Genomic DNA, 138,302 nt, shown 5'->3' with positions numbered 1-138,302 from the left:
AATTAGAAACCCAGTGTACTCTTGATTTAAATGAGACTCAGATTCTCATACTCTTCATTTGAATAAGAAATATAGCTCTATCATGGGTTATTGGGGAATTATTATTTTTCTTTTTTTAATCCACATATCCATGGATTTCATGTTAGTAATGTCCTTCTGGCTTAACAAAGAAAATTCAGGGGCACTCAGGTGGCTCAGTTGGTTGGGTGTCTGACTCTTGATTTCGGCTCAGGTCATGATCCCAGGGTTATGAGATTGAGTCCTACATCAGTCTCCATGCTAAGCATGGAGCCTGCTTAAGATTCTCTCTATCTCTCTCCTTCTGCCCCTCTCCCCTGCTTGTGTGTATGCGCTCTCTCTCTCTCTCTAAAATAAAAAAACCAAAAAAAAAAAAAAACCCAAAAAACAGCAAAGAAAATTCAAAGGTACATGTTTCTTCCAGAAAATAAGGACATCAGTTTAAGTATTATTACAAGGGTGCTACAATAAATGGGTCATCAGAATTGAAGACTGTAAGAGGTTAAGAATCACAAACATAGGACATGGTAATAATGTCACAGTGTGAGTGTCCTAAAGTTTGTTAAGTTTTCAGTGGTCAGAAATAAAATTTGCAAAACTAGTTCTTGGTATACAGCAGAATCTGCTCTCCTGCAGCTGTTTATTCTATGGATACTCTCCCTCTTACCCTGCTCAGGATATCCTTATCCTCCCAGGAGGAAGAAGGGCCTACAGGTTCATGCCAGGTGCTGGAATCCGTGAGCTACCATTGAGAGAGAAAAGGCAGGTCTGAGAACATGGGAATGTACCCTTTGGGCCAGAAGAAGACAGAGGGGAATAATTCAAAAGTGGAATACAGGGCATTGAGTGTTGAAGATCTTCAGTACTAATTGAGTGTTGAAGATCATCAAGACCTAGTGGTAAACAGAAAAACAGTGTAATGGCAATGTGTGTGGACACAAATGCACATGGAAATGCATAGAAAGGTAACTAGAAAGAGTTACAACAAAATATTGACAGCAATTACCTTTGAGAGAGGAAAATGATACCACATCCAGCCATGAAGTGAGCTCTTCCATACTCTTTGTATTACTTGTGGGTGTATTTTTGTGAATGTTGTGTAAATTAAAAAATCCCAAGTAAATAAATGATCCAAGGTTTAATGATCCAAGGGAGAAAGAGAATTGAAAAATTACCTGGCTTACTTGACCATGGGGAAATTCTGTTGAAAGCAGTGATAGAATTCTTCTGGAGAGTTTGGGAATGATTAGTGAAGGGGCACATAGATAACTGAGGAAGTAGAACAAACAAAGTGAAGATGAGGAGGATCAGGAGGAGGAGGGGCAGGAGGGGCAGGATGTGGAAGAGAAGAAGGTGGAGGAAGAGGAGGCAGAAGAAGAAGAAAAGGAAGAAAAATCTGAAGGATTACAGACAGATGGATTGGTTGTCTCCTGAGTTCAAATATGAGTTCAGCAAGAGTACGTAATCACCATAGTAGTCCAGTAATGGATCTACTTATACAGGCATAATGAAATGGAAAGTCTGTAAATTGAGTTAAAAATTGTCATCTCATTCTGTGGGAGATAGTGGAGAGAGAGAAGAGTGAATAAAATTGTTAAATCTGCATGTGTCATTATAGTAATTCAAATGATGATGTTTCAAGATGCAAGACTACAAATTTTGTTTGTTTTATATTTACATGAATGATAAATACCAGATAAATGCCTGAGAGTGGAATACAGGTTAGAGGGAGTCAGAGAGCTGGAATGGAGAAGATTGGCTGGATTTCCAAGTCTTGTAGCACAGTGTGACTTTTTTGAACCTGGCTGTTCATGCCGACATGGGCCATTCTGATTCCACATGGCTTTGCAGCTGAATGTGACAGGACCAGCATTCTGGGCTTCTCTGGGGAGGGACAGGGATGGCTGACCTTCTAGGCCCACTAACATAGCAGACAACCAGGAATAATCCCCTCTCCAGACACACCCTTAACATGGAGCATTGTCCCATAAGCACATGTAATTCACATAGATACCCAGGATCTTGTAGGAAACAGACACAGCATCATGACCATTAAGATTAAGGTTAACTATGGACTAAGACCTTTGTTGTTTCCTTCGTTCATTATTTCCTATAAACTGCCCAACAAAATGGGTCTGTCTGTTGGGCATGAATTTCAAGTAGCAACCCCAGATGTCTGAGAAATGTAACTCTATTTTCCAGCATCTTCACTAGTTAGGGTGGATTGAGTTATGAAATAGATAGACCAGACACGTGATGGCACAATACGTATTTTCTGCTAACCAGGGGGGCAGTTGGGGAAACAGTGACTGTTCCTACAGTGGTTCAGAGACCAAGGCTGATGGGAGTTCTTCCTCTCTATAACTTGTGGCCTTCAAAGCACCATGGATGTCACTTGGCCAGTCAGCTAGGGGAAGAAGAGTATGGAGGAGAGTGCCCATGGGAGATGTTTCAAAGCCAGGCCTGTTTGTGGCACACATGACTTCTGATAGAAGTGATTCCATAGAGCCAAAGAGTCTCATGGTCACACAGGGGAACCTAGGAAATGTGGCTGAGTTGTGCTCCCGGGAGGAAAAGATGAGCCTTGGTAGAGTTAGCAGTCTTTTCCACAGCTACTTAACCTCCTTTCTATTGGTAATCCCCATTCTCCTTCATTGTAGAAATTTAATTCTGCTAAGTCTAGGGTTTCTGGTCTGAATTTGGGGTTGTTCATGAAGTTAGGGTATCAGTGGGAACCCCTCGATGTTTGTCATCCATCGTGTCACCCTAGATCTCTGTTTTCCTTCATTCTAGATGGCTCCTGTGTTATCCCTGGTTCCCCTCTGCTAGTCATTCCCACCCTGGTACTTTGCATTTCTGTAGACCTCCTTCTCACCAAGCTGAGACATGGGCTACCCTACTTGGCTGTCTAAGGTCATTTCTTCCTAGACCTCCCTACCATGCAGCCTATTTTCTTTGCGACCTTGGAGCCTCTATAGGACTTACTTGTGAAGAGGTAATACAAATAGTATCTGGGGTCTTTGACACCTCACCCCTTCCTGAGATGCAACCCTCCTTAGGGTTATACTTGCATGTAATCTCTCTTTCTCTACTTCCTTTATTCCTTTCAGGATTGGGGGAGGGGTGATCTTCATCAGCTCTTGCACCAAATCTATTGTTTATTTCTTGAGGTCTTTCCATTCTTCCCTTAACAATTTCACTTTTGGATCTCAAAAGTTGAAGGAGGGTTCTGTTTGCCTAGAAAAAGCAGGGATATGAAACACGTAGCTCCAGCAAAACACAGACACTGACTCAGAAACAAATAAACACATGCACACACATGAGAAGCTGGAACATTCCCTTCATTTTTTATTGGTTTAAATATTTTTTTTTTCTGAAAGAGCATCCAAGTATCATGGAGCTAAGCACATATAGGGCATGAAAGTGAGGACCCTCAAGGTGGATGAAGATGGCTCCAGCAGCGAAAAGGATGAAGTAGTATGATGTCCCTGGGCTAGTGGGTTGCTTGGATGTTGAGTTCCTTGGCCAATAGGTTTTCTGGCTAGAAGATGTCTTGGCTGTTGGTTTCTTGCATGGTGGCTGATTTGGTTGGTTAGGGCCTTGGTGGGTAAGTCCTATTTGAGGTGGACTCATGGACTACTTGGCCTGGCCTTCACATAAATAGGGTATAGACATAAATGATGCCTAAACCAATGAGTATGGCAAATACATCCAGCCAGCCAGTTCGGCCTGAGTTGAGGTAAGCATCTTCCCATTCGCTGTTCTTGTTGGCCTGCGAAGTCTGTAGGGATGGGAGCTTTAGGTATGGGTTTCTGAGTCTAGCCTTGTGATACCCTTGGGGAAGGGCTGGGGACCAATGGTCACTGAGGGAAAGCCCCTATCCAGGTCCCAGGGCAGAAACAGGTGTAAGGGGCAGGTAGAGGGCAGGATGGGCCATTGCATAGGTGTTGTTTTACCTTGTAACTGAAGAATATAGCTATTAATCCCAGGGGAGGGAACAAAATTACGGCCAGGATGGTCAAACATAAGTAATTCGGGGCATAAAATGCCAGTTCTTCAGGTGTCTGTGTTTCCTCTGGCGGCTTCTCAGGGGCGCCTGCAGCCGGCGGGGCTCCTGCAGCCGGCGGGCCTCCTGCAGCAGGCGGGCCTTTTGCAGCAGCCGCGCCTTTTGAAGCAGGAGGACCTCCTGCAGCAGGTGGGGCGGGTTTTGGGGGCATGATCTTTCCACCCAGACAAAGACAGATCCTGAGTGTCTTGAAAACAGAGAGCCAAGCCCACTATACCTCCCCTAGTTTAAAACCAAGACTCCAGCATCCCAAGACTCCAAACGTTAAAGGCCACTTCTTCACAATGGAGAAACCAGTGCCTCAAGTCCTGATTGGCTGTCTGCATAAGGGGGCGTGGTCCCACAATTCTCTGCTTCTCCTGGACTCGGAGCTTGGAGCTTGGTTCCATCCTCTATCAGGACATTGGCTCCACCCGTCCTGATAGGGATTTGTTGGAAACTGTAAGATGGGATCCTGGCTCCTCCTTGTTGCAGACCCCAGTCTGCTACAGGAGGGCAGTACCAGAGTTGCGTCTCTAGATGGAAGAGAGGAAGTAGACAAGCCCTGTAAGAAAACTAGGAGATTACAAACAGAAGGGAAGGAAAAGGAATAATGTCAATAACAGATTATAAAATATTGAATTAGAAAAGAATTCTTTAGTCTATACTGACTGAAAGAGAAAGAAGGTGAAAACGGGGAAGGTCTTAAAAGTTGAATGTCATTTAATAAGTGTGGATGAAATGATGGAAATGGGAAATCACCATTGTGGTAGGTAGAGTTCTAAGATGGCCCCAAGATTCCTGCTCCCTGGTGTACACACACTTTTTCCCAGTTGTTCATTCAAGTACTAATCTATGTGCTATTGTGGAGGGATTTTGTACCTGTAGTTAAATTCCCCAATCAATTAACTTTAAGAGAGGGAAAATGTCCTCCATGGGACACTAATCCAGTGACTTCTTAAAAGGGACAACATCTTACTGGCAAAAATGATTCAAGGCATGGGATGGAGTGCAGTCAAGGGAGATTCTCCATTGCTAGCTTGAAAGTGGAGGAGACTACATAGCAAGGAATGCAGGCAGCCCCTATCTGAAGTGGCTCCCAACTGATAGCTAGCAAGGAAATGGGACCTCAGTTCTATAATAGTAAGGATCTGAATCCTGTTATGACCATATTTGATTGGGAGATGATCCTAGCTCCAGATGGGAACACAGACTGGTCAACACCTTGATTTTAACCTTGTGAGATCCTGAGCATTCTAGAGAATCTAGCCATTCTGATCTACAGAACTGTGAGTTAGTAACTAAGTTTGTGGTTTGTCAATGACACAGCTGTCTTTAAGCACAGGCAAAGACCTAGAAGCACCAAGAACAGCAGCAACACACACAACCCAGGGGCCAGGAAAGTCTTCATGAAATGTGTTAGGAAAAGCGATCTCATGTACACAGTCTTCCAATGTCCCCTTGCCACATAAGAATGGGTCTTGGGCCTGAAACACTTTCTGACCAAGAGATAAAGAGCCCACACAGTGTATGCAAGGCTTATCACCTTGTGTGGGAATATTTTTCCTTGTTTCAGGCTCATTGTGTATTCCTTTGTTCTGCTTAAGTACCTGTGTTCTCAGGCACAACCCCAGGTTTTAGTATTTCAGACTCCATGAAGGCGGGGATCAGGGTTCTTCCACTGTGGCACAAGAGGAGTTCATAAAGGCTAATTGCACCTGCTGCCCAGACACCCACTATTGGAGCTGATCTTGCTCTTTCTCTTCTTTATGTGAGTAAAAGTGCCCCATCCAGTACTTTACTGTGTTGTATTTTCCTTGGCAACTCTGATACCAAGATGCAGTGGGAAGACGTGTTTGGACTTCTATTTCTGGTGGTTGGCATTGTAATGATCTTTGCTACCCTCTCCTTGTATTGGTAACTAGTCTTCTGCTTGACAGAATGAATTATCTTGGAGCATTTTAAAGGGTAAGGTGGATATTCCAGATAAAAAAAAATGAGGTGAGGGGGGAAAGAATTCAATGTTAGGTGGGATGAATAATGTATATTGGTTTCCAGGAGGTCCCTTGGATGGTGAGAACCTTGGGTTGGTGGTGGGGTTCTCTTGCCTAGTGAATATTTTGTCTGAGGTGGCTTTGGTATGGTAACTTGTCTGGGTTCTGAATTCCTGAGCCCATGTATCCCTTGTCAGGTGAGTCCTTCAACTGCAGTGATCTTTAGCTGGTGGGTCCCTTGGCTGGAGGGTCACCTAACCAACAAGAGACTGAACATAGAAACTGCATTTATGTACATATAATGGCATAAATACTCAAGAAAAGCATTTGACATGAATTTGTCCTTGCTGTGTAACAGTTTACTTCCAAGGTGCTTTCTCAATCTATTGGGGCATGATGGTAGAAGGAATGTGTGGCTTTATAGAATGAATTGAGAGAACTATTGAGGATGTCCATGAAGGTAGCAGAGCCAGGACATCTCCCACCTCCAGTGGTCAGTTCTGGGAAGAAATAGATGCAGGAGTGGAGAGTGAAGAAATAGATGCTCCTGGTATACTCAGGAGGTTAGGTCTTGGGCAGTGGTGACAGTGCCCAGTCTTCATAGTGTAGTCAACAGCTGGGATTCCTAAAGAGAAGGTTATGATGACTAAAGACAGTGGGCAGATTTGATGAGTATCCCTCTTTACTGTGTATCTCTTGTTTCCTGTTGTTTTCTTCTTTCATTCTCTCTCTTTTTTTTTTTTTTGTCCTTCCTCTGCATAGTAGCTTTCTTGGCTTGGGAAGTTGGGTTTCTATTTCCAGAAAGTGAAGGATTTTGTCAGAGTCCTTAGTAGGAAGGGACAACCTACCTCCTTCTGAGTTGTAGTCAGCTACAAGTCTGAAGGTATCACTTGCCTTTCCATGATTGAGATAGTCAAGCTCTAACTCTATCTTTACTTTAAACTCCTGACTGGTTCATCAAACGACATGCTGACTACTCACCTAAGTATGCCTAGAGGACCTGCTTTCTGATTGGTTTCATCTTCAGGGGCAAGTCTGGAAAGGTATTGGTCCCCAGGAAGCCTCCTCCAGTACCCTTGGTGCCAGTTTTCCAGAGTGCCCCATGGCTCTGGGGAGTGCGAGAGGAAGGGAGGCATCTGGGCCAGAATTGGGAAAGGGCCAGGAAAGGTCTCAGAAAGGAGGGCATAGACAAGCATGTCAAGATATGAGGTGTATCCTCTGGATTTAAGGGCAGAGAGGTGTTAATACCTTTGGTGAAGGCAATTTCAGAGGATCAATGGGCGAGAGGGAACAGGTGCCATATTGCAGGGACCCAAATGGTTTACAAGAAGAGGGGAGTATAGGGGAGCCTGGGTGGCTCAGTCAGTTAAGTGTTGGACTTCGGCTCAGGTCATGATCTCATGGTTTGTGAGTTTGAGCCCCATGTCGGGCTCTGTGCTGACAGCTCAGAACCTGGAGCCTGCTTCAGATTCTGTATCTCCCTCTCTTTCCACCCTTCCCCAGCTCTCTCTCTCTCTCTCTCTCAAAAATAAATAAACATTTAAAAAAAGAAGAGGGGAGTGTAGACAGAGTGTAGATATCACTTTCCAAAACTCTGGAGGTGAAGGAAAAAAATCCTGAGAAGAATGTGGGTTCCAGTTTCTGGGGCACCACAGGGCCAATGCCCAGTTTCAGAGAGCCATGGATTGATTGTGAGGTGTGGAAGTGGAAATGATATAGACATTTTCTTTAAGAAGCTTGTTGATGAAGGGCCAAGAAAGTCAGTACTGGGGTAGGAGCAGGGGAGTGAGAGTGATTTTTTTTTTTTTAAGATGGGAGGGACTTGGGAATATTCCATTGGATGGAAATTCTTTTTTTTTTTTTTAATTTTTTTTTCAACGTTTTTTTTAATTTTTATTTATTTTTGGGACAGAGAGAGACAGAGCATGAACGGGGGAGGGGCAGAGAGAGAGGGAGACACAGAATCGGAAACGGGCTCCAGGCTCCGAGCCATCAGCCCAGAGCCTGACGCGGGGCTCGAACTCACGGACACGCGAGATTGTGACCTCGCTGAAGTCGGACGCTTAACCGACTGCGCCACCCAGGCGCCCCTGGATGGAAATTCTGAAAAGACAGTAGCATGGCCCCATGTTCTGCCTCTCCTTTTGTCTCTGTAATTATGAATGAACCAACAATCAAACCCAGATTCATAGTTTAAAGGGGATTCAGCGGTTTAGGGGAGTGGGTTTTGGGGTTTTGTTTGTTTTGGTTTTGGTGGGAAAGATGAGATAGACAATGTACCAGTGAGAGAGGGGATGGAGATGTGGGAGAGATGGTTTAGTAAAGCTGAGGACATTTGTTTGTTCTCCCTATAGCCTTAATATCTAGAACAGGAACTGACATAAAGTAATGCCCAATAAATGTGGACTGAATCAATATGCCTGGGCCTTGGGACCAGGCTACCTAGGCTTGAATTCCTGACATGCCACTAACTTGATGTGTTGCCATGCGCAAGTCACTTAATCTCTTTGTGCATGTTTTCTTACCTTTAAAATAGGGTTAATAATGCAGCACCTGGATGGCTTGGTTGAGACTCTGACTTGATTTTGGCTCAGGTCATGATCCCAGAGTTGTGGGATTGAGCCCTGCATCAGGCTCTGTGCTGGGCATGGAGCCTGCTTAAGATTCTCTCTCTCCTGGGGTGCCCGGGTGGCTCAGTCGGTTAAGCCTCTGACTCTTGACTTTGGCTCAGGTCATGATCTTGTGGTTCATGGGTTCAAGCCCTGCGTCAGGTTCTGCACTGATAGTGCAGAGCCTGCTTTGGATTCTCTCTCTCCCTCTCTCTGCCCCTCCCTGGCTTGTGGGCACATGCGTGCAAGGGCTCTCTCTCTCACAAAAATAAAAAATAAATAAAAATAAAATAAAATAGGGATAATAATGGTTTCTCCCTCATTTAGTTGGATTAATCCTCATTTAGAGGATTAAGTAAGCTAATGTATGTAAAATGCTTAGAACTGTGCCTGGCACATAGTGAGTATTATATAACATGGTGATGATGATGGTGATGATGGTGGTGGTTTTGGTGAAGGAGGAGGAAAAGAGGAAGGAGGAGGCGGAGGAGAATAATGTGATTCAGAGCATATGGGAACCATCCCTCACCCTCTTCACGTTGGGAAGGAGGGATGGAATGTGTCTGGATGCAGGTAAAACATGGACCCTATGCCTTAATCACAGATGGTTTCATTGCAAGGAAAAAACACCCCTCAAAACTAGCTTAAGAAGGGAAGCTTCTTATAGGGCTACAGGGCCCTCTCAGAGCCATCTAAAGAGAGGATATTCAGTATAGCAGGCATATCAATCAGAGTTCAGTCAGAAAAATAGACACCATAGGTATTCCAACAAAGGGGATTTAAAACAGGGATTGGAATCCTGTAAGAGCAAAAGGTAAAGCCTAAGGTAACTCCACTCCTACTTCTAGACCTGGAATACAATAGGGAAGAGGTGGTGTTACAGGACTTAGAGAAGGGGGAGATGCATGACTGATGCTCTGAAGATAAGGTACATCTTAATGAGTAGGTAGGACCACAAGTAGTGGATGCCCTGCAGTTCCTCAGATGTCCAGTGTGTGGCACTGCTGGCAGGTGAGGGCACACAGGGTGCCTGTTACTGACTGGCAGGGGAGCATGACCTAAGGACTGATGATGACTCTCAAACATCAGTTCTCAAATATTTTGGTCTCAGGACCCCTTTCACTCTTAAATTTTTTGAGAATTCACCTGAAGCTTTTGCTTATATGAGTTGTATCTATTGGTATTTTCTGTACTGGGATTAAAACTGAAAAAATTATTAATTTGAAAAATAAAAATAAAAACCCTTTACATGCTGATACAAATAACACTGTTGTCATGAAAATAACTATATTTTTCAAAACATTTGTGAACAGAGTAGCATTGTTTTACATTTTTGCAAATCTCTTTCCTGTCTGGCTGAATAGAAGATACTGGATTCTCATATTCTTCTACATTTAGTCTGTTGCTGTGTATCACACATCATGTAGCTCTTGCAAAACTCTGTATACTCATGAGAAAATGAGAGTGAAAAAAGTAAATTGGCATCTGTATAAGGAAAAACACAGTATTTCCTTCTATTTGTCTCCTTTATTGTTTACAGACCACTGCACTTCTGATATTTCTGGTCACCAAATACGTAGGGATTTTTCCCACAGCAAGAAATTCTGTGGCACCAGCTGCATGTCCTGCAATTTAATTCTCATACTGCATACTCGGACATAGCATCAGATTTCACAGGGTAAGGGCTCAGTCCCTCAAGACTGCTGCTTCTCTTCAGATGCCAACTGCAAGTAGTAGGTACCCAGGTCACCCACAACTTGGCTGCAAATCGGAGGTTCTTATGACGTCCTCCCTCATGGGACCTCTACACATAAAACTATGCAACCTTAGTGAAATGTATTAAAAAGACCTAAATACAAGGAAGGATTAGACCATGTTCATGGATTGGAGACCATATTGTAAAGATATCCACTCTCCCAATTGATCTATGGAACAGTTTTTTTTTTTGTTTTTTTTTTTTGGTGGAGACCGTTAAGCTAATTCTAAAATGTATGTGGAAATCCAAAGGCTTAAGAAGAACCAAGACAATCTTGAGGAAGAAAAACAAAGTTGTCAAACTCACAGTAACAAATGGCCAGTCTTACTAGAATTTTATAATAATTAAGATATTGTGGTGTTGGTGTAAGGCTAGACATCTAGGCTAATACAATACAGTCTAGACAGACCCACATATATGTGGTCAGTTGATTTATGGTAAAAGTGGTACTGGAGTTTAGTAGGTATAGGATGTTATTTTCAATAAATGATGCAGGGTGTATTGCGTAACTATGGGAATAATTTAATCTAGATCCAACTTCACACTATATGCAGAAACAAATTCCAGAATGATCACCGATCTGAATGTGGAATGTAAAATAGTTTACCTTCTAGAAGATAACGTAGAAGACAATTTCAGGGTTCTAGACAAAGCACAGATGTCCTAAATAGGACACAAAATTAAACATGAGGAAAAGATTGATAAATGGACTACACTGAAATGAATAACTTCTATTCTTCCCAAAATGCCATTAAGAGAGTAAAAAAGCAAAGTCACAGCATAGGAAAATATACTTGTGCTATGGATATAATTTGACTTATACCTAGGAAACATGTAGAATTTCTATACCTTAAAAACAAAAAGAAGGGCACCTTGGTGGCTCAGTTGGTTAAACGTCTGACTTTGGCTCAGGTCATGCTCTCACCATTGGTGAGTTTGAGTCCTGCATCGGGTTTGTTGCTGTCAGTGCAGAGCTTGCTTCGGATCCTCTGTCCCCCTCTCTCTCTGCCCTCACTCCACCCACTTGCACTCTATATCTCAAAAATAAATGAACATTCAAAAAAAGACATTTGGGGTGCCTGGCTGGCTCAGTCAGTAGAGCTTGTGACTCTTGATCTCAGGGTCATGAGTTCAAGCCCCACATCGGGTGTAAAGCTTACTTAAAAAAAAAAAGATATTCAACAATTAGACAAATAACCCAATTTTTTAAAGGAGCAAGGGATTTCAACAGACATTTCTCCAAAGAAGATGTAAAAGTGGCCAATAAGCACATGAAAAGATGTTCAGCATCACCAGTCATTGGGGGAAATGCAAATCAGAACCACAGTGATGTATCAGTTGACAGCCACTAGGATGGCTTTAGTAACCCATTTTTTTTCTTTAAAGAAAATAAGCAGCATAGGTAAGGATGTGGAGAAATTAGGACCCTTATTCATTGCTGGTGCGATTGTCAAGTGGTGCAGCTGCTTCTTTTAAAATGTGGACTTTGTCATTATTCAGGTATGGTGGGGCCAACAGATCAGGAGATGACTGCCATTGAAAAGATAGTCTGGTGGGGCGCCTGAGTGGCTCAGTCGGTTGAGTGACTGACTGTTGATTTTGGCTCAGGTCATGATCTCACGGCTATGAGATCAAGCCCCATGTCGGGATCTGCTCTGACAGCATGGAGCCTGCTTGGGATTCTCTCTACTCTCTCTGCCCCTCCCCTGCTCTTTGCATGAGCTCTCTGTCTCTCTCTCTCTCCCTCTCTCAACAAATAAATAAGCATTAAAAAAAAAGATTTTTATTCCTAGTTCCTAAGAGGAGAGGGCACACCATACCATGCAGGACAACACTGGGAAGTGCCAGGGTCATCCAGGAGTCAGAGGAAGTGAGGGGAAAATATGTGCAAGAGATTTTTTTTTCTTTTAGAGAGGAGAGTGCATGAGCAGGGGAGAGAGGGAGAGGAGGAGGAGGAGGAGGGGGAGGAGGAGGAGGAGGAGGAGGAGGAGGAGGAGGAGGAGGAGGAGAGAGAGAGAGAGAGAATCTTAAGCAGGTTCCATGCCCAGTGCGGAGCCCGACACAGGGCTTGAGCCCATGGGATCCCCCTGGGATCATGACCTGAGCTGAAATCAAGAGTCAGACACTCAGCCTACTGAGCCACCATGGCTCCCCAAGGGCCTTTCTTGTGGTTTTGGCAAGAAAGGCATGGCAAAGCATGGCAAGCTGGCTAAAGATTGACTCATTTTAATAATTTCAGTGGGCTCTGAATATAAAGGCTGTTTCTAGTCACCTGGTACATGATGCTGGGATGATGAGGTAGAGGGATAATGGTCTGGCGTGTAAGAGCCCTGTAAGAGCCCACAAAGGAGGTGGTTAGGGGTGGGCTCTGGCTTGGTTGGTTTGCATATCAAAGGCATGGTCCCAGGGGAGTCATTTGCTATCTCCAGGAATTAGCTAGCTCTGGGAGAAGTGTTTCCTGGGTCAGCAAGGCTCCAAGATGTCAAAGCATCAAAATAAAAAGACATGCTTAGTACACTGCTCTACTAAAAACAGTTTGGCAGTTCCTTAAAAAGTTAAGCATATAAGAAAAAAAGTTAAGCATAAAGTTATCGTATGAAACAGCAATTCCAGTCCTAGGTATATACCCAAGAGAAATGAAAACAAACAGTCATATCAGTATTATTCATAATAGCCAAAAAGTAAAAACAACCCAAATATCTATGACCACATTAGAAGATAGACAAAGTGTGGTATTATCATACAATGGAATGTTACTCAGCCATAAAAAGGAATAGAGTACTTCTCTGTGCTATAATATGAATGAACATTGAAAACAGTATACAAAGTGAAAGGAGTCAGACATATAAGGCCACAAATTGCATGATTCCATTGACATGAAATGTCCAGAACAGACGAATCCATAGAGACAGAAAGTAAATTAGTGGTGGCTAGGGGATGGGAGTAGACATGGGAGTGACTAATAGATGTGAGCTTCCTTTTGGGGGTGATGAAAATGTTCTGGAATTAGTGATGATGGTTGTCTAACCTTGTGAATATGCTAGAATCCACTGAATTATCTACTTCAAAATGGTGAAGTCTATGGTATGTGAATTATATCAATACATGCATACATACATAACCCAGAAAGAGACGACATAAATACAAAGTGGACAAAAGGCTAGAACATCTGGCTCAGTCAATAGATAATGCAACTCTTGATCCCAGAGTTGTAAATTTGAGCCCCACATTGGATATGAAGATTACTTAAAAATAAAATCTTTAAAAAAAGAATAAATAGGTTATGATATAGTTATGTAAGGAAATACTGTACAGCAAAGAGGAGGAACAAATTTTTAAAGATATATCCTTTATGATTCCTTTTATATGAAATTCTGAAATAGCCAAATGTATGGTGATATAAATGTAAGTATATTTGTGCAGATAGTGATGGGACAAGAGCAGGACTTTTAAGCTATTGGAAATTTCTATTTCTGTGAGTGGTGGTTTTTTTTTTTTTTAATTTTTTTTTCAACGTTTTTTATTTATTTTTGGGACAGAGAGAGACAGAGCATGAACAGGGGAGAGGCAGAGAGAGAGGGAGACATAGAATCGGAAACAGGCTCCAGGCTCCGAGCCATCAGCCCAGAGCCTGACGCGGGGCTCGAACTCACGGACCGCGAGATCGTGACCTGGCTGAAGTCGGACGCTTAACCGACTGTGCCACCCAGGCGCCCCTGTGAGTGGTGGTTTTAAGAGTGTGTTACTAGTGAAAGTCATACTAGCATAATAATAATAGTAATAGTAGCATAATAGTGAATAGCATAGTAGCATATAGTTGGGATCTGTGTACTTTTTACGTATGTATGTATGTATGTTATACTTCAACAAAATGTACCTAGAAATCAAAAATTGTGAGTAGAGCTAAAGCCATGTTTGGAGTTATACGTATAGCTGTGAATGCATATATTAGAAAAGAAAGCCTGAGGGGCACCTAACTGGCCCAGTCAGAAGAGCATGCAGGTCTTGATCTCGGGGGTTGTGAGTTTGAGCCCACACTGAATGCAGAGATTACTTACATAAACAAACAAACAAACAAACAAACTTTAAAAAAGAAAAGAAAGGCTGAAAACCAAGAAGTAATTTTTGAAACATTCAAAAAGTTTAAAACAAGCTAATTAGCCCAAAAAATGGTAGAGAGGAAAAGTCAAAGAATTGGAAGAAATGAAATAGAAAATACATGTGCAAAGAGAAGGGAAGACAGGGAGGATTTAAAGGAGGATAGAGAATGGGGAACCTGGGTGGCTCAGTTGGTTAAGCGTCTGACTTCTGCTCAGGTCATGATCTCACCGTTTGTGAGTTTAAACTCGGCATCCGTCTCTGTGCTGACAGCTTAGAGCCTGGAGCTTGCTTCTGATTCTGTCTCCCTCTCTCTCTGCCCCTCCCCCACTCACGCTGTATCTCTCTCTCCTTCAAAAATTAATAAACATTAAATTTTTTTTTTTTAAATAAAGGAGGACAGAGAAAATTCACTAGGGACAGAAACAGTATTGGAGAGGACAGGGAGAGGGTCATTGGGTGTCAGGGAGGATTGTGGGGAACAGGAAGGATAAATCAAGAAGGGAGGGAAGTCAGGCAACTTAAATTGCATTCTAGAGGACAGTGAGGAAATGGGGCAGTGGGGTGATGTGGGGGCCAGGCTGTCCCACCTTGGGGTGGTGCCACCTTTCAGAGTTCCTCTGATCTGCAGAGTTGGTTTAGCCTGGTCCCCATTCATTTAGGTCTCTGCTGTCCATTCTTCTGGCCACTGTGATGAGATCCTTTCCCTCACCCTGATCAACCTCAATCTGTTGCCCTCCAAGCCCTGTAGGTCATGCCACAGAACCCTGGTGATGAGATGTCCCTGGATCTCCACTTTGACAACTACTTGATTCTGTTTAGGGTGTCCCTTTTTTTGCTGCCTGCCCTTTAGGATCACAGACAGCATTTTTACCTGCAAAGTGTGGTCCCAATTCCTCCCACCCTTCTTGGTGTCTCCCTTGCCTTCTCTTTTTTTTTTTTTTTTTTTTAAAGTTTATTTATTTTTGAGACAGAGAGAGACAGAGCATGAACGGGGGAGGGTCAGAGAGAGAGGGAGACACAGAATCGGAAGCAGGCTCCAGGCTCTGAGCCATCAGCCCAGAGCCCGACGCAGGGCTCGAACTCACGGACCGCGAGATTGTGACCTGAGCTGAAGTCGGACGCCCAACCGACTGAGCCATCCAGGCGCCCCTCCCTTGCCTTCTCAATGGAGATCAGCACCCCTGCTTACTTCCCCTCTCCCACAGGCAGCCTTAAACCATCTCTTCTCTCCTCCTTTGGAACTTTATCCTTTTCTATCCAACTTCTTTCCACTTCCTCTCTTTCACAGAGGAACCCTACCTTGCCTCTCTCCACATCCTTCCTTCTTTTCTCTTTACAGTGGCCCCCCTCCATCTCCACCTCTCTTCCTGGATTAGCCCCTCTTGCTTCATTCCAGGGACTCTGCCCTGCACTGGTTTCCCTTCTCCCCATCTTCACACTGATTCCTGAGGGCACTCCCACCCATCTTTCTTTACCTCCATAGACCAAGAAAGCATTAGGCATGGAAGGAGCATAAGGTGGAGAAATATTCCAGCTGGCCTTTGCCATGGGCCTCACAGCCATCATCCTAAACCTGTGGCTCTACACTGCAATAATTTCAGTCCATTTAGCTTGATGACAGAAGTACCCACAAACCAGGAAACTCTTCTCAGAACTCCAGAGACTAGAGGTCCCTCTTCATCTCTAAGATCATCTTTGAACTGGGGTGTGCCTCTGACCCAGTTCCCACCTTCAGATTTTTTTATGTCAGTAAATCTTATAGGAAGATCTACCAATTGAAGATGTTTGTGTGAGTTTTTAGCCCTTACTTTATTAATCCAGTCAGCAGACACTGATTGCTGACCATGCCCAGGTATAATAAAAATATTAGTTTCTTTGATGGGAAAGGTTATGGGAGAAGCTGAAGGATCCACCATCAAGAAATATTTTTGTGTAACTTGAGGTGCAAACAGAGTTACTTTCTGTGTGAAACACAGTTAATGAGGGGGGCTATGTCAATTATCTTAGGCTAATTTATGCTCCAAGAACAAATGACTCCTAAGTCTCAATGGCTCAGTCTGTTTTCAGCCAGCTCCAGGTCATCTTCATTACAGGATCCAGACTGAAGAAGAAGATGATATTTTTGATCCTGCAGATCTCAAGGTAGAGAAAAAAGAATAGCTGAATCATACAATGGCTTATGAAATGTCTGCTCAGAAATGGCCCCCATCTGTTCATTGGATTTTAGTACATTCGCAATGTTGTGCAACCATCACCACTGTCCAATTCCCGAAAAATCTCGCCACCCCAAATAGAAACCTGGGGCATTTAAGTAGTCATTCCTCATTCTCCTCTTCCCCCATCCCCTGGAAACCTCTAATCTGATTTCTGTCCATGTGGATTTTTCCTATTATAGACATTTCATATACAGGTACCCCTCACTTTTCAAAAGCTTGTACTACTCCACTTTGCTTTCACGAAAGATCTACATTAGTACCTGTTTTCGCTAGCCATAAGGAATCCTAAGAGGACTTTCACTTTTACAAAAAAAAAAAGGCAAAAAGTGGAAATAGCATTCAGCATCGTTTGGCAGTGAGCCATTAATAGAGGCAGTGGGCACTCCCAGCAGCAAGAGAGGCAACCACCATGCTCCTTCCCTGGGAACTACACTCAGCGTCTTAACATCAAGACTCCAGAGCTTTGAACTATGTCTGTGAGCATCTGTGCTTTTATCTCGACTTATTTTGTGCATCCATTAGCAAGATGCATCCTAAGGTATCAGAAAAGCCTAAGAGAGGTTATTTGTTTGGATATAGGAATGCTCAAAAAGTTTCTCATATAAATTAATGATAATTACTTCTTTGCTTTGTTTGCCATTTCACTTTATGACACTTTTCATGGGAACACTCTGCTTTTTGAGTGACACAGGAAAACTGTAAATGAAATCACACTTTTTTGTTTGGTTTGTCTCACTTAGTATAATATCATCCATGCTGTATCATGAATCAGTACTTTAGTCCCTTTTATGGCTGAATAATATTCCATTGTATGGATATATGCCATTTTTTTATTGATTCATCTATTGATGGACATTAGTACTGTGTCTGCTTTTTGCCTATTATGAAAAGTGCTGCTACCATATATATGTATATATATCAAATATGTATATATGTATGGACATATATAACTTATACAAGTTTTTGTTTGAACACCTGCTTTCAGTTCTCTTGGGTTTTATAGGATTCTAGGAGTAGGATTGGTAGGTCATATGCTAGCTCTATGTTTAGTTTCTTGAGTGGGTCATATGCTAATTATATGTTTAGCTTCTTGAGAAAGTGCCAGGCTTTTTCACAGTAGCTGTATTATTTCAGCAGTGTATAATAGTTCCAGTTTTTCCACATCCTTTACCAACACTTGTTCTCTTCCTTTTTAAGAATTATAGACTTTATTTACACCTGTTAAATATTGTGGCTTGGCTTTGCATTTCCCTAATAGCTAATGAGCATCTTTTCATGTGTTTATTGGCCACTTGTAGATCTTCTTTGAAGAAATGAATGATTTGACTGTCTATTCAAGTACTTTGCCCATATTTTAGCTGGATTTTGTCTTTTTGTTGTTGAGTTGTAAGATCTGTTTACATATTCTGAATACTAGTCCTTTATCAGATATATTATTTGCAAATATTTTTCCCATTCTGGGTGTTATTTTTTCAGTTTCTTGATAGTGTTCTTTGATGCACAGAATTTTTTAATTTTGTTGAAGTCCAATTTATCTATTTTTTCTTTTTCCCCTGTGCTTGTGTCATATCTAAGAACCCATTGCCAAATCTAAAGTCATGAAGGATTTACCTCTGTGCATTCTTCTAAGAGTTTTATAATTTTATCTCTCACACTTGGATTTTTTATCCATGTTAAGTTAACTTTTGTATAGGGTGTGAGGCAAGTGTCTGAATTCATTCCTTTACATGTGGCTATTCAGTTTTCTTAGCACCATTTATTGAAAAGACTCTTCTTTTCTCACTGAATGGACTGGGTATTCCAAAACTGACCATAGATGTATGGGTTTCTTTCTTTTTTTTCTTTAAATTTTTTTAAGGTTTATTTATTTTTGAGAGAGAGAGAGTGCAAGCAGGGAGGGGCAGAGAGAGAAGGAGACACAGAATCCAAAGCAGGTTCCAGGCTCTGAGCTGTCAGCACAGAGCCCAACGTGGGGCTTGAACCCACGAACTGCGAGGTCATGACCTGAGCCGAAATCAGACACTTAACCCACTGAGCCACCCAGGTACACCTGTATGGGTTTATTTCTATCTCAGTTCTCCTGCAGTTATCTGTATGTCAGTGCCATACTCTATCCTTATGCCAATGCTGAACTCTTTGTGATTACTGTAGCTTTAATCAAAGTTTTGAAATCAGGAAATGAGTCCTCCAACTTTGTTGTTCTTTTTCAAGATCGTTTTCTTATTTGTGGTCCCTTGCAGTTCTATGTGATTTTTTAAATCAGTTTGTCCATATCCACAAAGCAGGCCTTTGAAATTTTGATAGAGATTGCATTGAATCTGTAGAACAATTTGGAGAATATTACCATCTGAAAAATATTAAGCCTTTCAACTGATGAACACAAGATGTCTCAATTTATTTAAGTCTTCTTCAATTTCTTTAAGAGATGTTTTATAGTTTTTAGTTTTTAGGTACAAGTCCTGTACCTCCTTTGATTAAATTTATTTCTAAGTGTTCTATTCTTTCTGATGCTTTTGTAAATGGGATTGTTTTCTTAATTTCATTTTCACGTTGTTCATTGATAGCGTAATAAAATACAATTGATATTTATGTGTTGATCTTCGTATCCTGCAACTTTGCTGAAATCATTTATTAGTTATAATAGTTTTTTGTCTGTGGATTCTTGAGAATTTTCTATGCATAGAATCATGTCATCTATGAATAGAGATTGTTTAGATTTCTCCTTCCCAATTTGGATGATTTTTGTTTCTTTTCCTTGTCAAATTGCTCTGGCTAGAATTTTCAGTACAGTGTTAAATAGAAGTGATGGGAGCAGATATCCTTGTCTTATTCCTGATCTTAGGGCGAAGGCATCATATCATTAAGTATGGTGTTAGCTGTGGGGTTTTCCTAGATACCCTTTATCAGGTTGAGCTAGTTTCCTTCTATTTCTAGCATTCTGAGTAGATTTTTTTTTAAATCATGAAGCAGTATTCAATTTTGTCAAATACCTTTTCTATATCAGTTGAGATAATCCTATTTTCTCCCTGTCATTCTATTAATATGGCATATTACATTGATTTAGCTTTATATGTTAAACCGCCTTGCATTCCTGGGATGAATCTCACTTGCTCATGGTGTATAATCCCTTTAACGTGCTGCTGGGTTTAGTTGGCTAGTATTTTGTTGAGGATTTTTGCATTTATGTTCATAAGGGATATTGGTCTTTTTTCTTTTCTTGTGATGTCTTTGTATGGTTTTGATATCAGGGTAACATTGACCTCATACAGTAAGTTAGGAAGGAGTTTCTCCTCTTCTATTTTTTTGGAAGAGTTTGAAAAAGATTCATTTTAATTCTTTAAGCATTTGATAGAATTCACTGGTGAAGCTTTCTGGGCCTGGGATTTTCTCTGTTGGAAGTTTTTGTTGTTGTTTGGTTTGGTTTGGTTTTAAACTGATTTAATCTCTTTACTTGTTACTGGTTAATTCAGAATGTCTGTTTCTTCATGAGCCAGTTTGGGTAGTTTTTGACTTTCTAGGAATTTGTGCATTTCATTTAGGGATTTGTTGGCATATAATTGTTCATAAGTATTTTCTTATAACCCTTTTTAGTTCTGTAAGGTTGGTGGTGAATCCTCACTTTTTTAAAAAGATTTTATTTTTAAGTAATCTCTACACCCAACATGGGGCTCAAACTTACAACCCCAAGATCAAGAGTCACATGCTTCACTTACTGAGCCAGCCAGGTGCCCCAATGTCCTCACTTTTGAAAGTGTTTCTGACTTTAGTAATTTGAGTCTTCTCTCTTTTTTTCTTGGTCTGTCTAGCTAAAGGTTTGCCAATTTTATTGATCTTTTCAAAGAACTAATTTTGGTTTCATTGATTTTCTCTATTATTTATCTATTCTCTATTTCATTTGTCACCACTCCAATTTTTAGTATTTCTTTCCTTCTGCTTGCTTTGGGTTTCATTTTTTTTCATCTTTTTATAGTAACTTAAGACAGAAGGTTAGGTTGTTGATTTGATATCTTTCTTCATTTTTAATGTAGGAATTTAAGCTATAAATTTCTCTGTGAGCACTGCTTTTACCACATGCCCTAAATTTTGGTATGTTGTGTTTTTGTTTTCATTCATCTCAGAGCATTTTCTAATTTCCCTTTGATTTCTTCTTTGACTCATTGGTTGTTTAGGAGTGTGTTAATTTACACATATTTGAATTTTTCAGATTTTCTTCTCTTACTGATTTCTAATTTCATTCCATTTTGTTTGGAGAACATACTTTGTATTATTTCAGTGTTTTATGTATATTTAGACGTGTTTGGGTCTAACATTTGATCTATGCTCGAGAATGTTCCATGTGCACTTGTGAAGACTGTGTATTCTTCTCTTGTTGGGTGGAATGTTCTAAAGATGTCTGTTAGGTCTAGGTAATATAAAATATTATTCAGGTTTTCTGTTTCTGTTATTGAAATTCAGTTGTTAAATTATCCCACCGTTATTATTGGGCTGTCAGTTTTCCTTCACTTCTGTTTTTGCCTCAAAATTTTGAGGCTGTGTGGTTAGATGAATCTATGTTTTTGACTGGTATATCATCTTGATGGATTTTCCCTTTTATCGTTGTAATTATATAATGTTCTCTTTATCTCTTGTACTAATTTTTGTCTTAAGGTCTATTTTTCTGATGTTAGGATAGTGACTCCAGCTCTCTTTTGGTTACTGTTTGCATGGAAATATTTTCCCATCCTTTCACTTTCAACCTGTTTATGTCTTTGGCTCTAAAGTGTAGGCAATATATAGTTGGAGCATGTTCCTGAACCTATTCTGCCAATTATCTTTTAATTGAAGAATTTGATTTATTTACATTTAGTGTAATTGTTGATAATGAAAGACTTTTAACATTTTGCTATTTGATTTTTTTATACATCTTATATAATTTTTGTTCTTCATTTCTTCTCCTACTGTTTTCTTTGTGTTATTTAGATATTTCTAGGGTACCATTTTAATCCCCTTCTTATTTCTCTTACAAAATATAGTTATTTTCTTGGTAGTTTTCCTGGGGATTACAACTAATTTATAACAATATAATTGAATTAATAACAATTTAGTTTCAATATTGTACAAAATCTCTTTGCTTCAATGTAGCTGCATTTCCCTTCACTGATATTGTTATTTTCACAAGTTATATCTTTTACATTTTGTACTCATCATCACAGATTTATAGATTCTTCTGTTTGGTAATTATCTTTACATCATATAGAAAAAGAAGGAGGAACCAGAAATACATTAATGCTGAATTTTATATTTATGTATACAGTTACTTTTACAAGTATTCTTTATTTCTTTCTGTGGATTCAAGTTATTGCCCAGTGTCCTTTCATTTCAGCCTGAAGGACTTCTTTTAGCATTTCTTGTAAGACAGGTTTACTAGCAACCAACCCTCTGTTTTTGTTTATTTAAAAGTGTCTTGGGCACCTGGATGGCTCAGTTGGTTAAGCGTCTGACTCTTGGTTTTGGCTCGAATCATGATCTCATGGTTCATAGGTTTAAGCCCTGCGTTGGGCCAGAGCCAAACAGTGCAGAGTCTGCTTGGGAGTCTCTCTCTCCCTCTCTTCCTCTCTCTCTGACCATCCTCTGCTCTCTCTCTCTCAAAATCAATCAATCAATCAATCAATCAATCAATAAACTAACTTTTTTAAAAAAAGGTGTCTTAATCTCTCCATTTTTGTGGAATATATAGTTTTATATATATTTATGTAAAATATATTTCACCATATAGAGAATTCTTGGTTGATTTTTTTTTCTTTCAGCACTTTGAATATATCATCCAATGTTTCTAAGCATCCATGGTTTCTGATGGGAAATCAGCTGTAATCTTATTGAGGATCCCTTTTACGTGATGAATCACATCTTTTGCTACTTTCGGGATTCTTTGTTTTTTTGATTGTTTGATTATGGTATTTTGTTTTGTTTTAAATGTTTATTTATTTATTTTGAGAGAGACAGTGCACACATGAGTGGGGTAGGGGCAGAGAGAGAATGACCTGAGCCAAAGTCAAGTGTTGGTGGCTTAACCAACTGAACCACCTAGGCCCCCCTATTATGGTTTTTACCAAGGTGGATCTCTCTCTGTTTTTTTAAGTTTTTATTTAAATTCCAGTTAGTTAACATACAGAATAATATTAGTTTCAGGTATACAATATAGTGATTCAACACTTTCATACAACATTTCCATATAACACCATACAACATGAACATTATGTGTTCATCATAACAAGTGCACTCCCCATCACCTATTTAACCCATCCCTCCCCTCCACTCCCCTTGTGATAACCATCAGTTTGTTCTCTATAGTTTAAAGGGTGGATCTCTCTGAGTTTATTCTATGTGAAGTTTATTTAGCTTCTTGGATGTGTAGATTTGCATATTTAATAAATTAGGGAAGTTTTTGGCCATTATTTCTTCAAATATTCTTCACTCACTTTTGGCGAATGCCCTCAACACTCAGGCAGGTAGTTTACAACTCTGCCTTCACTATCACTTACTGCTTGTACAGGCCTAAAGTTCAGCCAGAGGCGAGAGCTGAGGGTCTTCTCAGGTCTTCTCCGAGCATGCACCCACCCCTGGACAAACACATGGACTTCTAGACTCCCAGGAATGTGTGGGAACTTTTCTACACTGTTTCCCAAGCATCTCTTTCCCCAGCTTTTCTTACACAGCTCTTTGGTTTGTCTGTGATTTGTTATCCAACTGTTAACCCTCTCACCTAGGTGGCAACAGCTAATTCACTTGCCTTTGAGACCTCCCCCACCTCTAGTAGCTGCCTCATCCCTGGGTTTGTTCTCAATAAGAGGAAATAAAGGCGAGCCTTTTGAGCTGATCTTTCAGGGGGCCACCAGACAGATCAAAGCAACAACCATGATTCTTTAAGAATTAATTTTGTATCTAGTACCTAAGTATAGGTTCTGAGAACTTGTACTGGGAAGATAAGCTGTTGTCTTCAAGGCTACAACTGGGCTGGGAGTGGGAAATGGTGCCAAGATAAGTTAAAACACCATAAATCTCTCTTATTGACACTGCTGAGTTTTTTCCTTGATTAAGCATTCCCTGGTTGCTGTAAGCCCCTGATTCGGATAAAGCTGATTTTGACAGTTTTTGTTAGTTTAATCACTGCTTTTGTGAAGGGATAGGATTTTGAAGTTCCCTACTCTGTCATTTTCATGGACATCACTCTAAGTAAATAACCTTTTAAGAGTGGCTTATTTCCCTCAGCTTAATGACTTTAAGATTTATCCAAGTTGTTGAATGTATCACTAGTTTGTTCCATTTAATTTCTGAGTAATATTCCAATGTATTGGTCTATGCGATTTGTTCATCCGCACCTTCATTGAGGGACATTTGAACTGTTCCGATTTTTGGAGATTGTGAATAGAGTGTTTGTAATATTCTTATAAAATTTTGTGTGAACGTGTTTTCATTTATCTAGGGTAATTACCCATAAGTAGGGTTGCTGGGTCATAGGATAAATGTGTGTTTAATTTTATAAGAAACTTTCAGTCTGTTTTTACAGAACACTGTATCATTTTTCATTCCCACCAGCAATGAATGAGGGTTCCAGTTCTCCATGTCCATGTTTCATGGGTTTTTTCTACAGCACTCTTTCTTCTTTCCTTCTGAAACTGTGATGACATGGCTTTTTGATATTGTCCTACAGGCCTCTGAGATTCTGTTAATTTTTCTTAATTTTCTTCTCTATTATTTAAATTGGATAATTTCTATTTAACTGCCTTCATGTTTACTGATTCTTTCCTCCGTCATCTCTATGGGCTATTGAGTTCATCTAATGATCTTTAAAAATTTTTTCAGTTCGTTACATTTTTCAGTTCTAAAATTTGTTTATTTTTAATTTTTTTAATGTTTATTTATTTTTGAGAGAGAGAAACAGAGCATGAGTGGGGGAGAGGCAGAGAGAGAGAGGGAGACACAGAATCCGAAGCAGGTTCCAGGCTCTGAGCTGTCATCACAGAGCCTGACGTGGGGCTTGAACTCACGAACTGCGAGATCATGACCTGAGCCAAAGTTGGATGCTTAATCGACTACGCCACCCAGGTGCCCCAAGCAATAAAGTATTTTAAAATTAAGGTTATGTACATCATTTTTTTCAGATACAATGGTATTTCACACTTAATAGACTACAGGATAGTATAAACATAACTTTCATATGCACTGGAAAACCAAAAAATTCATTTGACTTGCTTTATTGTGATATTGACTATTGTTGTGGTCTGGAACCCAACCTGCAATATCTCTGAGGTATGGCTGTAATTTATGAGACTATCTCTTAGTTTACAAACAGAAATTTTTCCAAGTCTCCTTTTTGTTTACTTCTGATTTTTTGGTATTGTTTAAGGAAGTCTACATTTTTTAATTTCTATTTGTAGCCAGGTTCTTGATGAATTTTATGAATATTTCTTTATAAATATTTCTATAACTAAAGAAGGTGCAGTAACTACTTTAGAGTGTAACTTTTTAAAAATTTTTTTTAACATTTTATTTATTTTTGAGACAGTGAGAGACGGAGCATGAACAGGGGAAGGACAGAGAGAGGGAGACACAGAATCCGAAACAGGCTCCAGGCTCTGAGCTGTCAGCACAGAGCCCGATGCGGGGCTCGAACTCACAGACTGCAAGATCATGACCTGAGCTGAAGTCAGCCGCTTAACCGACTGAGCCACCCAGGCGCCCCTAGAGTGTAACTTTCTAAATAACTCTCTAATTGTACTTACTAGTTAAATTATTCAAATCCTATACATATTTGTACATTCTGTTTCTATTTTATTTTCAAATTTTCTAAGAGGTATATTTAAGTCCTTATATTTCTAGTGGCTTTATTAAAATTTCTTCTGTTTGTTGCTTTTGTTCTCACAATGTAGCTGATTTAGAGTTCACTACATAAATATTTGTGACAGACACGTCTTCTTTTGTGCATTGTACATTGAAAACTTTAGTTTTTATCCCGTCCTTCTTTGACACTTTTATCTGCTTTTTGCTTTGATGTGTATATTACTACTTCTGCCCTGTTTGTGTTATGTGCCTGTATTGCTCTTTGTAGCCTCGTCCTCAATCTTCTGTTGTTGGTAATGTTTTCTTTAAGTGGTATACTGCTAAAGGCAACATCTAGCTAAATGTTGGTGTTTTTATTTTGTTAATCTAAAATCTCTAACTTTTAGGGGAATTCAGGAAATTCATATTCCGTATGGTAACTGATTTGCTTACTTTTATTTGTTCCATCATAGTTTATGCATAAAATGTTGCTTTCCTTTTCTACTTATTATTTTCCCTAGCTTGCTCAGCCTATATACATTCCTCTTTCCCCCTCCAAATAATTTTAAATGTCTACTGTTATTAAATTCCCTGTATTTTCTCTTAATTGTCTATAGTTTATTTAATTCCCTCTCCATATAAATAACCTTGTTTGTTCAGTTCGCCAGCTTGTAAAATTCTGTCATGTCTTAGAATTGAGGATTTTGATGACAATATACTAGATTTATGTGTCATGTCGATAAGTGATTCCTAAGTACTTTCAACTTGATTTGAAAACTTAATGTCTTTCTTTGGGCTAGGTGAAACTATTTTATTATGTTTTCCCCACTGTTTATGGATATAAAACCCCATGCAGGACCCAGCTGGGGAGCTTCCATACCTCCAGAACAAAGGAACATCCTAAACACAAAGGCCAGAGGTCTGAGTGAAGCTCCTAGAAGGGCCTGGGCACTTCCACTCTTTCTCATTCATTCTTCTCATCTGGGAGTTCTCAGTCTTTAGTTTGTATAAGAATTACTTGGAGGGCCTATCAAAACACAGATTGCTGGGCACCACCAGGATTTTATACTCTGTAAGTGTGGGAGTGGGCAAGGATTTGCATTTTTAAGAGATTTCTGGGTGATGTTGACACGGCTGGTCAAGGAACCACACTCGGAAAAATCACTATTTCAGGTCTGATTCTTCCCCTAGAGGTCCCATCTCTTAGCTTTCTCTATCAAGGCTGGCCACTCTCTGACCCTTTGCCATCCTCCTGTCCCATGCCTCACCTAAAGTCCCCACCCTCTGCATCTCTTCCATCCTAGGACTTCATGGACTGAACGTAGAAGGTTGTAGCTCTCAGCCATGGCTTTGGTCCCATCCCCAGTGGTCTCCCAGAGCAGACATCATGAAGGCACATCTCCTTTCCATCTCCAAAGACCAGGGGAGCTAAAAAGAACAAATGGGTCACAGATGATAAATTTCAGTATGGGCCACTTGGCTGAATATATGTGGAATAATGAGTGCTTCCTTCATCATCTTACATTTTTACATCTTTTTCTGATGGCCTGGCAAAGCCAAGAAACACCCAGTCAAAGAACTTTCAAGGCAGGGAACTGCCAGCAGAGAGATCCTTCAGCCATTCAGCCTAACTCTTCAAGGGGATGAGCACAAACACCTCACCCACTTGCTCTGGATCCCTTCCAGCACCACACAGGGCTGTTAATAGAAAGGGAATGTTGAAAACATTCAAAATGAAAAAATTCTGAGGAGGGCTTGCTGGCTTGTAGACTGTGTGTGTGTGTGTGTGTGTGTGTGTGTGTGTGTGTGTGTGTGTTGAATCTGTGCAGCTATATATGCTGTTTATGCATCTAGATCCATCACTGAGTCCAGCTACACTGCCCTCTTTAATGCTTCTGTTCTCACCAACATCCTCCCACCCCAGATCCTTTGTGTTTGCTGTTCCCCATGTCTGGAAGTCTTTCTTCTGAATCCTCTGATTATGGCTCCTCTTGTACTTCAGGTCTCGGCTCAGATGTTCCTTCTCAGAGAGGCCTTTCCTGTCCACTCAACCCCACCCCTCAGCCCTGTGTGGCTCTCCAGAGCCCCTCTTCCTCATTTTAGTTATTCCCCAGAGCCCTTGGTTTTCCCTTAAATCATTTTGTTTATTTATTTGGACTTTTCCCCTCCTTCTCCACCATGGGCTGTGGATTCCAGGAGAGCTGTGATCTTGGCTGCATTAGTCACTACATGGTCCTCAGAGCCCAGTGTGGGCCTAGCATACTATAGGCTCCTTGTAGGAATATCAGTAAATGTCCTGTTGCACTTAGATTCAATCTAGAAGTGAGACCCACACCCTTGGTTCTGTTGAACCAATGAAGAATTCAAACTGGGCACAACAACAAAAAGAGCAAGTAACTTAACCCAGTCATTAGGTTCATAGGGTTCATTGGGTTCATTGAATCGATTGAGGGCAGGAAGAAAGGAGAGGGGCTAAGCAATGCCCCTTACACCCTGAGCCAGTCAGAAGCTGGGTCTGAGCACTTGAGACACGCCTATACCAGAGCAACTAATCATAATGAAGTGGTGGCCAACAGAGAAGCCATGCCCCATGATGCAAATTGCCCAGACAGCCTCAGAAACTAAGCCAAGGGAAGTCCCAGGGCCATTAAGTAGGTTTGTGATGGGTTATCGGAAAAGAGTGGAGAGTTGAAATGTATGTGGGTGGAGTGGGGTGAGAGAGTTTAGAAGAGGAAAGTGAAGCAGCTGAAGGGAGAAATGGAGGGAGTAATGGGGGGGGGTACAGAGAGGAATTATGAGAGGATAGAGGAAGATTGAATTGTGTCATAGAACCAGCAAGGGTATTATACAGGAACAAGGAGGTGTAGTGGGTTCTGGCTTGGGACAGTGTCCATTTTCAGTGCTTTTCTAGGTAGAGGGGTTAGTTCAGCTGATCCTCATTTCCTGGGAATTCAGATGTTCCCTATCTGGGACCTATTTCCTGTCTGCAGATTCTGCCCGTTCAGCGTTTCTTCCTCAGGCCAAGGTCCATGGCTACTGTCACTGAGCCCACAAACCTGGAGTTCAAAGTCACTCCAATGCAGCCAGTCATCCTGACATCCTTGAATCCCCCAGAAAAGGATTATTTGTTTCTCCCCATCATTGCCTTCTTCTTCTTCTTCTTCATTCTGTTGGCGATCCCAGGTCTCTTGTTCTCCCTCAAGGTGGGCACCATCTAGCTACCACCAACTCACATTGTTCCCAGATATACCTCCTCTGTCCTTTCCCACACCCCTGTTCCTCCCCAGGGACCTCTTCATGCTCCTCCTGGAGAATTTACTCCCTCCTTCTTCATTATATAGCTGCCCTTACTCCTCCCCAGGACCCCTTCTCTGCTCCTCTTCCTTTTTCCACTGGGGGACTGAACCAGCCCTTACCTCCCTCACACCAGCATTCCTGGACTTACATTCCTCACCTCTCCCCTGGGTTGCCCCTCCCCATCTCACTCCACCCTTGAAACACTCCCACCAGGTTGCCTTCATCCCCACAGACCCGGGAAGCCAACTTTCATGGAAATCAGAGGAAGGCACAGATAAATTCCAGACTGGCCTTGGGCTTCAGCATCTCAAGCATCCTGGTGGGCTCCATTATGATCATTTGCTCCATTGTAGCTGCAGTCTTGAAACAGAAAATATGAGGTCATACTGAAAGCTCACCTCCTTCAAAAAGTCATGAACTGTACCTCCTAGAGCCTTTGAACTTGGACATCAATAACCTATTGTAATGGAGGAAGTCTCCCCTCCATTAGCACTTTTTAACAGCAATAAAGTTTGAGAAGACTTGTGCTTTCTGCTCATATGCACATGTGTTCACATGCTTTTGTGTGTCCGCTTTGCTGAGTACCATAGGGCTTATCCATATATTCAGTGAACATTTATTGGGCAACCACTTTAGTGTGCCAGGCACTGTTTTAGACCTTGGTGATTCAGTGCTGATTCTGATAAATGAGGTATTTGCTTCTATAAAACTTATATTGAGGGGACACAGAAAAGAGTAATATAAAGCAGCAAGGTAGCTGAGGTCAGCACTGTCTAATAGAACTTTCAGCAACGATGGAGCCATTCTATCCAATATGGTATTTACTGGCCAAGCACCTGGAATGTGGCTAGTACAACTGAAGAACTCAATTTTTTATTTAATTATAATGTATTTAGATTAAATTTGCCACATGTGGTTAGTGGCTACTGTCCTGGACAGCACAACTCTAGTTGGTGGTCAACATTATGAAAAAGAAAAAAAAAAAAAAACAGGATAAAATTGGGTGAGCAGGAAGAGGGACTTATGACAGAGTGGCTCAGGAAAGCCTTCACTGGGGACCTAATATTTGAGCTGTGACCTGAAGTGAGAAGAGAGAGCCACAGAAACATCTGGAAGAGAGGGCTAAGCAGAGCAGTTAAGTGCAAAAACTCAGGTAGGAAGGAGCCTGCCTTGTCCCTGGAATAGAAAGATTAGTGGGGCTGGGGTGAGCCATGGGAGTACTATAAAGTGAGGTCAGAGGAGGCCAGGAGGCAAGTCACAGCATCAAGGTCACAGGAAGAAGGCTGGATTTTAAGTGTGAAGTGAAGCCATTAGAGGTATTAAACAGGGAGAACACAGGCTCTGGTTTGTTTTTGTTTTTATTTTTTTTTTGAAGTTTATTTATTTTTGAGAGAGAGACAGAGCATGAGCTGGGGAGGGGCAGAGAGAGAGGCAGACACAGAATCCGAAGCGGGCTCCAGGCTCCGAGCAGTCAACACAGAGCCGGACGTGGGGCTCGAACACACGAGCTGTGAGATCATGACCTGAGCCTAAGTCAGATGCTTAACTGACTGAGCCACCAGGTGCCCTGGCTCTGGTTTGTTTTTAAAAGATTGAGTTCAATGTCTAAATTGAATGCAGGGGCACCTGGGTGACTCAGTGGGTTAAGCAGTTAAGTGTCTGACTCTTGATTTTGGCTCAGGTTCATGATCTCATGGTTTGTGAGATGGAGCCCCCTGTCCGGCTGTGCCCTAAGTGTGGAGCCTGCTTAACATTCTCTCTCTCCCTGTCCCTCTGCCCCTCCCCCACTCGCTCATTTGTGTGTGTGTGTGTGTGTGTGTGTGTGTATGCACGTGCACTTGTATGCACACATACACACTCAAAATAAATAAAATAAACTTTAAAAAAAGAACACAAAAAATCTAAGCATAATATTTAAAAATGTTCATTGGACTTTACAAATTTTAAGACTTCTTCTTATGAAAATGATGTGGTTTGAAGTGGAGCTTGGCAGCCAAAGGCCAAGAAAGAATTCTTGAGAAAATTTCAGTGCAAAAGGGTGTTTTTATTATAGCACAGGGACAGGACGCATGGGCAGAAAGAGCTACACTGTGATTGTGAGAAGTGACTGATTATGTAAGATTTTCTATCCTTTGGAGGGGAGGGTGATGTTAGGGTTCCAGGAAATTGAGTCTATAGGTTTCTGGAGGTCTTGCTATTGATAAGATTTTTTTTTTCTTATAAATCATTAAGGCAGTTGCAAACTGATGGAGACTCAGGTCCTGCATGACTGTGATCTCTATCAGTTAACCACTTGTTTTCCCCTTTCTTTGTTCCTGGAGAGCCAGGAATGGCACACATATCCCACCTGGGGGGAGGGGTGCAGGGTATTAGCTTGTGCTTTGCCCTCAGCCCTCCTTTTGCTCCCTCATCAAAAAGACCACTAAGTGAAAAAGCAAGTCACAAATTGAAATAAAATATTTGCAATAAGACAAAAACAAGCCATCCATTTTTTTAAATGAACGAAGTGAACATGAATTTCAGAAAATATAATTTCCACGTGGCCATAGTATGTGCAAGGTGTTTAACAACCTTAAGTCATTACAGGAGCCCCTGGGCGGCTCAGTTGGTTAAGCATCCGACTCTTGATTTCAGCTCAGGTCATGATCTCGTGGTTTGTGGCATCGAGCTCCATGCATATGTTCCAGGGACATGCACACAGCAATGTTTTCAGCTGTCCTCCTAGTCCTGCCCTTTTATCCAGTTTTGTGGACAAAGCAGACTCCAGGCTGTGTAATCCAAGGGAATTTCAGAAGTTAGATAAGTCCCTGGAGGAAGCCCAATGCAGCACAGAGCTCCTGACACCCCACCAAGCAATGACTTGGGTCTGGGTTGTACATTAAACCCTAAGTGAGAAGGAGTTCTGAGAATGGTAGGTCTTCCTGGGAGGTCATCCACTAGTCAAGAAACACGTGACCACCGGCCATCGGATCCACTGGGCAAGACATATACCAGCCAAGGGACCTTTAGCCAAGGGAGAGGGTTCTCACTCTTAATAGCTTTTTGTTGGTGATTTCTCTGGTACAGGGTGAAGAGAACTGTGTGCAGCATGATTTCTGATGCTACCCCTACACCTTCCAACTTACACACCTCCTGGGACTGAGGGGGTGACTGCCTAAGATGTGAAGGCCATGGCTGAGTCCATCATCTTAGGAGACAGACTCACACATGCACATACAAATACAGGTGTACTCTGATCTCACATGGCTTGTTCCTGACTGATGTTTCCTAGAGACTTCTCTGTGCCAGATGTTCCCCCTTCCATGCCCTGATCCCACCATGGCCAAGGGACCCAGGGGTCCACGCTCTGCCCCATTCTCTCTAAGAATGAAACTGCCAGGCTCTGTCTCTGGGCAAAGCAGAAACCTTCTGCCTTCCACCTTCCATTTGCTCAGGGCATCTGGAGCTGCCTATTCAGATTACATCCTTATCTGGCTTAAACCTTCCATGTTCCCACAGCTCTTGAATCAAACCCAAATCACCTGCCCAGGTGTGCAGACTCTGCCTCATGTGCTCTGGCACCCCTCCCCTCGTCTGCTGCCTCTTCACACCAAAGCCACACTGCTCTTGTTTCTGTTTCCAGAATACATGAATATTTTGACCTCAGGACTTTTGCATTTGTTGGTTCCCCTGCCTGGAACTCTTTCCCCCAAATCTTCTCATGGCTGGCCCGTCATCCAAGGTCTCAGCTTGGATGTCCTCTCTCCAAAGAGGCCCTCCCTAAGCTCCTCATGCCCTGTCTCACCTCATGTCACCCTCCTGGGTAACCTCTCCCTCTATGTCCTAGTTATTCCCCACAGACATTGATCCTCTCTGAAATCATTTGGTTTATTTGTTTGGGTTTTTACTCTCCATTCTCCCCATCTCCCCCATGGACTGCGAACTCCCAGAAAGCCGTGGCATTGTTTCTTGGTCGCTGTTTGTCCCTCAAGAACAGAGCAATGCCTGGCACACTGTAGGCTCCCAATACTTTCACATTACAAAAAATAACATCCTGTGCTCTGCACTTATGGAGAATCAAAGAATCTGTCCAGAATTTATTTGCTTGAGGTCCACCCACTTCATTCATTGAACCAATCAGGAGTTCACACTGGGAACAACAAAAAGTCAAGTAACTGAAATCCTACCTCTTTATTCATTGAATCAATCTAGAGGGCAGGCAGAGAATGGAGGTGGGGTAGTGCCTAAGTAATGCCTCCTTAATACATTGAATCAAGCAGAAGCTGGGTCTAAATGCTTGAGACATCACCCTCCTTGCCTCCTCTACATCAGGACAGCCAATCACAGTGAAGTGGTCACCACAGGCTGTGTTCTCAGGACTCAAATCACCAGGGGTAAGGCAAGTAGACTGCTGGCCTGGTGGCATTAACTGTGTTTGTGGATGATGATCAGGAAAGAGTGGAGAGTGTAAGGGGAGAGGGATGGGGTCAGGAAAGGACAGCCAGGGCTAATACAGGGTAGACAGGGGGCTAACAATGGGTGTCCGGGTGGCCAGGAGGGAACTGTAAGTTCGCAGGAAAGTGGTTTGGGGGAAAGGGAGGGATTTGTGTGAGAAGGAGGCTTGAAGTTAGAGGGGAATCAGCAAAGTTTATGGGAGACGAGTAGAAGGTTATAGGAGCTCAGGAGAGGGTATGTGAACAAGGACGTTCCTGCGGGAAGAAAGGGGGTTGAGAAAGGATAGGAGGTGTTCAGGATGGGCCTTTGGGGGAGACAAGGAAGGATTTATGTGAAGAAATGGAAGGGCTCGTAGGGTCAGGGAGGGGGTATGACAGGATTTATAGTAAGAGGTTATAGGGGACAGAGAGGAGTTATGAGAAGGAAGCATTTATAGAGTGGGGGATTAGAGGGAGAGGAATGGGTTATGGGACGGAAGGGGTTATGGGGAGAGGGAAGAGTTTATAGAGTGGGGTATAGGGACAGGGATGGGTTATAGGACACAGGGAGCTCTGGAGATCAGGGAGAGGATCAGGATCAGGGAGAGGAGTGAAGCAAGAGCAGGATGGAGTTCTAGGATGGGGAATATCGGGTAGAGATGGACGGCTACAGGAGTGACAGAGAGGGTAGGGGTATGGGGGGGTAAGCAGTAAGCTCAAGCAGTGGTTCTCAGAGTGTCGTGGCTCACTCACAGCTGCAGCAGCTTCACCTGGGAAACTGTTAGAAATGCACATTCTTGGGGGCGCCTGGGTGGCTCAGTCGGTTGGGCGGCCGACTTCGGCTCAGGTCATGATCTCGCGGTCCGTGAGTTTGAGCCCCGCGTCGGGCTCTGTGCTGACAGCTCAGAGCCTGGAGCCTGTTTCGGATTCTGTGTCTCCCTCTCTCTGACCCTCCCCCATTCATGCTCTGTCTCTCTCTGTCTCAAAAATAAATAAACGTTAAAAAAAAAAAAAAGAAATGCACATTCTTGGGCCCTGCCCCAGACCTACAGAATCAGAAACTCTGGGGACAGGCCCCAGGGATCTGTTTTTAGTAAGTCCTCCGGGTAGCTCTGATGTATGTATGCTCAAATTTGTGAATCACTGGGCTAAAGTGACCATTTAATAACATCTAAACTGAGCACTGTTTAGACTGGAAGGGGAACTGTCAGTAATATGCTAGTACCTGGCTGATCTGACTGGACAGCACAGGCACAGGGTGTACTGCCATACTGGAGAGCAGGGGTGGGTCTAGGGAGACAGAAGAAGCACACAGCGTTTCTAAGTTACCCAGAGAGTGGTATATAGGGTCAGCAAGGGTATTATATGGGATCAGGGAGTGTCACGGGGTCCAGTTTCCATCAATGGTGGCCGTGGTCACTGTGGGGTGGGTATTTCCAGGGCCCTCCTGCTGATGTGGTCTCTTCTATGGCCCCCCCGTTACTCAGCATCTGCTGACCCTTCTTGGTTTCCCTGCAGACCTCATTATGTCTGCTAGAGTCCAAGCTACTGATGTCTGAGACCCAGAGTTCAAGGTCACTGTGATGCAGCCCATCTACAAGACAGCCTTCAACATCTCTGCAAAGGACTATACACTGCTTTCCCGTTTTTCTGTCTTCTGCTTCTTCCCACTGGGAATACTAGTGTTCTCCTGCTTGGTGGGTGGGGATAAACCATTGTCCCCCCACTCTGGGGAGTACCCCTAACCCCATCCCATCCCCCTTTCCACACCCCGGCACCCACCTTGCCCAGCACCCCACCTGCCAGATACTAGCCCCAGCCATTCAGCACCCCGCCCTCCTTGCTACCCTGGGCCTTGTTCCCACCCCATTCACCACCCTGCTGACTCTGCTTCCTCCTGAAAATCCCCTCCATACCCCATTCCATCTGGTCCTGCCTGGACCCCCTGCCCCACCCTGCTTCATTGCTTCCTCCTCTCCTCCACCTAATCCCTCCACCCCCAATCCCCATTATAGTCTCCAGCTTCTCTCTTGTGGTTCCTTACCCTGTTTCACCCCTTTTTAGGAAAATATCAGCCTGTCTTCACTTCCACAGGCACAGGAAGCAAATAGTTTGGAAGACAAAGTCATAGCAAAGAAAAATGCTTTGCTGGCCTTGTGCTTCAGCATTGTGGCCTTCATTCCAAGTCTGTTAATGTTCCTGTTCATCTTTATGACACCAGACAATAGAAGAACCACGAGCCAGGACACCTCTTTGGCATGCTCTGTGCCCTCACGGTGCCAAGTCCTTCCTGCTCTCCTGGGAACCTTTGGACTCAGGCTTGGACATTAGTGAGCTGCCCTGCCCCCTCCACCAGCACTTCTGAGATCAGTACCTACGATGCCTTCTGCATGATTGTGCATATTTGTGTGTGTAGTTGGGATATGCCCTTCCACAGCCCTGTGTACTAACAGCTCCTGTAAGTATCCTGGGAATTTCATTTATTTGTTCAGCAACCATTATTGCACACTTTCTGTGTGTTAGGTATTGTTCTAGAGCCTAAGAATGCAATGCTGAGCAGGACAGATTAGACCACTACCTCACAAAATACATGTTATCTTGACAGAAGCTAGGACATAAATAAGAAAGTGCAAATCAATGAAATTACTCCAGAGCATCATAAATAATTTAAAGGAAATAAAACAGAGAAGCTGGGGAATGGGAGGTATACATGATAATGTGTTCAGGAAAAGCCTCTCTTAGGAGGTGACGTTTGAGCTGTGGCCTGAAGCATGAGAAGGAGAGGCCTATGAAAGTATCAGGGAGAAGAGAAATCCAAGCAGACAGAATACCAAGTATAACTTCCTGAGATAAGGAAGAATAGGAAAAGGGGAGAAGCCAGCATGCCTGGAGGACAGCCACGGGAGTATGTTAAGTCCATATAGAATGGTCATCAGGGGGCGCCTGGGTGGCGCAGTCGGTTAAGCTTCCGACTTCAGCCAGGTCACGATCTCGTGGTCCGTGAGTTCGAGCCCCGCGTCGGGCTCTGGGCTGATGGCTCAGAGCCTGGAGCCTGTTTCCGATTCTGTGTCTCCCTCTCTCTCTGCCCCTCCCCCGTTCATGCTCTGTCTCTCTCTGTCCCAAAAATAAATAAACGTTGGAAAAAAAAAATTAAAAAAAAAAAAAGAATGGTCATCAGGAACAGACCCCCCAGGGTCATGAGGTCATGGTGCTCATGCCCATGGTAAGGAGTGTGGATATCAAGTGTGAAGAGAAGCCGTTGGAGGTGTAAGCAGGAGAGCCCAAGATGTGACTTCTATCTTAAAATGTCCAAATTCCATACCTGTACGATTTAGGGTCATGGAAGACCATTTTCCTTCCATAACAGTCATGGATAAAGGGATAAACTTAAAAATTCACATTTTAAAGGCATCAACGAGCTATGGAATCTAAAGAGTAAACGCTGAAGAATTTAAAATCCAACGAGGGAACTATCTGTCTTAAGTAAGCAGAAATCAGCAGCTTTTCTTTCTCGGGATTTTTTCCAAATGTCTGTCCAGATGGATTAAGGACCGAGCCTGTGACAGAGAGACTGTTCTGAAGAAAGAGAAAACAGCAAAGTTTTCCAAGGCCAAGTGGGCTGGTGTGACAGATTGAGAGCTGGAGTGCCCCCAAGTTCACAGCTGATAAATACAATATCTGAAGTCCAATTATTTCCCTGGGCTTAGCAACATCCTGGGTGCAGGAGAAAAGATCAGAAAAATCAAAATCAATTTGATAGAACTCATCCAACCTGAAGCACAGAGAGGAAAAGGAAGGGGAAAAAACTGTCATAGCTGCCACTGGAGTCCTTGGGTTAAAAAATTTCAATATTTGAAGAGATAATGGCTGACAAATTTCCCTAAATCATGAGAAACGTGAACCCATAAATTCAAGAAATTCGGAAAAGCCCAGAGAGAAAAATTTAAAGCAGCTGTATCAGTCAGGATTCCCCAGAGAAGTAGAACACAGAGATAGAGATGCAGAAAGAGAGAGAAAAGAGATTTATTTTAAGGAACTGGCTTATGTGGTTGTGGGGACTGGCAAGTTGGAAATTTCTAGCACAGGCTAGTAGACTGGAAATTCAAGTGAAAGGTTGATGTTGCCCTCTTAAGTCCAAAAACCACAGGGCAGCCCAGCAGGCTGCAAATGCAGGCTGGATGTCTGTTTACAGTCTTGAGGTAGAATTTCTAATTTTCCAGGAAACTGCAAGTGTTTGCTCTTGAGGCCTTCAACTGATTGGATGAGGCCCACCCACATTCTGAAGGGTATCTGTTTTACTTAAAGTCAACTGATTGTAAATGTTAATCACATTTACAAAATACCTTTACAGCAACATCAAAACTAGTGTTTTGCCAAACAACTGGGCATCATAGCCTAGACAATTTGATACATAAAACTAACCATCACAGTAGCCACAGAAAAAAAGATACCTGGACTTCAAAGGAACAAAAATAATTAAGACTATATTTTCCCCCAACTTTATTGAGGTTTAATTGACAAAATTGTAAGGTATTTAAAGTGTAAAATGTGATGATTACATATATATGGAAAGAGTTCCCCCCCCATCAAGTTGATTAACACATCGTCACTTGACATTTATTTACCATTTTTGTGTGTAAGAATATTTACATGTACTCTCTTAGCAAATTTCGATTGTACAATATAGTGTTATCAACTGAGGACTATATTCTAATAATAATTAGAGGGGCAACTGGGTGGTTCAGTCAGTTGAGCATCTGACTTTGGCTCAGGTCATGATCTTACAGTTTGTGAGTTTGAGCCCCATGTTGGGCTCACTGCTGTCAGCATAGAGCCCCCTTTTGATCTTCTGTCTTACTCTTTCTCTGCCCCTCCCCACTCACGCACTCTCTCTCAAAAATAAATAAACATTAAAAAAATAAATAATTAGAAACCAGGAAACAATAGAATGACATTTTCAAAGCAGCCAAAGAAAAAAGTCGTCACACCTGGAATGAAAAAGACATCAGTGTTGGGTGGCTGGCAAGCTGAGAGAACAGCCAGGTGAAAGTACCTAACATTTAATAACATAGTTTTTGTTTTCCTGTATTTATGTTTATGGTTATTCTCTCTTTATGGTGAAATATACCATTCTTTTTAAATTATTTAAAATTTTTGGAAAGATACTGGTTATAAAGTGATTTAGAGTTCCCTTGTTAAAAAATTGTTTTTATTGAGGTATAATTGACATATAACATTATACTAGTTTCAATATTTGTACATACTGCAAAATGATCACCCCAAAATGTCTGATTAACATCCATCACCATACACATACAGAACTTTTTTTCTTGTGATGAATAAAGTTTCCTTTTGAAAGCAATTTATTTACCTTTTTTTTTAAAGTTAGTTAAAGAGAAGTACTATGTATGTAATAGTACAACTGGGAAGAGTGGCAACTTAGACAAGATTGTTCTGCCCCATTCTATTATTCACATTAATCTGACAAACAAGAATTTGTACCCAGATGAAGACATGGGCCCAGAGTGGAAAGAAGAATGAAACCACAACAAAATACATTTCCCTTCTATGCACAATGTATAAACACACACACACACTGCAAAAATCAGAAAGCATGTGTATTTAGCCAAAGTAAAATGTATTTAGTTGAAAAATGTCCTGATTTCTTTTTTAAAGTAGGCTCCTATGCCCAGTGTGGGGATAGAACTCATGACCCAGAGTTGTATCTCTCAGCTGAGTCAGCCAGGTGCCCCTCTTGATAGTTATTTATTTATGTAGGCATGTATGTATGTATGTATTATTACCAGCCTTGCACTGTGGAGTTACAGAAGTGCAGAGCAGGGGAAAGGGAAGGCCTTGAAATGGTGGAAGATATACCCCACGGTGCAGAGTGACTAGGAGGTCAGGCTGGTGGCTTACATGTCTCTCAGCAGGTGGGTCTCTTGGGTCCTGAATTACTGTTGGCTTGAATCATGGCTAGAAGTTCCCTGGCTGGTAAACCCCTTGGCTGAAAAGTGCTTTGTTGTGCCCTGGGCTAGTAAGCCAGATATTAAGGGCAGGAAAATAAGATAGACAGCGGCTACGCTCATGGCGAGTCAGCACAAGTAAGAACCAGGGCTAGCTGTGAAAATTTCCCCACTTCCACTCCCTCACTTGTGTCATTTTCCTTGACATCCCTGGTTTGTGGGAGTGATGGGTAGACCTGGTTTCAGGATGCCAGCTGATGGGTGGGGATAAAGGTAGGGGGGAAAGGCCAGGGCTGGGAGGCTGGAGCCACTAAGGGAAAGCCCAGGTTCCTGCTCATTACCTGATGAAGGAAGAGTTGTGGTAAGAGAATGGAACGGGCAGCGGCTGGGCCTACAGCAGTTTCTAAAAGTTGAAGTGGTGCTAGTATTTCTATGGAAGGAAGCTAAACAAGAAAGGACGGGACCAGATGCGCTGTCAGCTCCTCCACGACGTATTTAGACTCTCTGTAGGTGTGCATGTATGCGGAGGAGGCTCCGTGCCACTTTCCACACTTAGGATCCCTTCCCTCCCAGGCCTCCACAGCTAGCCTGGACCTCCCAGGCTCCTGAGAGCCCAGGTGGAGCCTGGGGGGGGGGGGGGGGGGGGGTGAGCTCTTTCTTTGCTCTGGCTCCTGATTGGCTGGAAGGCCAAGGAGCTCAGCCAAGGAACTTGCTTTGGGCTGATGCCACTGGTTCAGCCCCATCATTTTTTTCCTCTTTTCGTGATTGGCTGACAGTGAACAGGGGGTGTGTCCTGGTTAGTTACACGGTTCTGATTATGCGGGCTCTGCCCCATTCCTCTGCTCTTTATGGACTGGCTGACGGTAGTGGACAGAGACGTTCTTACTGTCTTGATTAGGGTGGTCTAGCCTCACTTCTTGATTCCACCTTTGTAGTTGGCTGGAAGTTGGAAGAAACTTTAACCAAAGAAATCCCATTCCCCCACCACCTACGAATTTTGGCTCCGGGATTGGACGATTGGATCAAGAGGCTTGTACCCCTTGTTAACCTTAAGTATAAAACATTATTTTACCAATGCAAATGGGTTTATTCAGGAAACACAGAGCATTACAATTTGGGACATGCAAACTATGACAAAACCATAGGCAAATCTAGCAAACAAAGGAGAGGACCGTTATTTTATGGAGAAGGAGGAGAAAGTTGGGAGGGGTTGTTCTGAACCAGTCCATTGGAGAAAAGGTGTTTCTCATTGGCTGAGTTGCAGGGGTGGTTGATTTCTTGTAGGAGATGCACTGTGCATCTTTTCCCCCTGGGGCCTGTAGTTGTGATTCTTTCCTGTCGCTGTGGAGGAGTCTCCTGTTGGGGTCTGTAATTGACACTTCTTCCTGTAATTGACCTGGAGTGGTACAGTGAGAGAGCTCCCCCTTCTGGCCTAACATTTTAAACGAAGTTTGCCTTCATTAATTTCCACACCTCCATCCCTGGCTTTTGAGCCCCGTTATGAGCTTTTGTATACTTCTCCACCCAAGAATACCTTTTCTAACTCCACTTTTCTCAAGCTGCCCATCCAGGGGTGGGGAGTGCGGTGCTGGCCTGTCCTAGTCACAAAATGCAGCCCTTAAGTCCTCAGGGTTTGTATCTATGTGAGCTTTGTCTTCAACTAGCCCATCCATGCATGCCTTCATTCAGCAGAAAGTGAACCATCTGCTGTGTACTGGGCTCTGTGCTGGGCTCTGGGCACACTCAAGAAGGCAAAACACTGCTGAACCCATCCCCTTCTAGAAGCTCCCTTTTTGATTGCTTCCTGACCCCCCACTGCCCACCCTTTCCTGGTTCTCCTCATACCTCTCAGACTGTGCTTGTATCTTCTTTAATAGCGTGGCTCCCAGAACAAGTCCAGGCCCTGCCCTCTCCTCCTTGCTCTCCTCCCCACCCTTGCCAGAGGCTCTCACCTCCCTTATCTCCCTTTACCCTTTCTGCCCCACAAGGCCCTCATCACACTTCCCCATTGCAGCCTCTCCCGGAAGCTCCAAGACCCCTTATTCCTACACAGGCTTTAGCACTTCCCCAAACCTACCTCTTCTTCTGGGTGCCTCACCACCCCCAGGCCAGATACTTCTGGCCCCAGCCCATGTCTCCATAGGAGGTCTCCTTGAGCCTCCCTCCCCCAGTTGCCCCCTCCTCTCCCCAAGGCCCTTCCCCAGCCTCCTGCCCCAGATTCTCATCCCAGTCTCCCCCTGAGCGTCCTCCACATGGCAACTGGGGGCATCTCCTTGAGACTCAATCCTCACATGCTCCTCTTCTGATCAGACCTCAAATGCCTTCAGCTGCTCCCAGACAAAAAATCCTAACTCCTCCTCCTGGTCCACAAGGCCCCACAAGAACCACCCCCTGCCCTCACGTTCTGCTACCTTTCCCTCACTAACCTTATCCAGCCTCTCTGCCTCCCCTCCTTGCTGACCCTCAATATTACCTTGTTCCCAGATCAGGGCCTTTGTTCTCCTATTCCTTCTCCTAGATTACTCCTGGCGTCTCCTCATCCTTAGGACCTTAAGGACCTCAGAGACCCCTCTGTGATACCCAGTCTAATTCAGCATCGTCCCCTCTGCCTCTCTCCTTAGTACCCTGTTATTTTGCTTCATATTCTTCTCCCAGTTTGCCAGTAAATATTCATTTGCCTGATTACTTAATAATGCTGCCCCTCCTGCTGGGGTGTGAGCAGGACCGTGACTGTTTATTTCACTGCAAATCCCAGTGCTTGGCACCTAGTAGGTGCTCAATAAATATCCCATAAATCATCAAGCAGAGTATAGTTTTAATGTGAGGCCTCTCTGTGAAATGGTGTCTGCTGTGATCCTGTGTGTTCACACAGGAAGACTTTCTAGCCAGGCTGCTTGGGTTCGAATCCTGCCTCTGCCACTTCCTAGCTGTGTGACCTTGGGCAAGTCATAGAACCTCTCTGGGCCTCAGTTTCTTCACAGGAAAATAGAGATAAGCACAGTACCTTCCTCATAAGGTTGTTCTGGGGATGAAATGAGCTCACACAAGCGCTTACAGCAGGGCTAGGGCAGTGAGCTCTCAACGAGTGTCACTGTTGCCCTGGGCTTCCTGTCATTGTGTCTGTTTGAGTCTGCCCCTCTGCTTTATGTTGGGGTAGCGCGTCTTTGGCGGACAAAGAACAGCATCCCACCGCAGGACCACGTGTCCATGTTAGTATTTGTGGCTAGGATTGCTGCCACATACATGTCTCTGGGACCCTGAGATTTATTTTATTTCTTTCAACAAAAGTTTATTGAGTGCCTATTTGCTGTTTCCCATCAGTAAAAACAAAACACGGGTGCCTGGGTGGCTCATTGGGTTAAGCAGCTGACTCTTGATTTTGGCTCAGGTCGTGATCTCAGAATTGTGAGATCGAGCCCCGCCCCAGGCTCCACTGGAGCCTGGTTAAGATTCTATCCCTCTCCCTGTACCCACTCCTGCTTGTAGCTCTCTCTCTAAAACAAACAAACAAACAAACAAACAAACAAACAAACAAACATCCCTGCCCTCATGGAGTTCACATTCTATCAGGGGGATTCAGAAAACACACAAGAAACCCAATAGATAAGAGCAATTACATAGTATGTGAGAAGGTAACTGAGACAGAGGTGCAGGGGGACCACAGGTCATAGTTTTAATTCAGCTAGTCAAGGAGCTCACACTGGGAAGGTAACATTTGTGCAAAGACCTGATGGAGGGAGAGAGGGAGCCATGTAGGTGTTGGAGGAAGAGCATTCCCAGAGGAGGAAAAGGGCACATGCTAAGGCAGGAGGCAGGAGGCTGTCTGCTGGGTCTGAGGCACAGCAGGGAGTCAGTGTGGCTGGAGTGGGGGAAGCAGAGGTCTGGGAGGCCACAGGCCAGATCGTTGGCCTTGGGCACCATTGTGCGGACTTTGCTTTCGAGAGTCAGGTGGAGCTACTGAAGGGTTCAGCCAGAAGAGCCCAGACCTCAGGGGTTCACGGGCTCCCTCTGGCTGTGGGTGGGGAGCAGACGATGGGAGCAGGGAGACTGGGAGGGAGGCTGCTGCGATGTCCAGGCAGGAAGGAATGGAGATGGAACCAGCATGGGAGCGGAGTAGAGAGACATGGTTGGATTCTGGATGTGATTTTAAGATCCCAGATAAGGACAGCTTGGCAGTTTCCTGAGGATGGTCAACCTTCCCACATCTGGACGAAAGTGGGAGAGGAGTAGAACACGGGAGATGTGGCTGCCAGCTTAGCCAGGCTGGGGCCAGACCTTGTCTCTGCCAAACCCATTGTGGCTCCTACACCAGCCCGAAAAGGAGCAAGAAGCAAGGTTCTCTGCCTGCTCTGCCCCTCTCTTCAGTCTTCCCAAGGCCTGGAGATGGTGGGGGTGGGGGGTGGGGGTGGGGGGGAAGGGTGACCTGCCCATGAGGCGAAGGGCATTGCTGAATCCACTATCTTATCTGAGAGACCAAACACAGACCAAACGTCATGGTCACAGTGAGTTCTTTCACTCAGTAAACATTCCCTGGGCTGGGTGATACAGGGCACAAGGCAGTGACTGAGACTTCGTGGATCCTGTTCTCATGAGGCAGGGGGGAAATGAGACCAGCCGAGAGTGGCCAGGCTTGCGATGGAGGAATTTTGGGCCAGAGGGGTCAGGGCTGGGATGGGGAAGCCCAGGGGCCTGTGGGAGCCCAGGGGAGGTACTTGATCCAGCGGGCAGGTGGTCCAAGGAGGTTCCCTAGAGGAAAGGACATCTGTGCCGGAGCACAAAAGACAAGTAGCTGAATGTGGGGAGGGTGTAGGGGGAGTGTTTCCGGTGGAGGAAGCTTCAGGTGCCAAGATGTTGAAATGACAATTTTGGTAAACAGAGGGGCTGCGTGGGCTGCATCCCAAAGCTTGACAGGGGAAAGCATGTGGGAAGGAGGCGCAGCCAGGGGTCTGAGCCCATCAGGACTTGTAGGGTGCTGAGTCCCTAAGAGTGTGTGTGGTCACAATTCCAGGAGACCCCCTAAAACCCACTCCACATTCACCATCCACTTAAAAGTCTATCCTCTGCCCTCTCTTTCTCAGGGGAAAAAAAAAATCACTTCTGACCATTAATTGTTCTTGAAGAAGTCTCCAGTGATCTGCGTGTCTCCGGCTCCAAGAAATCTTGCACCTACTGTGTTCAGTAGATGGTGTCACACTTACAACCTTCTTGTGAGACGTCTTTGCCCCCAAGTTGTGCCGGGAGGTGCCCATCAGACTGAGATAGACTCCACTCCGGGTCCCAACAGCACACCTCCTGCTTTACCCAGATCCTGCCTGTGGGCCACAGCCTGTGTCCCCCAGAGACAGGGTCAGAGTCGTTTGGATGCACAATGAAAGAATAAATGCACGAGGAAAGACTCCCACAAGACGCAGACCTGGAGTGACACCAGGGGCGGGGGCGGGGGGCAGTGAAAGTATTTAACTGTGGACATGGCCGGACACTGAACAGTTGGAACGGACAAGGCCATGGGGCTGGGCCAGCAGCCTCTTTAAGTGGCCGGCTGCGGATGTGGTGGGGGGCTCAGGCGGTGACTGTGTTTTCATTACCGAGTGCCAGCTGTGCCTGTGACAGCGTTTTGCATGGAAAATACAGAGATCATAGAATAGCCCTCTGGTCATTCCCTAAGCCTCTGGATATCCTCCAAATGTCTACCCCGGTCCAGATCACTTAAAGGCTCAGAAATGAGGCCCATCCTGCCACGACGCTCTGAGATGGGCGTGTATCACTGCTGCGTTCCTGCTAAAAGCACATGATCTGAGTCTAATCATGGGGAACCGTCGGCCAAGCCAAACTGAGGGAAATTCTACAAAATAACGGACTGATACTTTTCCGAAATGGCAAGGTCTGGAAAGACAAGGAAAGAGTAAAGAAATGTCACAGATTGGAGGAGACTGAGGAGACACGGCAACTAAAAATGTCAAGTGTGATCCCGGACCACAAAAAGGACATGAGAGGGAAAATAGGAAATTCACATACGTTCCCTAGATTAGCTCATAATGTCATGTCAGTGTGAATGTCCTGCATCTGACCGTTGGACCACGGTCATGTAAGAGAGTGTCCATATTCGTGGGAGACACATGCCTACATGTTCACAGATAAACAAGCATCCTGTCTCCAAGTTACTCTCAAGTGGTTAAGCCCAAGCTTAAAAAAAAATCTATTCTCTCTCGCTCTCACTCTCTCTGTGTGTCATCTATCATTCCTCTAGAAACCACCAACTGATAAGATCATTCCATTTAGCTGAAAGGTAGGCAGGTATTCATTTTCTCCCTGTAACGTGTGGGTCTGAAATATTTAAAAATAAAACATTGAAAAGGAACATAGTAAAACTAAGAAATGAAAATAAAGGGACAAATGGAACAGAGACTAGAGGAAGACAGTCCCTGATTATGACAGAGGTCTGCACGTGTCGGGGGTCAGCCATCTGCTGCCAGTGATTGTGCCTTGGTCTCTCCACCTGTGACTTAGGTTGTGATGGTCCTGAATCATATTTGCCCCAGGCTCTGGATGCTTTCAGAGGTAGGGGGCTGGTGGGCAGGGTGGAAGGGCTAGAGAGAGCAAGGGGAACCAAGGAATTCCCAGTGACTGAGACTTCCTGAGGGCCTGCCCAATACTCCGTTTTTGCTAATGAATATTCCACATCCAACAGTGTCTTCTGACCATCTACTGTGTGTCTGAGGACACTGTTCTGGGTGCCGTGTGTATAGCAGCAAACACAACCAAGTCCCAGTCTTCCTTCTCGTGTGACAAGATTGACAGCAAACAAATGAGAATAAAATACAGTGTCAGGTTGGGACAAGGGGTGTGAGTAAAGCAGTGTCAAGGGCATGGAGCCTGATCAGGGTGAAATATTGGAAGGACTATCTGAAGAGATGACATTTGAACTGAGACCTGACGGCGAGAAAGAATCATGCAGATTTCTAAAGAAGAGAGCATGAGGCAGAGGGACCTGCAAGTGCAAATGACCTTGGCCTGTACAAAGTGCAGCAAGAAGGCCAGTGCCTGTTGAACCGTAGTAGAAACTGAGCCAGGTGAGGTGAGCCAGGGCAAGATCTGTCAGGAATGACTTGAGAGTTTATTATGAGCGAGAAGGGAAACCCCTGGAGAGTTGTAAGCAGAGGAGCGACGTGACACAAAGTGCTTCACATGTGTGGTTCAGAGAGCTGAAGCCCCCAGTGCAAGCAGAGTCATTGTAAGGGCACTCAGTGTGACTTCACCCCACCAGTCTCCTCTCTGGGGGTCCTCTGTAGCAGGAGATGGGATGACCAGCTGGGTGGGTATGGGGAGGAGGTTGGGCTGCTCAACAGCTTAAACTTTCCCAGGTGACCTGCCTCAGGAGAAAAGGACGTCGCCAGAGCAATTATCTTATCAGATATACCCGTGCCCGGCCTGAGATACACGTCCGTGCTGTGAGGCCAAGCATGAGATATCAAGAACCTGCCATTCCAGCAGTCCAGATCCTCACTGCTGCCCACAAGGGTGCCCGCCCGGGGGACCTCAAACCTGGCACCAAAACCAAGATCGAGCCGGGATCCTTGGAGACGTCTTTTCCCCACTCTGTTCCTTGGTTTCCCCACGCGGGCAGGTTGGCGTGGAGATGGGAGCACCTGTAATGGCTACGGCTGGATGTGTGGGGCACCTCCGGGACCCCCTTGAACCTCTCCAGGCCTTGGTTTCCCCTGTGCACAACGGGAATGTTAATGCCGCCCGCACAGGGGTTTGTTGCAGGGACCCCCAAGGTCACATGTGTGCAGGGCCTGGCTCACACTTGCCACCGACTGCTGATGTGAACTGTGGGCTTCTTCACTGGTGGTCCCATACGAGAGCCAGGCTCCGGGGTCAGACCTGGGCTGGAATCCTGCCCCTGGTACTTAGTCATCACAGCCTTAGACCAAGTCCTTAACCTCTCTGTGTCTTGGGTTCTTCATCTGTACAATGGCGGCCAATAAGAGAACATAACTTTATAGGGTGAGGAGCTAATGAAACATTCACACAAAGCACACTGGGCAGAGCCAGAACCAGGAAGTCCTCCCTAAACGACAGCTATTACAGCAGCCATTGTGAGCGCGCTCCCCCTCCAGGAGTCAGGCATGGGCAGTGTGGCCTGGAAGAGGACCCTGCAGCCAGCCTACCTGGTTCTGAGTCCTGACCCTTCCACGTCCGAGCTTGCGGACAACAGGCAAGTGACTTAACCATCCCGTGCCTCAGTTTCCCCATCTCTGTGGTAGGGAGAGGAAAGAATAGTACTCGTCTCAAAGGGATGTTGTGAGGTTACATTAGTTAATACAGGAAAGCCCTGAGCCCGGTGCTTGGCACATGATGAACACCGTATGTTTGCTGTTCTTGTTGTTACGATGGACATCCTCAGTGGTCCCCTGATCTCAGTGGCAGGTTGAGATGGGTCTGGGCAGGTTGGGGCAGCTCAGTAGGTAATTCCTGAGCTGCTTAGGCCTGGAGGTCACCCCAAGGAGCCCCACAATCAGCTGTAATTGGGGCAGTCTTGCTCCACCTCCTCCCTCCCTGGGTATATCAGGGCCAGTCCAGACCCTAGGCTCTGTCTCAGCAAAGGAGGGTGGCTGCACCAGGCACTATGGGGAAGGCAGTGAGTGGGGCCCGGAGTCAGGGGTTGGGAGGCTGGAGGCTGGAGGCAGGAGTTTCAGTGGGATCTGATGCCTCCCCGCTCCTCTCATCCCCAGGAGAATTACGAGATGTACTCAGTAGAGCTGGGACCTGGCCCTGGTGGGGACATGGCAGCCAAGATGAGCAAGAAGAAGGCAGGCAGTAAAGGAGGCAAGAGGAAGGAGAAGCTGGAGAACATGAAGAAGGAGATGGAGATTGTGAGCAGGGGGCGAGGGGGCTGGGTGGGGGGCAGGAGTGCGGCCGGTGAGAGCTGGACAGTGACTGTCCTGCCCCCACCACGCAGAACGACCACCAGCTATCAGTCGCGGAGCTGGAACAGAAATACCAGACCAGTGCGACCAAGGTGAGCTGGGCGCAGAGGGAGGGGTGCGTGCAGAGAAGGGGAGAGAGGGAGAGAGAGAGAGAGAGTAAGAAAAGGGAGAAATGCATTAGAGAGAAAGGGCCAAATAGAGAGAGGGATGGAGTAGGCGAAGCAGCTAAAAAGAGGCAGAGAGGCAGAGACAGAGAGAGACAAAGAGGCAGATAAAAGAGAGAAGCAGAGCAGAGACAACAGGAAGAGAGAACCAGGCAGGAAAATTGAGAGAGACTCGGTGGAGGGCAGGGGGAAGGGGCAGGACAGAGGCAAGGATGACACAGAAACAAAGAGGCACAAGACAGAGGGGAGAAGAGGGGAAAGAGACAGACAGAAGAGCTACCCCCACCAAGGAGCGTGTGGTGAGACGAAAGCCCTTGGAAGCCACTGCGACCACCTGCCCTGTCCCCAGGGCCTGACTGCCAGCCTGGCCGCGGATCTGCTGCTGCGGGATGGGCCCAATGCCCTGCGGCCGCCGCGTGGTACCCCTGAGTATGTCAAGTTCGCCCGGCAGCTGGCCGGTGGTCTGCAGTGCCTCATGTGGGTGGCTGCTGCCATCTGTCTCATTGCCTTTGCCATCCAGGCCAGTGAGGGGGACCTCACCACCGACGACAATGTGAGTAGCAGCTGCTGTGGGCAGACGTGGGACACAGGGAACTGGAGGATAGAGAACATTGAGCATGGACTCAGGACGCAAGGGATACAGGATGGGGACACAGACACGTGGAAATGCAGTTCCAAGACATAGGTCACGGGGGGCAAGAGGAGGGGGAGATGAACGATACTGGGATATGGGGCAGACCCGATGACACAGGTCACAGGGGACACAGAGAATGTATCTCAGATATGGAGGACACGGGTGGGGATACAAAGACGTAGAAATACAATACTTAAGATATGGAACTTGGGAAACAGAAGACACGGGACAGACCAAGGGCACAAGGGACATGGGACTCAGACATGGGACACAGGGCATAGGGACATAGGGGACCGAAGACTCAGGACACAGTGCCTAGAGAGACATGAAGCAGACAAGGAAGCACAGAGACAGAGAATATTGAAATGTGGGACAAGAGGACATTGGATATATGACAGGGGTCAGAACAAGAGACGTGGGAACTTAGGGACGTGTGGCATTGACAGGGATTTGAAAGTCATAGGACATGTGCCACCAGATGGGGACTTAGAGGTACACAGACATGGGGAGACGTTGGACATAGGGACTTGGAATTTGGAACATGATCGTGGAGTCCACAAAATATGAAGCATAAGATCGACAGCATACTAACATGGAAATGGGGACAGGAGGGTGCACTTTGGGGCACAGGGCACATAGAGGTGGCACACAGATTATGAAAACACAGAACACGAAACTTGTAACACAGGGACTATAGGGCATGAGAACATGAGGGGACAGAGGACAGCAGACATGTGGAATGCAGGACTCAAAAGGACGCAGGAAAGGATGCATGGTGACACAGGGCACAAGTCGTAGGATATGGGGACATGGGGGATGTAGGGTTCAGGACCCAGAGAATATGGGATATAGGTACACGACACTGGGAATACAGGGAAGCTGAATGTGGGACGTGGAGAACACAGGGACAGGGAACACAGGCCACGGGGAACAGTGCATGTGGTGGCTAGTAAAGCAGGGAAAACCACAGGGGTGACCCCAAGAACACCGGGGGACAGGGAGCAGGCGGGCGCCCCCGCGCAGGGATCTTCCGGCCCCTTCTTATCAGCCTGGCCCCCTTCCTGCCTCTACCCAGCTGTACCTGGCACTGGCCCTCATCGCCGTGGTCGTGGTCACCGGCTGCTTTGGCTACTACCAGGAGTTTAAGAGCACCAACATCATTGCCAGCTTCAAGAACCTCGTGCCCCAGGTGGGTCCCCATTCAGTTCCCTGTGTGCACTCGGGCGGGCGCAGGGAGGCTCCTGGCGTCTGTCTGTGTGGGCCTTCCCACCAGGCCCAACCTGCTCCCAGCCTGTAGCCTCCCGCTCCGCCCATAGGTCCTCCACAGCTCCCTCTTTGCATCTCCCCACCTTCCCCTGCACTCAGCGGCCTCCAACCCCACCCCTGCCTACCTCAACCCTGTGCCCCTGCCCCACAGCAAGCAACTGTGATCCGAGATGGGGACAAGTTCCAGATCAATGCAGACCAGCTTGTGGTGGGCGACCTGGTGGAGATGAAAGGCGGGGACCGAGTGCCAGCGGACATCAGGATCCTCCAGGCCCAGGGCTGCAAGGTGGACAACTCCTCGCTGACTGGAGAGTCTGAGCCGCAGACCCGCTCGCCCGAATGTACACACGAGAGCCCCCTGGAGACCCGCAACATCGCCTTCTTCTCCACCATGTGCCTTGAAGGTCTGTGAGGCCCCTGCCCGCCCCCCCGGCTGACCACGCTGCCTCCACACTCCCCACGGCTGCCTCCACTCCCCTTCTTCTGCCTTGTATGAAGCCACACTGCCTGCCCACCTCACGTGACCATCCCCCTCTTCGGGGCATCCTGCCCCTCTATCTCCCATGACTTCCCCTTCTGCAGTTCACACTGTGTGCACACCCCCATTGCTGCCCACCTGTCCCTGAGGCGCCCTCTTGGCCCCACTGCAGGCACGGCACAGGGCCTGGTGGTAAACACAGGTGACCGCACCATCATTGGGCGCATTGCATCGCTGGCATCGGGAGTAGAAAATGAGAAGACCCCCATCGCTATTGAAATCGAACATTTTGTGGACATCATCGCAGGCCTGGCCATCCTCTTCGGCGCCACATTTTTTGTGGTGGCCATGTGCATTGGCTACACCTTCCTGCGGGCCATGGTCTTCTTCATGGCCATTGTGGTAGCCTACGTGCCCGAGGGGCTGCTGGCCACTGTCACGGTGAGTTGGGGAGACAGAAAAGAGGTGCAGAGAGCTGAGAGGCTCGTCCATCTGTGTGTTCATTCATCCAGGGTTGCCTCCATCGTCTCCCTATTTGTCCTACCACCCCCTCACTTCCCACCCACACACCTTCCCATCAACCATCCTCCCCACCCCCTGTCTCTCCATCTATCCATCCATTCAGCAAACACTCACCAACGCTAGTCTTGGCCATACACTATACCAAACGCTGAGGACTCACAGATGAACAGGACGCATCCTTGACAGGAGGAGGCTGAGGTCCAGTGTGGGCAGCCCTCAACAGTTAGCACCCAGTCCAAGACCAGCCCCAGAGGAGGTTCAGAGGATGTCTACTTTCTCCGTTTGGTTGTGTTGATAAGAGAACCTACAGAACCTCAGCCTGGGCAGCTTAGAGAAGGGCCTAGTTATGTCTGTCTGGGCAGATTGGGGAGGTGTCCCAAGTGGAAGAAAGCACAGGCCGGAAAAAACAGAGGCAAGAAAAGCATGGGTTTTGCCGAGGAATGCTGTGTACACAGTACTGTGGCTGGGATGCAGGCTCCCCGTGCTGTGAGAGAAGGGAAGGACTAGAAGCAAGGATGGGGCCCCCTACCTGCGCTTCTCACCCCTTCTCCCAGGTCTGCCTGTCCCTGACAGCCAAGCGACTGGCCAGCAAGAACTGTGTCGTCAAGAACCTGGAAGCAGTGGAGACACTGGGTTCCACATCAGTGATCTGCTCTGACAAGACAGGGACCCTCACTCAGAACCGCATGACTGTGTCCCATCTCTGGTTTGACAACCACATCCACTCGGCTGACACTACGGAAGACCAGTCAGGTGTGGGGTGGAACGAGACGGGGCTGGGGCAGGATCTGGTAGACGCTTGAGACCTGGAAGGGAGCTCTGAGGTTACTGAAGGGAGTCTGGGGAGGGATCTGCATTAATGGAGTGGGGCTCCATCCCGATCGGGGCAAGGGTCTGTGAAGCTTTAGGTCTGCAAAGGGGCTTGGTATTGGGTCTCCTAGGAAACTCAGTACTGGGTCTGGAGAGAAGGCTCTGTCCTGGGGTATGAGGAGGGGTTTGGGTCCCACCCAGGTCTGGGAGGTGACCCTGTCCTGAATCTAGAGAGAGGGACTCGGTTCTGGTATGGGAGAGCGCTGCGCCGGGTCTGGGGCCCGCGAGGAGTCCCCTCGCGGCCCCAGCCTGGACGCCTGGCCTGCAGGGCAGACGTTTGACCAGTCCTCGGAGACGTGGCGGGCGCTATGCCGCGTGCTAACGCTGTGCAACCGCGCTGCCTTCAAGTCGGGCCAGGACGCGGTGCCGGTGCCCAAGGTGAGACCACAGGGTACTCCGGGGGATCCCGGGAGCCTGGTGCAGCCAGGCTCGCCCCTGACACCCGCCGCCGCTTCCAGCGCATCGTGATCGGGGACGCGTCCGAGACTGCGCTGCTCAAGTTCTCGGAGCTGACCCTGGGCAACGCCATGGGCTACCGTGAGCGCTTCCCCAAAGTCTGCGAGATCCCCTTCAACTCCACCAACAAGTTCCAGGTGTGCGCCCGGTCCCGCCCAGACCCCCTCCCACAGAGAGCACCCCGCCCATCTCAGGCCCCACCCACACTCAGGGCTGGCCTACCGCAGGGTTTCTCTCTTAGTTCCCGCCCCCTTCCTAGCCAAGCCCCGCCCACAACCACTTCTTCCCCCCCCCCCCCCCCCCAGCCCCTTAGCTGGGGGCTCACCGTCAGCTCTCAGGCCTTCCGTGGGGGTAGCTCGCAGTCCAAATTCCGTCCCAGACCAACTCCGACCCTAATTCTATCCATTCTCTGCGCTCAGGCTCCTTACTGCGTCCCTAACCCTCAGCCTCTACGAAAGACCTGCCCGGCACGCTAGCCCCTCACCCCCAGCCGAGCTGCACCCTCCAAAGGTTCCTCCGGCTGCGCCCCAGCGCGGTCAACCCCGCCGTTCTCCCAAGTCCCGCCCCCTTGTCCTGGTCCTTAACACCGTCCCCTTCCTTGCCCGAAGCTGTCCATCCACACACTGGAGGACCCGCGGGACCCCCGGCACGTGCTGGTGATGAAGGGCGCCCCTGAGCGCGTGTTGGAACGCTGTAGCTCCATCCTCATCAAGGGCCAGGAGCTGCCGCTGGACGAGCAGTGGCGGGAGGCTTTCCAGACTGCCTACCTTAGCCTGGGAGGCCTGGGTGAACGCGTGCTTGGTGAGACCCCCAGGGCTCGGTGAGACCCCCACAGTAGATGGTAAACCAATCTGTGAGGAGGAGCTAGCACAGACCCTGCCCAATCTTCCCTGCCCAACCTTCCCCGCCCAGCCCTGACCATGACCTTTCCCATCCCTGGCTCACAGCTGACCTGCCCAAGTGCACACATTCATCTTTGACTTTCCCTGTCTCAGTCCTGACCCTTGTCCATCCTCAGTTTCTATCTTGACCCAGCTCCTTCCCACCTGTCCTCCCTGGGACCTTCCCATTCCTGACCTGACATCCCTTGATTTTTCCCAGCTCTTGCCCCAACCTTGACCTGCTTTCACATCCACCTGTCAGTGTCCTCCTCCTGACCCTTTGACCTCCAATCCTTGCCTCAACTCAAGACTCCCCAATCCTTGTCCTGACCTCTGATCTCTCTCAACATTTTGTCCCGATTCCTAAGTTTCCCTAACCCCTGTCTCAACCCTGGAAGACACAAACCTGTGGTTCAATCCTGGATCGTTTATCTTACTTGTGTGGGACCGCTGGCAAGAAATGCCCCTCTCTAGGCCTCAGTTTCCTTATCTGCAACATAAGCATGCTAACAGTCTCACAGGTTGGTTGTAATAATAGACTCACATCATGTGAATGAAGTATTCAGCCATCTGATGATGGTCAGGCATCTGTAGGTGCTTGGTCCAAGGGGCCTTGTTATTTTACTCATCACCTGGCTTTGCTAGAGAAGGGCTTCCTGGACCCCTCTCTGACTCCCCTGTTTTCTGGTCAGGATTCTGCCAGCTCTACCTGAGTGAGAAGGACTACCCTCCCGGCTACGCCTTCGATGTGGAGGCCATGAACTTTCCAACTAGTGGCCTGTGCTTTGCGGGACTTGTATCCATGATAGATCCGCCCCGGGCCACCGTCCCTGATGCTGTGCTCAAGTGCCGCACAGCAGGCATCCGGGTATGCAACCAGGAAGGGGAGCAGGCAGGGGTGAGAACAGAAGTTAGCAGTATTTGGGGGTGACAAACCCTGTGACAGAGAACTACCTGAAAGTGGTTTGAACCAAAAAAAGAATATATTGATTCATGAAACTGAAAAGTTCTGGGGAATGAAGCTTCAGGTATAGCTGGATCTAGGAGTTCAGTGTCATTAGGAATTTGTCTTTCTCCATGTCTTGGTTCTACTTCTCCCTCTGATGGCTTTATTCTCAAGCAGTCCCTCCATTTTGGTCGACAAAGATGACCACCCCCCAGCAACTCCAACCGACATCCCACCTGTTTAGCCACCCCACAGAAAAAGAGTGCCTCTTTTGCTGTTGTCCCGGATTGGGTCACATGTTCCTCCCTGAACCAGTCACTGTGGCTAGGGGTGGGATACCTCGGTTGGCTAGGTCTGGGCTTACTTGCCCATTCTTGGCTAGAGACCTCACTTCAACTCTAGGGGTGGGGGATGGTTCCTGAAAGACAAATCAAGAGTTGGGGAGCCAAGACTGAGCAAGCAACAGCCATGTCCTTCTCATGGTCTCTAAGACCCAGTCCCTAGAAGAGCTTGGCCCTGTTACCTTTCTAAGCTTATTGCTTAGCCACCCCCCTGCCTCACTTCTTTGTTTACCGCTTTCCAGTCATGCTGGTCTTCCCTCTACTCCTCCAACAGTTCAGGCATGTTCGCACCCCAGGGTCTTTGCATTGCCTGTTCCTGCTGTCACGAACACTCTTCCCTCAGTTTTACATGTGGCCAATTCTCTCACCTCTTTCAGACCTCTGCTCAGATGTCACTTTCTCAATGAGGCTTTCCCTGGACACACTTAAAATTGACACCACTTTTTCCACCCAACATTTGCCATCCCCTTTACCCAGGTTAATTTTTCCCCTCTCCTAATATGCTGTATCATTCATTCCTTTACTTTGTTTATTTTCTTTTTTTTTTTTTTAATTTTTTTTTCAACGTTTTTATTTATTTTTGGGACAGAGAGAGACAGAGCATGAACGGGGGAGGGGCAGAGAGAGAGGGAGACACAGAATCGGAAACAGGCTCCAGGCTCTGAGCCATCAGCCCAGAGCCCGATGCGGGGCTCGAACTCACGGACCGCGAGATCGTGACCTGGCTGAAGTCGGACGCTTAACCGACTGCGCCACCCAGGCGCCCCTACTTTGTTTATTTTCTGTCTCCCACACTAGAGTGCCAACTCCACAAGAACAGAGATTTTTGTCTGCTTTGTCCCTGACATTTTCCAGGCACACAGCAGGTGGTCACGACTGGTTGAATAAGTGAATGAGTGTATCAGTAGATGTCCACCAGGGAGGATGAGGAGAGTGGGCTGATCTGAAGGCAACAAGGGTCTGATGGTCCCCTCCCCAACAGGTGATCATGGTGACAGGTGACCACCCCATCACAGCCAAGGCCATTGCAGCCAGTGTGGGTATCATTTCAGAAGGCAGCGAGACAGTGGAGGACATCGCTGCCCGCCTCCGCGTGCCTCTGGACCAAGTTAATAAGAAGTAAGCCCCTTCTGCCCACCCCCCATGTTTCTCTCCACACCCCAGGCAGACTGAGGCCCTGGTGATGCCCTCTTACCTCCTTCCCAGGGATGCCCGTGCCTGCGTCATCAATGGCATGCAGCTGAAGGACATGGACCCGTCTGAGCTGGTGGAGGCACTGCGTACTCACCCCGAGATGGTGTTTGCTCGCACCAGTCCCCAGCAGAAGCTGGTGATTGTGGAGAGCTGCCAGCGACTGGTACGACTCTGCCGAGGAAGGCGGCCCATGGGCTGGGCTGGCCCTGGGTTGGCCTCTCACTGACCACCCCTTACCCGCACCCACTCCCTGCAGGGTGCAATCGTGGCTGTGACAGGGGATGGCGTGAACGACTCCCCAGCCCTGAAGAAGGCAGATATCGGCGTGGCCATGGGCATTGCTGGCTCGGATGCTGCCAAAAATGCGGCTGACATGATCCTGCTGGATGACAACTTTGCCTCCATTGTGACGGGCGTGGAGCAGGGTCCGAGCTGGGCTGGAGACTGGGGGAGGCAGTGTGGGCACAGGAGGAACTGGGCAGCGAGGAGTCTGAGATGTCTTCTGTAACCCCACAGGCCGGCTGATCTTTGATAACCTGAAAAAGTCCATCGCCTACACATTGACCAAGAACATTCCAGAGCTGACGCCGTACCTCATTTACATTACTGTCAGTGTGCCCCTGCCCCTCGGCTGCATCACCATCCTCTTCATAGAACTCTGCACTGACATCGTGAGTCTACAGCCCCAACGCTCCCACCCGTGCAGTGCCCATGGACAGACACTCTTGGACACAATGATACAGACGTGTGTACAAAGACAGGCAGATGTGGATATGCAGGCAGGCAGATAGGTAGTCCCAGACAGAACTACAGATGTGGACACACAGGTGGGCACTCAGGCATAGACATGTGGACTCAGACATTAACACACATATCTGGTGAAAGTTGGATCACAGACAGACACCCTTCAACAGCCTTGACAGATAAACACTGTCAGGCCCCAAGGCAGACAGACAGAAAAAGAACCACAGATACAGGGATGCATGCAGCCAGATGCATGGCCACCTTGACTTATTTATTCAACAGCACTTGCCTAAGTGCCTTCTTTGGGCCAGACACGCGTTAATTAATTTTGTCCTCACAAACGCTCAGTGGGATGGGCTTTATTTATCAACCCCATTTTACTGATGAGCTAACTGAGGCATAGACAGGTCGAGCGGTTTGTCCCAGGTCACACAGCTAATAAGTGGCACACTGGGATTCGAGCCCAGGTAGTCAGGTGCCCCAGGGACTCTGCTCTTGATCAGTATACTCTGCTGCCATTCTGCAGTGATGGACAGATGGCGTGGGGGGTAGGGAGGAGGACACAGGGACACAGAGACAGAAGAGATGCAGAGATAGTGACAAGGAGAGATAGGAACACAGGGATACAAAAGCAGAGACAGCCACAGAGAAAGAGACCAGAGACAGGGAAAAAGAAACAGTAAGGGAGAGAGAGAGAGGGAGAGAGAAGGAGGGGGAGGGAGAGAGAGAGAGAGAGAGAACAAGAACATGCAATAGTGGAGGTAAATCCAGATGTTCTGATGGAGGTGGATATCAGGTCAGATGTGGACACGGATGTGGACCAGACAAGACAACACACCTTTGTTAGAGGGATGGACCAAACATTGCTTTGTTGGATGGACTGGCTGATCCGTGCTGTCTAGGCAGGTCTGCCTGTGTGGTCACCTGCCTCATAACCTCAGTCCTATCTCTGTCCGCTGGCAGGAGGTGGGGGGGAGGGGGACCCCAACAGGTAGGGGACAGGGGCTCAGGCAAACCCTTAACCCCAGTTCCCTCTGCTCCTGGCCAGTTCCCATCTGTGTCCCTGGCATATGAGAAGGCAGAGAGTGACATCATGCATCTGCGTCCCCGGAACCCAAAGCGCGACCGATTGGTCAACGAGCCCCTGGCTGCCTACTCCTACTTCCAGATCGGTGAGCGCCCGTGGGGCCAGGGAGCCTGGGGCTCCCTGCAGGGCTGCTCACCTGCCTTGGAGTCTCTAACTGGGGCTCTGGCTTGTTCTAGATCCTGGGGTCTGGATTCGATCCTGGGTCTCTGTTGTTCTCTGAGTCTGTGTCTGCCATGATCCCTCCCTGTGTCCCTTCTCTGTCTCTGGCCCTGCTCTACATGACCCTGTCTCTGGGTGTGTGTCTCTGTCTCTCTCTGTGCCTCGTCTCTTATGTCCCTATTGATCTCTCTTGGGATCCTTGTCTTTGTGTCTCTCCATGTCTGTCACTGTCTGTGTCCCTGTGTTTGTGTCTCTGTTCCTCTCTGTGTCCCTACCTTTCAATGTCCTTGTCTCTTTCCATGTCTCTGTCTGTATCTCATCCCTGTCTCCCTGTGTCTCTTTGCATCTCCCCCAGGTGCCATCCAATCATTTGCCGGCTTCACTGACTACTTTACGGCCATGGCCCAGGAGGGCTGGTTCCCATTGCTGTGTGTGGGGCTGCGGCCATACTGGGAGAATCACCACCTACAGGATCTGCAGGACAGCTATGGCCAGGAGTGGGTGAGCCCTCGCCCCACCCCATCCCATGTCACCCTCATTTCCAGTGCCACCTACCTTGTGGGTGGGCCCACACCCCATCTTCCACGTGTGATTGAGCTCAGGCAGAGCATCCCAGATTCTCTGCCAGTTCTGGGCCCTTTCCCACCACTGTCTTGAGCTCCAAACTCCTGCTGCTGATGGTCACAGCTGCAGATGTCCCCTCCCTGCCCTCCAGTAGGACATCATCTCTGGTGTGGAGCCGGGCCCCTATTCTGTTATTGTTACTGCAGTATCACGTACACAGAGTGTTTGCACGTGTGGTGGGCTTTAATGAAGGTTTGGAGCCCGGAGAGGCTCGATTCGGTTAGCAGGTGTGTTTAGTGTGCCCTGCGGTGTTAGAGGTCAGGATATTCCCCTTAAACATTTGCCATCACGGTTAAGAATGCAGATCTTGGAACCAGACTGCTTGGATTCATGGTTTGCCACAATTCCTCACATGCTGTGTGACACGGGGCAAGTTGCTTTGCCTCTCTGTGCCTCAGTCTTCCCATCTGCAAGTGGAGATAATACTAATATCTACTTCAGGGACTTCACAGCGTGGTCCTCAGGCCGACAGCATCCCCTGGGAGCTTGTCTGAAATGCAAATTCTCAGTCCACACCCCAGGCCTCTGGGGGTGGGGCCTGGAAGTCTGTCATAACCAGCCCTTCTGAGGATTCAGAAATGCTGAAGTGTGAGCACCACCAGTCTCCCTCCTACGCTTACCGGGGGGGATTAAGTGAGATATACATGTGAGACGCGTGGTACCTGAAGCAGAGTTAGCGTTCCTGACACAATTAGCTGGTATTATAAATAGTTACACTGAAGAAATGGTCTGAAGAGTGGTTGCCCCTTTTAAACGGGGCACGTGCTCTCTTCCCCATAGGCTCTTCTGGCCTACTTCACTCATTTTTGCCATCTGCCTGGGCACTGGAGTCACCGGACTTTGCAAATTCTGCCCTAGGAGCCCGATTCCCTTTTCCCAGGTGCCTTCTTGTGGGTGTCCGGAAGGTTCTACATCCCTCCTTTCATCATGAAAGCAATTGCCTGACCTACCACGTGCCCAGGTGTTGACATCCGGGCTTGCGAGACCAAGATGTCTAGGCCCCACATTCTTTGGTCCTGCAAACCTGGCAGATTCGTATCCGTCCTCTCCCCCACTCCAGCCTCTGACGTAAGGGAAAGAGCAGTCAGGGGTCCATGGTCCCAGGCCCTGACTGCCTGGCTGACTGCAGAGCCTCTCCCTCTGGGCTCAGGATGCTTTTGCTCCCCTCTGGCCCACAGACGTTCGGGCAGCGCCTGTACCAGCAGTACACCTGCTACACCGTGTTCTTCATCAGCATCGAGATGTGCCAGATCGCTGATGTCCTCATCCGCAAGACACGCCGCCTCTCTGCCTTCCAGCAGGGCTTCTTCAGGTGTCCCCGGCCGGCCCCGCCCCTGCCCCGCCCCTGCCCCGCCCTACCCTCCAAGCCCTGGCTCCAGCTCCCACCAGATCCTGACTAGGGCTCACTGCAGCCAGCAAACACCAGCACCAGTTTGCGCATGTGCGGGTGCCAGGTGCTACCATTCCTTATCTATAGCTGGCTCCCGCCACCTGCCTCTCACCCGGCCCCTCTGCTTTCCTCAGCCAAAGGGGAGATGGGACGGGGCCAGCGTCCACTGTTGGAACATCTCCAGCTGACGTCCTTTGACCCTGCAGTGCCCTGCTTTCCATCTGGTCCCCAGCTCCCCATGGCCTTTGTTCTGAACCCGCCATTCTGAGCCCGTCCCCTCCCGCCCACCCGCAGGAACAGGATCCTGGTGATTGCCATCGTGTTCCAGGTCTGCATCGGCTGCTTCCTGTGCTACTGCCCCGGAATGCCCAACATCTTCAACTTCATGCCCATTCGGTGAGGGGCTGCGAGCTGTGAGTGGAGGGATGGGCACAGGGACACAGACTTGAGGGTAGCCCTCACCTCGCCATCCTGCCTGTGCCTTTAGGTACCAGTGGTGGCTGGTCCCCATGCCCTTTGGCCTCCTCATCTTCGTCTATGACGAGATCCGGAAACTTGGAGTTCGCTGTTGCCCAGGGAGTGAGTGTGGAGACTGGAGGCCAGGGGGTTGGAGGGGCTGGAACATTCTCACAACAGCTGCTCTGGTCTTTGACCTCCAAACGCTTGACCCTCCATATCAATCAGCAATTATCACGCCTTGGATAAACCTAATTGGCTACGATACCGCCACTGTGCAAAGCTTGACCCTCCGTATCAAACCTCCACCGATCCATACTCTGAGCACCTCCCTGTTTTCCTTTCTCTCTCGCCCAGGCTGGTGGGATCAGGAGCTCTACTATTAGAGGGACTGCGGCCTTCAAGCCATCCTTGCATCCCCCACAGCAGAGGTGGGGGGCACGGGACCCTTTGGGCAGCCACCGGAACATCAAGCAATCAAGAGCCCTAGCACCACCCGTGTCTGCTCCTGCAGCCCATGGCACCCCAACTTTGCGGGACGTCCCCACTCCCCTTCCCCACCCGCGGAGAGCTTGCCCCCGTGGCAGAGCGGTCCTTGGGCCCAGTCCTCTGAGGGGGTGGGGGCTTCAGGAGGGAGTGGGAGCTTGCGGCTCCTGTGAAGGGGGGCCGTCCTTAGCAGGCCAGGCTGGCAAGAGGGCTGCCTGGGGCTCTTCTTCCAACACACTGTGCTGCGTGATAGTAATAAACCAGCTCACATTGACTATGCTTTTATTTTGTGCTGGGCACTGTCCTAAGTGTTTTTCGTGATCCCCTTTGACCTCCCACAAGCCTACAACTCAGCAGCTATTTATTTGTTCAGGTCTGTATCTCCAGTTCCTAGGACACAGCCTAGTGTGTAGTAGGTACTCACTAAACATTCCTGGGGGAAATCAATTCCCATTCCTTTGTCTAGAGTGACAGCATTTACAGGCAAGCTGGACATGACCACACACAGGCACCCTCAGGAGTGATGCCTTTGCCCCTCTGCTAGCCTAGACACCACCTCTGGTCTCTCTCCTCAGCCTGCATTCTCATCCTCCCCCTGGCACCTTGACAGAATGTGTCAACATCTTTTCCACCTCAAGCAGCACCGTTCCACACCCGCCTCTCCCTTCACAGGGGTCTCCACTCCGGTTCCACTTGCTCACTCCTCTGCCGCTGCAGTGGGACCGACTCTGGAGGCTAAAGTCACAGGTCTCGTCCTCACATCCCTCTCCCCTGAAAAGTTAACTCTCCAACTGCTCGACACTGCCTTGACATCCGCCCCTCCACCCCGTCCCCTTCCTCACCTCTCTTCCTGGTTCTTTAGTAGGAGTCTCTCTGGCAGGACCCCAGGCTTCTCCTCACCACAGCCCCCACTCCGCTGCCCCCATGGTCTGTTCTATCTGCAGTGGCTTCCACATCTGTCTCTGGTTCTCCCACTCCACATGGCCCAGTGATCCTCCAAACACGTCCCATCAGTGAGCCCTGGACTCCCTGCCCTTCCCTGGCCTAGAATTCTCCATGGTTCCTCCCTGCCCCTGCTGGCTTCCAGCCTCACAAGCCGCCTCGATCTTATTCCAATCAATTCTCGTTTCACTGGAAAGCCAGGCCTGCTCTCTGACCTCAAGGCCTTTGCACAGGCTTTGCCACCTGCTTTCTTCCCCTTGCCCCATTCGCTCATCCTTCAGTTCTCAGCTCACATCTCTCTTCCAGGGAACCCATCCTGTCCCCCAGGTTGGGCCCCCCAGCACCGCCCTGATCTAGCCTGTGCTCCCTCCATCTCAGCCCAACCGTTCTGGTCTCCCCGAGCCCCATAAAAGCTGGGATTATCCACAGATAGTTGGCCACCGACAGTGGCCCTGGATCAGAGTCTCTGCTCAGCAAATAGTTGTTGCATAGTCATTTCTGCAACTTTCACTCGTCCCCATACATGTCAAAGGCTAGGTGGGGCTTGGGATGGAGGTGTGGGAGAGAGACGCTATCAAAGATCTACCCAGCTGGGCTAGGAGTGCCCATATACTCTGTGACCAATCAGTCACTCCCCACCCCTCCAAGACACCTGTGGACCGTCTAGACTAGGGACAATGAAGAGGTGGCAGGGCTAGGTGGTGGTTTCCCCACCTGAGGGTAAATGCTCCCTCTGAACACATCAAGACTCCTAGCACAGCTGTGCTTAGTGCTTTCTTAAGCCCGGGGTTAAGCAACATTATGGCAGGACCTTGATAGCCTGGAGGGAAGAGACTGCCTAGGGGGCACTTACCCTATCCTAGGCCTTGGGAGATCCCTGTGGGAATACCAGCGCTGAAGAGCACCTTCCTGGGCGGGCAGGATTTGCATCAAGGTGGAACATAAACATGACATTAAAGCCTTGCTTCTGACACATCCCCTCTGGGATGGGGAGGGAACGGGGCAGGTGGCTGGCCACTAGAACAGGGAAGGCCTGGGGTGGTGCTGGAGGAAATGGAGAGCATGTGAACTTGACCGGTTGACCTGTGAGCTGGGAGTCTTCTCACCCCCCACCCCCAGTCCTTGAAATGTGCATTCTCCTCCACCACCCCACCCCACATGCTACCCAAGGATATAGCCTTGACACTGATGTGGTATTAGATAGTATGTGACTGAATCCAGTTAAAACCTCTATATATAAACTTTTGGGATTTGGCAGGTGGGTGCACAGATCCAGTCATCCTGCAGCCACAAGATAAGCCTTGTATGTTTAAGTTCCATTATTAAACTTGCCACCGACCAACTGGAGTGGCTGCCTCTTTCTTCTCTGCCCTCTGAATAATGAGGCTGGTCTCCGACTACACCTGAGAAGTTCCCAAAGAATTTGTGAAACAAGAGGTAGGAAGGGCAGCATCCAGGACGATGCCCAAGTTGGGCTCAGCTGCTGTGCTAGTTGGCTGCAGTGGTCTCTGTACTCCATACTAAGAAGACTCCAGCCAGGATTTGATCTGAGGGCTACAGAACTGAACCAAAGCACCTCAGAGCTCATAAAAGTCTGCCACCCAAGGGCCAAACCCAGAATTCAGGTGGTTGGACTGTTCAGTATGCAATGGGGAATCCCAGAAGGTTATAAGCAAGGAGGATGCACTAATAAAACTGGGATTTCAGATACATCCCCTTGGCCTCCATATGAAGGGTGGATTGGAAGGGGAGATTAGGGCCGAGAGTCTAGGAGGTAAGCAGCCAGGGAAGGGCCCAGGCTGTGAGGAAAAGCCTCTGAGAAATATATTCTTCGATTCTAGCTCCCTTCTATCACCTGTTCCCTGACACTGCTCAAAGATTATCTATTCCAAGCCCCCAGTCTATCCTGGAAAAAGGAAGAGCCGGGGAACTGCTGCAGAACACAGGACAAACCAGTGTTGGCCAGTTTCCTAGCCTACCTGGCTTCAAAGCCAGAACAAGGGCCTCTAGAACCCAGTGAATATGGTATTGGTAGATAGTTCCAAAGAGAGAGAGCGAGAGAGAGAGAAAGATGGAGGCAGAAACAACTTTCCAAATACTGTTTACTTCACAGAAACCTGGAGGCAGGGAAAGGGTATGTGAATGTCTGAGACATCAAGCCTAGGAGTGCACGTTGACAACAGCGACATAGAGGGCGAGGGTGCTGAGGGCCAGCAGCCCTGTCACCACTGCTCGGGCCAGCAGTGCTGTCCAGCTGCCCAGGGAACAAAGGTGGACGAAGGTCCTGTAAGGAAACATCACAATGAGGAAAGGAGAATAGATAATCCACCCCCATTTGGACCCAACATCAAACCCCACCCAGCTCACTCCATGACAAAGGCCTTGTAGACGCTAAGGAACATCAGTAGGAGGACTGCTGGCCGAAAAGTGTGGTATAGGTCGTAGCGTGTTATCATCCAGACCTGGGCAGATGCAACGATGTAATGGACCTGCAGGGAGGTGGGAAGTCAGGACCAGGTTTTGGGAAGAGTACAGCCACCAGCAAAAAGGTGTGTGGGAGAATAGGACTTCGTACCAGACTGATGTTGGAGTCGATGCTCATCTGGATGTACTTCCAGTCAAACTCAATGCCCCGGGCTCCAACCCAGAGGGGGATGCAGCTGAGGAAGGCAAAGGGAGGGATTCTCCAGCACCCTCAGCACCCAGAGTCTGAGCCCCCACCCTCCAGCACCTCCTTAGAACCCAGGTATCCTTTCTTAGGAATCTGGGCTCCAGGCTGCTGCACACACCGGGACATAATGAGCTCGGCGGTGGCCCAGCCCAGGGCAGCAACCATGATCTTGTACTCCCCCTTGCCTGCATTCCGGGACATGACAAGGTTTAGGCCTATCAGGTCTGCCACATCCACGCTGGCCTTCATGAACTCCTGCGGGTCAGGTTGAGGCTTGAGTGAGCACAGGTGCCAGGGGGCCCCACTCCTACACTCCTGCCCCCTCCCTTGTCCCACTCACCCCAATGAAGTCATAGATGCCGCCTTCCCAGGTGGGAAAAAAAGTGGCCAGGAACAGCATCTGAGAAAACAGAAAGATCACTGCAAGGTGAGGGGAATAACCCAGGTGGGATATGCAGGAAATTAGCGTGGGTGTGGAGGGTAGAGCTCCGGGGGTTCAGGGACCCTAGTGGAAAGGGAGCAAGAGGCGGGCAAGATGACAGGATCAGGGGAGACAAGGGGGTAGGGGTCTGAAGTTTGGGTTCCGTGGTGGTCACAGGGGATCGGGTTAGGCAAGGAGGTGCTGGAGCTAGCTACAGCTACCCCGGCAGTGTCAGCAGCACTGTGTGGACCTTGGGGTTAGTTCGCGGCTCCTGCAAGTACAAAACACTCCACCACACAACTGAGTTTTCTCAATTTTACTAAACTGCTATACAAAAGTTGTTTGGAGACCTCGCCCCAAGTTCCGCCCCTTCCAGAGCCCATTTTTTCCAGGGTATTCTCAGGGGGACCCGGGGCCCCTCACCTTGCACAGCTGCACGAATAGGTAGGTGACCCCAGCCTGCACGCACTTCCAGAAGGCGTTGTACTCGGACCTGCAGGAGCGGGCGGTCAGGCTCGGCCCGGGCCCCCGCCCTCCCGCCCGCGGCCGCCCCGCACTCACAGGCCGCTGCACTTGTACGTGATGAAGTAGGGGAAGTAGGCCAGGGCGAAGCAGTTCCCAAAGTGGAACAGGGTCATGGCGCCGGCCGCCGGGGCCCGCGGGGCGCGGGTCTCTTCCTCGGCAGGCCTGGCGCCCGAGCACGAGGCTGGCGCCCACCTGCCTCCGCCGCGACCCTCGCGGCCTTCTGGGAGCGAGGCCGGGCCGGCGCCGGCGCGCTGACGTCACGGCCCGCGCCGGGCGCCGGGAGCCTGCGCGGCCCCAGTGCGCCGGCGCGGAGCCAGGTGGGGCGGCGAGGTGTGGTCCCCCCGCGGGCACCGGCGGAGCGCGTTTGAGTGCGGGGCGCGCCGCGACCCCGCAGTGACCGGCGCAGAGACACGGGCGCGACAGTGAGCACTCTGCGTTTTTATTTCACAACTGGGCGCCTTCCTTCTTCGGGGAAGGCGGCAACGGGAGGTACGGGTTCCGGCCCCGGAGCCCAGGGGAACAGAAGAGGGGTCGTCTTGCTTCACCCGTCTCGGCTGAACATGTAGAGGAGCAGGTCCACCACCCGGTGACTGTAGCCGTATTCGTTGTCGTACCTGGGGAGGGAGGAGGCGGGTCAGGGTATTCCTCTCGACCACTCCCGCTCTCCCCCCGCCCCCAATCTCTCGGACTCCTTCCCCCTCACCAGGAAATGAGCTTCACGAAGTTGTCGTTGAGCGCGATGCCGGCGTTGGCATCGAAGATGGACGAGTGGGTATTGCTCACAAAGTCCGTGGAGACAACCTGGGCGTTCGAATTTCAAGATAAAGTGTGGGTCGCCGAGCAAGGACCTCCAGGAGCCCAGGCTCCGACTCTTAGGCACATTGGCCATCCATTCATTTGCAATATCTGGTGGAGCCCTGCTGTGTCCGGGTTCTGGGAACGGTATGAGGAAGGCATACTGGGGCTTTGCCTGCTGGGGGTGGCCAAAGGACTAAGAAGGCGAACACCCTCATGCTGCACCATAAACATGACTTCCTGGTAACGATGCGGGCACTCAGAGCGGGCCAGCACGCAGGCCCTCTCTGAGGGGAGGTGGTCAGGCTGGGTCTGGATGTCTAGGAGCATCTGGTCAACTCAGGCCCTCAGCAGTGCCTGAGGTGGAAGGAGCTACAACACAGAGGCCCTGAGGCCTTGGGCCTTGTGTGGTGTTAAGGCCACAGAGGAAGGTGTTCAGCAGTGGGGGGATGTGATCCGATTTGTTTAAAACGAGATCCCGGTGGCTGTGTGAGAGTGGACCTATAGGAACTAAAGCACAGAGGCAGCACCAAAGGTGGGTGTACAGAGATGGCATGACGGGAGCAAAGGGATGGTGACATCCTTTCTTCACAGGGAGGCCACCCGGCCATGGCCTGTCCCAAGTAAGCGTTGAAAAATGGGAGCCATTGTCTTGTTCACTAAGCATGTATCGAGCACCTGCTGTGTGCCAGGCCCCGGGAAGATGGCTGGGGCCACGGAGGTGAAAAGATAGTCCCAAAGTCCCTGCTTTCTTGTGCACGTGCTAGCAGTGCCAATAGTGACTATGAAATGAAATTTCAGGTAAGGGAAAGGGCCAGAAAGAGATTATCTTATTGAGGACAGAAATTGACGTAGAGACTCGGAAGTGACGGCAGACTATGTGGCCACCTGGAAGAAGAGCTATCCAGACCACAGGAATAGCAAGTGCAAAGGCCCTGAGGCAGGGACAGCAGACCTTCCCAGCCCTGCAGTCTCTCTCTTGATACATTGTGAGCAGCTCTTTGGCAAGTGGACAATCACATTTCCTCCTCAGAGGGCTCCTCCCAGGGTCCCCCTCCTCAGCCCCTACCTCATCCTCGGTGTAGGCAAGGATGCCAGCCATGGGCCCCTTGGCTGCTGCTTTTATGGCATCTTTGATGGCCTTGTATGAGGTAGGCTGGGCCAGGCGGCAGGTCAGGTCCACAACAGATACATCTGGGGTTGGCACCCGGAACGCCATTCCCGTCAGCTTCCTGGAGAATCCCACATTAGGGGTGGGAGTCAGAACCCAGGGACTTTTCTGTCCATTCCTCGTTGTCTCTGCTTTCCCCTCAGTGGACACCTCAAAGATTGGGAGCCAGTCCAGTCCTCCTGGGTGCACCCCCTGACCCTGGTTGTAACTTTCTGCCCTCATACCCGCTGAGGGATGGGATGACTTTGCCCACGGCCTTGGCAGCCCCTGTGGAGGCTGGGATGATGTTCTGGTGGGCACCCCGTCCATCTCTCCAGGCCTTCTTTGATGGCCCGTCCACTGTCTTCTGGGTGGCAGTGTAGGAATGAACTGTGGTCTTGGGAGAGGAAGAGGGCTGAGTTGTTGAGGCCTTCTCCTAAACTCCATGCCTCTTTTTCCCAGGCCTGAGGTTCTAACCCAGGTGTGGAGACTGGTGTGGCCACCACCAGAGACCACAGGAGGGCCACATGCAGGCCAGGGTCCAGCCTTGTCTGCAAGTTGCACGGTGTTTAAGAGACTTTACCACCTGGCTCCTCCTCCCGAAACCAGTCTCTCCCTTTTACCACCACACACTAAGCAAGTCCTGGGAGGAAGGTGTAGAGTTTCCCTGCCATCCCTCCTGCTCCAGCCCCTCTCCAACTCACCATCAGCCCTTCCACAATCCCAAATCGCTCATGGATGACCTTGGCAAGGGGGGCCAGGCAGTTGGTGGTGCAGGATGCATTGCTGAAACGGCCCAGGTGTGCAAGGGCACCGTGAGGTGAGGCCCAGAGCCAGCACTACCCCCCTCACCTCTCAGTTTATGCACACAGGCCTGGTTTTGTGAAAGTCAGGATGGGGATGAGAGAGATCACTGGGGGTGCCTTCAGGCTGAAGGAGGCACCACAAGTGTGGCCGGAGAAGCTCCCCAAGCATGTTCCCCAGGAGCCGTGCCGTTCTAACAGTCTCAGGGTAATGTTAATGTGATGGTTGTTAAGGCTTTGGGAAGGGAGATGTGAAAGCACCAGGGGGCTATTGGGAGTAGGGGTGAAGAGGGTGAGGCTGGCACGTCCTCTGGGTGCCACCCACATGCTTCAGAATGTTGCTGCCCGTTACCTGACAATTTTCATGGAGCCAGGGTTATAGTTCGTCTCGTTTACCCCCATGACAAACATGGGCGCGTCTGGTGACGGTGCACAGATTACCACACGCGTGGCACCTGCCTCAATGTGGTTCTAGAGAAGGAGCACAGATGTCAGGAGGTGCTTCAAATGTCACCCCCCCCCCCACCCACCCAGCCAGCCCTAGGCACCTGTCCCCCACTTACCGAAGTTTCCTCTAACGACAGGTACACACCCGTGGACTCCACCACAAAGGGGCTCCCAACAGACTTCCAGGGGATATCTCTGGGCTGCTTGCTGTGGAGGGTGGCAGCGCTGGAGTCAGTCTTTTGCTGCATGGCCTTGCCTTCACAGTCATGGCCTGCACTGTTCAAAAGGCTGACCAGACACCTTCCTGCCTGGCCTGCAACTGTCTTTTTCCCCCACCCTAGCTTTTTCCCCCACCCTAGCTGTCCCAGTGGATTTGATCCTGCTGGTTTTGCCTTTCATCACTAACCCTGCCTTGCGGGCCTCTTTTCTTGACTCCACCCCGCCTGCTATGCCTGGGTCCAAGCTGCCACCTTCCTGACTTAAGCCTCAACGCCCCCAGGGGGGCCATCCCTGACTGCTCCCAGCCAGGTCAGGTCCATTCTACATATGCTGCCCAAAATGTGGGCCCCGGCAGGGTGAGGCCTGCCCCGCCGCTTCCGGTCCCCAGCCCTGACAACCTCCCCACAGCCCTCCTAGTCCCTTGTCCTCCACCGAGAGCCCGGTGCGAGAGGCTGGGCAAGTCTCTAAAGACACTCTCCATCCCTGAGAACAGATCCCAGGGGAGAACTGAAGCCTGAGGTGGCCCTGGGGCCTGCAGTGACTAGTGGTTTACATTAGAAAGTAGAGGAGATTCTGTTTGCTGTTTGAGAAGCTCACATTTCCACTTGATAGCCAATGTTTGTATTTGAAACATCAGACACCTAGTGTTTGCTGTCTTCTACTTGGCTTTAGCCAAGCAGCGATAAGTGAATAAACCGTATACTGGTTTTTTCTCTTCACGGGGTTTATCACAACAGTGATATTTTCTTCTGCGGTTATTTGTCAGCATCTGTTTTGTCTTCTAGACCACTCTGTGCCACTGAGCCTGCACCCTGTAGAGGGTTTCAGTGTTGGTGGGGGTTTTTTTGTTAACCAATATACACGCCTGCCACATACCCATGTTCTGAGTGCTCTACCTTATCGAACTCCTTTAACCCTGGCGACCTGAGGAGTAGGCACTGTTACTGGCATTTTTCAGAGGAGCCTGCACCTGGGCAGAGGGGAGGAGAGTAGCAGGCAGAGCCGGCTGAGAGGGCAGGCGGGCTGGCCCTGGATGCACTGTGAGAATGGAACAAGCGAACGAACAAGCTGCTTCCCATCTCCCTGGACCGCCACACATGGTTCTCTCCGGTCATCTGTTCTGTCAGGGTGCGCTTTTCATCATCTGGCCCAACTAGTTCTTCTCTGCTGCCCCCTTTTTCCTGCCTTCCAAGTTGCGGTGGAGAGGGGAGCACTTCATATTCCTCTGCCGTTGCTGAATTGGCATCTCAGGAGACTCCAGCTCCTTTTCTAGGCTGTCACTGGCCCTGCCCTCCTGCCCAGAGGGCTGTTTTGAGGATTCCATTCATTCTTCAAGGAAGTAGAGTCTACCCAGGGCTAGGGCCTGCGTCTGCGGTGCCAAAGCCGTAATGGCGACACAAAGCAAGAGGGCCCTCCCTGCGAGATGACTGTGGCTTTGTGGGAAAACACCCTTCCCAGTGTCCCCCCACACCTGTTAACTTCGGTCGTACTCCCCACTACTGCTGTGGTGGGTATGATCATCATCCCCAGCAGATACCGTAGGAAACAGGCTAGGACATTTCAGTCTCTTGCCCAAGGTCACCCAGCTAGGAAGGGGTGAAGCGAGGGTAAAACACACAAACCACATGGCTGGTGCCGAGTGCCCGAAGAACATCCACAGTGCAGTGACAAAAGCGGGCGGACAGGGAAGAGCTGCTGGAGTCACCAAGGCAGGCAGCACCTGAGTGCTGGGCGCACACCGAGGGGACAGATGGGATGGGGAAGGCAGGGAGAGTGCCCCAGGTGGCAGGAGCGCCAGGCTGAGCAAGGAAAGGACACGGGATGTCTGAGCAGTGACTGCTGTGCCGGAATTGTGTTAGGGGTTAAGATTCCAAACTTGGCTCAGGCAGCTTATATACTCAGGGGCTCTCCAGTCCCGCCCCCACCCACCGTCCTGGTCATCCTGCTCGCACCCAGCCCTGAGTGCCTCGTCACCAGCCCTCCTGCCCCCAGGCCTCCTGCCCTGCGCGCATAGACACCGAGGTGCTGGGAGTGGCTGGGCTGTCTCAAGCGGCAGCAGGGCCAGTTGTGGCTGCTAATTTACATTAGAAAGATAAAGAACGGTTACGGTTTCCCCTTTTATAAATTTTTAAATTTTTTGTTATCTTGAAAGTGTTTATATTTGAAAGCATATTAAATATCTAACATTACTGCTTTTGATTTACAGATCTAAACATATCTTTCAGTGGCAGGAAGGGTACTGATGTCAGTGTGAACCACGTGAAATGGGTACTAAGGAGTCAGCATTGCCCAGGTGTAAGAGGGTCCCAAGAGGTGGATGGCCGGCTTGGCTGGGATGACATGGAAAGGCAGGGGGGAGCTAAGAGTCCTGGGGGCCCCATCAGGAGCTGGGATTTTACTCATGGGGGAATGGGAAGCCATTGGAAGATTTAAGTAGGGGAGTCACCGCGTCCAGGTGATGTTTTTAAATGGCCTCTGTGGCTGCTCTGTAGGAACCAAGTGGAAGCGGTTGGCTAGGTGGTGATGCCATTTCCTGGGAAGGGAGATGAGTAGGTTTGGGGGTTGAAGGAGAATCAGAAGTTGAGTGTTAAACATCGAGTTGCTCTGCCTGTGAGAAAACATGTAAATGTGTGCTAAATAAAAAGAGTGGGTCAGCTTTCTAGATTAGTGTTTTTACACCATTTTAGGGGCCAGGGACTTCTCAGACCCCTCGAGCCCAGTACCCAGAGGCACGTGCACACACAATTTGGGGGGGGTTCCGGGCCCCACACAAGGGGCTGGACTCTCATCTGGTCATCTCTACAGCTCCTGTGTTAATCTGCTGCAGGCATGCATCACACAGCTTCCCTTACCACTGGAAGACGTTGATCTCCTGGTTGTCTACGACCAGCTGTCCGTTCCTGAATTCCACGTTCCCCTTGTACTGGCCATGGGTGGAGTCATATTTAAACATGTACACCTGTGGGAGACAGGATGGCTCCCAGTCTTGAGTGTCAAGGGTGGAGGAGCTGGCAGCCCAAGGGTGTCCCCACCCCGGTGAAGGAGCCACATGGCATCTGGGAGCCTTCCACGGAGCTCTCCCGAGCCCCCTCCCCACTCCAGTCCCACCTTCCCCAGGTCTACCGTCGGCCTGCTGCTCACCATATATTCTGGGTCAATGAATGGATCATTCACTGCCACCACCTTAACACCCTTCTCCATGCAGGCGCGTAGCACCAGGCGGCCGATGCGTCCAAATCTGTCCAGGGACAAGGGTTGTGGGGGTTGTCCTCAGAATCCTCGCCAGCAGGCAGAGGAGGGGACGGGAGAGAAGGGGATAACAGGAGGTGCACTCTAGGGTACTGGGTGGGACTCAGTCTGGGGAGAGCAGGCAAAGTGCGGCCACTGTCATCTCTTGCCCAGATGTCCTCTTCAGCCTCTTCACTGCTTCTGCTATCCATTCAGCCCGTCCCCCTATCCCTAATCTTGTAGCTGGATGGATCTTATAGAGCTTAGGTCAAATTATGTCTCATGGCTGGAAAACCTCCATGGCTCTTAATCAGTAAAACCAAATCTGGACTGCTTACCGTGGCCTGCCAGGCCCCTACCAGCTTCCCCCTGCTCCCTCCCTCCTTTTCTCCCTTGCTTGCTCCCCACCCAGTGCCAGTGTGCTTCACGCACTGACTTCCTGCTTGTTAGCCCACTGAGCTGCCCCAACCTCAGAACTGGCTACCACTACTCTCTCCAGCCTTACCGTACCCAACTTCCATGCTGTTCATGGCATGCGTCACTGAACTGTCGTGTTCCTGATTCCCACCAGAATGTGAGCCCTCTCAGGGTGCACCCCTGTACCTTCTCCCTGTATTTCTTCAGCCAGGATGGGCAGAATGAGAGCACTGATGGTGAGAAATGGGGAGATGCCTCAGGCAGCAACCAGAGGAAAGGCTGGGCCCTAAGCCTTCAGGAGCGGCTAGGGCCAGGCCTGACTCACCCATTGATGCCCACGGTCAGCTTCCGAACCACAGGGACCTTCTTAGGGGCAGGAGGCAGGGCTTCCTCCTTGACTGGCTCAGGTTTAGGCTCTGGCTCAGGCTGGGGCTCGGGCTGTGGCTCTGGCTCTGCCTCAACCTTGGGCTCAGGCGGGGGTGGTGCTCTGGTCACTGTTGAGGAGAGTGGGGACAGTGAGCTGCGCCACCATAGTGGGAGAGAATGAACCCTTTTTGCCACCCAGAACTGTTGCTGGTTCCAGGCCCCTAGTGGCCAACCACCTAGCCCACTGTTTCCCCAACCCACCTGATCCACAGAATGATCACGGGGTAGGCTTGCTTAAAATACCAATGCCTGGGGACGCCTGGGTGGCTCGGTTAAGTGTCAGACGCCTTGGTTTTCAGCTCAGGTCATGATCTCATGGTTTGTAGTTTGAGCTCTGTGTTGCTGTCAGCGCAGAGCCTGCTTGGAATTCTCTCCCTCTCTCTTTCTGCCTCTCCCTTGCTTGTTCACATGCTCTCTCTCTCTCTCTCTGAAGATAAACTTAAAAAAAAAAAAAAAAGATACGCATGCCAGGGCCTCTCCCCTAGAGATTCTAACTCATTATGCATGTATTTTTAACAATCACTTGGGAGTGATACTGTCTATGCCTCAGTTTCCTCCTCTGTAAAATGAAAATAATAGTACACTCTCCGAGAGTCACTGTGATTAAATGAGATGATATATGTGATGCTTATGATGGAGTCTAGGAGACAGTCCACATACATTAATATTTCAAAGATTATTTCCCAAACTTGTCTGATAATTGTGCCAACCCCGTGGTCCCCAAGCTGTTCTGATGATAAGAATCCCACGGTCGGCCTCTTCCTAGGGAAATCTGATTCAATAGGTCTACACTGAAGCCAAGGACTCCTGATTCTAAAAGCACTCCAGGTGATTCTTATGCTCAGAGTAGTAGGAAATACAGGTGTATCAAAACACGAAACGAATGGAAACCCACTCCAGCCTCCACCTCTCCAAACGTACACGCTCCCACTCCCATACGGCATTTGAAAACCCCTGTGTTTGGGGGTGTGCTCGCTGGGCTACAGATAAGGGCTTGAGGAGAGGCGGGGAGACGTAGAGGCCGCAGTCAGGGGGCCTGGCCGGCAGAGGGTTTCTAGCTGGGAATCAGGCCTGAATGTCAGCCCCTGCTCAGCCACCTGCGTGGCCTTGAGCACGTGAATGAGCTCTCTGGCCTGTTTCCTGGTGTTGCATCTGCACCTTCTACCTGGGGGCTGCTGTGAAGACTCAGATCTCCAGGCCCAGTAGGTGCTGACCTCAGCAGAGGGAAGAGGTTGCTACCAAGAGTACTTGTGAGGAAAGGAAGAGAGAAGAGGTTGGAGAGGCCCTGGAGGAGGAAGGTGGGTGTTGCTCTTGGCGCCAGAATCAAAGGCACCTGGGAGGTGGTGGGGCTAGGAGCCCTGGGCCAGCTGGCCTGTGGGTCTCCCTGACCTCTGCCGGCTGCCGCAGTCCATGTGGTCTGAGTCTGGACTGTGGGTCTCCAGGGGCAATACCAGTTCATGAAGGTTTTAAGAGTTTATTTATTGGTGGCAGTGACCCTGTGGCTTTGGTGACCTAGGATGTTTGCATTCCTGGGGGTTCTGCTTCCGCTATCACGAAAGAGGGAGATTCGTTCATCTGGGCTAAGAGTGGGAATCTGAGACCACTCGGCGGCCTTTCGGGAGAAAACTCGGGTGGCTCTCCTCTCCCACCTGCCCCCAGGCTTTCTCTCTCCTCCCTTCCACTCCAGGGGTGGGGTGCGTGGGCTGGAGGGAAGCTCCTGCACTAGGAAGGAAGAGCCTGAAGGAGCTTCAGTGATGAAGCATCACCTGGTAGGTGAAACAAAGGCAACAGGCGCGTGCTCTCCTAATTAAGATGACGCTCCCATTTCCTGGGTGCTGCCATGGGCTAGGTGCCGTGCTGAGCTCTCGCGGCCACCTGCTCGCTGAATGCCGTGAGGCAGGAGCGATAAGTCCGCCTCACCGAGGGGAAACCGAGGCCCGAGGTCACGGGGCGAGCGCTGAGCAGGCGGGAGGTCCGCAGCGGGTAGCAGCGGATCTGCCCCGCGCAGCTCCTCGGCGGTCCCTCCCACCGCCTCCGGCCCTGGCACCCCGGCCGCGGTCAGTACGGAGGCCCCGGAAGCAGCCGGGGGAATGCCGGTTGCCCTGTGGCAAGACCTGGGTTCATCCGGCTGGAGTGTGGGTGCACCTATGGCTGGGTGCGGTAGGGCTGGCTGCCCAATGGCTCGGAGCAGGGGCCTGGGAGTCCCAGCGCTACTATTCTGGTGCCGAGAGACCGAGGGAGGCGGCTCGCGCTCTTCCCTGCCGCTCTGAGTGGGGTCAATAAACACCCTGGTCTCACCGGCTGTTTGTGAGCTTCCAATGAGCGCACGCCTGTAACGTGCTTGGCGCGGCTCTCGCTGTGCACAGGCCGAGGAGGACAAAGCCCACCAACCCCCAAGCGGCCTTTCCGCGCTGGGCGATAAGAGCGTCCCTCCTACGTGAAACCCAGCTGGCTGAGGTTCTTCAGCCACCTGCGGCCGTTCTCAGAAATGCGCCCTCGTAGACGCGGCTCCGCCCCTGTCCCGGCCCCTGCTCCCACCGCGCGCTGGCGGCGCCACGGCCGATGGGGGCCGCTATCTGGCCCGCCGCCATCGCTATAGAAACCACTCGGCCAGCTGCGCAGGGGGTAGGGATGGAGGGAAGCGGCTCCGCGGTGGCGGAGTCGCGGGCCAGCGGCGCCGCACCCCGTCTCCTGCCCCCTCCCTCGTGGACACTGGGCGGCGGGCACGCGCGCCGCAGGGGGCTCGGGGCTGCGGGGGCTCCGGCCAGCCCTTTCTCCCGTTCCCCGGGGTCGCCCCGCTGCCTCCCTCACCCGGGCACGGCTGTCGCAGTAGCTGGACAACGGTGACGTTGGTGAGGACGATGTCGCGTTTCGACATGGCCTAAGGTTTCATTGCCTGGTCGCTCCGGGAGCTGCCGGGACGTTACTGCGGCGCGGGGGGCGCCCAAGCTAGTGGGGTGCCCAAGCTAGTGGGGTCGGAGCGTCTCGCCGTGACGTCACAGTGCCCTGTGACGTCACAGAGGAGGCGGTGCGAAGCGTGTGACGTCCGCGCGCGTGCACCGCAGCCCCCAGGCCGCCCGCCACTGACGTCTAGAATAGAATCCAACTTTTTACACTGGTCCCCAAAGCCCTGGTCTCTTTCTCTCTCTCTCTCTCTCTCTCCCTCTCCCTGGGCACACTGGCTGTGTGCTGCTCCTTGACCCTCTTCTGGTTAGTTAGCTGCCTAGCTGCGGTTTGTTTGTTTGTTTTTGCCTGGAAAGCCGTGTCCTTGCTCGGCTGCCTCTTGGTTTCCCTCCGGCGCCACCCTTTAAGAGAGGCCCTCCTGACTCCCATCTGAAGTTCTGTCCTGCCTCAATCACTACCGACCCTCGCCCTCACCCCCTCAACCCGCCTATCTCCCAGGAAGCTTTGTCCGACTTCGCTCCCTGAGGTAGATGTTCCAGTGCGCAAAACTCCATCGTTATACTCCCTACATTTTTATCTTTCTCACAGCAAATGTCTCTCCCTAAAAATCCTCTTGTTTATTCGTTTTCTTGCCGGGTGTCTCTGCCCCCTAGACTCTTGGAGGGCAGAGTGCTTGTCTACCTTCACTTTTCTATCCCACTGACTAGAGGAAGGTTTGGCACCTACAGTGCTCACTCAATAAATACCAGAGTGAATACAGAAATATTGCATCCTCACATTTCTTCTGACTCCCAATCTTAAATTTAAGTGACCGCCAAGTCAGATCCTCTCACAGCATCCCATTCTTCTTGTGGCTTTTCACATAGTTTGTCATGATCTAGTTATTAATTTATTTGCTCAATGTATCCCCTGTCGTTCACCATGGGGCCTCCGCCACCTAAAACTGTGCCAGGGCAAAGCAGCTTCTGGGACAGATGGACAGATGGCTCCTTTCCTCTAAAGCACTGGGGGTGGGGGCTTGCTTGCACATCTGTGACTCACAGGCAAGGGCCTTCACCTGCAGGGCTAGCTGACACACAGCTGTGACCAAGATTTAGGGAGTGTGGGGGTTTGGGTCAAGAGGGAGTCACCATCTCAGAGAGAGGTGTGGAAGCCAGAAGAGGCAGGATGACACCATAACCTCTTCCTTCCCCAAGCCTTCGTGGGAACTCCGTTTGCCAAGCACCTGCCATGGGACAGGGTGAAGGTGAGCTCTCCTGTTTGGATGCTTCAGGGAAGGGGAACTGAAGATAAATTGGGTGTACAGATGGGGAAATTTCAATGACTCAAGACCAAAATACAGGTATTAATGAAAAGGGGGACAAACTTAACATGTATGATGGGGGCTGTGGAAGATCACCCAAATGAAACCAGGACTGAAGAGGGGCCAGTTTTGTACAACTTTACAATGACAGATGTGGAAAGCTAGATGCAATTAAAATTTTTCTTAGAAAATATAAAGGGGTGGGGCACCTAGGTGGCTCAGTCTGTTGAATGACCGACTTCAGGTCAGGATCTCATGGTTCACAAGTTCGAGCCCTGCGTGGGGCTCTGTGCTGACAGCTCAGAGCCTGGAGCCTGCTTCGGATTCTGTGTCGTCTTCTCTCTCTGCCTCTTCCCTGGTGCGCTCTCTCTCTCTCTCTCTCTCTCTCTCTCTCTCTCTCTCTCTCTCAAATATAAACATTAAGAAAATATAAAGGATCAACAGTGGTGTAAAAAGAAATGACAAATCTGAGCCGGCCAATAACAAAAGAAGAAACAGAGTTAAGATTTATCCTCCCAAAGGCTGACCCAGATCCAGATGACTTTATGGGCAAGATCTGCTAAAGCAGAGGTTCCTGGGTGGCTCAGTCGGTTAGGTGTCAGACTTTGGCTCAGGTCATGATCTCGTGGTTTGTGAGTTCGAGCCCTATTTCGGGCTCTGTGCTGACAGCTCAGAGCCTGGAGCCTGCTTCAGATTCTGTGTCTCCCTCTCTCTCTCTCTCTGCCCCTCCCCCCACTCACACTGTATCTCTCTTTCTCTCTCTCTCTCAAAAATAAACGTTAAAAAAAATAAGAATAATTAAAAAAAGATCTGCCAAAGCCTCAGGAACAAGTGTTCGCCAGCCCTTAGGAATGGTTGCAGATCCTAACCAGAGCGGGAAGGCCCTGGGCAGGGCATGTGCTCTCTGAGGCCGTGTGTGTGCTCCCACCACTCCCTCCCGGGGACCGTTTGCTGTGACGCTGGGCCACAGAAACCTCTTTGACTTGCTTTAGAGAAGCAACAGGGCCACATGACCAAAGCCAACAGAGGACGGCAAAGGAAGGACGACTCCAGGCCAGTCTCTTATGGCGCCAGATGCCAAAGTCCTGAATCAAGTAGTGGCAAATGGGAACGGGACTGAGAAGCACTGGGGCTGCCGGGAGATGGTGGGATGGGCAGAGAGAGAGGTGGAAGGATACGATGGAGTGCATTTCAAAAGGAGAAACCCCACCTCTCAATCTTAGGGCGGATTAGGATTCTGAAGTTCACTACCCGCCCCTCCCCACCCTGCAATCTCCTGGCACGGGAAACTCCCTCATTTAGGCACCGGACAAGGCCAGAAGAGCCACACCTGAGGTTGCCCAGGGATTTGGCTTTGTCCCTGGAGCGTGAAACTGGGAGACAGATTTAATGAGTTCAAGCTTGGAGACGTGGCACGGTTTGTCGCCCTCTACAGGAGTGCCTAGAAATGGCAGAAGCCCCTGGGTCTCTGGGCCTGGGCGTCAGGACCCCGGGTGGCACCATGGGTCCTCCGAGGGGGGTGGGCCTTTGAACAGAGCTGACAACACGTGCAGATTCTCACCACACCTGGGCACCCACGCACATAACTCTGCCACCCCCGCTCACTCACACCCTGTACATTCCTTCCCGTGAGCCTTCCCACCGGGAATCCCACCTCCACCCCCTCTCTGTCTCTCCCTTTGGCATCAAAACCCAAATCTCTTTCACCCCTACACCCAACTTACCCACACACTGGCTCTCATTCTTCTGGTCTCCGCCTGCCTCTAAACTAGCCCCAGATAACGATGCTGCCACAGACCGACCAGCCACCACCTGCCCTTCCTTCTGGTGACCTTTGTCATGCCCAGGCTAGACTCCCGGCTGTTCCCCTCCAACCCCTGCCACCATGTGAACGCTTGGGGCTTTAGGCTGGGACCGAGGAGGCCCCAGGGGGAGGAGGGAAGGAAGGATGAGCCCCTGGCCTCCAGCCCAGGTTCTGGCTGACACTCTCTTGCTGCCCCCGGTCTTCGGCCCCTCCCCGTGGCTGCCTCAACCGGCTTTTCAGGAGACACTGCGTCCTGTCCCAACGCATGGCAATCAGTCCTCTGCCCTTGCCCAAGGCCTAGGAAGCAGGAGCCAAGGTTCTGTTATGAGAATGTGTCCTGGCTCCAAAATCTGTAACCCTCCCCAAGGGGCCCTATGCTGCTCTGGGGAGCCAGGCACCCCTCTCTCCAGCGCCCTCTGAGACTCGGGCTCCCTTAGCAAGCATACTTACTATGTGTACTTACATCACATACTTTTGGGGAGTGCTTCTTTTAATCCATCCACTTGTTTAGCCTGGAAATATTAACTGAACCCCAGGCAATGTTCTAAAAATTGAGGATGTAGCAGTGACCAACACAAAAGCCCTGTCCTCTGGAAGTTTACAATCTGATAGGTGATGTAGACAATATAAAAGATAATTTTGGGTCATGGTAAATACTTATAAAAATAAAAACAAAAGGATGATATCATCCAATATAACTGAGAGACAGCCAGAACCTGGGCTGGCGGCCAGGGGCTCATCCTTCTTTCCCTCCTCCCCCTGGGGCCTCCTCGGTCCCAGCCTAAAGCCCCAAACGTTCACATGGTGGCAGGGGTTGGAGGGGAACAGCCGGGAGTCTAGCCTGGGCATGACAAAGGTCACCAGAAGGAAGGGCAGGTGGTGGCTGGTCGGTCTGTGGGAAGGTTCTTGTTTTGTTTCATTTTTTGTTTTTAGAAGGCCACATTTGAGTCAAGAGCAGAATAAGGAAGAACCCACCATGTGAAGATCTGAGTCGTGCGTTGCAGACAGGGAAGACGGCAAGTGCAAAGGCCATGGAGGCAGGAATAAACCTGGTGTGTCTGAGGACCAGGGAGAAGACCCATGGGGCTGGGACGCGGTAAGTGTAGGGCAGGGGGCATCTACTGGAACAGTAAGAGCAAGGTCTGATGACTCCTTCAACTCCCTAAGAGTGCTCTCCTTCCCTTGACTGCACCTCCCATCGCCCCAGACTCTCACTACTGGGGAAACTGGATCCTTCCGTCCCCCAAGAGGAGTGAAGAGCCAGGCCTGGGTCGTGAGGATGGGGGTGCTGGAAGGTGGGGTTGGGAGAGAGGAGACCTGGACGGTGGGGGAGGAATGAAAAGAGGGGGTGGTTGGAAGGGAGGCCATCTGGGCTTTGGGGTGGAGGGCCTGAAATGGGCAAGAGGCGAAGATGCCACGTGAGTGTTCTCCATTCATGACTCACCCTCTCTTCCTCCTCCTCTTCATTGCTCAACTCAAAGCTCTCTGGGAAATACCTCCCTGACTGGGGACCAAGTCAGTGCCTCACAGGGTAATTGAGTCATGAGGGGTGGAGAAGAGGGAGGGAGGTAGAGGATAAATAGCAGCTTTGCTTCTCTGGCTCCTCTCTGCATCCTCCCCACCCTGCCAACAACATGCACCTTGCCAGTTTGCTCAGCTCCTGCTCCCTCCTACTGCTCTGGGGGGCCCTTCCTGGATGGGCGGCCAATGATGACCCCATTGAGAAGGTCATTGAAGGAATCAACCGAGGGCTGAGCAATGCAGAGAGAGAGGTGGGCAAGGCCCTGGAAGGCATCAATAATGGAATCACTCATGCTGGAAGGGAAGTGGAGAAAGTTTTTAATGGACTTAGCCACATGGGGAGCCAAGCTGGCAAAGAGCTGGACAGGGGCGTCCAGGGGCTCAACAACGGCTTGGACAAGGTAGCCCATGGGATCAACAATGGCATCGGACAAGCAGGAAAGGAAGCAGAGAAGTTTGTCCATGGGGTCAACAACGCTGCTGGACAGGTTGGGAAGGAGGCAGACAAAGTGATTCAGGGGGTCCATCATGGGGTCAACCAGGCGGGAAGCGAGGCAGGGAGGTTTGGCCAGGGGGCCCACCATACTGCTGGGCAGGCTGGGAATGAGGCGGGGAGGTTTGGCCAGGGGGTCCACCATGGGGTTAACCAGGCTGGGAAGGAGGCAGAGAAGTTTGGTCAGGGGATCCATCATGGGGTTAACCAGGCTGGGAAGGAGGCAGAGAAGTTTGGTCAGGGGATCCATCATGGGGTCAACCAGGCTGGGAAGGAGGCAGAGAAGTTTGGTCAGGGGATCCATCATGGGGTCAACCAGGCTGGGAAGGAGGCAGAGAAGTTTGGTCAGGGCATCCATCATGGGGTCAACCAGGCTGGGAAGGAGGCAGAGAAGTTTGGTCAGGGGATCCATCATGGGGTCAACCAGGCTGGGAAGGAGGCAGAGAAGTTTGGTCAGGGCATCTATCATGGGGTCAACCAGGCTGGGAAGGAGGCAGAGAAGTTTGGTCAGGGGGTACACCATGGGGTCAGCCAGGCTGGGAAGGAGGCAGAGAAGTTTGGTCAGGGGGTACACCATGGGGTCAACCAGGCTGGGAAGGAGGCAGAGAAGTTTGGTGAGGGGGTACACCATGGGGTCAGCCAGGCTGGGAAGGAGGCAGAGAAGTTTGGTCAGGGGATCCATCATGGGGTCAACCAGGCTGGGAAGGAGGCAGAGAAGTTTGGTCAGGGGATCCATCATGGGGTCAGCCAGGCTGGGAAGGAGGCAGAGAAGTTTGGTCAGGGGGTACACCATGGGGTCAACCAGGCTGGGAAGGAGGCAGAGAAGTTTGGTCAGGGGGTACACCATGGGGTCAGCCAGGCTGGGAAGGAGGCAGAGAAGTTTGGTCAGGGGGTGCACCATGGGGTCAACCAGGCTGGGAAGGAGGCAGAGAAGTTTGGTCAGGGGATCCATCATGGGGCTAACCAGGCTGGGAAGGAGGCAGAGAAGTTTGGTCAGGGGATCCATCATGGGGTTAGCCAGGCTGGGAAGGAGGCAGAGAAGTTTGGTCAGGGGATCCATCATGGGGCTAACCAGGCTGGGAAGGAGGCAGAGAAGTTTGGTCAGGGGATCCATCATGGGGCTAACCAGGCTGGGAAGGAGGCAGAGAAGTTTGGTCAGGGGATCCATCATGGGGCTAACCAGGCTGGGAAGGAGGCAGAGAAGTTTGGTCAGGGGGTGCACCATGGGGTTAGCCAGGCTGGGAAGGAGGCAGAGAAGTTTGGTCACGATGTCCATTATGTTGCAGGGCAGGCTGGGGGAGAGGGGGACAAAATAGTCCAAGGGGTCCATCCTGGAGTCAACCAGGCTGGGAAGGAGGTGGAGCAGTTTGGCCAGGGAGTCCACCATGGGGCTAATGAGGCCTGGAAGGAGGCAGACAGGTTTGGCCAGGAGGCCAACTATGCTGCAGGACAGGGTGGGAAAGAGGGAGAGAAAGTGGTCCCGGGGGTCCACCAGGGAGTCAACCAGGCTGGGAAGGAGGTGGAGCACTTTGGCCAGGGCGTTCACCATGCCGTTGAACAGGCCGGAAAGGAGGCAGACAAAGTGGTCCAAGGGGTCCACGATGGGGTCAACCAGGCCGGGAAGGAGGCAGAGAAATTTGGTCAAGGGGTCAACCACGCTGCCGGCCAGGCTGGAAAGGAAGCGGAGAAACTTGGCCAAGGTGTCCACCATGCTGCTGGCCAGGCCGGGAAGGAGGTGGACAGGTTGCAGCAGAATGTTCATAATGGGGTCAACCAAGCCGGCAAGGAGGCCAACAAGCTGCTGAATGTAGGTGAACAGGGGTGGGGAACTGGGGAGAAGGGGCTGGGGGGAGGGAAAGTTAAACCCTTGGGACATTTGGGTAGTCCATGTAGCCTGGGTTCGGTGAAAGAAACTTGGGCAGCTCCATGGCCACACTCCCTCTCTGGGCTCAGCTGGTCAGATGGATCAAACCACCTCATGGCAAAGCCCTGTATCAGACAGCGTGAAAGGGGCCCAGCCCCACCTTCAGGGAGCTGCCCTCCCAGTTGAGGAGGTGTAAAGAGAGGCACACGAAGCCTCTCCTGGGGAACAGGAAGTGGTTACTGGGCCAAGATCTGTGGCAGTGCAAACAGAGTGAGTGTTGAGAAAACCCAGAGCATCAGAGGAAGCATGGGGAATGGCTTCTGGAGACAAGCCCTTTTCTGCTTCATTTTCATAACAAGCCTCTGAGGTAGGCAGGGTGAGGGTGCTGACTCCCTGATTCTCAGATAAGGAAATGGAAGCTCACTGAGGTTTTCAGGGGACTTGCCAAGGTCCTGTGGCTAGCACTCAGCAGAACGGGCACCAAGGAGGGGGCATGGGGACCAGAAGGCTGACCCCTGCCTGTCTCAATTCCCCACGCTCCAATCTCCACAAAGAATCTTTAGGACACCATCTTGAGGACTGGCCCAGACCTCGACCTTGAAGCCGACAGCCACATCGGCTGCCAGGCAGGGACCCAGGGGTGGGTGGGGAGGAAGGGACTCTGCAGAAAGTATACGGGGTGGAGGGGTGGGCTCTGGGTCAGACAGCAGTCTTCGTTGGGAGGAGGTCAGGAGGGGGAGGTTTGTTGTGGGATTCAAGGCTGACCACAGCAGCAGAGGCACTGCTGAGTATCTGGGGATAAAATTAGGACAGGGATCAACCCAAGTTAGGGATCAGGTCAGAGGGGGTAGAGCCGAGGTCGGGCTGAGGTCACACTAGGATCTGTGTGGGTTCTCTGGGTTCCCTTTCCAGTCAGGGCCTTCTCAGCAACAGGGCATGTGTTCAGTGAAATAAGAGGGAATTGGGGAAGACTAGTCAGGAGGGGGCGGACATCCTTCCAGGCTTTTCTTCTCATCTCACAGAATTCCCACAGCAACATGGGCTCTGGGTTTTCCTTCTGGACAGTGAGGGGGCAGGGGGTTAGACTATGCCTCCCACCCCAGCCCCTGCTACAGGGCAGCAGGTCAGTGGTGGAAGATGAACTTGGAACCCCTGAAGGGCTGACGGGTTATAATGACAGTCTGGGCTTCATCCACAGGGCACTCATCCAGGCGTTTCCACCGGCCAGCACGGAGGGGGCGCAACCACAACATTAACATCTGGAGTAAGTCTCCCAAGTAGCACGAGGGAGGGGAGGCCCCGCTGGGGGGGGCGGTGGGGCACGTGCTGGTGACCAACCCTCTTGTCCTTGAATTCCAGGCCTCGGTCAACAAGGCCTTCCTCAACTTTCCAGCTCTGTGGCAGGTGAGTGCCCACGTGGCTTCTACATTGTGCTCTTGGCCTCTGGAGACATAGTCACATCCCTTTCCGCTGCCCGTTCACGGACAATGTCACGGTGGACAGACTCAGCCTTGCAGAGGCCATCCATTCGACCTGTTTCCCAGCTCTGGCCTTCCCTTCCTTTGCCTGCTCTGTGTCCCTCGCCCCCTCTTCTGGCTGCTTTCCATTCCCGTGGAGGTGGACATAAACTGGCAAAACAGACTCACGGGGGGCCAGCGGGGGAGGCACTGCCGAAACCTTCCCCTCCCTGTGCCCAACACTTCTCACCAGCTTTCCTCCCTCAATACACTGTGAGTCCTTCTGCTGCCTTACAGCCATATGCCGGTGGGAGGCGGGGGGAGCCTGTCGCTCTGTCCATTGCCTGGCTGATAGGCACCCCCTCGCCCCCCAGTATAAAGGCTCCCGTGGGACCCTGCTCCCTACTCTGGGCCCAAAGCAAAGTCCTAGCTCTTCTCTTTGCAATTAGTACCTGAGCCGCAAGAGACTGGGGCATACGGATGAGGGTGGGAACAGCCCCAAGGCACACCCTTGTTTATTCCTGGGCCGTGGGGGTGGCAGGGGATCCTCTGAGGCAAAACGGAGGAGGCCCCTGGGCTCCCACAGAGGCCCCTGGCACCTCTGCCTGGGAGGGCTGGCTCCCTATTCTTCCTGAATCTGGGAGTCTAGGACATAAGCAAGTCCGAGGTCAGAGAAGCTAGTGTCAACGTCCCTCTCATTTTCTAGGGGGCTGAGGACAGAGGCCTTGGTCCCCTCAGGGCTGCGTTCCCTGCATTCACTCCCTCTCTCCTCTCTTCCAGAGCGTCATCGCCATCATTCCCTAAACTGATGCACTGGCCTTACTCAGCAGACTGACTTTCCTGTTGTCATACTAGCTGACAGGACCTGGAGGAGCTGGGGGTGGGGGGACAGATCTCCTGAGTCTCGCAAGGGGTCTGTACTGGGATTTGTGAATAAATACGACGCGCTTTTACTCTCATCATGGTCCGCCGTGCTCCCCGAGGAGGGGTTGGTTGAGGGGAGGGGGGAGGATTCTCTTTTCTTGCTACTTTGCTGAAGGAGCTCGGGGGGGGGGGGGGGGGCGGTGACACACAGCGGGGCTGAGCTGGAGACGTCGTCGGGCTGGTCAGATGCAAGAGGGCACTCGGAGGGAGGAGCCATGCCTCGCTGGCGTGCAGCATCGCGCATGCTCAGCACTGAGAGGAGCATCCGGGCCGAAAAAGCGGGCAGTGGGGGAGGAAGCACGAGGAAGAGAGTGGCGGGAACCTAGTGCAGCCCCAGGGAGTGGCGTCCTCATTGGGGGGTGTGGCCCGGAAGGAATAACAAGGACAACTTGTATTTGTTGTGCATTGCTGGGCTCCCTGCTGGGTGCGTGACCTCACTAGGTAAGAGGTTCTGTTATGGCCCCTTTTACTAGAGAAGCACATGGAGGCTCCCGCAGGTTAAGAAACATGGCCAAGGTCACATAGGAAGTGGAGGAGAAACAAGAGCTACAAAGCATGTTCTGAAAATAGTCTTTTCCTGTTTGGCACCCGTGTGTGTCAGGGGGTGGGGTGGGGGGCATCCGTGCAAAGGAGAGAGGGAGGAGTTGCGTGTGGGAGATGCTTGCACGGGGAGGAGGACCAAAGGCTCAGGTGGCAGGCACACCGATGACAGGAGGGCGGGCCTCTTTACAAGACGTGACCGGTGACGCGGAAGGCCTGGCTTTCGGATGTGCGGTAGCAGCTACTGCTTACTAAGCACTTACTAGGTTCCAGTACTGTGTGAAGAGCTAGAACCATTTAAGCCTCTCACAACCCAAAGGCAGAAGTCCTCTTGCGATGCCCATTGTGTGGATGAGGAAACGGAGGCTCAGCGGGGCCAGGGCCTTGGCTGTCTATTGATAGAACCTGACCTTTCCAAATTGCCGGGAAAGTCTCCAGAATGCACTGGCCTGGGTGCTGGGACACCTGCACTCCTCTTAGGATCAGATGCCCGCGGGCAGCTTCCTTTCCTTCCAGGGGCCAGAATTTCCTTCTATATGAAGGGGGGCGGGGCATCTGCAGGGGAGGATTGCAAACATGGCTTCCAGCTCCAAAATTCCATCACTTGTGGGGCCAAAAATTAGAGACAAAAATTGCCCTTGGGGAATTTACAGGCTTCCTGGGGATACAAGGCATATAAACAGAATATGAAAACAAATACAAAGCAATGCCTCGGTGAGAACTAAACGCCACACCAGGAGGGGCGGGGCCTGCATGGTGACCTTCCTGACCCTTCTGGTTAACTGCATTTTTCCGGATTTGCAGAATACCATCATTTTTATCACATAGGGTCCTTCCCTTCCCCGGCGATATTTTGATTTGAAAATATTTCAAATGTAAAGTTTTTTTTTTTTTTTTTTTTGAGTGAGAGAGTGTGAGCTGGGGAGAGCGGCAGAGGGAGACAGAAAGAGAATGTTAAAAAAAAAAAAATTTTTTTAATGTTTATTATTTATTTTAGAGAGAGAGACAGAATGTGAGCCAGGAGGGGCAGAGAGAGAGGGAGACACAGAATCCAAAGCAGGTTCCAGGCTCTGAGCTGCCAGCACAGAGCCTGATGCAGGGCTGGAACTCACAAACTGTGAGATCATGACCTGAGCCAAAGTCGGATGCCCAACTGACTGAACTACCCAGGCGCACCCCCCCCTTCCCCCCCCCCCCACACACACACGCACAGAGGATCTTAAACAGTCTTCATGCTCAGCTGGGGCCTGACGTGGGGCTTGTTGCCATGACCCTGGGATCATGGCCTGAGGCAAAATCAAGTCTGATGCTCAACCAACTGAGCCACCCAGGTGCCCCCAAGATGAAAGAATTTTATAGTGAATACCTGTGTACGTGCCTGGCCAGCTCGGTTGGTGGAGCATGTGACTCTTGATTTCGGGGTTGTGAGTTCAGGCCCCCCACACCGGGTGTGGAGCCTACTTAGAATAGTTTTTAAAAAAGCATAAATTCATTTTACTCTGATTGCTTTCTGACACATCCATCTGTCACATATCTATCCATCTAGCCACACATCAATACGATTTTTAAAAATGTTTATTTTTGAGAGAGCGCAAGTGAGCAGAGGAGGGTCAGAGAGAGAGGGGGACAGAGGACCTGAAGCGGGGTCCGTGCTGACAGCAGAGAGCCCGATGTGAGACTCAAATTCACGAACAGAGAAGCGTGCGTTCATATGACACATCTACTGAGGGTCTACTCCGTGCTGGAGCTCGTTTCATACACACTGGAGGAGTCCCTTCTGGAAAGGGCATATTCAAGGGCATCATTCTTTCCTAAAGGCAAAGCTTTCAGTGCTCTTATTTGCATGGGTCCTGAAGGTGCCAGGGATATGGGATAATCATGTGCGTGGGGAGTGTCAATCCCGAGAGGCTTCTGGGAAACAAGGGCTTCTCAGGTTTCGAAGAGGCATGGCTCACCTCGGCCTCGGCCTCGGGGCCTGGCGTGCCGTTCCCTCTGCTGGGAATATTCTCTGTGGCCCTCCCGTCCCCTGCGTTGGCTCCTCCTTACCCTTCAGGTCTCAGCTACCTCGGCCACACAAGCCACCTTTGTTAACGCTCTCTCGTGGCTCACCGATCTCCTCTTCATAGTGCTTGTGTAACCACAGTGTGTAATTACATGTCTACTCGTCTGACGTCCGTTCCCCCCAGACTGACATGTTCGAGAGGAGAGGTGGAGCCCAGGCACCAGTGGCCGGCATCTGGTAGGGGGGAGGCTACTGCCTCGAGCAGACTTAGTTTCCCTCTCGGCCATGGAACAAGTGGGGCCGGAACGAGGCGCCTGAGACAGGCAGGTGGAGGCAGGCCAGGGGGTGAGGAGAGGAGGGGCCGGTTTCTGCAGACGGGGAAGAACAGGGAGGGGAGCTTGGGCGGGACCCTCACAGCCCTCTTTTACTGGGTGCTGACTCCGGCCGTGCCGAGCGCTCACCCACATGATTCATCCCGCGCTCGCAAGCGGCCACGTGAGGCAGGTACCGTGATGGTCCCCTCCCGGACCGAGGCCACCCGGCTGGTAAGTGGCAGTGGCCCGGCTCCTAGTCAAGAGCGTCTCCTTGCTGGTGGTCGCTGCTCGCCAGGTGGCCTGCTTCCCGGGGACCCTTGGGGAGGAGGAGGGGACTACCTCAAAATAAGTCCTTTTAAAAATTAAGTTTCTTTCTTTTTTTAAATTTCTTTTTCTTTTCTCTCTTTTTTTTTAAAGTTTATTTATGTTGAGGGGAAGAGAGTGCAAGCATGGGAGGGGCAGGGAGAGAGAGAGAGGGGGAGAGAGAGAATCCCAAGCAGGCTCCACACTGTCAGCTCAGAGCCCTACCTGGGGCTCAATCCTTGGACCGTGAGATCATGACCTGAGATGAAATCAAGAGCTAGCCGCTTTTTTTTTTGAGAGGGGCAGGGGGACTGGAGAGAGAGAGACTCCCACGAGGGGCAGAGAGAGAGAGAGGGAGAGAGAGAAGTGGGGCTCACCCAAAGTGGGGCTTGAGATCACCTGATGTGGGACTTGCACTCACCAACCGTGAGATCGTGATCTGAGCTGAAGTCAGATACTTAACGGCCGAGCCACCCAGACACCCCTCTTTTTTTTAGAGAGAGAAAGGGAGAGAGCGTGTGAGCAGAGGAGAGGGGTAGAGGGAGAGAGAGAATGAGAATCTTAAGCAGGCTTCACGCTCAGTGCGGACCCCAACGTGGGGCTCGATCCCACGACCCTGGGACCATGACCTGAGAAATTAAGACCCATGAAATTCATGAAATTCATGACCCATGAAATTAAGAGTTGGACACTCAGCCGACTGAGCCACCCAGATGCGCCTAAAATTAAGTGTCTGCTTTGGGCCGTTTCAGGAGGTGCGTGTGTGCCTGTGTATGTGTCTCAAAGTTAAAGTGCCAAGAGAATATTCCAACATCAACATGCCCCACGCTAGCAAGAACACATCTTGCATTCACCTCACCCTCACGTTCCCGCCTCTTCCAGACACGGAAACCGCTGCACAGGTGGGTGAAGATCACGGCTAATAAGGCGCGGGCTTAGGATTTGCAGCTAGTCTCCAGGATAGGTGCTGTGCGCAGGCGAGCCAGTCAGATGCCAGTCTGAGGCCCAGGACACCACAGACACGCCACCCAGACCCAGGGCTTCACCTCCTCTTTCTACTGGAGTCCAGCTTCCGTCCTCCCCCCGCAGCCTCCTTCCTGGTCTCTGTCCTCACATCCTGCCCCCTGTCTCCCAGAGGGACCCCGTTAACACCGAGTCAGACCCCAGCCTTCCTCAGTCAAAACCCTCCGCTGTTTCTACCTCATTCAGAGTCAAAGTCCTCACCATGGTCCACGAATCCTCACTATCCGGGCTGGTTTCTCTTTGACTTCAACTCTTCCCACTTCCCCCTTGCTCTAGCCACAGTGGTCCTCAAATGGAGTAAGCAGGCTCCTGCCTCAGGGCCTTTGCACTGCTGTCTCTCTGCTTGGGATACTCTAGTCCCAGACATCCTCATGGCTCGCTCTCTCACCTCCTTTGGGTGTCAGCTCATAGGTCACATCTCTCAGAGCCTTTCCTGAAATGCTCCCTCTGTCTTCTCTAGTCCCTCACCCCACCGTATTCTCCTCCACTGGTGCTCACCACCCGATGTGTTTATTGTCCCACCTCCTCACAACGAATGGGAGCTCCCTGAGGAGACAGATGTAGATGATCTCCTTCCACCCTGAATCCCCCGCGCCCAGAACAGCTGTAACACACAGTAGGTACTCAATAAGGACTTAGTGAATGAATGAAGTAGTGACTTAGAGAGGACCCGCAATCAGAAGGTCCTGGACAAGAGGTCGGGCGTGTCGGATTTGCGGATGTGATGAGGTACAAGAGCAAAGGAGGCTTGGTGACGTAGGAGAAAAAGCTGTTTGGAGTCAGACAGACCTGGGTCGAATTCGGACAGCCCCATTTTGCCATGATCCTTTCTCAAATACGCTACTAGGGGTGTGTTTACCAGCCCCGGGCCTCAGTTACCTCACCTGCAAAATGGGAATAATGCCCATCCCCCACGGTGGTGATAAGAGGTAAGTGAGATTGTGCACGTGGAGGCACTCGGGTTTCTATTTGGTTCACAACAGGTTCTTTCATAAATATGCCTTCAGACGGTGTCAGGTGGCTTCTCTGGCCCAGAGATGTCTGAAGGTAGTTTTCCCCAGCAGGTAGAACATGGGACTGCATGGGAGAAATTTAGGTGGTTCATGAACATGGCTTTGAATAAGTCTGAACCGCACAGTGAGAGACGTACCCTTTTCTCACTTTTCTCCGAAGCTTTCTGATTATGTTAAAGAGGAAGGCTCACTTTCTGTGCTGGCGTTCCTTGACCTCCCTCATACTTGCTAATCTCCTCTTTTATTTTTTTTTTTAATGTTTATTTATTTATTTTGAGAGAGAGAGAGAGAAAGCAGGGGAGGGGCAGAGAGGGGGGGGCATCCCAAACAGGCTCCATGCTGTTAGTGCAGAGCCTGATGCAGGGCTGAACCGTGAGATCATGACCCGAGTGGAGATCGAGTTGGACGCTTAACCGACTGAGCCGCCCTGGTGCCCCGCTAATCTCCTTTCTTAACAAAGGACGAACCGAAGCTGCAGCCAGCTACAATGTAACACCACTGTTTGCTTCTCACCCTGTTTTCTGGTACTATCTGTCTATGGGTAAGCGATCCTGTCTTTCCTCCTACAGAAGCGACATACAATACACTTAAGAAAGTAAGCTGGCTTAAGGAAAAATATCAGTAATAGAGCTAGGATGGAGGGCGGATACATGCCACTGTGAGGGTGGCGTCCCAGGAGGGAAGTGTGGGAGGGAGTCTCTGAGTCAGGGAGTGTGCCGACTCCAGCCCCACGGTCCTGCCCTTGGAAATGGAAGCAGCAGGCTCAGGGGCCGAGGTGTCCATCGGCCATCAGCCATCCGCGATCCGGAGGCCTCAGATTTACTCCAGCTCCCTGCCCCCCCCCCCCCCCCCCCACGAGGCCCCGGGGCAAAATCACAGCCAATTCTATCCAGATGAGAATGAAGGTTTTGACAGGCAAGGGGGAGGTCTGAGACAGATGATGACAGAAAGTGCTGGCAGCAGGGCAGGCCTGGGCTTGGCTCTGACCCTACCCCACGCCCACCCCACACACCCACCGCTCCCCCCTGAGCCCCAGATTCTCGGTCTCTACATGGGGTTACAGTGAGACCAGCTCCCAGGGCTGTGTGAGCCTTGAAGTGCTTAATCCAGCACCGGGCACATAGAAGGCCCTTGACAAACTGAAGTTGCCATGGTGATTATATTGTTATTCCCACTGCCACCATTATGATTATCATTAAACAGAGGTAATGACAACAGGTAGGGCTGCCCGGGACAGACCGGGACCGTGTTTACACGGTGAGAGGATGTTACAAGGTGGGGTGCGGGTGCTGGGGTGGAGAGAGACTGACTGAGAGGCATTGAGAAAGGCGGATGGAAACCGGCCCCTCCTAACTCGGTGATGAGTCCCAGTGATACAAGGCCAGGGACAAGTGGGAGGACCCCGGGCCCTGGGAGCAGAGAGGCGGCCCCGGGTGCTACTAAACCGGGGTGAGAGGGCAAGACGCCCAAACTCTGTGTCCTGAGCCCAGATGTGGGGGGTGGGGGGCCCTCACGCCGACCCCTCCTCCCTTGCAGCCCAGGCCCGGCGGAGACAGGGGTGGGTGGGGCGAGCAGCAGTCCGGGCCTCCCAGGAGGCTGTGAGCTCACACACGTGCCCCCAGTGGGCCAGGTAAACAGGATGGGTGCCCGGGTCAGCTGCTGCCTCCCACTCATTCCCTGGGGGTGGCTGGCCCGCCCAGCTCCCCTGCTCCGCACCCAGCTTTCTCAGCCAAGAGCAGCCCGAGTGCTGAGACGCCCCGGTGACCGCTCTGGGGCTGGCCACTTCCTTCCCCGGCACCCGGGGTCCCCACTGAGGGCAGTCTCACAGCTCCCAGGCCCTCTGCGGGCTGGAAGGTATGGGAGAAGGTGAGGTCAGTCACCTTTAGGTGACAGTATGGGCGGGAAGACAGATGGGAGAGACAAAGGCCACCAAAACCAAGGCAGCAAGGCCAAGAAAGGGCACCTGCCTCTCATCCTGGTGCCCCTGACCCGGGCTGGCTTCCACCTAGCGGGTCCCGCCCCACTGGGTTCCTACGCTGGCCTCCCTGGTTGGGTCCTGCCTGTGGTTCCTCTCTCCTAAGTCCCCTCCATCCCACCACCTCTAGGAGACACCAACCACCTGTCTCCTCGGATGCCCCCATCCCCACCCTGCGCCCCAAATTCCTAAGGTTGGGAAATCGGAACGCTTTTGCACCTGCCTCATCCCATGTCTCCCTCCCTCCCTGATGCTTGGGCTCCCTCTCTGTTTCAACACAGATTCTCGGACTCACAATTACAGCTCATTACCCTATCGGTGGCTGGCCCTGAGTCACGAGGGAGGGACACAGGGCTGCCCAGCCCTGCCACCTTCTCCCAAGCTGCAGTATAAGGAGTAGAGGCAGGGAGGAGGACTCTGGGAAGGCAGGGGAGTCTGGGAAAGGAGAGAGAAGGCTGCACACCTAGAGGGAGGCAGAAGTCCGAAGGAAGAAGAGAACAGAGGAGGCCACGCAGCAGGGAGGAGGAGACAGGGCAGAGAGAAGTAAACTCGGGTGGGAAGAAGGCAGGAGGGAGAGAAGGAGCGAGGCGGAGATGAGGTTGCAGGGCTCCCTGGCCTGCCTCCTGCTGGCCCTGTGCCTGGGCAGCGGGGGGGCCGGCCCGTTGCCGAAGGAAGGGGAGGGTGCGGGAGCAGGTGTCGAGGAGGCCGTGGGACACGGGATGGGAGACGCCATTGGAAAGGGGGTGGGAGATGCCATCAGCCAAGGAGTCGAAGAGGCTGCTGGCAAAGGGGCCGGAGGGACCTCCGACTCTGCAAGCAGGGGGGCCACGAGCCGTGGCGTGGAGGAGGCAGCCCGCGTCCTTGGGAACCCTGGGGGTGAGGCAGGCAGGCAGGCTGAGAACATCATTCGCCGCGGAGGAGATGCGGTTCACAGCTCCTGGCAGGGCGTGCCTGGCGGCAACGGTGCTTGGGTGAGTAGCGGGAAGCTGGGTGTGGAAATGGGAGGCCGTGGGCCCCCGGGTTGAGAGTCTTGGAGTGGGTTGGAAGGGTGACCCATGGGAAGGAAGGTCTCTTACTTGTGGCTGTCTGCGGTGGTTTCCCTCCACGTGATGCGGCCTTCCTCTGCCGCCTTGGGGTCTCCGTCCCCCTGCCTCGGCCTTCGTCCCGCCCTCCCCTGTCACCAGGCGGATGGTCACGCACGCTAAGTGTGGGCGCGTTGCTCTTGCAGGGAACCGATGGCCAACCTCCATCTGGAGGCCATGGCATCTTTGGCTCCCAGGGTGGCTTTGGAGGCCACAGCCAGGGCAACCCTGGAGGCCCGGGGACTCCTTGGGGCCAGGGATACCCCGGAGGTTCAGATGGCAGCTTCGGAACCCACTCTCAGGGAGGCGCCTGGGGCCAAGGAGCCAATGGAGGATCTTTGAACTTGGGGCCCAACGCTCAGGTACGGTAACCACCCCAGCCCTGATGCGCGCCACCTCCCGCCCTTCGAGCCCACGGTCCCCACGCCTCCCTCATCTGTCGGTCAGTCCCCATCAGTCCCCCGCTCAGCCTGCCCCTCTCCGCAGGGGACCGTGGTCCAGCCCGGGTACGGCTCAGTGAGAGGCAGCAGCAACTCACACACAGAGGTGAGGGGACGGCTGTGGGCAAAGCAGAGGGTGTTCGGGTGTGTGGGACAGAAAGGAGGCGAATTGAAGAGGAAAGAAAGAAGGATTGGGGCGGGGTGGGGGGAGCTGACTGAGGGGCAAGGCAGCTTGGACAGGGAGGAGATGGGCCGGGCCAGGTGACCAGGAGGAGGGGAGGGGAGTGGGACGGGGCGTGGGGGAGAAACACGTGGGGAAAGGGGCCAAGCCACAGGAAGCGGGAGAGCCCGGCCTCGAGGGCAGGGGCTCTGACTGAGGTCTGGAAACTCTCCCCTGCAGTGCACCAACCCCCCGCCGTCCGGCTCAGGAGGAAGCTCTGGCAACTCCGGGGTAAGGGGACAGGCGACTGGGTAGCTGGGGGCATTTTGCACAGCGGACGATGGAGTCTCTGCTCCCCTGAGACCGTGCAGGGAATGTGCCCGAGCAAGAGGGGGAGGGCGAGGGGGAGGGGAGCAAATGATCCTGATGTTCTCAACTCTGGTTCTCACTCTGGTCTCTTCCTGCCCCTCAGGGAAGCGGTGGCAGCGGCGGTGGCAGCGGCGGTGGCAGCGGCGGTGGCAGCGGCGGTGGCAGCGGCGGTGGCAGCAGCGGTGGCAACAGTGGCAGCAATTATGGGCCCAGCTGGGTGAGTCCTGCTCCCCCTTGAAGGCAGAGGTGCAGCCTGGACCCCGGCGGTCCCTGCGGAGGAGACAGCCTCCAAGGTCTTCCCGAACGCTTGCATCGCTGTGGCCCCGTCCTGGGCCCCTCGGCCCCTGCACCCCACCTTCCCGGCCCCAGCAGGCGGGGTTCCTTACACACACCCCCTAGGTCCCCACAAGGGGTGCCCTGCCTGCTGCCAGCTCACGGGGCTCCCGTGTCTTCCGCTCCACGCGGGTGGGGTGCTCTCCCTCCCGTCTCACCCACTGCTGTGCCAGTGTCCACTGGGCAGATCTGACAAGAGACGGGGGTGGCAGACGGAAGGAGAGGGGTGGACACGGGAAAACAGGACACCTGCTTGGGAAGCTCCCCGGGGAACAGGGGCAAGCCTGTCGCACACGTGGAGAGAGGACATTGATGGGGCCGTGGCGTAGATGACACTGATACATACGGGACACGTGGGGCCCCTACAAAAGGGGTGAGGGGCCAGGAGGGGACCACGGGCTCAGCGTGGGCTCTCCCACGGAGGGGTCTGCCGTGGGGAGCGCCATCGGCTTCCTTAGATATCTGGGAAAGGTGTCAGGCCACAAGAGGGAGGTGACTAGGACGAGCCAGGCCGCGTAAACTGCTGTAATTTACTGCTCCCTGTACTACCTGCTTCCCCATCTAGGACCGTCCCGTAGAAAATTCTAGGGATTTCGATCAAAGCAGCTACTCAGGCTCCCAGGTAATTACGGATCTAGGGCTCCCTTCCCCTTTCCAGGTTCCAGGAGAGGGGGGTGAGGAGGAGAGTCAGGAGGACGGTCAGGAGCCCCTGGGTGCCAGGGTCAAGGCTCTTCACTTCGGGCCTGTGGGGTGGGGGAGGGAAGAGGAGACAAGAGCTCGGAATCCCCAAACTGGCCCACATTTCCAAATACACCTGGCCACACGGACCTTTGTGCCCCGAATAACTTCCCTCGGTGACTGGCTAGCTAAGGACAGGAAGAGATGGAGGTTGGGGACAGGGGAGTAAAGAGAATCCTAACACCCTGGAAACGATCTGGTTCTGGCTGAGTGCTTCGGAGACCCTGCATGGACTCTTGCCTTCCCTCGTAGGGACACAGTTCTGGCTCTTCCTCGGGTAGCAGTGGCGGCGGAAGCGGTGGTGGAAATAAACCCGAGGTGAGTGTCCGCTGCGCGCACACCTGCACAGATCTCCCTCCTTTCCCCGGATGGGAGGGAAAACGGGGGGGTGCCGAGGCCCCTCGCATGACGGGAGAGTTGGGAGAGCGACGGCCAGAGCTGAGAGGGGGTGCGCTGCTGGGGGCGGGTGTGGGCTAGCCTTGGGGGTAACATGCTGCAGTTTGGGGGCTGGGGTTGGTTTCCAGGTGGCAAGAGAGAGAAAGCCTTCTCTCTCTCTCTCTCTCTCTCTCTCTCTCTCTCTCTCAGTGTGACAACCCAGGGAATGAAGTCCGCGTGTCTGGAGGATCTGGGGGTCAGGTAAGAGCCAAACTTGGGACTGTGCCCACCCCTGCTCAGCCCCAACTCCGTCTGTGGGGAAGAAACCGAATCTCCAAAATAATAATGAATGGCAAATCCCCACGTGGTGTGCCTCACTTCATACCATGGATGGGGCGGTGAAAAATCACATAGAAACCAGTCCTTTTAGAAACGTCATCATTTCAAATGACCTACACCCACCTGGCCAACAAAGAGTCCCGTGACCTCTTTGACAGCGTTGGAAACCGTGTGTCGAAAGCGTGCGCTTCCCTCCTGGTTATTCTGGAAATCTGGGCTTTCTGTCAGCACCTGCAGCACTGACAAGACGAAGTGTTACGCTAAGGTCCCCACCAATCACCTACGGTTCTTGTGAAAATGCAGGTTCTGAGTCAGCAGGCCTGGGGTGGGGCTGAGATTCTGGTTTCTATCAGGTTCTGGGCAAAGCAGATGGGGCTCGACTGTGGCTGGTGTGAGCGCGGCCGACCATCGGGGAGAAGGCTCCCTGAATAACAGCTCTTCGGATATTAGAGATATTAACCTCGATGGGTAGACAGGGGTCAGAAAAGCTCCCAGCCTGTAATTCTGTCTCTAGTTTTTTATGTAGCAAAGTCTTAAATATGTAGTCAATCATATCAGTCTTTTCTTCTATGGTTTCTGCTCTTGAGAACACAAAGGCTTTTCTTTTCTTCTAGAACTACTTCTATAATTTCATTGTTGCTATTTAACTCTTTAATCCATCTGGACTTGACTTTGCTGTATACAATCTAGTCCAGTTCCTCAGATCAGCTGGACTTAACCCACACTTTGGATCAGAGCGGTGTGCTCTCTTATGAGGGGAAAATCAGATAAAAACAGAAGGGAGGGAACCAGTGAGATATAACTGTCCCCCTTACACCCCCCGAATACTGAACTGGTGTTCCCAGCTGTGTGCACTGAATTATTTCTACCACCGATGTAAAAATGCTGCTTGTAAATACCTTCATATTTTGGGAGAGCTTCTGCAGGGGTTGTACTTTTTTTTTTTTAAGTCGATTTATTTATTTTGAGGGAGAAAGTGTGAGTGGGGAAGGGGAGAGAGACGCAGAGCATAGGTGGGGGAAGGGCAGAGAGAGAGGGAGACACAGAATCTGAAGCGGGCTCCGGGCTCTGAGCTGTCAGCACAGGGCCCGATGAGGGGCTCGAACCCGTGAACCATGAGATCATGGCCTGAACTGAAGTCAGATGCTTAACCGACTGAGCCACCCAGGTGCCTAGGGAGCTCTACTTGGTTAAACGGGCTCATCTGTGCTGGGCACTGCTTTCTTTATGGCACATGAATATCTACCAGTACAGGTCCTCCCTTGCTGCCTGTCTTTTCCAGTGTTTTCTCACCTATTCTTAGACACTTACTCTCCCAGATGAATTCCAAGAATATTTTGACATGTTCCAAAAGAGAATCCCATGAGTGTTTATAGAAGAATTGTATTAAATCGGCACCAACATTTGCAGGGATGGACCCAAGATCTAAAACAATGACCTGTGTTTCGTGTCTCATCCTTCAGGGCTTCCAAGGAGGACAGGGAGGGCCCGGCAGCTCTGGTGACATCAGGGTAAGGAGATGACAGGCCTTGAGAGTAGAGACTGGTGGCAGGAGGACGGGAGGGTGGTCACCTCTGCAGTAGTGATACCAACAGGGCAGATAGTCTCACGTCGCAGCCCAGTCTTGGCCTTGGCCCTGGGAATTCATCTTAGTCCCGAGGAGTGGGGGTCTGGAGGCACCTACCTCTCAGGAGGAGACAAGCCAGGCTACTTCCGGGCCTCCTCGGCTAGTGTCACCCTTCTGACCAAAGCAAAACATCAGCCCAGACTGGGCCCTGCAGTTTGAATCACTTTAGTCCAACGGTCTGGCTGGCTTCCACCTCAAAACCAGAGGATAATTCAGATACTTTGATGGCAAGGACCCTTCCTGGTGGATTTTGGGCAGTTTGCAGACATGAACACAAAGAGGTGGTTATGTCACCTGTAAGTATCGTAAGTGTGCAATAGCCCGGTCGACAAGAAGTTGAGGCAAGATTTTCCAGGGAAGACGGAGCTGCCCGGGGAGAAGAGCCTCTCTGGGGGTCCCGGGAAATCTCCAGTCCCCTGATTCAGGAGACCCTTGCCCACATTCTGCTCTCCTGCCCTCTCGTCCCACATCTTCCCTGCTTCCCCACCGACTCTTCTCCATTTTCTGTCTCCCCAGGAAATAAGCAAAGAAGGCAGTCACCTCGTTGGGGGCTCCCAAGGCAATTATCAGGTGAGCAGGGACAGCTTTCCGAGAAGGGATGGTGGGGGGTGGGGACAGAGTGCTAAGGGACCGGGAAAAGAAATAGAAGCATCAGTGTCTTCTCGCTGCTACTCTGAGTCTGTGGCGGGTAACTGTCAGGAGACCAGATGGGGGTCTGGGATCCCTGTCTCCTCCATTCATTCATTCTCTCCTTCCTTTGAATGGCCGTCAGAGCCACGTTATCACTGTGAAGGGAAGGATAGCCGGAAGTAACAGAGGGGTCAAGGGGCTGTATTTGGGAACCATACTTAAGAAGGCAGTGTTGACAAGTGGAAAGGCAGTGAATTTTGAGGTAGTAGTTGGGGGTTCAAATGACAGCCGTATCACCTGTCATCTGTGCATCTTCAGACCGGTCAGTTGACCTCTCTGAGCCTGGGCCTCCTTTTGGGTCAAATGGGGCCAGCAAAGCGAGCAAACTTGCTCACCACCCCACCCCCCCCCCCCCACCCCCACTGCCTGAGTTACTGCAGAACTTTGTGCGACCACTAAGGTGGTTCAGAATCTGGACCCTGGAGGCCAACAAGGAGACAGATCCTGAGGCAAGCTGCCGACGGCTCTGACTTTAGTTTCCTTATCTGTACAGTGGAGACATCTCCACGCAGGAACGCGGCAGGTTAAGGCACCGTGCTAGGCGCCTGGTGGATCACACGTCACATACCAGCAGTGTTTTGGGGGCAGGCTATGCGGGGGTGGAGGTGGGGGTGGCGGGCAGAGTCCGAGTATGAATATGATTCAAGGGACTGGGCAGGGTTATTCTAGGAAGTGGCAAATAGTCCAGGAAGGGGGGCTTCCTAGCTGCTGTGTGAAAAAGAAGAGAAGGTGGCTTTACAGAGAGTACACAGAGCTTGAGCCAAGGCAGAGGTGGTGAGCCAGGAGCAGGTGGCCAGGTGGCACGCGTGACCGGAGGCACAGGCTTTGAAAATCAGTCCCCCTTCCTACCCAGTGGCAAGGGTCCGGTGGTGAAGCTGTCAGTGGGATCAATACCTTGGTGAGTGGAGGCATCACCCCACCTTGGGTCCGGACCGTGGTGTCAGGCAACCCACGGGTCCCCTCCCGAGCCCCAGAGCGCCTGCCCCTGCCTCTGGCTCACAAGCCGGCTTCCCACTCTCATCCCATTTCTCCCCGATGCCTTAGAACTCTCAGACATCTCCTGGGCTCTTCAACTTCGACACTTTCTGGAAGGTGAGTTCGGCCAGGTGGCTCTGCTCACTCTGTTGGCAAGGCAAACCCCTGTCCCTCTGCCCCGCAGGCTGAGGTCCTCTTCCCATAACCAACCTCCGTCAGTGGTGGACCTTGACCTCTCCTGCCCTGAGACCCTGAGCCAATTGCACTATGACCCAATTTGCCATTTTCCTTTTTTTTTTTTTTTCTTTTCCTCTGCAGAATTTTAAATCCAAGCTGGGTTTCATTAACTGGGATGCCATAAACAAGGTAAGGGCTGGAAGGCTATGCCATTCCGATCCCCAGGGGAGAGGGGACTGGAGAAGAGGTGTGGGGACCTGGGGAGATGATGGTGGCCACTAAGAGGGCGTTTTGTCCAGTGCTTAAAAAGAGGGACAGGAATGACGAGGAAGGACAGAGGGGTGGGCTGGGAGTCGGGGACGAGGGAGTGCCTCTTTCGGGTCTCAAGCAGAGGGAAGCTTGAGCTTCTCTGAAGCTCAGTTTCCCCTTCGAGACCTGGAAGGTTAAGGGGAGCGCGAAGAGGCCTAGTCCTCGGGAAACCGGAGAGGCCGCAGAGGCCGGGTAGGCGGCGGACTGCACCTTAGTCGGGAGGACAGGGAGGGAGGACCGCCGGCTGAGAGAGGAGGGAGGGTGTACCAGGTGCCTGCTAGGGGCCAGGCGTGCTGGGCTCCGGGCCCAAGTGATCTTAGGAGGCGCTTGGGGCCCTGAACCCCCTTCTGCTTCCTCCCTGCCCACGCCTTCCACGTTCAGGGGACCCCCTGGCAGGTTGATTTGACACCCGAATAGCAGAGGCAGATAAACAACCCACACAAATACCAAAGGCAGAATTTGCAAATGAGGGTCGAGCCGGTGTGCTTTGTTTGATCCACTTTTTTTTTTTTTTTTAATTAAATGTTTATTTCGAGAGAGAGAGTGCTCGCGTGCGCGCGCGTGAGAGCGTGAGCGGGGCAAGAGCAGAGAGAGCGGGAGAGGGAGAATCCCAAGCAGGCTCCACACTCAGCATGGAGCCCAACGTGGGGCTGGATCTCACCAACCATGAGATCATGACCTGAGCCAAAATCAAGAGTCGGACGCTTAGCCGACTGAGCCACCCAGGTGCCCGGTGATCTATTCTTTTTTTTTTTTTTTTTTTTTTTTTTTTTAAAGCATTATGTTGCCAAAGTTTAAAAACTGAGAGATTTTACAAAATGACTTGGAATTCCGGCTTCTCTTGAAAAATGTGGCAACGCGGGGCCCCTCTTTCCTCGAGCTCCCAGAGACAAGAGCTGAGTGGCCACTGCTTGTATGGGGGGGTGGGGGGGGGTGGGTGGGAGGGGCTTGTTCTCCAGGAGCCACAGGCCCTCTGCCTGTCACAGTCTCCGAGTTCCTGACCTGTAACACAACAGAAACAAGGCGAGGGCCCCTAACCTCTAAAACTGGCAGGGGAACCGAGGTGGCGGTGGCCGGTAGGCAGGGAGGTGAGGACAGAGCCCCGCCCTCAGCAAGTCCAAGTCTGCCCCCTGGGGAATAAGGTGGGACAGTGAAAGATACAGGAGGCAGAAGGTCCCAGCGGCAGCGCGGTTCCGGTTTGGATGAACCGCAGGAGCAAATTGGCTGTTTCTGTTTTATAGAGAAACAGCCCCCCCCACCAACCCCCAACCCCTCTCACGGGGAACTTAGGCCCAGAGGCACATGCTCATACTTCCCCGGGGCCTGGAAGGCAGTCGACATTCTTGCACATCTAGGGGGCCGGTAAAAGGAGAGCGCTCACAGTTAGGCAGGATCCATCTGGGGCGGCTTCCCCAGGAGCAGGTCTAGGAAGAAGGGCAGGACAGAGATGGGCAGAGAAGAGAACAGAGAGCCCATCTCCTTCACAAGGAGGGCCAGACTGACCAGTGACGACAAGGAGAATACACGTAACAGTTCTTGGCACGTAGGAGGTTTTCAAGCCCAACTGGAATATCCAGATTTGACTGGATGACAGCCGTGGGCAAAAAGATCCCTGCGGATTTCAGCAGCGGAGGCCCGATCCACCCCTGACTTGGCCCACTACGGCCTGATTCCTATTCCTTGAGCTCCCTCTTAGAACTTATTTCTCTGCCCAGGACCAGAGGAGCTTTCGCACCCCGTGACCTCCAGACAAGGAGCTACCAGATGGATGGGAGCCCCCCTCCCATCCCTTCTTAAAACATCGCTATCCCACTGTTAATCTCAACCCTTACCCTCGAAATAAACCTTAGCTGCCCCACACTCCTGGTCTCTGCTCCTTTCTTACGTCTCCACTGTTGTTCCCAGGGTGCGGGAGGGGGGGTGTCTGGAAGGATCAAAGTGCAGCTCTCAGCTTTGGGAAATGGGCTGGAGGCGGAAGGGAAGGTAAAAAGGCGGGAAGTTCTGGGGACAGGTCCTGGTCCTGAGGTCCTGAGTTCTGGCAGAGGCTGGGGGAACAGGGATAGTCAAGAGCATGCGGTATGCGCCTGGGGAGGGGAGCTGGTTAGTGGCGCCCGAGAGCTAGCCTTTCTCTCCCTCTGCTTCCAAAAGCCATTTTCTGGTGTCCCTGAAGACACCCGGCTTCCCTCAAACCTTAGTCACGATGAAATTCTGAAGACCGAGCAGCGGTGGTAGCGGGAACAGGGGCCTAGGTGAGCAGGGGGCCGGGCTCCGTGCTAACCTGCACCTGCCTTTCCTCTACAGGGCCAAGTCCCGTCCCCCAGCACGCGGGCCCTCCTCTACTTCAGCCGGCTCTGGGAGGTAGGAGACCTCTCACTTTTCTTTCTTTTTTTTTTTTTTTTTTTTTTGGGACAGAGAGAGACAGAGCATGAACGGGGGAGGGGCAGAGAGAGAGGGAGACACAGAATCGGAAACAGGCTCCAGGCTCTGAGCCATCAGCCCAGAGCCTGACGCGGGGCTCGAACTCACGGACCGCGAGATCGTGACCTGGCTGAAGTCGGACGCTTAACCGACTGCGCCACCCAGGCGCCCCCAAGAGACCTCTCACTTTTCAAAGAACTGGGGATCCTGGTCATCTGTCCCTGTTGCCACCTCCCTCCAGCTCCAGCCCACTGTCACAAAATTCACCCTCTTTTCACTTTTGAGATAGTAATCTCACCCAAATACCAGAAGCGCCACCACCCTCAAACTCCCCTGTGCTTATTTTCATCTAACCCCCGAACCACACCCAGGCTCCAAAACCCATTCCTGCACATCACCCCCCAACTCCCCACCGAGCTGCAGCACTCCCGGCTGAGGCCCACTCACCTCTTCTCCTCCCTCCAGGATTTCAAACACAACACCCCTTTCCTGAACTGGAAAGCCATTATCGAGGTAAGGGTGGCAGAACCTTTGGGGTCGGGTGCTCAGCTCTGGGGACGCGGGATCTAGGCCCTGGGCAGTGACGTGCAGACTCGGTCCCTGTTGTTCACCCTCCCTGCTGACGGAGGGTGCCTCCCTCCCTTCCCACTCTCCTCCCTCTCTGCAACGCTGAGTGGGGGTGGGTTGGGAGGGAGAAGCTGTGAGTCACTGGAGAAGGAGTAGGGTGGGCGGTCCTCGTGCCGATAAAAGCTGAGGCCCAGGGCTGGGGCCTCCACAGGCCCAGGAACATGAAGCCAGCCACTGTCTCTGCTCTGCTGCTTGTCCTGCTGGGTGTGGCCTGGCTCAGGGCGAGCCACAGCTGGGTGGGTACTGCAGGGTGAGCAGGTGGCGGGGACACGAGGTGGGGAAGAGGCAGGGGCCTGGAGCTGGGGTCAACTCTCTTCACTGGAAAGGGGGCTTTAGGGAGGAAAGCTGAAAGAAAACAGGGGGCACAGGGGGAGAAGGTCAGGTCACGGTCAAGTGCAAGCAGGTGCAGTGGGTCTGAATATCTGGGTTCTGGGAAGGATGGGCAGGACCTCTGGGTCCTGCAGGAGGCCATACCTTGATTCTGTATGGCCGAGAGCCTTTGGGCACTGAGGCAAAGGTGCACTCACTCATGCATGTGGGCCAGGCAAGTGAGGCTGGGCAGACAGGGCCATGCGAGGGGGGAGGTCAAAGCCCTTCTGCTGTGTACAGCCATGCGCTCAGGGATGGCCAGTGTGCCATGCCATTTGATGGAAATCTGAATTTTATTTTAATTTATTTCTATTTTTTTTTTTTATTTTAGAGAGAGAGAGTGAGAGCAGGGCAGAGGAAGAGAGAGAGCATGAACAGGGCAGGGGGCAGAGAGAGAGAGAGAGAGAGATCCTTAGGCTCCATGCTCAACACAGAGCCCAACGAAGGGCTCAATTCCACGACCCTGGGATCATGACCTGAGCCACAATCAGGGGTCTGACACTCAACTGACTGAGCCACCCAGGCGTCCCGGAAATCTGATTGCTAGTCGTTCACAATTAATTTAATTAAAAAATGCAGACCAAGCAAAAACTTTCTTCAGGCCTGTGGTCAAGCAGTTTGTGACCTCAATGTTGGGGCTAAGAGTGGGGCGAAAAATCAACGGGAGTCAGGTGAGAGGAGGAACATCCTAACCCTGTGTGGGGGCAGGTGAGAGTGGGGGCTCCAGGTGGAGAAGGGATGGTCGCAGAAACCGATCTCTCCTCCCGCTGAGAATTCTCCTCTCGCCTTGACTGTGGAGGGGAGACGGCCGCGCACCTGTGTCTCACCTGGCTTCACGGGCTTCCTTGTGTTTCTCCCCTTTCTCTCTGGCCCAGAGCTAATCTAATCACCCCGCTTTGCCTCCATGTGCTGAGGGTAAGAGCCCGTCCTTCCAGGAGCCCTGTGGGAACAGCGTTTGTGAACAGGGATTGCGGGGCCCAAGGAAGGAGCAGGGCTTGGTGTTGGCAAAACGTGGGCTGGGCTGAGGTGCGCGCCTGCCCCAAGGAAGCCTGTGGGGGCACCGCTCGTTTGCCATCAGCCCTGCTCAGTCCCGGGCCAGTCTGCCTCAGCCCCAGCTGCACGGTGGGGGTGGTGCTGCCTCGCTCCCCCACACTCAGTGTGGAAACCTGTCCTGTATCTATCGGGGCCATCAGTTTCCTCCGGGCTCCCTGCCTTCTCTGTAGGTAGCGCTGATCACGGACCACGGACAGGGGTGCGGTGGGGTGGGCGGGGGCGGGTGCTCCGGCACGAGGGCCGAGCCTGGGCAGCAGGCTCGACTCTGGCAGGGCCGGAAGGACCGTGGACGAGGACACCCTAACTGTGGCTCCCTCTCCCTTCCAGGGCGCCGATGCGTCATCGCTCCAGAAGAGGTCGGGCGGCGCCGGTCAGGTGAGTCCGCCCTTTTACCTGCCTTCGACGGCCCTTGGTCCCTCTCGGTCTTGTTCTCAGCGCTGGCCAATCTGAAACCCTCTCTCCTTCACACCCCCATTCTGTCGTTTTCTCAGTCTGGCACGGGATGGCAAGAGGTGGCGGCCGTAACTTCTAAGGTAAGACATCCGTCACTGGACCGCCGGGTTCAGGCCTCACTTATTTCCTTGGTGTCCTGCCCTCATCTCCTAAGCGACACTTGAGGAGCTGGGAGAGGTACCGGGAAGGAGGAGGCAGGGCCATTCGGGAGACGACCGCAAAGTGAGGTGAGGCTGCGGGCTCTGGCTGGCCCGAGGAGATTCTATAGAAAAGAACGCATGACACAAGGAGGCAGGGGCTCGGGGACAGCTCTGGCCCAGGCAGGGAGGTGGGGTGTTTATTCCACAGCAAAATGCCCTCCCCCCTCTCTCGCCCCCCGCCCCCGCCCTCCTCCCCACTCTCTGGTTTTCTTTCCACAGCACAACTATAACCAGCAGGCACACCCTACTCCTTCTGGTGGGCAGTACTCAGCCAAGATCCCCTCTAAGGTAAGGCTCTCAAGTGCCCCGTTTCCTCACTGGGGTGGCTGCCAGGTTTAGCTGAGGCCGAATCCTGTTTGTTTTGAAAGTCTTGTCTGCGAGGAGACTCAGGCTCCCTGAGAGCACTTTGGAAGCCATGGGTGCGAAGAACACGGAATCTTCCACGGAACATTCGGTGTTCTTCACACGCACCCCCTCGGAAAAGGTTACAAGGTCGCAGTGGCTGCATTGCAGGCGGAGGAGAAAACTGGGAATGAATATCCTCTCAAAGAGGGATATAAAAGTCACATGACACACAGGAAAAGGAGCAGCCTTTGCTTTTTTGTTTTTAACGTTTATTTATTTTTGAGAGAGATAGAGTGTGAGCAGGGGAGGGGCAGAGAGGGAGGGAGACACAGAGTCCGAAGCAGGCTCCGGGCTCCGAGCTGTCAGCACAGAGCCCGACGCGGGGCTCGAACCCACAGACCGTGAGATCATGACCTGAGCCGAAGTCGGACGCTTAACTGACTGAGCCTCCCAGGCGCCCCAGCAGCCTTTGCTTTTAGTGTCTGTTTCCTCCACCTCTTTAACTGCTGATTTCGTGGAGGGTGGGGGGAGAGGAAGGCACACCAGCACTTGGGCGGGTTGGGGGCGGGGGGCTTGCCCAGAAACCTTTGGCTGGTGGGAAAATTAATGCTTCATTCCACAAAACAAGTAATAGGAAACAAACACACAAACAAACCCTGAGAAGGGGCCCCTGGGTGGCTCGGTCTGTTAAGCGTCTGACTTGGTTTCAGCTCAGGTCATGATCTCAGTTTGTGAGTTCGAGCCCCACCTCGGGCTCTGTGCTGACAGTGTGGAGCCTACTTGGGATTCTCTCACGCACTCTCTCTCTCTCTCTCAAAATAGATAAATAAACTTAAAAAATTAACAAAAAAACAACCCTGAGAATTTTGTTTCATTCAGTTACAAGGAAAGCCATCTTACAGACTCAGTAAAGGAATGTGCTAAGTACTAATTAGGCTGGTGAAAAAAAAACAGGCCCTATTCCCCTCCATCTCTCAGAATGAGGAAGCCCCTGCCCTCAGGGCCGGGACTTCTACTGAGAGATCAGAAGTCACCTACTGACTGGAAGCAGGTGACAGAGCAGCCAGCGCTGCCCGTGGGTGCCCACTCGCCAATTTCTACCCGCCCAGCGGCAGGGGGCACCCACCTTTCAGTCTGCCTGGCCGGCGTGTGCTCATCTTGGGTCAGATGTGCGCAAGCTGATGAGTCCGCTTTGAAAAAAAAGTCCATGGGCTGAACGTCCACAGTCAGACCCAAGGACCTTTGCCAAGATCTTGGTCTGAGCCCTCCCCTGCCCTGGGGTCCCTCCTGAGCCCTGAGGACGAGGCCGAGGACACGGAGGGCCCTGTGGCGCCCCCATCATCTCCTCTGATCTTCTCTTTACAGGGGGTAGCCACGCCTTCTTCTTCGGTGAGTACCAAGGCGGGGAAAACGTGGCTCTTGAGACAAAGGGTCTGAGGCCAGAGGGTGTGCAGGAGACAGGGTGACGTCCACTCAGACGTTCTCCTTGTCCCGCAGGCTTCCCGGGTGCAGCCTGGCCTGCTGCGGTGGGTGAAGTTCTGGTAGGTGAGTATCCGAGCGAGCCGCACAAGCCACGGTCACCCCGGGGGTGCACTGAGGTCCCGGCATCTGCTTTGTTTTGCGTGGAAGCTCCACGGGCACTGAGGAGGAGCCCCTCGCGTGGCCTGTGGAGGAAGACTCATAAGGAAACGACAGAGGACACTCGGGAGCACCCTCTGAGTGCCGAGTGCGGGCCTGACAGGAGGAGAGGTTGAGGAAGGGTCTGGGGTGACAGGTGCGGAGGAAGTGAGTCGCCAGGGCGGAGGTGGTACGAGATGACCTGGGCAGAACCACAAAATCTGTTTCAGGGAGGAGCAAGAGCGAGGGGACCCGCAGGCGAGACAGGTGGGACGCCGCGAGATTTCGGGAGCACCGAGGCCGGATGAAGGGACACCTGGTTTCAGCAGATTCCGGAGTAGCCACGGGCTACCGTCCGCTCTTTTCTTTTTTAGAAGATTATTTCCAGTCATGACCGAGGCCCCGAAAAACGTCCGTCTTCGAGGAGCCCGACCGGGCCGCGTCCCTAGCTCTCCCCTCCCTGTGTCAGGCTTGGTCTAGGTGCTGACACCTGTTTTTTCCAGGTTGGGGACCAAGTCTGTCTGTCCCTTGTATCTTGCAACCGCACTGTGGGGTCTCCGTGACCAGCAACTTCATCAGATAAACCCGCCACTTTTCTTCACCTACTCCGTTTTGTGACCTGAAGTCAGTGTGACAGTTCTTCAGAAGAAGCTTCTTCTCCTCCTGAGTTTCTTTATGGAAATAAAACCCGAATCTTGTTTCCCTAAGATTTCTCACACTGTATTCTTTAATGTTGTGCTGGTGGCCGGGACCAGGGAGGATGGAAGTGATTTAGGGGTAGATAACGTGGCTTCCCGCCGACAGTGGCATACCAAATGGGGGGGGGGTGGGGTGGGGCTACTGACAAGCAGTAGCTAGCTGATACCACCGTGCCTCAGTTTCTCCATCTGTAAAAAATCATCTTTGCCCAGTCTGCGTCTGAATGCTGTGCCCCTGAAGGTGAGGAACTCACAGGTGTTTTGCTAGCCTGAAAAGGCAACACGGAAGCGATTCACATCAGGAGGTCGGGGTAAACAGCCTTTCAAGAGAGGAGGCCAGTCCCAGAGGGTCAGGAAGGGGGCAAGAATAGGGGCCAGGGGCCTAGCAGAGCATATGCCTCGTAAACACAAGGCCTTGTCTGCCTTGTAAACACACTGAGGTGTGGATGAGGTCGTGTGCTTAGGAAGTTGTGGGCAGGAGGCTCATACCCAGTGCTTTAGCTCTGTGTCTCTGGGAGGCAGAGGGGGTGGTGGAAACTTCTACTGCATTAACGTACCAAGGAAACAGGCAGAGGTCCTTGGTGCAGGCGGAGGCCAGGCTTATCACAAGCCTACGAGGTCTGCAGACACGGCCGGAGAGTCTGTACTCAGAGTCTCTGAGCCAAAGTCTCATCCAGGCTGTAGAATGTGCCCCAATTAGGGAGTCCCCACCAATCATCTCCCACATTCCTGCAGGGACCCAGGAAGTAAAAGAAGGACAGGGAGCTCCCTGCCAGCCTCGGTGACACCCCCCCCCCCCCCCCCCCGCCACCTCCAAGATCCCAAGTTCCCTGAGTGCATGGTCCGACTGCCTCGGTTATTGTTTCGCCCCCGCACTGACCACAGGGCCTGGCACAGGCGAGGCCTCAAATAGTTGATGAATAAATAAAAGAAACCTGGCCCAAAATGGACCTGGGGAACCTGTCTTGATCAAAGCCATCTGGCTGAGAGAAAGACGAGGACTATTCCTATTTTCACGTTTGTCCTGATTTGGGGGCTACTGCTTTATACAGACATACCTCATCTGATCGCGCTTGGCGGCTATTACATTTTTTACAACTTGAAGGTTCGCGGCAACCCCACGTCAAGCGAGTCTATTGGCGCCATTTTTTTCCGATAGCATTTGCTCACACTGTGTCTCTGCATTACATTTTGGTAATGCTCGAAATATTTCAAACTTCTTCATTATTCTTATTATATTTGTTTCGGCGGTCTGTGATCGCTACGTTTGACGTTACTGCTGTAATATTGTGGGGCAGGTACCATTGGCGTCACCCCTATAAGACGGCAAACTTAAGCCGTAAATGTCGTGCGTGTACCCCACTGACGGCCGTTCCCCTGTCTCTCTCCCCTCCTTGGGCCTCTCTCTTCCCTGAGACACAACAATATTGAAATTAGGCCAATTAATAACCCCACACGGGCCCCTGAGTGTCCGAGTGGAAGGAAGAGTCACGCGTCTCTCACTTGAAATCGAAAGCTGGAAACGATTCAGCCTAGCGAGGAAGGTAAAAGCCAAGACAGGCTCTTACGCCAGTTGGCCATTTGTGAACGCGAAACAAACGTTCTTGAAGGAAACGAAAAGTGCTACTTTAGTGAGGATGTGAACAAGAAAGCAGACAGCCTTGTTGCTGATGTGGAGAAAGCTGGAGTGGTCTGGACAGATGATCAAACCAGCCACGGCCTTCCCTTAAGCCAAAGCCTCATTCAGAGCATTCTCTTCAATTCTCTTCAATTCTGTGAAGGCTGAGAGAGGTGGGGAAGATGCGGAATAGTTTGAAGCTGGCAGGGGTTGGCGCATGAGCTTTAAGGAAAGAAACCTTGACACACAAGTGCAAGGTGAAGCAGCACGTGCTGATGTAGAAGCTGCAGCACATTCTCCAGAAGGTCTAGCTAAGATCATTCATGAACGTGGGTACACTTAACACATTTTCAGTGTAGGTGAAACAGCCTTCTCTTGGAAGGAGATGCCGTCTAGGGCTTCCTGGGCTGGAGAGAGGTCAATGCCTGGCTTGAAAGCTTCAAAGGACAGGCTGACTCTCTTACTGGGGGCGAACGCAGCTGGCGACTTTAAGTCGAAGCCACTGCTCATTGACCATTCTGAAAATCCTGGGGCCCGTGAGAATTCTCCTCCATCTACTCTGCCTGTGCTCCGTAGAGGGAACAAGGCAGGATGGCAGCATGTCTGTTTACGACATGGTTTACTGAATACTTTAGGCCCAGTGCTGAGACCTACCGCTCAGAAAAAAAAAAGATTCCTTTCAAAGTATTACTGCTTACTGACAATTCACCTGATCACCCAGGAGCTCTGATGGGATGTGTAATGAGATTCATGAGGTTTTCATGTCTGCCAACACAATATCCCTTCTGCAGCCCACGGATCAAGGAGTAATTCTGACTTTCGAGTAATATTATTTAAGAAATACATTTTGTAAGACTATAGTTGCCATAGATCGTGGATCCTCTGATGGATCTGGGAAAAATACATTGAAAACCTTTTGGAAGAGATTCATCATTCCAGATGACATTGAGAACATTCGTGATTTGGGGTGTCTGGGTGGCTCAGTCGGTTAAGTGTCTGACTTCAACTCAGGTCATGATCTCATAGTCCATGGGTTTGAGCCCCGTGTCGGGCTCTGTGCTGACAGCTCGGAACCTGGAGCCTGCTTCTGATTCTGTGTCTCCCTCCCTCTCTCTCTCTGCCCCTCCCCCACTCGCATACGTTCTCTCTCTCTCTCTCAAAAATAAATAAACATTAAAAAAAAGACTTTTTTAAAATGCTAGTTCCTCGAGGGGTGCTTGGGTGGCTCCATCGGTTGAGCGTCCGACTTCAGCTCAGGCCATGATCTCACAGTCTGTGAGTTCAAGCCCCATGTCAGGCTCTGTGCTGACAGCTCAGAGACTGGAGCCTGCTTCAGTTTCTGTGCCTCCCTCTCTCTCTGACCCTCCCCTGTTCATGCTCTGTCTCTCTCTGTCTCAAAAATAAATAAACATTAAAAAAATTTTTTTTAAGAACATTGGTGATTCAAGGGAAGAGTTCAAAATAGCAACATGAACAGGATTTTCGACTTCCAACCATCGTGGATGACTTTGAGGGGCTCAAGATTCCAGTGGAGGAAGTAATAGTGGATGCGGCGGAAACAGCAAGGAGTAGAGGCTGGAGACAGGACCCCGTTGCTGCAATGCCATGACCACACCGAAGGGATGAGGAGGTGCTTCTTAGGAATAAGCAAAGACGGCAGATTCTTGGGGCACCTGGGTGGCTCGGTCAGTTAAGCGTCCGACTCTTGATCTCGCGGTTTGTGGGATTGAGCCCCTGGTCGGGCTCTGTTCTTATAGTTCAGAGCCTGCTTGGGATTCTCTCTCCCCCTCTGCACGCTCTCTCTCAAAATAAATAAATAAACTCATAAAAAAAAAAGAAAGAAAGAAAGCAGTTTCTTGAGATGAAGTCTACTCTTGGTGAAGATGCTGTGAAGATGGTTGAAATGACAACAAAGGATTTAGAATATTCCATACTTAGCTGATAAAGCAGCGGCAGGGTTTGAGAAGACGGCCTCCAATTCTGAAAGAAGTCCTACTGTGGGTAAAATGCTAGCAAACAGCATCACGTGCTACAGAGAAATCGTTCATGAAAGGAAGGATCAATGAATGCAGAAAACTTCAGTGTTGTCTTAAGAAATTGCCCCAAAGGGGCACCTGGGTGGCTCAGTCAGTTAGGCATCCAACTTCGGCTCAGGTCATGATCTCGTGGTCCGTGAGTTCGAGCCCCGCATCGGGCTCTGTGCTGACAGCTCAGAGCCTGGAGCCTGTTTCGGATTCTGTGTCTCCCTCTCTCTCTGCCCCTCCCCCATTCATGCTGTCTCTCCCTATCTCAAAAATAAATAAACGTTTAAAAAAAAAAGAAATTGCCACAATCATCCCAACCTTCAGCAAGTACCCCCGTGGACATGGAGGCGACACCCTCCGCCAGCAAAAAGATTATACCTTGTCGAAAGCTCAGATGATGGTTAGCATTTTTTAACAATAAAGTATTTTTAAAAAGTTTTTAAAGACATTTTTTTTATTAAATTTTTTTTTAACGTTTTTATTTATTTTTGAGACAGAGAGAGACAGAGCATGAATGGGGGAGGGGCAGAGAGAGAAGGAGACACAGAATCGGAAGCAGGCTCCAGGCTCCGAGCCATCAGCCCAGAGCCCGACGCGGGGCTCAAACTCACGGACCGTGAGATCGTGACCTGAACCGAAGTCAGACGCCTAACCGACTGAGCCACCCAGGCACCCCAATTTAAAAACATTTTTAATTTATTTTTGAGAGAGAGAGATAGAGAGCGAGTGGGGGAGGGGGAGAGAGAGAGAGGAAGAGAGAATCTGAAGCAGATTTAGGCTCTGAGCTGTTTTTAGGCCAGAGCCCGAGGCGGGGCTTGAACTCACAAACTGTGAGATCATAACCTGAGCCGAGGTCAGATGCTTAACTGACTGGGCCACCCAGGAGCCCCAGCATAAAGTTTTTTTTTTTTTTTTAAATTAAGACATGTACATTGTTTTTTAAAGGAATAATGCTATTGCACACCTAATAGACTATAGTATAGTGTAAACATAATGTTTACGTGCACCGGGAAACCAAACAATTCCTCGGACTCACTTTATCACACTGTTTGCTTTAGTGCCTGATCTGGAACCCAACCTGCAATGTCTCCAAGGTGTGGATTTCAGCTCCGTAGGGAGGGACTTGCAGTACCTCGTGGAAGCCACAGGGAGGCGAACCCAGCTCTCCCAGCGCAGTCGCTCAATTTGGCTGACCGACAGGCGGCTTCCTGGAGTGAGGGTGATGGATGGAAAGAGCTGGAACTCCGGTCTCCTGGAGCCAGCCCCTGAGGGATTGAGGGAGAAGCCGAGGTGGTCAACATGGTTCTAGACTCTCAGGGTGTTCCTGGTCCAAGGCCTGCTGAGAACAGCCCTTTAAAGTGTCAGGGCACCTGGGTGGCTCAGTTATGCGTCCAACTCTTGATTTTAGCTCAGGTCATGATCTCACAGTTCGTGGGATTGAGCCAAACGTTGGGCTCTGTGTGGACAGTGTGGAACCTGCTTGGGATTCTCTGTGTCCCCCTCTCTCTCCCCCTCCCCTGCGCTATCTCTCAAAATAAATAAACTTAAAAAAAAAAAAAAAGCATTTAAAGTGCCACTGGAAGGAGGCAAAGGCCCTCTAACGTAAAGGACTAAGGGGTGCGTGGGTGGCTCAGTAGGTTAAACGTATCTAATAAAAGGGCAGATCTTTCTCCTTCCTGGGCCTTTGCAGTAGCTCCTTTTTAAAATTTTTAAAAAATGTTTATTAAAAAAATTTTTAATGTTTTACTTATTTTTGAGAAAGACACACACAGTGAGAGCAGGGGAGGGGCAGAGAGAGGGAGACAGAGAATCCGAAGCAGGCTCCAGGCTCTGTGCTGTCAGCATAGAGCCGGAAGCGGGGCTCAAACTCACGAACCGAACCGAGAGATCGTGACCTGAGCCAAAGTTAGACGCTTAACCTACCGAGCCACCGAGGCACCCCAAATGTTTATTTATTTTTGAGAGAGAGAGAGAGACACACACACACACACACACACACACACACACACAGAGACAGAGCACACGCGGGGGAGGAACGGAGAGAGAGGAGACACAGAATCTGAAGCAGGCTCCAGGCTCTGCGCTGTCAGCATAGAGCTGGACGCGGGGCTTAAACTCACGAACCGAACCGAGAGATCATGACCTGAGCCAAAGTCAGACGCTTAACCGACTGAGCCACCCAGGCACCCCAAATGTTTATTTATTTTTGAGAGAGAGAGAGAGAGACAGACAGAGACAGAGAGAGACAGAGACAGAAACAGAGCACATGCGGGGGAGGAACGGAGAGAGAGGAGACACAGAATCTGAAGCAGGCTCCAGGCTCCAAGGCATCAGCACAGAGCCTGAAGAGGGGCTCGAATTCACGAACCGTGACATCATGACCTGAGCCAAAGTCAGATGCTTAACCGACTGAGCCACGCAGGCGCCCCTGAAAGTAACTTCTTGACATAGCCCTTGACTTTCATTTTTTTCCCCTAAAACCCATTCTCCCATGACAACCAGGAAGGATCCAGGCTCAGAATCCTCCACAAGTTTTTTTCGGTAGCCCTAGAATGAAATCCCAACTCCTCACCATGGCTCGGGGTGATCTGGCTCTGGCCTCCCTCTCCCCTGTCAACCCGGACCGGCTGCGAGAAGCTGGCGGGGAATACCTGTCCCTGGAGCTCAAGATCTTCGGAAGACTGGAGCCTTAACTGCTTTCGGTCTACATTCAAACGCCCTCCCGTAGCCAGCTGAACCAAGGACACCTACCCCAAGCGCTATCACATCACCCCTGTTGTGTTTTCCTCCCGGAACTTGTCACTCTCTGAAGTTATCTTATTTCCTAATTTTTTTTTAATTAGATTATGATCCGTCCACAGATCATGATACGTTCCACAGGACAGGTATCTATCTATCTTATCCATCTTGAATTCCCAGCGCTGAGGCCCAAAGTGGCTGCTCAGTAAGTATTCGCCAACTACAGAATGGAAGGAGGGATCAGAATTAAGTGGGATCAATCCAGGAAGTCTTCCTGGGAGAAGCTTAATAAGCAAAGGGTACATAGGGACAAAAGGTGGGCGGCAAAGGAAGAAACCAGACCTGCTGGGCAACGTGGCTGCTTCGTTGGGTGTGATAGTAACACTGGTAGAGGCACCGGAGAGGAAGGGACGGGGATGTCCTGGATTCTGCCTCCCATTACCCCACACCCCGACCCCCTTTCTCTTCAAAGATTCTAGGCTTTTCACCTGGGTGTTCACCAAGGTCCCAAGGGCCCAGCGTGCATCCCTTCAAATCCCGTATTCCCTCTCGGAACCCAGGAGGCTGGCTCCCAGCCCCTAGGTGTGTCTGTAATGTAGCAATCAGGGCTGGGCCTCGCCTCCTACCCACACTCAAGTTCTGGCAGATTCGGGGTGGGGTGGGGGAAGGCCTGTGGGAAAATAGGGGTTTACTGGTATTCTCAGAGAAGGAGCTAGAAGCTCAGCTGGACTTGGAGATGGGTTGACACAGAGCCCATGTGACTGACTCTGCCTGACGCCATTAACCCTACGTGATGCATCCAAAGCGACGCTGAAATCCGGCGACTCTCCTGCCGCCCGTTACCCAAACCGCCAGGACGATGAGGATCCCCTGTCCCTCCCTTCTCCCACTTGCCCAACCGTCGGACACTGGGCACTCGCGGGGAACACAAACCCACTGAGGCAGTATAGGGACACTAGATTCTAAAGCTAGCGCTTACAGCATAAATCACGTTAAGGTCAAAATTGTCCTTGAAGATCCAGCAGGAAGGTACCAGATGGAAGCAAAGCAGCCCAGCCAGCCAGGATTGTTTTGGCTGTGCACACTGTGCTCGGAGGCATGACACAAAAGTACCTGACTGTAAACACGGAACTGTAAAGCCACAACTAGAACTAACAGGTGGTCTGTAAATACACGCTCGGGGTGGCCTGGGGGGCTCAGTCGGTTGAGCGTCTGACTTTGGCTCGGGTCATGATCTCGTGGTTCGTGAGTGTGAGCCCCACCTCAGGCTCTGTGCGGATGGCCTGTCAGTGCACAGCCCACTTAGGATCTTCTGTCCCCCTCTCTCCACCCCTCCCCCCACTTGTATTCTCCCCAGTATTAGTAAATATTAGAAAAAAAAAGGCACACTTGGTAAGGCAAAGTCTCCTACTACAAGAGGCACCTGGAGTCTGAGGGCAGTCGTAGGTTCATTTTGGGGCATATGCTTGTTGAGGGTCATTAATCTCTTTTTTAAATTTGATATATATATTTTAATGTTTATTTGTTTATGAGAGAGAGAGAGAGAGAGAGAGAGAGCATTAACAGGGGAGGGGCAGAGAGAGGGAGACGAAGAATCCGAAGCAGGCTCCAGGCTCTGAGCTGTCAGCACAGAGCCCGAGCAGGGTTTGAACTCACGGACCACGAGATCATGACCTGAGCCGAAGTCAGACGCTTAACCGATTGAGCCACCGAGGCTCCCCAAGGGCCATTCATCTCTTAATTTTCTGTCTCCATTTTGTCAACGGTGTGGACAGGTTAACTCACTGAAATTAATGCACGTATGCTTGGAGCTGCTCTCTATGGCTGTGCCGGCTGCATGCCGCGAAAGGACACCTGGGGCACTGACGGGGGTTACGTGCAACCTGCCCCCCAACTTTCTAAACGGGTCTAACTCATGCCAGGTGCCACGTGGGCTGGCCGGGGCCCCCCGTAGGACACTACTCCACAGTCCGGCAAAGGGGCACTACGGGGCAGGCCCTGGAATCCCGGGGTTCTCATGCTGCCCTCGCCAGGCACCGGCCGTGTGACCGGGGCTAAGTTACTTAACCTCTACGTGCTGCGGTGCCCCTGCCTGTAGAACGTGGATAATTATAGTACCTGCCTCACAGAATCACCGTGCTGTTTCAACGAGCTCATTCATTTGGAGCACTTAGCACCACGCGGCCTGCCGTTCCACAAGACATCCGCACGTTGGCTAACATTATTAGCAGCATTAGCATGAGGTGGGGAGGAGAACATCGGCAAGCCAACTTGTTACAAAAGAAGTCTAGAGCCAAACGGGTGATGTGTTTGGATCCTCTGCTGCTTTGGATCTGCGGGGCAGAAGCGTTCCTCCATTAGCTGGGCCTAACCGGGGGTGGGTTACACGGTATCAGTTCCTCTGTGTGCGCCCTTCATTCCCTCCGTCCCTGGAGTTCGTTCACCCTATGCTGACCCGTTGGTGGCTAATAAGCTCCTTCAGTCACTGTTAATTAATTAGTAAGAATTCATTACACATAAAAACCTGTGTCCTCCAGAAAACCTTTTGGGAGGTGCTCCACCCACCCCAGTCACTTTCTCACTTGTCCCCTCCAGCAGCCACTGCCACCTGGTCACCCGTGCTCAGTGAGCGTTCCTCAAGCTCTGTCTCTTCAGGTGGCTCTGCAAAGGGGGATGTGCTATTATAAAAACAGAGGAGGGGCATCTGGGTGGCTCAGTCCGTTGGGCATCCGACTTTGGCTCAGGTTACGATCTCACGGTCTGTGAGTTCGAGTCCCGCGTCGGGCTCCGTGCTGATAGCTGGGAGCCTGGAGCCTGCTTCGGATTCTGTGTCTCCCTCTCTCGCTGCCCCCTCCCCCTCTCACACTCTGTCTCCCTCTCCCTCTCAAAAATAGTCAAACATTAAAAGAAACAACAAACAGAGGAGGCTTCCTGAGGCTACAGAGGGGCCAAGATTGGGGTGTGGGGGGGCAGCGTGGGAACTGAACCGAAGCGCCAGCTTCTGGGGTTCCTAAAGATCGTTTGTGAGTGCCATCTAGCCCCTCTACCCCAGGCCTGCCATCCATGCACACCGCACCAGGTTAGGGTGAAGAGGCTTGCTCTTAAATAAGGTCTTGCTACGGTCAGGCTATGTCCCGACACCTCCCCTTTACACCAGGAACTGGCTGGGCCACCTGAACCTCACAGTAGAGAAGGTGGCTTGATTAGGATATTTTGTCACTTAGAGGCGATGCAGCTGCCGAGCTGGGGAGCGGGGCAGGGGGGTGGGGTGAGCCCACTGAAATGGAGAAGGCACTCAAAGTTCAGGATCTAGCTCTTATCTCCGAGTCTCCGAGGTCTTTAAGACCTGCTTTGTGTTTTTGTGTTGTTTTCTTTCCCCCTGTGTTCTCTATTCTTTGTTTTCTTAGCTCAAGACAGTCATGTCTCTGAAGACCCAAGAATTCGAGATGGGCAGCTGGATGACGGATAAAGGAGGAAAGCGTACTTGGTGGAAGGATGCCTGATCCCTAACATATCCAATCTAACAGGTGCTGGCTCCGCCCGCACCCTGTGGAAGGCACGGCGGAGGGCCGTCTAAGGGTGATTGAGATAGAGTTCTCGGAACTCACGACCTGAGAGAGAAACAGATGAATTGCCGTGGCAATCCCAAGAAGGGAAGGGTATGGGGAGGGTTGGGGAGGGCAGTGAGGGATGATGGGAAAAATCAGGGAAGCTTCACCCAAGATGGAGGTCAGGTTCTGAGAAGTAGAGACGACAGAAGGGCATTTTAGGATAAGCAAGAGCTTGGCAAGATGGTTGGAGGACAAAGAAGGGCAGATGTGGCAGGGAGTCCAGTCTGGCCAGAATGTGGGGTCATATGCAAAGTTGGAGAGGCAGGTTGAGGTCAGAGCACGAAAGGCCTTCGGTGCCATCTGAGGGGTTTATACAGAATTGGGTAGGGTGGGAAAAAGCCTGAATTATAAGAGCAGAATGAAGGATGTAAGGGAAAGAGACAAAGGCAAAAGGAGAGGCTGCTTGGGTGACACTGCCAATCCCTTGGAGGGACAGGTTCAACCTGTCTCCATCCCAGCTCCCTTTGCATGAAGCACCCCATTGCCATCTCACCTTCCTAGTGCCTGGGGCAGAGTGTCAATTGAGAAATCCAAGATAAGTGGGGAACAGTCTACACCTCCCGCTCCCAGAGCCCCGGGGGCGGGCGACGGGATCTGGGGGTGAGTCAGTGGGGTGGGGACCCCATTTCTGCTCATATCCACCTTCCCGGGAATATAAAGGGCAAGCGGTGAGGCCCCGCCTCAGAGCACCCCAAACCTGACACCATGAAGGTCCCAGTCCTTCCTGCTGTGGTTCTTCTCTCGCTTGTGGCGCTCCACTCTGCTCAGGGTGCCTCCCTGGGTACTTCCGAGGTGAGCGCGGCGCCTGGATTCTCTTGTTCTTACCTATTACCTCCCTCAGTCCTCGATTTCTTTACCTGTACGCTCTACTGGACGCGTGGCTCTTATGTTGGACGCGATCTTTGCTTTGAATGCAAAGCAGGGGCTCTGAGGAAGGGAAGACAGGAGGAAGGGAGACAAAGTATCCCCAGGAAGACATGTATATGGATGTGCTTTATTTCTGGAAGGGGTGGGGAGAGGATGGGCGGAGGCTGGACAACTGAATCCTGGGAGGAGACAGGGGCTGATGTTGGTCGTCTGGGCTCAGCCTCACCTGCGTTCTGTTGGTCTCCCAGGGAATGTCTTCCGGGAAACTGGAAGCTTCCTCCTGTCTCTGGAGCCCAGGCCATAGCAAGGATCCCTAGGCTGCAGTCTCCAGCCAGGAGGAACTGGAGGCCCCTCTCTCCCCATCTTCTCCCAAGGTTGGGGGAGAGTGTGCTGAATTTAAAAGTCTAAGATGGGGTCACGGGCACAACTGCTTGGGACCCAAGCAAGTGAAGTCGGTGAGCAGGCAGGCTGGCGGGGCCCCAGGGGAGGTGGAGGGAACCCACCCAGTGGAAAAAGGGACAGTCCATCTGGCTGTGGCTAAGCAGGAAACTGCACCTGGTGTGGCCAGAGTTTTAAAATTTTCAGGGGGAAACCGGGAATTTGATTTGGGTATTCTTACTAATTAAACATGTTTTATCCAAATTAAAAAACAAAAACAAAACGGGCCAACCTCCTGTGAGAGCTAAACATTTGGGTCTAGCCTGTAGGATACCCGTTTGTGGCCTCTGTCACGGGAAGGAAGAAGTAAGGGACAATGAAGCCGGACAACTAAAGCAGGGCAAGTGGCAAGATGGGATGCTCTGAGGTCTGGGGAGTGTCTGCATGGGGAAGGGAAATGGTGACTCCGACTTTGGTGGCAATAAAGTCACCAAGCAAACCAACCTCCATCAGTTAGAGGCAGGCAGGGCACCTGGGCGGCCTGGCTCCTACCTGTGTGCTAACCTCCCCCACCTGGCTCTACGGGCCGAGCAGAGGTGTCTCAAGACCAGCCCAAGTCAACTGCACGGCAACACTAGCTCGGTCTTCCTGGGAGGAGTCGTCTCTTCTCCACCCTTTGCACCTGCTGCCTGCCACGGGTGTAGGTCTGGGCTTTAGCTCCTCGCCCACGCCACTCTCCAATCCCTTCTCGCCGCCTTGCTCATCTGTCCACCGTCTGTCTTACTGGAACAGAACAGGTTATCCGAGCCCCACGGAGGAGAACGGGCTGTCGGCTCGGGGACCCGCCTGTGGAGGAGGGCAGGGCTGGCAGAGAGGGTTTGGGGACGAGGACTTGCCCTTGCGTGATCAGTAGGCTTTTTCCCCTTCACTTTCCAGGAAGAAACCACCATCGGTGATTATGCGGCAGGCCCTGAGGTAAACATCCTGCTTCCCCCCTCCCCGCCCCCAGCGTGAACCTGTGCCCTCCTCCTCACGCTCCTTAGCCACCCTCACAATGCCCCGTCTCTCTGCCTAGAACTTTAACGCTCAGTTCTTGAACATCGACAAGTTGCGTGCTGTAAGTACCGTTCTCCAGTGCTGCCCCCCAATACCCACAGCATAAAGATCAATGCCTTGGTAGAGGGCTTGTAAAGCCGCTGTGGACCCCTCACCTTTCTTAGGGGGCCAGGGGCCGAGCTCTGTCCTCCCCTGAAACTGATCCTCTTCTGGTCTCTCTGTCTCCACAGGCTTTTAAGCCCGATGAATTCCTGAACTGGCATGCCCTCTTTGAGGTAAGAGCGTGGGCACCCCTTCCTCTCCTTGACCGTTCACAGGCTTTCTAGGGTGGGGTCGACACGTTCTAGTACTAGCCCTTTTGGGTCTTTCCTGAGTTCCAGGAGGGAGTAATTGCCCTGCTTGAATGTTGCCCGTCGGGAGAAAGTTTCTTCGGGAGGCTGACATGGCCACGCTTCTTTTCCGCACGAGGCAGGGGGGGGAGCAGGGCCATAAAGACAGTTCCAGAGAGGGCAGAACTTAATCAGCCAAGAGTTTCTTTGAACCCACATACCATCTACGAGGAAACTGAGGTCCTAAGTTGGGGGGCCTTGCCCACACTTAGAAGGCAAAGTCCGCGACAGGGTGGGCTTTAGAGGCCGTGTCGTGAGACTCTGCTCACACTTGCTATGGGCCCCCCCCCCCCCCCCGATAGCTGGGCTCTGAGCCTCAGCTTCCTCACCTGTGATGAGGGCGTGACAGTGCCTCCCTCAAAAGGTAGCTGTGCAGCCCAAGTGAACGCATGCCTGCAGAGCAGTCAGTGTAAGGCAGACGCGGAACAAGGGCTCAGGGAATAGCAGCTCTTCCTAGAATTACAGAACGAGAACACCATGGCCACTACAGACAGCTCGTTCACTGAGCGTTTACGGATCCACGTTCCCCTGACCTGTAACACACCAGTCTCGTTCTTTCTTTTCTCTCTTAGTCTATCAAAAGGAAACTTCCTTTCCTCAACTGGGATGCCTTTCCAAAGGTAAGAGGTGGTGGGCAGTAGGAGGATAGAAGTCGGTGGTGAGGGAAGCAGCAGACGATCTGGGAGGAAGGGCGGACAGGTAATGAGATAAACCTTTCTGTCACTAAAGCTGAGGGAAATCTCAGCTACTGTCTTTAGAGAATAAGACCTGAGATCAGGGTGGAGATTCCCTTCCATCGCTGCCCCCCGCCCCCCGCCCTGCCCCGTCCTGGGCTTCAGGGGGACTCCAGCTCCCCGCACCCGAGGGTCCCCAGTCTGACCATACCCTCTCCCCCTCCAGCTGAAGGGTTTGAGGAGTGCAACTCCCGACGCCCAGTGACTGTTCCCCTCAAGACCCAGCACTGCTGACACCCGCTGGAGGAGGGGCTAAGTGTGGGATCTGACCACCATCTTGTAATCACTCTCTCCGGGCTCAGCGACACCAATAAAATGTTTTCCAACCTGACAGCTCCTGTATGTGCATCTGTCCTTATCCCACTGGGCTCTAGGAGGGAATCAGGGTGAAGTAGACTCCAAGACTGGGAGGCAGAAGTCTTGAATTCTGAGAGGGTAGCAGGCAGTGATGAAGGAGGAGGTGGGAAGGGCTTATCAGGATGGCAAGAGACACCGTGTGTCCTAGCTCCTCAGGACTGGCTGACATACTTGAGGAGCATGAGGCTGCCAGTCGCTTGCTAAGATCCCCAGAATCTTAGCAAGGAATCAAATCTGCTTCCGGAACCACTGGTGCCCTCCCCCAACTGCCTCCTGAGAACCTGATTCCTTTGGTGGTGGCAACTTGGTATAACAGAGCCATCTGGAAGCCAAGGCTCAGGACCCAGCGGAAATCATACGAGCTCATCTGAGATCCTTTTTTTTTTTTTTTTTTTAAGAATTAGGTAGGTAGGTTATAACCTATAAATAAAGAAAACTAGTGATGTGACCCTGTGCCTTTCTAAATCTCCACTTCTTTATCTGTGGAACGAGTGTGGACATAAACAAGGATGATAATAACTACCCTGTGGCGTTGTTATGAAAGTCAAAAGAGATAAGGTGTGTAAAGCCCCTTGCACAGGGCTGGGCATACAGTAGGTACTCAACAGTGACGTCTTCCTTCCATTCCCGTAAAGAGCTGCCGCAATGACCCAGAATCATTATTTACTCACTCCCCAGTCATCCATCCAACCACTGACTGCAAAGGTCTTGAAACACGGAATGGCTTCCATTTCAGTTCTGCATACGTATTCTGCATGGAATCTCTGTCTGCTCTGTGTCCTTAAAATGTTGAATTAGTTGGGATTAATTCTGGTTTCTCTTGAAAACAGAAAATCAGAGAGCAATGGACTTGTGATGGGCTTAAGTCAAGGTTTAACAGCTGCCCTCTTTACAGGACATGGTCTCCAGGTCAGTAAAATTCCACTTTGCGAGTTTCACTGACTTACATTGCCTTTTGGCCTATACAAGCTACTGAGCTTGCAAACTGCGGCCTGTAGCTTACTTGTGGAAGTGGACCACAAAGGGAAATTAAATGTGGGGGGAAGCTAAAACTTCCTTTTTCCCTCCGCAATTCTCTGGCTGGCCTAAGAACGAAACTGACGGAAGACAGATTAACAGGAGAAAAGCATACAAAGTTATTTGATGTATTTTTACACATATACAGGAGGCTTCGGAAGGAAAATGAAGACTCAAAGGAGCCATTAGGCCCAAAAACTCATATACCTTTTTGCACGAAGAATGACAAGCTGTGGGGATGTGACCAAAGGGGCTTGGACTACGGGTAATATGCTGTGGGATAGTGATTAGGAAATAAATGGGGGAAACGAATGGAAGGTAAGGGTTATTTTAGTAGCTTTGTTTATACAGACTGGAGTTGACTCCAGGTCTCTGCTGATAAGAACGTTCTTCTCTTCCTGGTACGGGCAGGGCACCTTTCTCAAGGACAATTTTATGACCTGCTTTGAGGTAGAAAGGGCAAGAGAGTCCTTCCTGCATCTGCTGTTTCTCAATCGCCTTCAGCTTAAACAGCAGTGTTATTTCAGGGGGTGGCACGTTCTGAACCCCACCACTTGGTTCCTGTTTACAAAGAGCTTCCAGACAAGACAAGTAAGACATGTGAATGTTGCTTCTATCCTTCCTGTTGGCTAACGAACAATAATAGACACACACATAAATGAGATGCAACTTATAAATGGGATCACCAACAGAAAAGAAAAAAAAATGGAGGCTGCTCAAATGCCACAATCCTTTGAAATATTTAGCAAAGACTGAATGCTCGGAATTCGGGTGATAGGAGTGAGTAGAGGAGGGAGGAGGGGAGGTCCTTAAGACGCTTGTACTGAGTGGCTGGGTTTTAGGGGAGGCCAAGAGTCATCACACACAAGTCGAGAGCGTTTTTGAGCTAAAGCAGTAGTTCTCCAGGTGTAGACCTGGGATCGGCAGCATCAGCATTACCTGGGAACTCTTGAGAAACGCAAACCTTGGGCCCACCCCATATCTGTCAGATCAGAAACTGGGGGGAGGGCACAGCGATCTGTGTTTTATCAAGCCCTCTAGATGATTCTGATGCACTGTAGCCTCAGGACCACTGAGAAAAGGAAAGCCAGAGAATGATTAATGTCAAATCAGCACACCTCCTTAGAGGGAGAGACCATCCTGTGGTAGGGGACGGGCACCTGGAGGGGGGTGGTGACACCATTCGTGTTTTTATTTTTTCCTTAAATATACTGTAGGGGAGGAGAAATACCTTTTCATTCTACCCTTCTAGGTCTTGGCTAGGTCTCTGTAACAAAAGACGGATTAACAAGAGAAAGGCGTACACGTTTATTTAATATAAATTTTACATGACACAGGAGCCTTCATAAGGAAATGAAGGCCTGAAGAAGTAGTTAACGCTGTTTTTGTGCCGGGTTTGATGAAGAGTGGAGTCATGGAAAAAATGCGATAGGATGAAGGGGTATAAAGTCAGTGTGGCAAACGAGGAAAACTTAGCAAGGCGTGTTCATTCAGATTCCTCTTGTGGGGGACTCCATCTTGGAGATAAAGATGATCCTTTCCTCAGGGTATAGGGAAGGTACATGTCACGTGAGGGGTCTGCTTCAGGGGAAGGTCAGAGAGTCCTTCCTGCATCTATTTTCTCAAATTATTTCAGCTTGAAATGTTCACTATGCCAAGGCACCATATTTTGGGGTAACATGGCCTGAGGTCTGTCAATATACATTTTATACGCACTTACGTATACAGTATTTCACAGTAAGATGGTACTAAAGCAAGAGATTATCTTTGAGTAACTTGTGAGTGCTAAGGGAATACAGGGTAAAGTGGTAATTTAATTCTAAGAGGACTGGAATCCTAAGGGAAAAAAAAGAAGTGTACACATGTTTGTGTAATCGATTGATGGATGTATTCTAGATCAAATGAAACTGACAAAAATATACCACCCCTGGCCAGGTGATTCAGAGGATTCAAGCAATGGAAGACAAGACCCCCTACTTTCTATGGAATGTGTAGGATGAGGAAGAAGCCAGGACATAGTCGCACTTCACTGTATACGTCATCCAAACAAGAGCATCTTGGGTAGAAACTATGCCACCCACTAAACGCGATGCAGAGACATATGTTGAGATATGGAACAATTTCTAAGATAGAGTAAAAGGAAAAAAGAAAGCAACAGAGAAGTGTGAATAGTATGTTCATAAAAGACAGTACAAATACATGTTCCAACATGCATAAAATATCTCTAGAATAAAACTCAAGAAGTAACAGCGATCACCTCTGGGGACTGATGTACTTTCACTCTGAGTCCTTCTGGATTTTATGAAAAAACAAAAAACCAAAACCAAAACCAAACCCATTTTTAACTCTGTGCACTCTTAAACATATTTAAAATAATATGTTAAAGGGGCGCCTGGGTGACTCAGTCGGTTGAGTGTCCGACTTCGGCTCAGGTCATGATCTCACGATCCGTGAGTTCGAGCCCCGTGTCGGGCTCTGTGCTGACCGCTCAGAGCCTGGAGCCCGTTTCGGACTCTGTGTCTCCCTCTCTCTCTGCCCCTCCCCTGTTCATGCTCTGTCTCTGTCTCAAAAATAAATAAACGTTAAAAAAAAAAATTCTAAAAAAAAAAAAAATATGTTAAAGAACTAAAACTCTCTGAGAACCCTTTGCGTTTTCAGGAAACAGGGCCTGGCGTGCCTGGGTGGCTCAGTAGGTTAAGTGTCCGACTTCAGCTCAGGTTATGATTTCACGGTTCATGGGATTGAGCCTGCTGTGATAGCAATGACAATGCGGAGCCTGCTTAGGATTCTGTCTCCTTCTCTCTCTGCACTTCCCCCAGGCTCTCTCTCTCTCTCTCTCTCTCTCAAAAATAAACATTTAAAAAAAATAGCATTCAGGTAACAGGGCCCAGCCCATGAACTAGCCCAGACTGTGCACTTCTTACCGAATCAATGAAATCAATTTCCCATACCTCTTTGTTACTCAGTGTGGTCCTTGGACCGGCAGCATCAGCATCATCTGGCTTGTGAGACATTCAGAATCTCAGCCCACCTCACAGCTGATGAATCAGAATATGCATTTTAACAAGACCCCCCCCCCCGCCTCATGGTTCATATGTACAGTAAAGTTTGAGAAGCACTGCCTGATGCATCAGGTTAAGTGCTGTGTAGAAATGTCTTCAAGGAGCTTATGATCTGGCTGAAGATAAAGGAAGTACACATATAGAAAGTGCTGGAAACCACTAGAAAAGAGTGTTTAAATTCAGCAAAAGGGAGAAATTCCTTTTGAGTCAGGGTAAAAAAACTAGGGGAAGTTACGTTTGAGCTGGGCATTCACAATGGGACTAAAAAACTACAATCTGATTTCACCCATATGTAGAATTTAAGAAACAAGTGATCATAGCAGGGAGAAAGAGAGGCAAACCAAGAAACAGACTCTTAGCTATGGAGCACAAACTGATGGTTGCCAGAGGAGAGGTGGGTTGGATGGGCGATGGGGATTCAGAAGTGCACTTGTGGGGCATCTATGGGGCTCAGTGGGTTCAGCGTCTGACTTCAGCTCAGGTCATGACCTCTCAGTTTGTGAGTTCGAGCCCCACATCTGCTGTCAGCAGAGAGCCCGCTTCAGAGCCTCTGTCCCTCTCTCTGTCTGCCCCTTCCCTGTCTACACTCCATGCTCAGCATGGAGTCCAACGTGGGGCTCGATCCCACGACCCTGGGATCATGACCTGAGCCGAAATCAAGAGTTGGACACTCAACCACCTGAGCCACCCAGGCACCCCTTAAATATTTGATTATGAACTATTTCAAACATTCATCAAAATATGACAAACCACACTAACAAAAATAAATAAACATTAAAAAAATTTTAAAAACAGAAGTGCACTTGTGATAAGTACTGGGTGACGTATGTAAGTGATGAATCATTAAATTGTACACCTGCAACTAATATAATACTGTAATGTTAACTAACTGGAATTTAAAAACTTAAAAAATAAAAAATATAAACAACAACAACAACAACAATAAATTCTGTGGCTACCTTTAGAGGCTGCCAGGGACCAAATCATTATTTTGAGAACTGATAAATAAAGGGAATAGATGAAGCGTTTATTCTCTGTCTTGTATGAATGTACCTCAGGGCAAACCAACAATTTTTCTTATACAAAGATTTGCAGCTAATAAATGCAAATGGGATAATGGAATTATAATGTTACCGTTTTTGCAAAACTTAATAGTGGATTGAGGCTGATGTCAATGACTGCTAAAACCCACCAGGTGAAAGTCTGACGGGGCACTCTAAAGGGGTAAGGTCAGGCTGACAACCTGTGAACCGGTGGATTGATCCTACAAGACTATGGTAAAGGAGGCCGGCCCCTGCAGATCTGATAGAAGGGGCAGATCACCACCGGGAAGTTCTTGCCAAAAGTCACCCCCCAAATCTGACGAAACCTCTGGAATCTAGATCTAACTACCAGTCTGCAGGGGGAAAAAAGGTACAGAGGAACCTAGTAAAGTGTTCCACGGAGAAGAAATTAGCCAACCCCCTTCCCCCTGCCGCTTGCATTTCCCATGGGAAATTCCAAAGGCCTAGTAATAACTCAGTTTCTTCAGTTAAAAAAAAAGAGGGGGGAAAGAGGGGGGGAAGAGGGGGGGAGGGAACTTAAAGATAAAAACAAATTTGGGGCGCCTGGTTGGCTCAGTCGGTTAAGCGACTGACTTCGGCTCAGGTCATGATCTCGCAGTTTGTGAGTTCGAGCCCTGCGTCGGGCTCTGGACCCTACTTCAGATTGTCTCCCCCTCTCTTTACCTCTCCCCTGCTTACACTCTGTCTCTCTGTCTCTCAATAATAAATAAGCATTAAAAAAAAAAAAAAGAACAGATTTAAGGAGCTATCTGTAAATGCAATGTATAGATCTTACTGGTATCCTGATTTGAACAAATCAACCAAAAAAAAAAGATCTATGAGATGATAAAAACTTAACAGTGACAGATTGATACTGAGAAATTATTCATCTCTTTCAAATATGAAATGGTATTGTAGTTATGTTTTTTATTATTATTTTTGAGAGAGAGAGAGAGAGAGAGAGCGAGAGAGAGAATGTGAGCAGGGGAGGAGTAGAGAGAGACAAAGACACAGAATCTGAAGCAGGCTCCAGGCTCTGAGCTGTCAGCACAGAGCCTGATGTGGGGCTCCAACTCACAAACCGTGAGATCATGACCTGAGCCGAAGTTGGGCGCTAAACTGACTGAGCCACCCAGGCGCCCCTGTAGTTGTTTTTTAAAAAGCATCTTTCCCTTAGAGATACATAATGATGAATTTACAGGTGACACGATAAACTGCTTGGGATCTAATCTAGTGGGGCGAGGATGTTGGGGTGCATATAGGAAACAAGGTCGGTAAACCTGGAGCTGAGTGGTGACTACATGAGGGTTCATTATACTAGCTTTTCTAACTTTTGTACGTTCTGAAATTTTCCATGATAAAAGTTTTAAAAAGCATACGTTCATTCTTTTGGAGCCAGGGAGAGGACAGAGGATGGTCCCCCCAGCGGGCAGAGCATACGCCCAGACCCGGCAGTGCCGGATCCTAGACGGGACGTTGTAATTCAACTTGGCTGCAGTGTAGGTGTTGAAGACTAGAAATGCAGGTTGGGCCAGACGATGGAGGGCACCGATGCAAGGCTGGGAGATCTCCACTCCACCCTGTGGTCAGCGAAGGTGGTCACAGCCACAGCCACAACTGTGACAGCCACCCTTATTCGGTTCTTATCACAAGCCAGGCTTTATGCCAAGTGCTTTGCATATATTATCTCAGTTGAGCCACATAACAACGCTATTAGGTTGGCATCATTTCCCCATCTTACAAATGAAGAAACTGAATCTCAGACAGATAATTTGTTTAGGCTCACACAGCCAGTACCCGGCAGAGCCAGGATTAAACCCGCACACACCTATGAGATTATCCCCGCTTTAACTGTGGTAGTTCTAACTTCATTTGCTTTATATGCTGGGGTTCCATATAAGATGTTGCTGGACAAGAATAATACGGGTACCTACTAGGAGTTCAGAAACAATACAGATTGGCCCAGTTTTATTCACAATAGGGAACGGCAGCTGTTATTATTCTGCTATACAACTCCAGTCCGATCACGACCCAGACAGATTCCTGTTTGGAGAACGGATACTCACAACTGCATTCATTTGCTTTCTTCTAACAGGTGAAGAAACGGAAGCTCAGAAGAGTGAGTTGCCTTTCCCATGGGCAGCCCGGGAAGTAACAGCAGAGCCGGCTTTCCCACCCAGTTGTTAAGACTCCAAAGAACTTTTAACCATTTGAATTTCCTGTCTCCGTAAAACAGAAAAAGCCCCCAGGTACTGACGCCCGCCACGTGTAAGACACTGTGTTGAGTGCTTTCCATTCATGTTCTTCTTTAATTCTTAGGACTTTATGCAGTACTGTTATCATGTCCATTTTACAGAAAGGAAAGTAAAACTCAAAGGGGCAAAGCATGGTTGGGTTTAACTTGCTGTTACTGAAGCTTCTCATCAAAGTCCTGAATGACAAAACCAACACTGAGGTCCAAAGTTGTGGATATGTGCGTGAAAGTCTTGTGTGTATCATGATTTTCACAGTAACAGCGTTTGCAGGAGCTCAAAGGTGGAAACTACCTAACCGTCCGTAAAGAAGAGAATGGAAAAACGACAATGTGGTATATCCACCCAGTGGAGCGGTAGGTATCTGGCAGTAAAAATCAGATAGGGCTGCAGGTCTCAAGCAGGCTCAGTCTGAAAAACATAATGTTAAGTGAAAAAAAAAAAAAACAAGTCATAAAATGATACCCACGGTGCGAAGCCATTTACGTAAAGCTTAAAAAACATGTTTGTGGGTATATCCATTTGCAGTAAAAGTGCAAAAAAAAAATAGATGGGAAGGATCTTCATTAACCTGAGGATGGTGTTACCTCGGGGGAAGAAAGAAAATAGGATCAAGGAAGGTACAACCAGGGCTCTATCTCTGTCTGTAATGTTTTAGTTCTTTCCATCTTTTTAAATATTTTACTCTTTCAGGTAATCTCTACATCCAACGTAGGGCTCAAACTCACAACCCTGAGATCAAGAGTCACATGCTCTACCAACCAGCCAGCCGGGTGCCCTATAAGGTTTTAGTTCTTAAAACAAGTCTGAAGCAGATAGGTTATGCAAAATGTTAAAATGGATAAAGCTAAGGGAATGTGTATACCAGGCTTTGTTAGTGTGGTTTGTCATATTTTGATGAATGTTTGAAATAGTTCATAATCAAATATTTAAGGGGTGCCTGGGTGGCTCAGGTGGTTGAGTGTCCAACTCTTGATTTCGGCTCAGGTCATGATCCCTGGGTCGTGGGATCGAGCCCTGCATTGAACTCCATTCTAAGCATGGAGCCTGCTTAAGATTCTGTCTCTCTCTCTCTCCTTCAGCCCCTCTCCCCCACTCACGCACACACACTATCTCTCAAATAAACAGATAAATAAAATAAAATAAAATAAAATAAAATGTAAAAAAAGGGGGGGTGCCTGAGTGGCTCATCAGTTAAGCATCCAACTTTTTAAATTTTTTTTAATGTTTATTTATTTCTGAGACAGAGACAGAGCATGAGTGGGGGAGGGGCAGAGAGAGAGGGAGACACAGAATCAGAAGCAGGCTCCAAGCTGTCAGCACAGAGCCCGACGCGGGGCTCGAACTCACAAACCGTGAGATCATGACCTGAGCCAAAGTCGGTCGCTCAACCGACTGAGCCACCCAGGTGCCCCAAGCACCTAACTCTTGATTTTGGCTCAGTTGATGAGATTGAGCCCCATGTGGGGCTCTGTCCTGATGGCACAGATTCCCTCCCTCCCTCTCTCTCTGCCCCTCCCCTGCCCAATAAATGAACATTAAAAAAAATATTTTACAACTGCAACAGTAAAGCCACCTTATTTCTACCTGCCCAAAGCCATTTCAGCCATGAGGGAATTCTGTGGCTCACCAGCACTCCTCAGGCTACCTCCTCGGCGCAGTCCCTCCTGAGAGCCTGGCACACTTCATTACAAACCTCCACAACGATGCACTGAGGGGGCGGCCCCAGAACTTCGACAGATAAAATGTCCTTAGATGCTCCTGAGAAGTGAACACAACAGAACACCCTTGACCATCCTCCCATTGAGACCTCCCACCGCATTTCCTGCTGTCCAACAAATGAACCTACTAGAACATTCCTGAATGCCCCTCCCCCAAACCAGTGACAACCCCAACAAAAGAGAAGCCCTCAGTCCTCTCCCACTGACAGACCCCTCACGCTCCGCATGTAAACCTGAGTCTCCCTTCCACCTGGTGACCTGAGCTAATGGTCCTCAGTGCCCTCTACCGCGGCTGATGGCTTTCACATCTACCCTCTTACCAGCCCCTCCATCACCTATGGGATACCTAGTCACTTCCCAGGAGTTCTGAAAGCCCCTTTTTAGAATGTTAAATCTAATTGAATGTTAAATCAGATCGGGCCACCTTTCCACTTTCGACCCTCCAATGGTTTCCCATGATTTCAGAATAAAACCCGATAGACTTGACCATGATACTCATCTCCTACCTCCCCCCACTCCCTTGCTTACTTTGGTCAGTCGTTCAGTCTCCCTGGAGCTCTTCGAATAGGCCAAGCTTGCTCGCTGTGCCTGCACGACTCAATCTTTCCTTGCCCTGATGGCTCACTTCCCTCAGTCCTCGCTGAGGTCTTTCCAGCCTGACCCACCCTACCTAAAGCATCACTTGCCCTTTTGGTCTTTTTTTTTGGCGATAGCATCTGTCATTACTAAGGACGTCTTCCACAACGTGTTCTATTTCTATTAGAGTTGCACTCTCCAATGCAGTAGCGACAGGCCACATGTGGCTACAGAGCACCTGAAATGTGATTAACCATAACTGAGATACGGGCCGCACAGCTCATACACATACGCGGAAAACACATACACTGCATTGTAGACATTAGAAGAAAAAAAAGAATAGAAGTACCTCACTAATATTTTTTATATTACTTACTGAAGCAATATTTTGGATATATTGCATTGAATAAAATACATTAAAATCAATTTCACCTGTTTTTCTTACTTTTTCAAAATTTGGCTACCGGGAAAAAATTTGCCTATGCCTACATCTGGGCATGTGCAATCAAGCCTCCTTGGAGACTGCCAAACAATAACTTCCTTCACCTGTTCTTGCTGACAGGCGCCCCCCCTCAAGGTTCCACACGATCCACAATCCTGGCCCTGCCATAATGGCTCAAACACCTCCCACAGCAAGGACCTCCCTTCCCTGCATTCCTGACAGGATGTGTGGTCACAGTGTCCCTGTGACACACTGGGTCAGAGACCCTCCCCTACCATGGCACACCTCATTCCACATCACTCATTCCTAATGTAGCAGCAGGGATCAATGTCCCTCCAGCGGTGCTGACCTCATGAAAAGATCCTTCAGGGCCTCCAAGGATCGGATCCCCCCCGCCCCCTTACAACTTGTTCTCAGGACAGCCCTCCTCGCTAATTCCTAACAGAACATCTGGGGTCCCCCCCCCCCCCCCCTCCGATGGAAGTAGGAGACAGGAAGACTAACTTTTGACTCCTTATATTATCTCCAAATGAGATTATTTGGAGAAGCAGCCTGACCGGATTGAGAAATCGAGGTCTCACTCAACGTACAACTACAAAACTATGTCCCATTACCAGGCCACCTTGTTATTTCTTAGAACTAAAACCGTCTTCACGATCATACTGCCCGACGTAGACTTTTGCAGAATTCGTTCAAGGTAAATCTAAAACGTGGCACAATGTTTGTAACAAAGTTTCCTTTGGCATTGCTTCCTTTGTCGATATACTCCAAAGAAGCACCCCCACAAAATCTTTCCTGATCTCAGAGAATCCCTGAGGTCCAGCGCCCTCCCCGCAAAGATCCTGCTCAGGGGTTCAACCCCCGCTTAAGGCCCAAACTTAGAGTTCTTAAACCCGCAGCGGAGAAGTCAACCTCCGGTCTCACCTCAGCTGTAGACACCAACACGACCTCCTCCTCCGTTCCCCCTGCTGAAAGGCTTGGGCCTAGAGCTTTGCGATCTGCGCTTCTTGTCAGCCGGGACTTCTCCGTGCGCCCCCCCCCCCCCCCCCCCCCGCCCGTGCACTTCCGGGTTCGTGCTAACCTGCGCATGCTCCAAAGCTGGCGTCCCTTCTTTGGCGCTTTCCTACTCATTTCCGGGTAAGACGGCTGCTGGCCCGGCAGCTCGTCCCGGGTCCCGAGTCACACCTGTTTGGGTTCTGCGTCTGTGCAGGAAGCCATCTTCAGGCCCCACTCGAGGGCTGCCTCCCCACTTTCTCACAATACAGGTCCTGGGGGGCCCGTGCGCACCGAGAGGTACAGAAAAGGAGGGAAAGCTGAGACGCCATTTGGGGGGACACTGGGGATCCGTCCTGAAGTGGGAGCCTGCCAGCCGCTAAACTTTGAGGCAGGGCAGAGCTCCTCATGACCTAGAAGGCAGAGAGGAGGAGGGATGGAGGAGGAGTACAAAAATGTTTTCTCTCTTTTAAAATCCCTTGCAGGTTTTTGGGGCACCTGGGCGGCCTAGTCCGTTAAGCATCGGACTCCATCTCGGCTCGGGTCACGATCTCATCGTTCGTGGGTTCAAGCCCCGCGTCTGCCTCTGCACTGATAGTGCAGAGCCTGCTTGGGATCCTCCTTCTCTGCCTCTCTCTCTGTCCCTCCTCTGCTCATACGCTCTCTCTCAAAACAAAACAAAACAAAACAAAACAAAAAACCTGAAACCAAAAAACCAAAAAACAACTTAAAAAAATCTGTTAAAATCCCTTACATGTTGAGATGATAATACTTTAAACATGTTAGATTAAATATACATTCACGTTAATTCCATCTGTTTCTTTTCTCTTTTAATGTGGTTATTAGAAAATTGGAAATAGCTTACATTATATTTTCATTGGACAGTGCTGGGTGGATGGGACCCCTTGCAAAGCTCCGAGCCCAGTGACTGGCACCTAATAAAATATCTGATAAATTCTCTGAACGTATTTTTTGCAGATTGGTTTCCTGTGAAAAAGCTTTCCAGTGGTTATCGAGGATGCAGCCCTGAATAAAATAGAACTGCCCTGTGGCACTCAGCTCGAACTCAGGAGACACACATTAGGTAAGTGAATATAGAAAGAAGGCACTTTCAGACCAGGGGAAGTGTGTGCTGTGAAAGAAAGAAAACAAGGGCAATGGAATAGCAAGGATTGTCATTGTCTCTAGGCTTCTTTGTGCTGGTAGCATTTGAGCCTGAGGCCTGAATGACTAACAGGGGGAGCTGACCCTGGAAGGCCTGGGGCAGAAGCTCCAGGCAGTGGGAACAGACTGTGCAAAAGTCCTATAGCAGGAATGAGGCTTCTATAATTGAGAAATGGAGGAGAGCTCTTGTTCTCATGAAGAAAGGTAGTAGGAAATGAGCCTGCAGAGGTGGAAATGTGGTGTCCCATAGGTCACAAGGGCCTAGTGGGCGCTGATACTTGAAATAGGACAAGAAGCTTTTGCAGCCTTCTCCACCCAGTTCTTGCAGAGAATCAAGCCCAAACACTCCCAAGGCATCCATTACATGCAATGAACTAGGTCATCTATCTTATTAGAAAATGGTATTAGATAGTATCATCCTTAGGAAAATTGAGAAAACAATCCCACATACCATTCTCCGCACGGCTTATTTCTCTCCCAGGACCCTGAGAAAGACTGCACGAGAGGTTATTTAGGCAGAGATTTGAAAAAGACCATGTCGACCTCAGTGTAGAGAGTAAATGGGATAGGGGTCAAGAGGAAGGAAGGGCAGTATGGAGATCAGTGCGAAGTCCTTCGCAACGGCCCAGTTGAGAGTTTGATGGGGTTCTGGGGTGATGGTGGGGTTTGGAGCTGATGGCCGAGAAAGAATTCTGGAAGACGTCTTTGGTGCAAAAAGGTGATTTTATTAAAGCGCGGGGACAGGACCCGTGGGCAGGAAGAGCTGCAGTGGGGTTGTGCAGAGTGACTGCTTATATACTGTGGGGTTGGGGGAGGTAAAGGCAAGAGAAAGTTTTCCTGTGCTAAAGAGGATTTACAGATTACTGGAGGCCTAGGTATTGTCAAGCTAAGGTGGTTTTTCCCTTTAGCAAGGCTTTCTTAAGATAGTAGGGAGTTCCTGGAGCTGAGGCAATTGATGAGATTCCTGTAAACTCGGAGACTCTATCAGTTTAACCATTTGTTTTCTGTCCTTTTCTTTGTTCTTGGGCAGCCAGAAGGGCCCGAGGAATATCACGCACATCCCACCTTGGGGGGGCAGGGTGGTTTGCGGCTATCAGCTTCCCTTAGGCTCCCTTGTCCAGTTGGCCTCAGCTTCCACCTGGGCTGAGGTAGCTGGACAGGGAGAAGCAAGCTCCTGTCTTCCAGAAGCTAGAACCAAGCGAAACTAGACAGGGGGAGGGAAAGGAAAGAAAGGAAGGAGTCAGGATAACTACTGCGTGTTTGGTTCGAGCGGCTGGGTGGATGCCAACGTCGTGTGTGATAGGTTCAATGAAACCCCTTATGTCAAGGGGTTTTAAAATGGAGCCGGGAGGCCATTAAGATGTGCCTTATGCCTGTCCTCACCTGTGAAACGGTGAGCATTTGAACTGGGCCAAACAACAACTATTCCAAGGACTCAGCCCGAACACCTGCAACAGTAAGAGACTTCGCTTCGTGACAGCCTTAGCAACCAATTATATGCAGCGAAGATTAGTTTTTTGTTACCAACACCAATCAAAATTCTTTGTAAACAGTGTGTATAAGCATTCCCTCTTGTCTGTAAAAACCCTTGACTTTTGTTCCCAGAGGAGGGATGGAATCTGTGCTCCCTGAATTGCAAGTAAGTACTTTGGTTTTATTTTTAGCTCTGCCTCTTTTCTGGGTGGACACATGTATGGTGATTTGGATTCCAGTCCCAATTCTGCTGGGTGACCCTGGACAAATAAGTGGCTTCAGTTTCCTCATCTGTAAAATTGGGGTTGCCTTGGAGATTTGATGACCTCATGCATGAAGAGCATGGGTCTGGCCCACGGTAAGCACTTAAATTGCTATTATCGTCGTCGTGATCATTCCTTTGTGACTAGCATACGGAGTAGGTAGAAACATGGGGTCTGAAACCAGTCAGACCTGAGCTGAGTCCCTGCATTGTAATGTGACCTTGATAAGGTCAGTTTACATCCCTGAGCCTCAGGTTCCTTTTCTGTAAAGGGGCTGAATGACAATGCCCTCCTTCTAGACCTGGTTGTGAGCATTCAGTGAAGTCATGAATGCGAAGTCCTTAGGACATAGTCATTCAGCCTAGGACATAGTAATTGCTCAGTAAACAGGGCCTAAATGCTAGACTAACTTGAGTTTTCTTTTCTGTGGCTCTTTGGAGAGCAGAATTATTACTTAAAATAAGACTTTATATTTTTGTTATAAAATCAGACATAGCCATTGAAAAAATGTAAACAGTACAGAATTGTTTAGTAGCAGAATGCAAGTTGACTTACTTCCCTTTCCCCTAATTCCTTAAGTAACCACTGTTGACTGTTGCATAGCTTTCAGAATTATACACACACACACACACACACACACACACACACACACACGCCTGTGTGCATGCGTGGACATGCTCTTCTTGAGGAGGCCGTATACGAGAACGGCTGAGAGTTCAGATTCCAGAGTCACACAGGCCCAGGTTCTAGTCCTACCCCTGCCACTTAGTTACTGTGAGGTGGCTGGCAAGTTCTTTAATGATCACTCTTGAGTCTCAGTTTCCCTTTCTATAAGGGGAAAAGTCATGGTGGTGCCGGTGATGAGCATAAGGCAGGCTGAAGGCAAAATATAAGCTAGCACCCCCGCCCCCCTCCGGTCAAGTGGGATGTTTGTGACATTCCTTAGGCACTTCTGGCTGCCCAAGGACAAAGGAAAGGAAAGAAAGCAAATGGTTAACTGATAGAGATCACAGTCCTGCAGGACCTGAGTCTCCATCAGTTTGTAAATATCTTAGTAAATTACAAGAAAAAGGCAATCTTACCAACTGCCTAATCTCCAGAAACCTGTAGGCTCAGTTTCCCGAAACCCCAACGTCACCCCTTCATAGTGATATGAGGAACAAAGGCCAGAAGGAAATGGCAGAAAAGTAAATTTCCTCATAACCTGCTGCCCATTGACAAATACTTGAGGCAAATTCAGAGTAGAACATTTCTCCAGGAACCCCCTGCTGTCATAATGTTAATGCCTTACTAGAGGGAAAAGAACCTTAGCTTGACAACAGCAAGGCCTCAAGTATCTTAGGAGTCCTCTTTAGCATATCAAAGTCCTTCTGGAGGCCTCCCATTTGACTTTACCTTCCCAACTTTATAGTATATTTCTGCCCGTGGGTCCTGTCCCCGTGCTTTAATAAAATCACATTTTTGCACCAAAGACATCTTCAAGAATTCTTTCTTGGCCTTCCGCTCTGGACCATCCCCACAAAAGCCTCCCCATCGCCCCCAAAAAACCTCATCACCGGTGTGCTTTGGTGAGGAGCTGAATAGCGTGTGCTGAAAGATCAGTGCCGTCTGCGTGTGCGAAGGTCTCCGAACACTTAGCTGCTTTGCTACGTGCAGGCATGCTTCATTTGTGTGTTGTTTTATTGCACTTTGAAGATAACTGCGTTTATTTTTACAAATTGAAGGTTTGTGGCAACCCTGTGTCGAGCAAGTCCATCGGCGCCATTTTTCCAACAGCATGTGCAGACTTCGTGTCTCTGTGGTCACATTTTGGTATTTCTTGCAATATCTCAAACGTTTTCTTTATTATTATATTTGTTATGGTGACCCGTGATCGGTGATGATGACTCACTAAAAGCTCAGATGACGGTTAGCGTTTTTTAGCAACACAGTAGGTTTTAATGAAGATATGTACGTTGCTTTTTTTTTTTTTTAGACATAATGCTATTGCACACTTAATAAACTTACAGTATTCCTTTAAATAGACTAGGAAGCCAAAAAATTCATTTGACGTCCTTTATTGCGGTGGTCTGGAACTCAAGCGAAAGCATCTCTGAGGTATACCTGTATATTTATTTTAAAGATCATAGATAATGCCGTTTGCTGTGCACTCTCCTGCAACTGCTTTTGTAGCTTAATAAGGTGCCTTGCACCTCTTTCCACACCAAGACTTGATTAGTCACAGGCTTAGCAACTCCTCGTCCCTAAACTTCTGCTTTTGAGAGATGCCTGCCTGCCTGTGAGTCATTAGCAAGGCCACAGCCTCTGTGGTGCCAGAGCTATCCCGGGCTCTGGAGGTAGGTAGTAACCTTATGCACCCAGGAGATGGCAGGCACTTTCCAAAAGAGGACGACATCTAGCACAGGGGAAGTGAGGGGTTCTTTACAGCCTCTTACCTCTGTGCCCTGTGCCTTTGGGACATGGTGTGGCCTTCTGAGGTTGTGTCGTGTTTCCCTCAAGGGGCCCTTGTACCTGCTTTCACTTTTCCCTGGGGTCCTCAGGCAGAGTTCAGATTCTTCAGTCCAAGCCAGTCTCGATCTCAAGATCTTGATGTCATTGTTTTATAAGACCTGCTGTCTGGAATATTTTCTAACTGGCTTTGTGATTATGTTATAGATTTTCATTACTTTTTTTTTTTTTAATGTTTGTTTATTTTTGAGACAGACAGTGCATGAGCAGGAGAAGGCAGAGAGAGAGGGAGACAGAGAATCTGAAACAGGCTTCAGGCTCTGAGATGTTAGCACAGAGCCTGGCACAGGGCTCAA

At 50.3% G+C, this 138,302-nt stretch overlaps 7 protein-coding genes, 2 long non-coding RNA genes and 1 pseudogene across 21 annotated transcripts; 5 read left to right on the top strand and 5 right to left on the bottom strand.

Annotated features, from left to right (window-relative positions):
- Positions 1-3,341: 3,341 nt before the first annotated feature.
- On the bottom strand, positions 3,342-4,353 carry PMIS2 (PMIS2 transmembrane protein). Its single transcript, XM_086691133.1, has 2 exons — positions 3,975-4,353; positions 3,342-3,799 (listed from the first exon to the last, which is right to left on the bottom strand). The coding sequence occupies exons 1-2, from the start codon at positions 4,233-4,235 to the stop codon at positions 3,671-3,673; spliced, it is 390 nt and encodes a 129-aa protein (XP_086547259.1). The 5' UTR covers positions 4,236-4,353; the 3' UTR covers positions 3,342-3,670.
- A 20,961-nt stretch (positions 4,354-25,314) lies between these two features.
- On the bottom strand, positions 25,315-35,514 carry LOC147573542 (uncharacterized). The gene is made up of 4 exons (XR_015245155.1): positions 35,292-35,514; positions 29,070-29,195; positions 25,786-26,966; positions 25,315-25,717 (listed from the first exon to the last, which is right to left on the bottom strand). It is a non-coding gene; the product is annotated as an uncharacterized LOC147573542 (long non-coding RNA).
- A 12,311-nt stretch (positions 35,515-47,825) lies between these two features.
- On the top strand, positions 47,826-61,115 carry ATP4A (ATPase H+/K+ transporting subunit alpha). Its single transcript, XM_086691145.1, has 22 exons — positions 47,826-47,854; positions 47,949-48,089; positions 48,176-48,235; positions 48,657-48,860; positions 50,017-50,130; positions 50,359-50,611; positions 50,858-51,126; positions 51,762-51,960; positions 52,346-52,455; positions 52,536-52,670; positions 53,142-53,334; positions 54,107-54,282; positions 55,684-55,820; positions 55,908-56,058; positions 56,152-56,320; positions 56,412-56,566; positions 57,688-57,811; positions 58,241-58,386; positions 59,688-59,821; positions 60,194-60,295; positions 60,387-60,478; positions 60,713-61,115. Exons 1-22 carry the CDS (start codon positions 47,843-47,845, stop codon positions 60,739-60,741), a joined length of 3,105 nt encoding a protein of 1,034 aa, XP_086547271.1. The 5' UTR covers positions 47,826-47,842; the 3' UTR covers positions 60,742-61,115.
- Positions 60,573-60,640, bottom strand: LOC147573541 (U4 spliceosomal RNA; annotated as a pseudogene).
- A 2,752-nt stretch (positions 61,116-63,867) lies between the features above and the next one.
- On the bottom strand, positions 63,868-65,631 carry TMEM147 (transmembrane protein 147). Its single transcript, XM_025914574.2, has 7 exons — positions 65,437-65,631; positions 65,299-65,368; positions 64,795-64,854; positions 64,573-64,709; positions 64,359-64,443; positions 64,151-64,272; positions 63,868-64,067 (listed from the first exon to the last, which is right to left on the bottom strand). Exons 1-7 carry the CDS (start codon positions 65,511-65,513, stop codon positions 63,944-63,946), a joined length of 675 nt encoding a protein of 224 aa, XP_025770359.1. The 5' UTR covers positions 65,514-65,631; the 3' UTR covers positions 63,868-63,943.
- A 192-nt stretch (positions 65,632-65,823) lies between these two features.
- GAPDHS (glyceraldehyde-3-phosphate dehydrogenase, spermatogenic) lies at positions 65,824-75,838 on the bottom strand. The gene is made up of 11 exons (XM_025914560.2): positions 75,697-75,838; positions 72,785-72,953; positions 71,956-72,052; positions 71,667-71,773; positions 68,712-68,802; positions 68,501-68,619; positions 68,050-68,131; positions 67,591-67,742; positions 67,265-67,427; positions 66,104-66,201; positions 65,824-66,014 (listed from the first exon to the last, which is right to left on the bottom strand). Exons 1-11 carry the CDS (start codon positions 75,761-75,763, stop codon positions 65,942-65,944), a joined length of 1,218 nt encoding a protein of 405 aa, XP_025770345.2. The 5' UTR covers positions 75,764-75,838; the 3' UTR covers positions 65,824-65,941.
- Positions 75,839-80,482: 4,644 nt separating this feature from the next.
- On the top strand, positions 80,483-85,190 carry SBSN (suprabasin). Its single transcript, XM_086690912.1, has 4 exons — positions 80,483-82,717; positions 83,973-84,038; positions 84,134-84,178; positions 85,012-85,190. Exons 1-4 carry the CDS (start codon positions 80,531-80,533, stop codon positions 85,033-85,035), a joined length of 2,322 nt encoding a protein of 773 aa, XP_086547038.1. The 5' UTR covers positions 80,483-80,530; the 3' UTR covers positions 85,036-85,190.
- Positions 85,191-92,661: 7,471 nt separating this feature from the next.
- DMKN (dermokine) lies at positions 92,662-107,728 on the top strand. Of its 12 annotated transcripts, none has more exons than XM_086691038.1 (21): positions 92,662-93,296; positions 93,554-93,769; positions 93,894-93,953; positions 94,248-94,298; positions 94,480-94,593; positions 95,275-95,331; positions 95,700-95,765; positions 96,033-96,083; positions 97,625-97,672; positions 98,305-98,358; positions 99,332-99,376; positions 99,523-99,570; positions 99,772-99,819; positions 102,241-102,297; positions 102,823-102,870; positions 104,734-104,781; positions 104,898-104,939; positions 105,279-105,347; positions 106,770-106,793; positions 106,902-106,949; positions 107,525-107,728. In XM_086691038.1, exons 1-20 carry the CDS (start codon positions 92,919-92,921, stop codon positions 106,947-106,949), a joined length of 1,572 nt encoding a protein of 523 aa, XP_086547164.1. In that variant the 5' UTR covers positions 92,662-92,918; the 3' UTR covers positions 107,525-107,728. The 12 variants fall into 12 exon arrangements, with proteins under 12 accessions (XP_086547164.1, XP_086547162.1, XP_086547168.1 ...); XM_086691036.1 differs by having other exon boundaries at positions 107,396-107,728; XM_086691042.1 differs by lacking the exon at positions 106,770-106,793 and adding an exon at positions 107,252-107,288 and having other exon boundaries at positions 92,663-93,296; positions 107,396-107,728.
- A 10,642-nt stretch (positions 107,729-118,370) lies between these two features.
- Positions 118,371-121,466, top strand: KRTDAP (keratinocyte differentiation associated protein). 2 transcript variants are annotated; one of them, XM_025914590.2, is made up of 6 exons: positions 118,371-118,503; positions 119,893-119,931; positions 120,032-120,073; positions 120,243-120,287; positions 120,974-121,021; positions 121,302-121,466. In XM_025914590.2, the coding sequence occupies exons 1-6, from the start codon at positions 118,417-118,419 to the stop codon at positions 121,338-121,340; spliced, it is 300 nt and encodes a 99-aa protein (XP_025770375.1). In that variant the 5' UTR covers positions 118,371-118,416; the 3' UTR covers positions 121,341-121,466. The 2 variants fall into 2 exon arrangements, with proteins under 2 accessions (XP_025770375.1, XP_025770376.1); XM_025914591.2 differs by lacking the exon at positions 120,032-120,073.
- A 428-nt stretch (positions 121,467-121,894) lies between these two features.
- LOC147573539 (uncharacterized) lies at positions 121,895-124,762 on the top strand. Its single transcript, XR_015245176.1, has 2 exons — positions 121,895-122,401; positions 124,445-124,762. It is a non-coding gene; the product is annotated as an uncharacterized LOC147573539 (long non-coding RNA).
- The last annotated feature ends 13,540 nt before the right edge of the window (positions 124,763-138,302 follow it).

This window comes from Puma concolor, chromosome E2, assembly GCF_028749965.1.
Source record: "Puma concolor isolate L17-30 chromosome E2, mPumCon1.1.hap2, whole genome shotgun sequence".
NCBI classification, from domain to species: Eukaryota; Metazoa; Chordata; class Mammalia; order Carnivora; family Felidae; genus Puma; species Puma concolor.
The sequence above is the reverse complement of the archived record's forward strand: the minus strand, read 5'-3'. Positions and strand labels throughout refer to the sequence as shown.

Bases quoted from the DNA above. Each gene is read 5' to 3' on its own strand.
- GAPDHS (XM_025914560.2), bottom strand. From the start codon at position 75,763: ATGTCGAAACGCGACATCGTCCTCACCAACGTCACCGTTGTCCAGCTA. The intron at 72,954-75,696 runs GTGAGGGAGGCA...TCTCCTCAACAG, and splicing joins ACTGCGACAGCCGTGCCCGG to TGACCAGAGCACCACCCCCG. The intron at 68,132-68,500 runs GTAACGGGCAGC...GGGCCGTTTCAG, and splicing joins GGCTCCATGAAAATTGTCAG to CAATGCATCCTGCACCACCA.
- ATP4A (XM_086691145.1), top strand. The intron at 52,456-52,535 runs GTGAGACCACAG...CGCCGCTTCCAG, and splicing joins ACGCGGTGCCGGTGCCCAAG to CGCATCGTGATCGGGGACGC. The intron at 52,671-53,141 runs GTGTGCGCCCGG...CCTTGCCCGAAG, and splicing joins ACTCCACCAACAAGTTCCAG to CTGTCCATCCACACACTGGA.
- PMIS2 (XM_086691133.1), bottom strand. From the start codon at position 4,235: ATGCCCCCAAAACCCGCCCCACCTGCTGCAGGAGGTCCTCCTGCTTCA. The intron at 3,800-3,974 runs GTAAAACAACAC...CCATCCCTACAG, and splicing joins CTATATTCTTCAGTTACAAG to ACTTCGCAGGCCAACAAGAA.
- SBSN (XM_086690912.1), top strand. From the start codon at position 80,531: ATGCACCTTGCCAGTTTGCTCAGCTCCTGCTCCCTCCTACTGCTCTGG. The intron at 82,718-83,972 runs GTAGGTGAACAG...CTTCATCCACAG, and splicing joins AGGCCAACAAGCTGCTGAAT to GGCACTCATCCAGGCGTTTC. The intron at 84,039-84,133 runs GTAAGTCTCCCA...CTTGAATTCCAG, and splicing joins CCACAACATTAACATCTGGA to GCCTCGGTCAACAAGGCCTT.
- DMKN (XM_086691038.1), top strand. From the start codon at position 92,919: ATGAGGTTGCAGGGCTCCCTGGCCTGCCTCCTGCTGGCCCTGTGCCTG. The intron at 94,594-95,274 runs GTGAGTCCTGCT...TTCCCCATCTAG, and splicing joins GCAATTATGGGCCCAGCTGG to GACCGTCCCGTAGAAAATTC. The intron at 104,782-104,897 runs GTGAGTCCGCCC...TCGTTTTCTCAG, and splicing joins GGTCGGGCGGCGCCGGTCAG to TCTGGCACGGGATGGCAAGA.
- TMEM147 (XM_025914574.2), bottom strand. From the start codon at position 65,513: ATGACCCTGTTCCACTTTGGGAACTGCTTCGCCCTGGCCTACTTCCCC. The intron at 64,855-65,298 runs GTGAGGGGCCCC...CTGTTTTCTCAG, and splicing joins TATTCGTGCAGCTGTGCAAG to ATGCTGTTCCTGGCCACTTT. The intron at 64,710-64,794 runs GTGAGTGGGACA...CCTGACCCGCAG, and splicing joins GCATCTATGACTTCATTGGG to GAGTTCATGAAGGCCAGCGT.
- KRTDAP (XM_025914590.2), top strand. From the start codon at position 118,417: ATGAAGGTCCCAGTCCTTCCTGCTGTGGTTCTTCTCTCGCTTGTGGCG. The intron at 118,504-119,892 runs GTGAGCGCGGCG...TTCACTTTCCAG, and splicing joins CCTCCCTGGGTACTTCCGAG to GAAGAAACCACCATCGGTGA. The intron at 119,932-120,031 runs GTAAACATCCTG...CTCTCTGCCTAG, and splicing joins ATTATGCGGCAGGCCCTGAG to AACTTTAACGCTCAGTTCTT.